The sequence below is a fragment of the Colletotrichum truncatum genome, assembly GCF_014235925.2.
Source record: "Colletotrichum truncatum strain CMES1059 chromosome Unknown Contig_0018, whole genome shotgun sequence".
NCBI lineage: Eukaryota > Fungi > Ascomycota > Sordariomycetes > Glomerellales > Glomerellaceae > Colletotrichum > Colletotrichum truncatum.
The window spans coordinates 1-128,070 of NW_027222415.1; the positions used below are offsets into that span (position 1 = coordinate 1).

Sequence of the window (128,070 nt, forward strand, 5' to 3'; positions counted from 1 at the left end):
CCTAACCCTAACCCTAAGACATGTTGATGACTGCCCCTCCTGACGACCCCGAAGCTCCGAGGTTTAAGACGGCCGGGTCGATGAAGGGCCAGCCCCCGGCACAGAGGCTTCCGAGCGTGCCGAGCGGCCGCAGTATAGTCTTGGGAAGGTGCCGCGGGTGGCCCGAGAACATATAACCGCCTAGGCGATCGATAACGGCGACCGCCTCGGAGCGCGCGAGATCAAGCCCCTGTTCCCCTCCGATGACGAACTGGCGCTCCATCTCGCCGATGACGACCTCGAAAAGCCTGGAGTAGGCACACATGATCCGGGGGAATATCTCGAGCGGCATAGACCGGAAGATGTGTACGTACGACTCGTGCTCGACGAGGAAGAACCGCATCATCTGGAAGATGGGTCTGATGACGGTTTCGAACGTCCGCTGTCCGCCGACCATACGCCGCATGTCCAGGGAGACTACCTGCTCGAGCCGGAAGGCAACCTCCTCGGCCCCGATCGCAACGTTGATCTGCTGTCGTTCTCTTGCGAAGGGTTTAGACTCGTCCGGTCCGCGGACAATGCGTAATAGTCGTTCGCGCTTTTGGCTTGTAGCCCATGTGGCCCCGGCGTCTGACGTTGGTACGGTTAGCGCCGCTGTCGCATAGCCCTTCGTTGCCAACAGGTCGTGGGGGCTGTGACGGACGCTACGCTTGATGTTCGAGTAGCCCTAGAAGTACCCAAAGGATAACACATCAGCACCCTCGTTCCGGTCGCTCATATTACCCTTCATAGCTGCGAAGAGTAAGTCTAGAAACATGGGCGGGCGGCTAGACGATATGTTTCCATATACTGGATGGAATGCCTGCGGATAGAACGTGTAGTCCCGAGCGCTTGCGAATTCCCTCGTGATCATGTTCCTGTCGATAAGCAGGCTCCTCGTCTCTGCCTGACTGGCTTCGCTATTGTTGTCGGCTACTACCCAGTCGCTATTGATACAGACGGCGAGCGCGTATGACACGGCGGTTATGCTCTCTAGGTGGAAGCGCGCCTCCAACTCAGACACCAGTTTCTAGAGGCCGTTACATTCCGATAATATACGCTCGTAACGCGTGTTGTCGATGCTGTTACCGCTGCTTCCTATACGCCTATTACCCCTCGTGTCTGCTATTATAGAAGGAACCCTATCGTCCGTTATAGAGAGCTCCTCTAGCTGGTGTGTTTCGTCACTGCTCTCCTCTAAGCACTCGTATCCGTCAATTTCATCCTCGCTATCCTCGTCTATCGAGTAGTGTCTCTCTCGCGGCAGATTACAGAGCTCATCGTTTACCTCGATTTCGATATTTGCTCCGTAGTCGTAAGCATGGAAGGCCGGCTCGTGCTTCGCCCAGAACGACCCAGGCCCGCGCTGGTGCGACCAGGCCGCCCAGCCCTCCATAAACCTCTCTTGGAACGTCATCCACCGGTTGGAGCTGATCCTCTAGCTTTCCTGCCCGCCGAGGCGCCACGAGGGCTCGACGCCCTCCCCCAGGAGCTCGGGAACTTGAAATACGCTGGTGATGTAGGAGGCTAACTCGCTTGCCAACTGCGTGGGCATGCCGCTTCGCTCGCCGGCCTGCTCCCGCCTCCGGCGGGCGTCGGCGGACGAGGAGGGCAACTCCGACATCTCGCCCGTCACTGGGTGCATGACGATGAACCAGGTCTCGCGCGTGGCCGCCTGCGCAATCCGAAAGGTTCGCCCGGTCATGTCGAAAGGGATCCCGCTGATGTGCTTGGCGCCGTAAGGAGCTGACCATCGCTGGAACGATACGATAATGTTGTCGAAGATCGGGCCGTCGCGCTTCGATATAGCCTGACCAGGCTTGCCTATAACGCTAAAGAAGTCGAGGAAGAATTGCGGGTAGTATCCATCTGACGGCTGCGCCTGGGTGCACCCGGTCCGGATAGACCCGAAGTCGATGGTGTGCTTCTCTTGGATCATCTTCAGTGCGTTATCGGGCTCAAAGTCCTTTGCTAAAACCCTTTGGATAAAGCGATCTACTGTTCTTTAGTATTAGCAATAGTAGATAGCTTACTAACCAAGGTGATTTTCTACTAGGCGCCCCCTGCCCTGAGATGCTTCCTTACCTCGGAGGCGATGATGGCCTGTAGAGTGATCAACCGCCCACCTCTGTGTTTCTCCGCCATGGCCTCGCTGGTCGCTATTTTCTTCTTCGTCGTCCTCTTCCTCATTCCTCCATGACGCGTCGGCGAATAAGATTGCCTCATCGATAGCAGAGGGCCTGTTGTAGAGGGTGGCATGGATAGACATTATACTAGGCTGTTTAGCTTTACTTGTAAGTTAAGTCTAAAAGGAAAACCGATAGCGTCTATATACTTTTAAGTAGCCTAGGGTGTTCCGTCTGTTTCTATATGGTAGGTGCTGTAATTTCTAGTATTACTGAAAGAAGGCTACTACTTATTACTAGCCTTCTTATAAGTACTAAAATATTCTGATAAGACAACTCTTTGTTTTGTTAGTAGATTATTTCTTATTTTTTTCTAATAAATTAATCAACAAACAAGAAATATGGAATGATAATGATGCTTAGAATACACTTAGAAAATCACATGTGAACTCATAAGCGGTATTTTGAAATAATGAAAAAGCCCCCAGGGGCTTTTCCCCCTCCGATCTATACCTATATCTCTCTTAGCCTCTCCTTCTTATCCCCCTGTTGCTTCTCTAAGAAAGAAAGAAAAAACAAAATTAGGTAACTAGCTCATGTTTCTAGGCTCTGTGTCGAAAAAAAAAAGCAATATAATAATACTGTAGCCATAGGCAATAAGGTAAATGAAAATGTTGTAAGATAAGATGACGAGACATAACTGGGATTATGGCATTATTTTTTTGTATAGGTAAGCGTTGCTCATTACGACAAAATCACTCTCATTCTCCATTGTCTTTTATTTAGATTCAGACCTAGCCTTATCCTATAGACGTGTTTATGCTTGGCTACGACTTTAGGTTAGGCCTACACTACTGTCTCCTTCCTGCTCTCGGGCCTACCTTCCAGTGTGGTATTGGTTTGGGAGTAGGAGTATTCAGAGCTGTTGAGACCCCTAGAATTGGCGACGTAACCTCTACTCTATTTTGCCGGTCACTCGGTAGTCGCCTAGGAGGGGTTGAGGAGGGTAGAGACTCCTCTTCGTCCGACAGGAGATCTACTCTTGCGCCGCGGGTTGGAGGTGCTCTTTTACTGCTGTTCTCCCGAGAGTTTCTAGGCTTCTGCGCTGGTGGCGGGGGGCTCAGATCTCTTAGAGCCCCCGCCTTTCGTTGCTGCTGCTGCTGTTTCTGCTTCTGTAGGAGGCTGTCATCACCCTCTGTGGCGTAAGGTATAGTTTTACTAGCCGACGAAACTGGACTAGTCGATAGTATACCTTGTAATTCGGTAGTAGACGATGTCAGGAGCTTCTCAACCCTACGCTGGAGAGCGATAAGTGCAGAGTCGTTCTTCTTAACCGGCCGATCTCCGAGTTTGAAGAGACTAGCGCAGAATGTATTTATGAGTGTTGAAACCTCCGCCCGGGGGACACCTCCCTCGTTTGTATTCGATGTTTCCCACTCGGGTCTAAGGACGTGGCTGTTATCCTCCGCGTCGACGACCTGCCGGACAATCCGTAGTAGGCGTGCCCATACGACGTAGTTAAACCGTTTGCTATAGTCGGGTGTGTTTACGAGTGTGATTTTGTCGGTAATATATGCCTGCACCTCCGGCGCCTGAAAGGCAGACGCGTTTCGCTGGGCAAAGTCGAGGACGCGTTTCTGTAGCTGTAGTGCTGCGTCCGCCGGATACCTACTGGTCATACCCCTCGACATGCCTAAACTATCGAGAGCAGCCTGTAGGTACTTGAGCAGCTGGGGCTTGTTTTTCGACTTGGGATTGACCATTGCGAGGTCGACTGCGCTAGCGTGGTGGATCCAGCTGATGACGTGCTGTAGTATCCGGACTGCAGCCTCCGTCTCGGGCTTCTTGCTTCGGAGGAAGCGCCTCAAGTCGACGAACTCGAGGCTTGGGACTGCCCATACTGCACGGCACACCTCCCTATAATTCGAGTCGTCCAGGGTCTCGAGGAGACCAACCTTGCGGTGGTGGGGCGCGCTGCTGCCCTTGCTGCCGTCGCTGGTAAAGAATATAGCCTCGACTGCATCGCGCGTACGTGTCGCCGATTGTATCGCTGTTGATAGCCGATTCCAGTCGTCTTGGCCGAGGTCCTGCGTCTCGTCGAGGGGTAGGGCTTTAAGTGTGCCCAGCGCCGCCTTGAGTGTCGTAAGCCAGTAGTCGTCAATACGGAGGCTGGCCATCCACTCAAAGGTAGAGATGTTGAAGGTCTCTAGGCCTAGGCGAGTCTGGCACCATCGCGTCGTTATCTTTCTCCACCGCTCGTGGTTCCATAACGTGACGAGCCTACGCGTGGGGAAGCTCTTCTCGCCACCAAGCCGTAAAGCCTCCACGAGTTTATAGTCGACAATCACTTGGGCGGCTCCGCCTTTGGTGGATCCTCCTGATGTATCTGACGCGATTGATACAAGCTGCGTCCAGATCTGACCGTGGTTATCGGGTAGGCTCGGGTCTCTACGGTTGATACGTAGCTTTATGTCGAGGTCTACCGGGAGTCGGTCTACTCAAGAGTTATAGTTAGCCCTCCTATGGTTATATATATATATAAAACTATAGGCTGCTAAGTATCCCTAATGGTGACGCTTTAGCATACCTTTATCATATAGTTCACACGTCCACCAGTTATCCGACTCCGGAGCGCCTGTTGCCTTGATATACTCTTGGAGGGCGCGAAGTCGGTGCTGTCCGGCCATAACCTCCACCTTGGTCTTATTAACGGCAGCCCAACGGAGAAACGGATCTTCGTCGCCACCATGCTCTCTGCTCCTGTTAGCATTGTTATGGTGGTTATCGTTATTACTTTCCTTATTACTATCGTTACCGTTATTGTTATTATCGTCGTTGTCGTCGTTATCGTCTTCGTTATCTCTGCTCCGGCGGATGCGGTAGACCTCTTCGGCAGTACAAAGGACGAAAATACGGTTCTCGGGTGCGCCGCGCTCAAGGCCACCTTTCATGAACGCCTCTTTCAGTTCCCGGACGTGACCAGGTTCGAGACGGCGGTTTCTACCTATACTCCACGTCGTCTCCAGAACATCTATATGCAGCCTGCCGACTGCCAGCAGGTAGGGCCTCGCCTGTTCTCGAACCGACTCGCTTTCTCGGAAGGGTTTATCCCTTGTCCGGCGCTTAGGGCTTGGGCGCGTTGCCACGCCGTCTTCCCCGTTCTGCTTCCGTTTCATCTCTCGGCCGCTCTGTAGAGTAAGACAGAATTAGTTATGTGTGACTAGATACTCTTATGTCTGTCTGGATGGTGGGCACTCCTGGAGGGAAAGTATGCATACGAGAGGAACAGAAAGAATGAATGCGGGCATAACTACACCAGACTTACATTCCCAGTAGGGGTTTTGTTATTTGCTTCGTCCCAGGCTTTATCTATGCTAGTATCTCAGCTACGTGGTCGCTATCGCCAAGCGCAATCACAACCCTCCCTTACATAGCTTATATAAAACAACTAGCACGTTAAGGTGTGCAGGCATTCCTGTGTGATGTTTTTGTTTTGGTTTTTATGCATTCTGGGCATCAAGAGGTTTCTTACGTACATACCAAACCCTGTCTTAATTTCAAGCCCCCTAGTATTAAAGCATATCCGAGCCTTTATTATTATGATATCTTACTTCTCTTTTAGGATAGTGATCGTTCCTGACTTAGTTGATGCTATACCCTTCCTACTAGGTAATTTATCTTCTCCCAGATCCTAACTACTTAGTTATTGCATCGATTTTATGTTTTATACAAAATCTTGGGATGTAATATGGTGCTTTATACATATTGGGGTCTCTAAATGGTAGGATCTGGAGAGCCTACTACTCGCGTTTTGTAATCCCTGTCTATGTGGTATGGATCTTCTGGCGTCTCCCGAAGCTTGATTCTCCCCCGTGAAAGAGTTGGTAAAAAGCCCCTGGGGGCTTGCACCTTTATAAGGCTCCTTAGGTAGTTTCGTTCGTCCTGAGACGCTTATTCGTATAGACTTACTATTACGCGTATGATACCGATTCTATGCGTCCACCATGCGTACATTCCCCATGGCTCCCACACTGTGCTTCCTATAGTAGGCTTCGTACTTCCTACTCCTGTACTTTCTTATTTATTACCAAGCTTTATATATAGTAAAAATTGCTGTCCTTGAATTTCCCCTCCTAAGACTTTTAATGCTATACATGCATGTTAACTATTTGGCTGCCGCATTGTAATTTGCCATAACCTGAGCTCCGGGTTAAAGTGGCTCCATCGCCGGGAGGTCGAACCACCGGCACTCGGGCTGCCCACGCCTTGGGCAATCCCTCAATCAGTGATGGGTTCCGCGAATACTCCCTTTAGTACTTCTGTTGGAACTGTTATCGAAGGGAGAGCCCTAAGATCAGATAATAGCTTTTCTATCGGAGTATTATTAAACTTTGCGTATAGCCTTCTAATCCTGATGTTTACTCTTAGTCTATCTATACGCATAATACTACAGGTAGGGATCAACTTCTATAAACCATAGGAATATTTATACCAAAGCCTTACGATAGGCTAGCATATAATAGCCTATGTAGAAGGCGTCCATAGATATTTAGGTTTGTCTATTAAAGATAAAGAATAATTATTAGTAAATACATTTATTTACCTACGGACTCTTTTCTTATGGTTTAGATTCCCTTAAGTACTCCCCCGGCTAGTAACTATATGTCTTTTAGTTTTAGACCTACTAGCTGTAGAAAATACTTACTCCTAGGCTTACTAGTATGAGCTCTTAGTACTATGAGATCGTTAGGGTAGTAAAGTGCCAACAGTCTTTTTATATATCTACTGGATTTAATTAGTAATAAAATGGAAGATAAAAAATTTATTCACGGTTCTACGTGGCAGGGAGCTGTTTATTATTTATATCAAATTGATAGTATATATGTAAATACTCATTCAACCATGATTTTTCTTAGTTTAGGTGTTTTATGTTAGCTTTATATACGGCTGACTTCTCTAGATTACTCCTTCGTGATAGACGCTTGTGAGGCCGTTGTCGCGATAGTCTTGGGCATTACATAAGCTTGTCGTTGTTATGTAATATGGATCATCTTATGTAATATAGTGCCGGAATGTGTGGCTCCCTTCCTCCCGCCGTCACCCAACATGTTTGCAGCCATCCTTGCCATTTTTACTCGTCGTTCGCGTCCTCTCTCTCTCAATCTCTCCCTTCCTACCCCAACCCTCTCTCTTTCTCTCAGCTCTCGGGCTCGTTCATTCGCCTTGATTCGACGTAAAGCAGCTAGAACAGGATGATATTTATAATATCTCGATATAAGATAAGTTATTTTCTTAGTTCTAATTTCTAGCGTCGGACTGATATATATTGAGAAATCAATAGCTCTACGTAGACGCGTATTACTTACGTTCTGTTCCCCCACCCTGGCAGCTTGCCCTAGCGCCGTACGAAGAATAAACCGCGCCTAGTGGTCCCTTATTATCCCTTTCTTGTGTTTACTCTCGCCCTCTCTCGGAGGATTAGATACTCCGTTAATGCTATACGTCATTTCTCATTCTTGAATATTATCCCTTAGTTTCTCGTTCTTATTCCTATCCTCCTCCTATGTCCTATTGCTTACCTCTTCACTCTTTACTCTTAACATGCTCTCTTACTATGTATAATACTTTTGTTAGATGATTACGGTTTATATGATTAAAAGAGTTATTACTACTATCTAGGTATAACTTATCCTTACTCACTTATAAATAAGGTGCTACCTAAAGAGATTAGTAATAAGGTAATATAAGTTCGCTTTCCGTCCTCTGCTACACCTTGTCTATAAGAGGGGCAAGAAAAGCGCTCCAGGGGCCTTTCTGCTTTGCCTCTCTACTATGAGAATGGGAAAAGCCCCCAGGGGCTTTTCTGCTTTACCTTCTCCATGGTAAGAAGAGAAGAAGCCCCCGGGAGCTTTTTTACTTTCCCTCCTTCATGGCGAGAACAGAAGAAGCCCCCGGGGGCTTTTCTACTTTACGTTCTCCATGGTGAAAAGAGAGGAAGCCCCCAGGGGCTTTTTTACTTTGCCTTCTCCATAGTGAGAACAGAGGAAGCCCCCAGGGGCTTTTTTACTTTGCCTCTCTACTATGGGAATGGGAAAAGCCCCCGGGGGCTTTTCTGCTTTACGTTCTCCATGGTGAAAAGAGAGGAAGCCCCCAGGGGCTTTTTTACTTTGCCTCTCTACTACGAGAATGGGAAAAGCCCCCGGGGGCTTTTCTGCTTTACCTTCTCCATGGTGAGAACAGAGGAAGCCCCTAGGGGCTTTTTTACTTTGCCTCTCTACTACGAGAATGGGAAAAGCCCCCGGGGGCTTTTCTGCTTTACCTTCTCCATGGTGAAAAGAGCGGAAGCCCCCAGGGGCTTTTTTACTTTGCCTCTCTACTACGAGAATGGGAAAAGCCCCCGGGGGCTTTTCTGCTTTACGTTCTCCATGGTGAAAAGAGAGGAAGCCCCCGGGGGCTTTTTTACTTTGCCTCTCTACTACGAGAATGGGAAAAGCCCCCGGGGGCTTTTCTGCTTTACGTTCTCCATGGTGAAAAGAGAGGAAGCCCCTAGGGGCTTTTTTACTTTGCCTCTCTACTACGAGAATGGGAAAAGCCCCCGGGGGCTTTTCTGCTTTACGTTCTCCATGGTGAAAAGAGAGGAAGCCCCCAGGGGCTTTTCTACTTTACCTTCTTCATAGCAAGAATAGGGGAAGCCCCCGGGGGCTTTTCTACTTTACCTTCTCCATGGTGAGAATAGAGGGAGGAAGCCCCCAGGGGCTTTTTTACTTTCCCTCCTTCATGGCGAGAACAGAGGAAGCCCCCGGGGGCTTTTTTACTTTGCCTTGCTCCCCTTATTCTACTTCACCTCTCTAGTACGAGAATAGGAAAAGCCCCCGGGGGCTTTTCCACCTACCTAGGCCCCATAACCCTACCTTTACCTTGTATAATACCTATACCTACCTACCTTACCTTATCTTACATTTCCTTATCTTACATTACCTTACCTTTAGCCATAGCCATAGCCATAGCCATAGCCTAGCCTAGCCTAGCCTAATCTCTCTCTAAAATAAAAAACCTACCTTACTTACTTACTTAAACTTACTTACTGTTACGACCCGTTGGACATGGTCGCTAACACGACCCCGCCTGGATCCCGGCGGCTAACGCAGGGCATATGTAACCCAGCCGGACAGGTGTAACCAGGGATCCTCGGAACGGAAGAACTATGGACAAGTCACGTAGCCTCGGGGATAACGCGGGGTAAGGACAACCCGGGCTGGATATGTTGGATATGTCAAATATCCAACATAGCCAAGATAAGGAGGACCGTTCAGGACTTGTATATAGGATAGACTCGAGCCGGGCTCGAGGACAGACTTCCATAGCTCTTCAGCAATCAACTTTGTGATTACCCTAACCGGTACTTTCAGCTATACCTAAGTAACGACTACTCTACGACTCTTGTTAAGGCCTTGACTGATCACCAAGACCTTTGAAGATCTACGATCTATTCGACCAGGACCACGGAACGACTGTTACTACTCTCAATCCCTGGCTTACTGTTAACACAAACCCACTGTCAGTTAGCTAGCCGTAACACTTTGATTGCTCCTGTTCAGTAAGTCACCTTTTGAGAACTACTAAACAGTATAGACAAGATGTCTTCTCGCGCTTCTGCCAAATCACCTACTCCAGGATCCTCATCCTCTTCGCGCAACCAGCCTCAGAGCCTCGCGCAGGAGCCCGCCAACACTGAGGACTTCGACATGCCGGACCTCAAGTACGACTCCGATGGAGATGGCTCTTTCACCAAGGAAAGCTACGATAAGCTCCGACGCATAATCCAGAAACAAGAAGCCGAGACAAAAGACATGCAGAAAATCGTCAACGAAAACCGACAAGCAATGGAAAACCTCAACGAGCAACTCCAGCACGCTGGACAGGCCTACAAGAAGCTGGAAGAAGACATCAAGGGGGACGCCAACCTCCGGAAGATCCAGGAACTCCAGGGGGAAATCACCACCCTCCGGGCCGCCGCCAACATCGTCACCACGCCCGTCTACGGAGGACGACAAAAGCTTAAGCTCAGTGCGCCTGTCACCTACGACGGAACCCCCGGGACCCTCAAAGGATTCCTAATTCAGGTCAAAAATTACTAGAACTTTCACCATGGAGATTTCACCAACGAAACCGAAAAAGTAGTACACGCAGCCACCTACCTCCGAGGAAAGGCCCTCAAGTAGTTTAAACCAATCCAGGAAGAATACCTCAAATGCAAGACCCTCGACGAGTACACCACCGAGACCCGCGACATCTACGCCAATTTTAAAGGATTCGAGGATACGCTCAGGTCACTCTTCCAAGACCCCGACGAAAAGCGACAAGCCGAACGAGATCTAGCACAACTTAAGCAGACTAAGTCCGCCAAAGACTACTCTGCCAATTTCCGACAACTCAGCGTTCAACTCGACCTCACCAAGGAAACCAAGATCTTTATGTTCTATCAAGGACTAAAGGACGAAGTCAAGGACGAGATCATCAAGATTGATCGACCTAACGACTTTCTCTAGTACGCCGAACTCGCTATCAAAATCGACAACCGGCTTTTCGAACGACGAAAGGAAAGAGGCGAAAAACGACAAAACCCTAACTCAGGACGCAAGTACCAGTAGCAGCCTCAGCACCAGTTCAACAACCAGCGAAACGACAATAGACCCCGTAACAACTAGAACAACCCCCGACAAAGTACTGCCTATAGTCACCACAGTAGACCAATAGACCTTAGTGCTACACAGAGAAACGACAAAAAGAACGACAGTTAGAAGAAAGTCAGACAGTACTATAACTGCCAGAAGATTAGACACCTAGCATACGAATACAGGTCACCCAAGAAGGAACGCTTCCAACCGGTACCAGAGAAACGACAAGCAAGTATCGCCACGAAGACGATCCCTTATAAACAACTTAATTAGACCACCTGCTTCGATAACAACTGCCATATCCACTCTAGCAGTAAGGAACACGCAGGATAGTACCCCTAGAAACCTTAAGAACGATCTAGTTACGACACTACTAACATACCTAAACGGACCCTCGCTGCGGGATATAAAAGCAATAGCAAAATCGAGCGCAAGACAATCGAACGGCTCGACAGTATAAACGACAACGAGGAATTAGAACAAGACAATCAGCGAAGGCTGAGCCTCCTCTACGCAGGACGACAAGCCCACCTGCAGCGGATTCAACAGGACTCACAAAACCCTATATAGCAACGACAACTCGGTACGCTAGACGCACACATCGAACGACGACAACATGCACAAGGAGATCCCGCACGGATCCGCCAGATCAACCAAGAACTAGAAGAACAGGTCGAATCAGAAACGACCAAGAACACCCCCAACGACTCGGAAACACCTCGCGATGTTGCCCGCCAACATGCCCAACTAGAAGTCGCCTTTAAAGTCGCTTCAGTCGACGACACCAGCTCTGGAGAAGACTCTGACGAAGAAATACAGTGGTGTCACTGCTACTAAGACCAGCGCCGAGTCCACTATATCAAGAAAGACGAAGCATAGAAGAAACAGCAAGAAAACGACGAACAAGGAACGGACGAGCAGTCAAAAAACTAGACTCGCCTACCGAAGACAAGGGACAACGACAGGCAGTCCAGACAAGGTCCCTATATAGCGCAACGACGCCCACGACACAACGACACGAGCATGTACAAGTCCAAATACAGCTCAACGGAAGAACAGCTACCGCCATGATCGACAGCGGAGCCCAAGGAAACTTCATATCACCAAGAACGGTAAATGAAAGAAAGATAACCTAGAAAAGAAAAGCAGCCGAAGACTGCTACGAACTCAGCACCGTTGAAGGAGAACAAGTCCAGTACGGCGGAGGACGCATTGCTATAGAGACAGCGCAACTCCCTTTGCAGATCCATGGCCGGAATGAGCGACTAAACTTCGATATTACGGAGATAGGAGACAAGTACGATGTCATCCTTGGAAGACCATGGTTATACGACAGTAACCCACGGATAGATTAGAGAACAGGCCAACTCCATTAGGACCAGGATTCAGTCACTAAGAAGCAACCACGGAACGGTGCCTCAAACGAACCTCTCAAGACTCCTGAAGCGAAGAGATTTCTAGCATACCTACGGATCAAGGATGCAAACGCCAGGACGTTATCAGCAACAGACATCGGCAAGGAAGACCGACTTCTGTCTATCCCAGAAGAATACCGGCAATACCAGAAGCTATTCGCCGAAGAACTCGAGACCGGACTCCCGGAACACAGCAACTACGACCACGAGATACCCCTTAAGGAAGGGAAGGAGCCAAAGCTAGAAGCAATCTACGGACTCAACCAGAAAGAAATGGAAGCACTCGACGCTTACCTCGAAGAAAATCTACAGAAGGGATACATCAGACCCTCCACATCACCAGCAGGATACCCAATCCTGTTCGTACTAAAAAAGAACGGCAAACTACGACTCTGCGTCGACTACCGGAAACTCAACGACATTACGATCAAGAACTGCTACCCACTACCGCTCATCTCCGAATTACGAGATCTACTACACGGAGCCTAGTGGTTTACAGCACTCGACCTAAAAGGAGCCTATAACCTGATCCGGATGAAATCAGGTGAAGAATGGAAGACAGCGTTTCGAACACGCCGAGGACATTACGAGTACCTTGTGATGCCCTTCGGACTTACCAACGCACCCGCGACATTCCAGACGATGATCAACCACGTCTTACGAGAATACCTCGATATGTTCGTCGTAGTTTATCTCGACGACATCCTAATCTTCTCCAAGACTCTAGAAGACCACAAAAAGCACGTACATCAAGTGCTACGGAAACTACAAGACGCCAAACTCCTAGTAGAACCAGAAAAAAGCAAATTCCACACCCAAGAAGTCGAATTCCTAGGCTTTACGATAGCCCCTGGAATCCTCAAGATGTCTAAAGACAAAGTCGCAGCAGTACGAGACTAGCCAACACCACAAAACGTCAAGGATGTGCAATCCTTCATCGGATACGTGAACTATTACCGACGATTCCTAGAAGGATACTTAGACAAAAACGACCCCCTCACGAGACTTTCGAAGAAAGATATCCCATGGCAATAGGAAAAGGAACAAGACCAAGCTTTTAACGAGATCAAACGACAAGTCACATCGGAACCAATACTTATTATACCAAACCCCGAGAAACCATTCGAAGTCGAGACCGACTCCTCAGACTACGCTATAGGAGGACAACTAGGCCAACGAGACGACGAAGGACGACTACACCCTTGCGCCTTCTTCTCACGCAAGTTACACGGCCCAGAACTCAACTACCAGATACACGACAAGGAACTTATAGCAATTATCGAGGCATTCAAAGAATGGAGACCGCAACTCTCAGGGACCAAGTACGAGGTCAAAGTATACACCGACCACAAGAACCTCGCACACTTCACCACATCGAAAGATCTTAACAAACGACAAATTCGATGGTCCGAATTCTTGTCAGAATTCAATTTCAGAATCATCTACCGGAAGGGCAAGGAGAACGGCAGGGCCGACGCCCTCAGCCGACGACCGGACCACGAGGTCCAGGTACCTAAGGAAACCCGAGTTATCCTCAAAACAGACAAAAACGGAGACCTTATGCCAGCAGCCAGACTCTTAATGATGGCCAGAAGAGACAGTACCAGCACGCCTGGAAGGATGTCTCCTGAAGCCATTAGGGAGATACACTCCGCACCCGCACACGGTCACCAAGGCGTAACTAAGACATGGAAACGCATCCGCCAACACTACGACAAAACGGCTACACGACAAGAAGTATCTTTAGCGATTAAGGACTGTAAGGTTTGTGCGAAAAGCAAACCCAGCCGACATCAGCCTTATAGAAAGATACAGCCACTCCCAGTACCGCAAACCGCATAGGAATCTATCTCGCTAGACTTCGTCACCAAACTACCCAAGTCCCGAGAACCAATAACCAACGTCTACTACGACAGTGTCCTCGTCATCGTCGACAGACTCACGAAGTATTCGTACTTCATCCCGTACATGGAGTCTAGCACTGCAGAAGACCTCGCCTACAAGTTTCTACAGGTGATCGTAAGCCAACACGGAATGCCGAAGGAAATCGTATCCGACAGAGACAAGCTGTTCACTTCCAAGTTTTGGAGATCCCTGATCTCGCAGCTAGGATCCGACCACAAGATGTCCACCGCTTTCCATCCGCAAACCGATGGCCAGACAGAACGAATCAATCAGATCATGGAAACCTACCTACGCTGCTACGTCAACTATCAGCAAGACAACTAGGTTCAACTGCTACCTATGGCCCAGTTCGCCTACAACAGCGCAGTAGGAGAAAGTACAAAAGAATCACCATTCTATCTGAACTATGGATTCAACCCAACAGCCTACGGACAACCTCGACAAGGCCCAGCAGCTCTGAAAGCTGTGGCAGACATCAACAGACTTAAGGAGATCCAGCAGGAACTCCCCAGAGACCTCGAATTTGTGCGCGAACGCATACGCAAATACGCCAACAAATCAAGAGTTGAGGGACCAACTCTAAAGGAGGGGGATAGTGTATACCTTCTCCGCCGCAACATCAAAACAAAACGACCAAGCGATAAGTTAGACTTCAAGAAACTTGGACCCTTTGAAATTACGAAGAAGGTATCCAACGTCAACTTTAAACTCGCACTACCCGACAGCATGAAGTGTCATCCAGTCTTTCACATTTCACTTCTCGAATCAGCACCAAAGGGATCGTACACTACGGACTATATCGAAGTAGATCCCGAACAAGAATACGAAGTCGAACGGATAATCGATCACATCGAAGAACAAAAAAGTATCCGCTACCTTGTCAAGTGGAAAGGATACGGACACGAAGACAACACATGGGAACCACCTCAGAGCCTCGAAAACGCACAGGAAGAACTCGGACGTTACTGGAGACAGCAAGAACAAGAACAACAAAGACAAGCACTAGTACGAATCGAGAAACAAACGCCAAAAAATCAATTTCGACTACGACAACCACAACCCATCATCCGTCCACCACGATCAAACAAGCCACGGGATAAACACCCTCTCATTCGTTTAGGAACCCCAGAGCCACCTAAAGGAACCCACTAAGGGCCTCCAACACCCCCAGGAGACGCTTCAGGAGTACTCCGCCTCTCAACAACCGACCCTGAATCCAACAAACCAAACTCAGCCAACAAGGATGGCGACAAAGCGACATCCGGGTACAGGGTATCCCAATCCGCTGTGAACTCCACCGGCAGACGAGGCGAATCAGCCGAAGGACGAACCGGTTCTACCCGACGCTGCTCTGCCTCTGCCTCCTCTCTCTCAACACGCTCTAACTCCTCCACACTGTCGATACCACGGCGCACCGCGCGCATCATCTTTTCAAACCACATCTTTTTCTGCTTTCGAAGACGCTCTACTTTGGCGTCCAGAGCACGACGCTCCTCTTCTGCCTTCTCCAAAGCATCCTCAAGCTTCTGATGCTGATCACCAATCCGACGAAGTTGCTGGGCACTGAGACCCTGAAGGTCGCAGTAAGACTTGCCGCCACGAACGCATTCGGCGCATCGAGAGGAATCAGAAAGAGAAGCTTCGCACGACGAAAAACCCTTTACCTCACAGGAGGAACAAACAGGCATGACGGTACGATTGCCCAAGATAAGACTCAAGAGGGAATCGCGCTGCTTTGTCTTTTCCGCACGAGAATCGAACGATCGAACGACCTTTCGTTTTTTGACGCGACCTGACATGATGTGAGCATCATTAAAGGAAGCAAGTTGGGCGCCCTCCCACCTGAGGGCAGACGACCTACTTAAGCTGGTCTTGAGGACAAGACCCTTGGAGAGGAGACCTGATGTTACGACCCGTTGGACATGGTCGCCAACACGACCCCGCCTGGATCCCGGCGGCTAACGCAGGGCATATGTAACCCAGCCGGACAGGTGTAACCAGGGATCCTCGGAACGGAAGAACTATGGACAAGTCACGTGGCCTCGGGGATAACGCGGGGTAAGGACAACCCGGGCTGGATATGTTGGATATGTCAGATATCCAACCGATCCCCGGATATGTTGGATATGTCAAATATCCAACCGATCCCCGGATATGTTGGATATGTCAAATATCCAACATAGCCAAGATAAGGAGGACCGTTCAGGACTTGTATATAGGATGGACTCGAGCCGGGCTCGAGGACAGACTTCCATAGCTCTTCAGCAATCAACTTTGTGATTACCCTAACCGGTACTTTCAGCTATACCTAAGTGACGACTACTCTACGACTCTTGTTGAGGCCTTGACTGATCACCAAGACCTTTGAAGATCTACGATCTATTCGACCAGGACCACGGAACGACTGTTACTACTCTCAATCCCTGGCTTACTGTTAACACAAACCCACTGTCAGTTAGCTGGCCGTAACACCCAGAAGTGGGTGTGGGACGTTACCGCATCATATCGAGACTCTTTAGCAGGCTGACGCGCAGTTTTCTCTTGAGGTCGCTTACTTCCACTACCAAAAGCTTCTTAGGGAACAGGAACAAGTTATTTTTGCATCAGCTGACTGCTTTTGAGTCAGCACTAGGGAAGGGTAGATTCACCAACCTGACGAGTGAGACCACATACCTCCGGGAGGTCTATTAACTCTCTGACGATTTTTTACAAAGTGTCTTACCTAAGCTGCCGACACACAAGATAAAGACTACTGACTACTGACGGCAGTTATACAAGGATTTATAGATTAGAAATTACCTCCTATTAGAAATACTAGAATATCTGAGTTTTACTAACTAAAAAGTTTAGGGAGATAATAAAGCAACATCTGGCAACAACCAGCATAATCAACTTGAACTCTAAATTATGAAGCTTAGAATACTTCTATTCTACAAACAGGAACTAGAGAACCACTCTTGATTCAGCGAGATCAAGAGTAAATCCAACCCCTTGTCACGTGCGGAATTAGGGATGGCGCTATGAGGGATGTGGAGATTAAGGGGATAAAGGGGAAGGGAACTACTAGCCCACTAGTAGCCCAACCAGAGCTATAAAGAGGGCTCTCGATCCCATAAGGGATTGAGAGGCCAAGGGATGAATGCAGTCGCCATTGAGAACCCTACATTCTGACCTCTTCACTCTGTGCCACAAAACCTTTGACGCCCCTACGGTCATAACATATATAATATAGCTAGTTAGATTAAGACCCAATCCAATTCAATTCTTGTAGAACAAATCTAGGATCTTAGGCAAGTAGCTTTAACAATACTACTGTTGTTAAGTACATTTGGAACCAGTTTTACAAGACGCCTGGCATTGAGCTAGCCAGTCGTCGCCCTCAATGCCATTAAAGTAGTTGCCGTTCGCAGTTTTCGTATAGCATCTCTAGAATTTGAGGTTAATAAATACTGAGAGAACAAAACTATGAGTAAGATCCATACGCTAGCTTGCCATGTCGTTCCTACGTTGTACTTGTTGAGACCAGAAGGTATATTCGTAATTTTGTAACCATTTCCAAAAGCTGCGCAGGCGTCCTTCTGGCATTGAGCATTGATGTCAGCATTGCAGTAGCACGACCCATGATGGCGCGCAAAAGCTCTAGCTATCATTAGTTTTGAGTGACAACTAAGGGATGAGGGCTTAATAGTGGTTACACGTATGGCAAGAGAGCTGCCAATAACACTGAGTTGAAAAACATGTTGTGAATGGTTCAGGGGGGGTTTCGACTTGATGTGAGGAGTTCTTCATAACCAAAGGAGCGGAGGAACACATGGTATATTATATACTATTTAGAAAAGTATCGACCCTCGCTAACTCTCGGGGTCCGTTAATCTATGGTCCCCGAATCTTTTAATAACAACAAAAGCTAATTAGATTAGACAAAACTCCGACGGAGCCGTCGGGAAGTAAAAACTTTATTATAGTTTTAATTTAGTGGGTTAGTTAGACGAAATAAGTTAGGGGTCCGATGTTCTAGTATTCTTATCCACTACATTTAGTATAAAAATTTGAAATAACTACTTACCTCATAATTTAGGTTGAAACTTAGGGTTACGACCCGTAAACAAGGATAACAGCTGAACGACCCACTTGGACGTCGGGCGGCTGTAACAGGACATTTGTACTGCAGATTGATTGATTGATTGATTTATTCCTACTCGGTTATGAAGCCGCTCTTATGCCAGCAGCTATGCCCGGAAAGCGGGGTTTGGCAGGTAGCCGAAGCGTCGACAATGAACAGCGACGCCCTACTTCGCCCTGATGTTGCATCAGGGCCAGCTATCCCCAAGCTCCCTACTATGTTCTCTATTCTGTGTGTTTGTGCCCTCTGTTGAAGAAGTGTGTTGCTCTCCTGTCTGCTTTCTCGCTTTTGTGTTGCTCTCTAGAATGCTTGTTTTGCGTCCTCCTGCTTCGGTTCAGTTGGTGCTGGTAGCACCGTATCTGGTTCTTTGTACCTACAGTCTCCCCCCAGCGCTCAGCTTTGTCTCTTTGTTTTGTCCGTATCCTCCCGGACTTGTATATGCCGTTTTCTCAGTTGCATCTGTAAATTCTTTGTTGCCTCCTGCCGGGTTCCTATGTGGCCTCTTGTTTCTTGCCTGTTGACCACTATTGCCCTCTACTACATTGGCCTAAGGGTCTTCCACGAAGCACAATGCTCTACTGACTCCGACATGTTCGATTACTGGGTATGAGAGCTCCCGCACAGATTCCGCAGACATTGTCGCGCGTTGAAGGGACACCAATCCTTCTTCGCAAAAGGGGCGACAGGGGACCAGTCTGTCTGTGGTCTGTAGTATTGTGTGGCATCGATCGTAGCATGCCTAATGCCTGGTGCTTTCTCCGTGCGGAAGGTGATACTGTTCTGTCGGACTCATCTTCGTCGTTGTGGGACGTTGCAAACTTTGTCGGGGGTGACAGGTGACCCAAAACCTGTCGGCGGCTGTTGTGTTGAAGTTGATTGTTTGGGCGCAGTCTTAGTGCTTCGTGTAGCGGCTTGTGGCTTGCCTGTGGTGGTGGTAACAGTGTTGTCTATTGATATGTCGTATTTTGCGGCTTGCTCTCAAGTTTTTCATTGTAGTCGGGGCGTGCTCTGCGGCCATCTTGGGCCCCTTTGGGACGTAGAATCAAGGCCGAGGATGGCATTGCATCGAAGGGGGCTCTGTGGCCGCGAGCACGCGTATTTAGGGCCGTTTTTGCTCCGATTTTCAAAAATTTCGTTCTCGCTGTTATTGATGTTTTTCATTTGTACTGCAGATTGATTGATTGATTGATTGATTGATTCCTACACGGTTATGAAGCCGCTCTTATGCTAGCAGCTATGCCCGGAAAGCGGGGTTTGGCAGACAGCCGAAGCATCGACGATAAACCGCGACGCCCCACTTCGCCCTGTTGTTGGATCAGGACCAGCTGTCCCCAAGCTCCCACTATGCTATCTATTCTTGTGTGTTTATGCCCTCTGTTGAAGATTGTTGTCCTCCTGCCTGCTCTCTCGCTTGGTGTTGCCTTCTAGAATCCTTCTTTCGCGTCCTCCTACTTCGGTTCTGTTAGTGCTAGGCACCATGTCTGGTTCTGTATACCTATAGTCTCCCCCCAGCCCTCAGCTTCGTCTCTTTATCTTGTCCGCATCCTCTCAGACTTGCATATGCTATATCTTAGTTGAATCTGTAAATCTTTTTGTTGCCTCATGCTGGGTTCCTATGTGGCTCTATGTTTCCATCTTTCGACCACCACCTCCATCCACCGCCTGGAGTCGGACTCAATCCGCAAAACACAATGCTCCAACCGCTTCGATTCGTCCGATTACTAAGTATGAGAGCTCGTACACAGATTCCGCAGACATTGTCATACGTTGAAGGGGCGACAATCCTTCTTCGCGGAGGGGGCGACAGGGGACCAATCTGTCTGCAAACTGTAGTATTTTGTGGCATCGATCGTAGCATGCCTGGTGTCTGGTGCTTTCTCTATGCAGGAGGTGATACCGTTCTGTCGGGCTTGTCGTCGTTGTTGTCGCGGGACGTTGCAAACTTTGTCGGGGGTGATAGGCGACCCATAACCTATCGGTGGCTGTGGTGTTGATGTTTGTTTGGGCTTGGTCGTTGTGCTCACGTGATAGCCCGTGACTCAACCGCGGTGGTGTCGATGGTGTTGTCTATTGACGTGTCATACTTTGTGGCTTGCTCTCGAATTTTTCGTGGTCAGAGCCCGCCCGCGGCCACGAGCAGGCTCTTTGGGAGCAGAATCAATGCCGAGGATGACATTATGCCCAAAGTGACCTCTGAGAGCGCGAGCGGGCGTGGTTTGATCAATTTGATGCTGTTTTCAAAAATTTCGTTCTCGCTGTTGTTGATGTTTTCTTGTACTGCAGAATCACAGGAACAACAGGGATTCACTCGGAAACGGAAGAACTATGGTGCAAGTCACGTGACGATAAGATAAGAGATTAGATCCGTACGCCAAGAATACGGAGTCCGTCCTTAGCATATACGGGATCCGTATGAACGAGGAACGGACCCCGTCAGGATCAGGAACGGTAAAACAAACAAAGGGTACTGTTCGGACTTGTATATAGTATGACCTGAGCTCGACTCATAGTCAGACTTCCATAGCTCTTCAGCAATCAACTTTGTATTCATCCTCAGGATACTTTCAGCTTACCTTCACTGCGAATAACTTGTTGAGTCTAAGACTGATCACCTTAGCCTCTGACTACCGATCTACGATACAGCCTACAACCTACGAACCAGATTTACGATACGACAATACTGTTTACTAGTGTCAATCCCCAGCTTCTGTTAGCAGACCCTACTGTCGGATAGCTGACCGTAACACTTATTAGTAATACTATAGTAAGTATTACAGTTCTTGTTATCACGAAGCCACAACAGGCAGAAGTCGGAACCGTGATAAGAACAAAGATATAAACAGAATAGTACAGAAGTCAAACAAACGGTCACAAGGCAATAAAAATGATAAGTGTGTAAACGTAGGTATCAGGTAAATATGTCTCTCCTTGATTAATGATCCTAACTGTGAGGCTATCACGGGTGTCTCTTATACGGGTCCGGCAGGCACGTGAGATATCACGTGTCTGTGACAGGAAGAGTGTCTTTTACTTAAGGCAAAAAAAATTTAGGGTAGAGCATTTTTAGAAGAGTTGTAGCATTGTACTCCTAATAACGCTCTACGCATTAAGATTTTTAACAGTGCAGTATATATTACTTAAACCTTACACCACGTTTTGTTAGAATTAATGTAAGGCTACAAGCCTGAAACACTGTTTTTGTCTACATATGTTTTTTTAGACAGAAGGTGCAAAACGCCTCTTTGTCTCGCGTCGCATAACTTAACATTTTCCAGCATTGTCTACCTAGAAAGGCAAGGGGGCTAATGAACAATAATAACCTGTCTCCGATTGACATTTCTCAGCAAACACCTTGTGTACATTTATGATAATGCAGTAGGATTTCAAAATCATTTAATATAAAGGCGATTGTCGGTATATATATTATATACAGACGCATATCTTGTAAACTAGACTTAACGGGGACGAACACTTGGAAGATAAACCTTTGCTGGTGGTTAAGTCGGTACGAAACGCACAATAACAGATGCTTCAGATTGGATTAAGTTGCTTATGTCTATTTCGACTAAGACTTTGTATACTAATAAATTGCCTTAAAGAAGGGTATATTCCCAACCTGAAAAGGATCCCTTGACATCACCAGGAAGGCGCCGGGTACGAGAGGTTGGAAAGCGAGGAAGATAAAGATAAATGGCGCGGGTTCCACCATGTCGTCCGCATCCTCGCTCAACGGGGGGCCGCACTCTCCAAAATCACAGAGCTTATTTCCGACGACAACCAGATTCAATCGGGGCTCACATGCGGCATCTTCCATGCACCAGAATAATGCGTAGAGTACGACCACCTTGCCACCGTGATCAAGAAGCCAGGCTTTACCACACTTAAGCTTAACCTCATGGTATGCGGGGTAGACGACAACAACTACCTAGCCTTCCGCAATGGACGCCTGAAGCAGATGTTGGAGGTCGATTTGCAACATTTCGGCTTAGAGACTGACGAAAATGCCAGCCTGGAAATGGAGCCGCAGCCCCCAAGCCTTATGGATAGACCGCTTTCAAATAATTTCTTCCCGTTGAGGCGTCGATGAACCTGGCGCACTTTGGGCTGTCGCGCTTCCTTGTTAACCCTAAGTTGTCAAGCAACAGGACTTGCTAGATTTTCTCATCGTTCTGATGCAGACCATACGCTCTATATAACTCAGGTTTCTTATGTCTTTGAAGAACAATGGCAACTATAGAGAGCTGCTCTTCTAAATCTGCGACTATTTAGGCTGGAAGGATCGTATCGCAAGATCTCGGTTGCTTATTCGAGATTGTGTCCTCGGTGAACCTCATTTAGGAGAGCACGTCATCGGGCTAGAGGATGAGTTGCGGGGATTTATTTACAACAATGGCGTGAACCCCTATATTCCATCGTCAGCGGTGAGATTGGGAGGCCTGCTGGGCGATGATCCGGCGAGGCCCATAGTGAAATATGGTTTAGGAACATAGAAGGACGACCTCGAGTCATGGTTTGAACGACCCTTTGTGTCGAAAAGGCAGCATATCGAGTTGGGCATTGTTTGAGAATCGGTTTGTGGAGTATTAGGACTTGTTTCCTAGGAGAATTGGAAAAGCAGACTGCGGTACGTACTCTTCAATAAACGAAGCGCCCTGCAGGGTTCGAAATGCTATTCTTCTCTGAGATGTACAGTTTAATTTACTGGCAGCAATGCTGACGGACTCGTTAGACTTCCTCTACCTATAGACAGATTTTATAAGAATAACCCGACATTCATACAAGTTTACTTGTTAGTATAGAAGCAAATCGTTTATACCATGATTCTCCAGACTTACGCCAATTCAAAGAAAAACATACATTCGCCAGGTGCCTGGAACAGCCTGTGTTAACCGCAGGGTTGCATACATAATCGTTATCCAACGCAATGCACCTGGCCTAAAAGATCCCCCAGTACCCGTCGCCAGACTGAACGAGAGAAGAGCTAACGCACTTCCCAATCATTCCCTCTTGCACGGAGCTCGGCGTTCTGCGCCCGCACCGGCAACCCCGCCGTTTTAGAACCAGACTAAGGCGTGTCAGCAGCCTTAAGACCGATGAAGACATGGAAGACGGCCTGGAGACCCGTACAATACGTATTGACGGCGGGGTTCTGGGAGCAAAAGTCCAGGACGAGGACACCGTTGGCGTCGATGATAACCATGTCTGTGCCAACGCTCTTGACGGGGGGGTTGAAAGGAAAGAATTGAACGATGATGAGGTCGTTCGGGCCGAGGTCGCGGGGCACGAAATGTCTGATTTTGCAGCACCTTCACTGTGCAGTCGACTTTCTGGCTGGCTACGTGGGGACTGTATGGTTCTGTGATTAGTATGGGAGCTGTAACGGTGAACTTTTGTAAGCACACTGGTTTGTCATCGATAGATTTGTAGGAGTTAAGAATAAGAGTATGTTGCATACATAATGTTCATTGTCATCATTGGCAAGACTCACCTGTCTGGTATAGGAGATGCCAGTGCGACGCAGTAAGACCTGCCTGCTGAAATATTACATAGATACCTATGCGGTTTTAGAGACTTCTTTAGGTTCTCGCGAAAAGACGTATATCATAGAGCAATATCCTATAGGTGGTTTCTTAGCGGATCGTCAGAGGGCGGAGGTTTGGGCTAGTGTACTCACTTCCCGACACAGGCCGTAAGTCATACTCATTCATTACCCAGTAGTCGCTGAGAATACTATCAGTGATGTGATATATTCAAAGGTAGCTGTATTAGACATTAGTAACTCTTATGACGAACCGAATGGAAATGTTCGTGACAGATGTCTTACTCGTAGCAGTCGAGCCGCGTCCCGTTAGCAACCTTAATCACCAGCTGTCTGAAGTATAGTTGGCAAAAGAATCTTCGACAATGGATATGCCCGTCGTGAACTTGCGGATGAAACTTTTCATTGTCATCGCCAGGAGGTATCCAGGGCATGGAAAGATAATTCTGAAAGGTCTAACGCAGCAATAGTAATCCGCCGGACATGAGTGCAGTCCACCTAGACTTTGGGGTTGGCAAAGAAGCTACAAATACCCCCGAAGAGGTTTCCGTTTGACGCTGTCCGGTGAAAGAAGACAGAATTAAGCTAGAAAACGATGTGAAGAAACATCTTTATGCGTGATGACAATAATAAGCAGAAAGCCTACTGTGGCTTTACTGCGCTCTTAGTGAACATGTGTAGAGTCGCACTCAACGGGATAAGGCTTAGTATTACCTTGGTTTATACTAAAGTTAGACACTAGACTCTGTCTAAACCGACTTTATATACATGCTCAAATTATTGAAGAATTCTTTCATAGCTGAATTAGATAATTTCTCTAGTAACAAAGAGTTAGGGTTTAACAAGTAATAATAAGTAAACCTATCTAAACTTCTTATAAGGGCGGTGATAAACACCTAATATCCATGTCCAAGTCATCGATTCTGATAATGTCTGAAGGGGAATCTCCTCGTTGTCTTCAAAAGCTTCCGGGAATTCAAAGCACCCTAAAACATGCTCGTCTTTCTCGGGACTATCGTAGTGTTGGATGACACTGCGGCCATACGCACCTCTGCGGACGTCAAGGCACACAAGACCTGGTCCCATGTTCGTAGCCACCTTGATCACGATTATGCCGCTAGCAACAAGTGTGCGCAGTTCCATCTTAACATCTATAGAAAAGCCGTCATCGTAGCGGCGAGAGAAGAGACGGTTGAACGGACCTTTTGTGTCGAGTATGGTATACGACTCTTTCGCTAAGAGGTACTCCATGATATCCTGCGCATCTACGCCTGTGACCATTTGCAACTCGGATACACTACGACAGGGAACGCGACCTCGCAGGAAGTCGCGCCACGGCCATTCCCCAACATAGAGACTCTTCGCAAGCAAGATGATAAAACCAGCCAGAACCCAGGCAAACATGGTGATGTTAAAAGGGTCTACGCCTTCCAAGCGTTCTCCGAGTAAGGTGCCAGCCAAGATGCCACCAACAACGAGGACCCCACAGAGCATCATAGTTTTCACAACAAAAACCCTACGCATCACAATAATCGTCTTCTCTTCGATGACCCAGCTGCATACAGCGCGATCGAGATTTTGCGTCTTCGTTTCAGCTTCTTTCAGTAGCTGACGCCGTGACTCAATTAGGTTCTCGGCCCAAGCTCTCGTCGACGTAGGGTTTTCCGTACTGCCGTAAGGGTGTTTCCACGTGTATAAACGATTTTGCGCCAACAGACAGCGCGATACTGGTCGAAAATCGACGTCTTGAATACTTGTCTGGACCTGCTCGTATGCCAATGTACGTAAGGGTGCGAATGCCGAGAATTTGACAACTGGCAATCAACTCATGTCGATAGAGCTTGAAATCGTGGAAAACCTTGCTATGCATCCAGAAGCCATGCTCATGAGCGTTAAAGCCTCATTTTGGGTGCACAACAGGGGAACCATAACAGACACGACGTCAGCAAGTGTATGAAGGTTAAGATGCTGAATATCATCGGCCGATTCGAAGCCACCAATGTTACCTTCGGTCCTCGGTTCAGCATCTTGCATGGTCAGAACAAGATGTGCGCCTGTGGGGACACTTGACTCCTGTGGCGATGCCATTGCGGTATTGTGTGACTCGTTGGTCTGCTCGGCTGCAAGTGTGCGTGCAACCTGACGAATTATGCGGTACATCTCATAAAGAGTTCGCAAATGGCTTCGTGCGGCAGAGCCTCTGATTTCACCATTTCTATCCTAACAAAGCAGAGTTGGCATGTCATTCCAGCCTACTTTAAATACAATAGAACAAATATCGAAGGCGTCAACAGAGTACCCAGACAGCATGCTGCCCTTCAAATCCTCAAAGATAGCACTTATACTATCTAGACTCCATTTAGATGACACTAATACTTCGGCAAAGTATCTATTGGTAGTTAGTTCGTCTTCGAGGAGGAGGTTCTCGATGGTTTTTATATAAAACTTGTGAAAGTTGTCTCGGCCGCTGGTGTCAGCAGCAATGGTGTCGAAAGGTGTTTCCTCGTCTAGACCTAAAGCATGGCGTGCCTGATTTACAGCCATAACATCCTCTGCATAGTCGAGACTTAAATGTGCAAAGTGTTCGGGGTCTATCATCAGATATTTCAATTTAACAGCGCATTTTGCTAATCCGGCCAATGCACTCGTGTGCCAGTACTCGTTTGGGTTGGTGTAACATGCGTAACGGGCTGCCACAGCAGTTACATAGTCAATTAATGCGCAGTGGAATGCGCGGCTTTGGTCTCTCGTTATTACCAAACTGCTGTCGTGCTTCCTGGTTTGCTCGCTTAGTCTTTGAGGATCATACCGGTGTAATATCATTTGTTTCGCTCTGAGACAAGTTTCCCGGTTGAATAGATCTTCCCTTTGCTCATATAACAAAATCTGATTGTCGAAGTTGCAAATACTTATGATATACAATAGCTGGTCGGCAAGTACTGATAAATGTTCGAAATATGATTTGTTCGCTGGCTAATTATCTTTGACCTTGAGACGAAAAGCTTTAAGACCGTCACTTGTCTTCACGGCGCTCATGAGTCGTTCTGTCTCAAGCTGCTATAGCTGCCCTTTTTGCGTCTCTGATATTCCATATCGAGACAGATCGTCAATTTTGGGTAGGTCAATTAGGGTCTCCCCAAGGTCTGGCGGTGTGTATGACTGATGCGCATTGATGAAGCGTAAAATCTTTTCTTGCATTGTCCTCAACACCGTGGATCCTTCAGTCGGCTGTATCTTGTGGATAGTGGCTGGAGAGATGCCAGCCTTGGGGTTGTGGCTGTTATAGTCTCTTTCTTCTGTGGGATACTGGCGTTTATTCCGTCACTGAAACAAAATCTTCTTGTGTGAAGTGGATTCAAGTCTTGCGTTGGGAATAGGATTCATTTAGTATAGTTATGTATAACAATCTCCGTGTCTTACTCTGTTTCGGCCCCACGAATAGGTATATATTCGGGGTAACTTAGGTTCTTAGACAGGAACTGAATACGTCGACGAAGATTGTGTATTTTCCACTTCAATTGAAGCGTCATCTTGTTACGGCCCAACCAGTTGGTGCCTAGCCGGCGTAGCTATATAGTGCAGAACAGGGGATAATGATGCCGGAGTCATCATTACCGAAGCTTTTGCTTTGTGCCACAGTTGGTTGCCCTGACCTGCTCGTAACACAATGATGACTCCACCCCGCGTAGAGGGTTGTGGGTTCAAATCCCATACGTCGCCAGTCCTCCCTGGTCCCTGCGACGCCCGACCGTGGGCAGGCAATTATGTAGATTGGTTCCCTACTAGCCTGGAGTTTCCCTGCTTATACCCGCGATATGTCCGATTGGTCCTCGGCATAGGGACATGCCTCTTAGAGGGGAGACATGGTGTTACGGCCCAACCAGTTGGTGCCTGGCCGGCGTAGCTATATAGTGCAGAACAGGGGATAATGATGCCGGAGTCATCATTACCGAAGCTTTTGCTTTGTGCCACAGTTGGTTGCCCTGACCTGCTCGTAACACATCTGCCGAAGAGATTGGCCGACTCAGGTCAACACATAAACTAAGCTATGTCAGATCGGTCTACAACGGAACGAAATTTGGCATAACTGAAGAGACCGAGTATTTCGGGTCAAGGTTAAAAGAGGTCGTTGACATTACTATCATGAACCTCAAGCTCCTTCCCATGAGATTCTTGTCGACACAAGAGCAGCATGAGATTAGATGTAGGCTCATTGCCCGAGGCAAGAAGTACTGTGCGCTTTCTATAGCGTCTCACAGATTCATGCATTATAATGGACCCATCGCCCTTACTGCTACCAGCAATGCCAGGTTTTTAGGTGAAATTACCAGTAATAAGGACCAATCAAGCAGGAATCTGGCAGTAAGTTGTAGTTCCTTCTCATGGCTGTCCGCGCAAAAGCTAACGAGTAATCTAAGACTAGTCAAAGAGTCATTATTGATAGGAAGGCTGAAAAGGAAATTAGAAGTTTATTCGAGAATTTTGACCTCATGGCGCCGTCATTAAAAGAATACCTAGGGTACTCTCCTCATGGGTCAGATATCCACGACAATGAAGTCACGTTTGAACCAACGCATGACGACGATATCCCATTAGTTTCTATCATAGACTCGAGCTCTGACTCTGATCTTGACGCAGAACAAATTGCTCAGAAGTATAGAGAAGAAACAAGGAAACGCAATATGGTTTGGGACGGTGACCAATTCACGGACAACGATTATCTGATGTGTCCTCCGACATTGATTGCTTTTCTACTTAAGCACAAAGTCTGGGCATTTCGTATCTACATTTCTGGACTCGAGGAGATTACTTGGAAAGAAGACCCTTTCTTATCACTTCAACTTCCAGAAGAGAAGAAAAGATTAGTGAAAAGCCTCGTTCAGGGGTTTGGATTGGATAAGGATGATTTTCACCTGGAGTCTTATGAAGATATCATTGAGGGTAAAGGGAAAGGCCTAGTTTTCCTTCTCCACGGCCCTCCTGGGCTTGGAAAAACTTTAACAGCAGGTATGTATCGGTCTGCTAACTAATACCTGATTAAACCGGAATCAACAACTAACTTTTGAAAACGCAGAAAGCGTGGCAGAAAGCACTCATCGCCCCTTGTACCATGTGTCAACAGGTGAACTCAGTACAAATGTGGAAATTATAGAAAAGCAACTGACTGAAATCTTCCGTCTGGGACTTCGTTGGGGGGCTGTAGTGCTACTAGACGAGGCGGATGTTCTCATGACAAAGAGAACAACAGCAGAGCTAGAAAGAAACGCTGTCGTAGCCGGTTAGTTGCTCTTTGCTGTCTGCTAGACAGAAATCTCACCTTTTGTTGACTTAATGCCTACATTTTGTCACCAGGACTGATCAGTATCACTAGTTTTCCTTCGTCTTATTGAGTATTATGACGGAATGCTCTTTCTCACTACAAATCGCTTTGACGACTTTGACAATGCCTTTTACAACCGTATTCACGTTTCTCTTCGCTACTACCCCCTTCAATCTTCAGAGCGGACCAACATCTGGCGCCAGCACATAACACGAGCTACGCAGAGACCCCGGAACCACAATGAATACTCTCAGTGGTCTGAAGAGACGTTCCAGCTATTGGGGCAGATCGAGACGAATGGACGGGACATCCGTAACTTCACCCGGACAGCATATGGCTACGCCCTCGCCCTTGGTGAGGATCTAAGCATCAGCCATGTTATGACTGTTATACGAAATAACTTGAATGTTGACGATTCATCGAAGTTGGTCCAAAGTCTGAATGAGCTTGAGGCTTTACAGTTAAGATAACAGTGTTAGGTTTAGTTGATTACCTAGTAGAATTGGTTTGGAAGAAATACTATCACTGTGTTTTCCGATACATAAACTATGCTACTTTTTCTGACTTAGGAGCAGTTTTCCTCCTCTGTCTCCTGCATTATTCGCTCTTAAAAAGAAAGGTGCTCGTTAATTTCTATTATCAAATTCGAAATATTGCTGGATCTTGCTTCAGTAGGTATCGTAGTTACGAGTCGCTAGTTTTAAGTGATTCGTTATATTCTATTCATTCATGAGGCTCTCATTATGCTTATTGGGATCACAGAGGTACCAGTATAGTAATATAATCTCTTAAGTAGAAAGCTAGTGTCTATCATTATGCCTGATATGAAGATCAAGCAGAAGTGCTAGAGGAAATAGTCGCAGAACTCATGTCCGTCTGTCAGACTACACATAGCTTAGGAAGCCCGGGTACCGGCAGGTCTGCCGGAGACGGAGCCACTTCTACCCGGAGTTCTGGCTGTTGCAAATCATAGTCGGAGTGTGTTTAAGAGCATCTTTGGACATATTTTGATGTCTGCCAATACCCTCTGCCTCTAAGGCGGTTAACGACTGCTTTCTTTATTACAGTTTCCTAGCAGGCTCTACAACCGTTATAGTCATTTTCCTACATCACTTTTAGGGGTTTCTTCTGCAATCTTTTTCTTCTACATAGGTGCCCCTTGCAATTAGTAACGCCTACTAAGGTCGTCCTCATGGCAGGACTGTGACCCACGCCCCGCAAAGTGGACTTGGTCGAGGCCTTGACGGAGAGCACAATGTTCTTCTCCTTCAACTGTTAGATACAGGTCATTTTTTCTCTCGACGTTTTGCCTCTTGTCAATCCCAAATTGCCAAATTTCTCTTCGCTAGTAAGCGTGTTTACAACAAACTTATCAATGGCAATGCGCTGGTTTTGAGCCTTGACTAATGACTATTTTTGAATAGTCCTGAAATTTTCGAGACTTAGCATCGAATATTGAAACATGCTTTCTAGTGAAGGCACCTTGGCGGCCGAAAACCTTTCGTCGAATCCGATATACGGTATCACCCTTTTGCGACTTAATACTTCCACCTCACGACCAAGTTCGTCATAGACCTAGCGCGTAATCAGTCTAGAGTCTCATTGAAGTATCATTCGATCCAGACAATTAAATCGTACGTTTTGTAATCCATCTTCCATACAATTCCTATATATCTATCGATAGACAAGGTCAAAGGGTGACGTTCAACGGTGCCGCCCATTGTGTCTATGTGACTGAAATTCTTCCATACAGGTCATATACGTAGTTGTTGCGTTGCGAGTGTTCTTCCCAGCTCAAAGACTGCAAAGACCAGAGGGGCTTTGAAAGGGCGTCTAAGTGATCGGAACTCAGTGTTTGGCTGTGTACCTCAACACTTGAGGCCGCAATCGTCATGTGTTCCATTTCACCAGGATTCAGCTTCTCATATGCGGGCACGGTTCTGGGCTGAGTATGTCGGTTACGCCACAAAGGAAAGCAGGATACAATCTCGAGCCTGAAGAAGTTTTCTACAATGTTGCTATCATCAGCTGATTTCCTCACCGTGACATTGTCCCCCTCATCGAATGTTGTGAGCATCCACGCCTGGCGCCGGATTTTGCTATAAGATTGGGTCGGGCTTAGAGTGTCTGCGCGGCGTCTGCATGCGTCTTAAAACAGTGTGCTACAAAGAGATGATACATTTGAATTTGAAGTAAATGCTTAAGTTGCTGATATCCAAGGCTTATAAACCCGGACCGGATCCCGCTTCTTGTCTGAAATAACTTGTTCACTCACTTGCCAAGCCGCCACGTCATTGATCGTACTCGCCAGGTTCACCACCTGAACAAGACTTCCACTACCCGCAAGATACGTGAAAGAAATGATAATTTTAGCCTCTGTTCCTTCTACGCTTGCTTGAGACCTATGAGTGATATCAACGTAAGATTTTGGCGCGACGGAGACTGTGGTTCTCGAGGTGGCAAAACCTGTTGGTATCACAGGATACCCGTAAAATGGGATAACTAAAGGGGAAAACTGGTTTTTTTCATGTGTTTCTGATGTCTATGGAGTAAGTTTTAGCAGGAGTGCTGGAGGAAGTGGCTGTTAAGCTTATAGCCGTCAATCAGTCTGCCCGTCACGTGGGCAGCCCGGGTGCCGGCAGGACTGCCGGCGACGAAGCCACTTCAACCCGGAGTTCCGGCAATTACAACAAAAACCGAATAACTTTATATTCTGACTGCTCCAACCCTCTTCAGAAGCTGTTTGGCCTTTTGATTTGTGGGGCTCTGGAAGACATCAACAAATTGGTCGTCAAATGGTGTCTGCTCAACGTCGTCGAGGCTGTCGCCTTCTATTTTTTCATTTTGCCTCACCTTGCTATGGCTATCAGTAAGCCAAAACAATCCCTAGTTGCATTGGATACGGTTAGAATGACTATCCGTGACCTCCCGAGGATGCAGAGTGTAGCAATCATAACTGGCCAAGGTTACAGACCCTCAGCATCGCTTGTCGCAATTGGTAACAAATGATAATCTGCCATTTTTGCGCTGTTCTTGTTAAGAGAGAATACCAAACCACCGTTAAATGAATAATGAGCATCTTACAATATCTAGGTCGAAGATTTGATTAGTGAAGAATAGAGAAATCGAGGATCGCTGCCACCATCAGCCGTCCTTATCTATGTCTTCGTGGCCACCATCTCCAAAGAGACTCTCAATTTGTCGTCTATATTAGCCCAGCGACTCGCTGTACACATCTTCAAGCTGAGCACGTGTTGCAACAAGGACATACTATTTGTCAATGTGTCAAGTACTTTTCTAACGACCCGAGATCCTGGCGGGTGGATAAGATCTTTATGCTGGAGGAAAAATTCTACCTTATTATGTTTTGATTCGTTGATTTAGGTTCCTATTGGATAAAATAATGATTTCTCTTGGTGATCAAGATAAGAAGTCTGTTTGTCTTGAGAAACAGTAACGCCAGTAAAGTCTGATGAGGACCTTTTGGTCGATTGATATCAATGCTACGCCTACACCAAAAGCTTTCTGAAGCTAGCGTTTGTGCTGCAGATATTGGCGACTTTGTTTTCAAAGAACTCAACATTGTTGTCATGTTGATGTGCTCTGTCAGTTTCTGTAATTGTAAGATCAGGCATGCGACTTCCGTATATAACTGAGGCGAAGAGGATAATATCGATGAATTTATGGCATATATAACCAGTTCATGTAGCTTTCTGGGTTCTGAGTTTTCTCTCTCCTGATATATCTCTAAATACTCATCAAGAGTGATTCGGTACACGCCATGAACGCTTTTTACTCGGTTCTCAACTCTGTGGGCTTTGTATGCGCATGACTTGACGAATAGAGGCTTCTTTGCTTCCGTTGAACTGTCCTCTCTATAGACTTCCTCGCGGATCATGCTACCTTCCTTTGATCGGTGCACACCAACTTTCTCATATACCTCCAGATCTGCAGGCACCACAGCAGTTAACAAAGATGCTTTGCCGTGGGTCTGAGATAAGTTGGATTAGGAGTTCGCCACACCCATATGAGACTAAGTCTTCTTCAAAGTAGGGGGCGCAAGGTAAGCATGCCATCCAGCACAAGATGCTGGTTGTGTCATTCGCTCCATGAATGCACCAACCTTCAGCTACCCAGACCAAATGGTCCCTTCCTGTTACCAAAATTGTAACTTAAACCAAGACTAGACCTGAAGCCGCAGCGGCTCGGCAGACTGGAGATGGACACAGGGAAGGACATTATATAGTTAGCTAGATTCATTTGGAATGGTTGTCTCAGGGCTTACTGTGCGGTATTAGTGTCGGACGGAGAACCAAGTGATGGCGCGACAATTTTTACAAGGCTTCGTTTGTCATCAACCCGCTAGGTCTGAGACCTAAAACCCGGCATTGGCATTGGGTTCGAGCTACCATATCCCTGGTGCTTCTGTTTCTCATCCTTACCGAAGGTCGGAAAGTAATTGCTGCGAATTGTAGTGAAGGTGTATCTGCGAAGACTAGACAACGTATTTTGGCGTTCTACACAACCGATTGTTAGATCTGTAGTTGATCCATGATCTCTCTGCTCGTTGCTGATTTAACCTGAAATGCAAATACGTTGGAAGGTCGAACAGCAAAAAGTTTTCATCGTTCAAACGGGAATTTATTGTAAGGTCCAGAAGGCGCATAGCTGTATTGCTATCGTGGTATATGCAGTCTCTTGCCGTTGTGTCCCTGAGAAGTTCTGCCCACTAGATAGCCTCGCGACAAAGAGGTGTTCCCGTAGTGCATATCACGAAGATCGAACAAGGTTCAAGAATCTCCAATAGTACCTAAATTGCCAACTTGGCTGTTCATGCCTATCAATGGGTGGACAGGACTGGCACGAGCTAACTAGAACAAGCAAGCAATACGTATAACGGATCATATTCCAGCTAAATATATCAAACCAATATTCCATTTTAGTAACAATACACACAACTCGGTAGGGCTCAGCCCCACCGAGTTGGCACTATTTACGATCTAGCCCTTTGTTGTTTTATGGTGGTTATGTAGAACCCTTCAGGGGACACTCATTCGGCCTCGCTTACCTAGACCCATGCATAGCTGAGTTCCCATTGAGGATTAGAAGGTGCATATTATTAGGGAGTTCTCGAGAAGTAGTGCTGCATGCCACAAGTATCCGGTACATAGCCACATGTACAGCGTCTTTCAATTGGCCAAGAGCTGGGAAGGCTGGGCGATGTATTGCAGGGGCAGAATAAAACGAACAAGCCTGACGTTATTTCTAAGAGGAACTCTAAGCTGTTCTCTACATTTTGTCTTAAGACTGCAGTTCGTGCTTACGACATCACTCTTTTTACCACAATGATTGTTGATACACAAGCAAAAGCAGCAATAAGGCCGAGCCTCAAGACGTTTCTCGGTGATGCCATTGCAAATGCTGTCCTAGCTGAGCTTGACGGCAAGCGTGACCTCCGGTCAGCTCTGAAGACCGTGGTTACCGACCCGGTTGCACAGCAGAAGGCCCGGCTGATCACCGATATATGCGAGATAACAAGCTTAAATGTTCCGCTTTTAGTCGCACTTCTGAGAGAGGTACCAACTAGTGTGCAGGACGTTGCTCGTCATCACTTTGATAGCGACAGCGTCACTACAACCGTCGAGGAAACAGTCCTCTTTGAATACTAAGCAAGATTGTTTTCGGCTGAGCCGACTGCCGTCTTGCTTGGTTTGATTACCCGTGGTGTGATCGGTGTTCCCGAGGCACCCGTCAGAAACCTAGTTAAGGCTTGTCTAGATGAAAGTCTGCAAAGCCAGTATCGAATCGACACAACATCAGTCAAATCACTTTTTCACGACAGCAAGGCTTTGGCCAGTGTCGATGAAAGCATCCGTGAGAAGGCCAAATCATTTTTAAAGACATTACAAAAGCTGCAAGCTCTTGTACGAACTCCTCAGCAAATATCCAACCTCATCAACGCCTCCTTCGACTCGGCTCAATCCATCGCAGAATGTGATTTAGGTAGTTTCATCTCCATCATGGAGTCTGTCGATCTGGATTATACAATGGCTTGTCGCATCCATGATCAAGCATCAACGATTGAGTTGCGAAACGCACAAACCTGGACTCTGGGTCCTCAACAACGCGATAAATGGGTGTTGCCTCAGGTGATTGCCATGGAAGACCCTATCCCTGTTAAATCCTTGCATTTCGCAGCAGAAAAAGCAACAAACATGACGAATCACTTCAGGGACATGGACACTGTAGCCTGTGAAGAGTGCGCATCGGTCCTCAGCCCCGCTGCTTACCTTGTTGATCTTCTTCGACTGCTAAGAAAGACTGCAGCGAGTAGGGACCGTGACTCAAAGGAATCACTGCTTGATGTACTTCTCGATCGCCGCCCGGACCTTCAAAATGTCGGACTCAGCTGTTCCAACACAAAGCTTACCATTTCCTATCTGAACTTGGTAAACGAGGTGCTGGAGGCCCATATATCTTCACTCAATGGGAATCCTAGTGCCAAGGATGTACCACAAAACATTTTCTCCGACAAGTCGAATGACCACAAGGAGGCACCGCCGCCCTTCATCAACATCAGCGTATACAAGGATGCTCTGCAGAAGCAAGTCTTTCCAATGGCCGTTTTCCCCTACGATTACTCGATTGATGGAATCCGCTCGTTGCTAGCAGCGAGCGGAACATCACGATACGACGTGTTGAAGACATTGTATTCACCAGAGCGTTTGTTGAGTCAATATCCACACCTCAAAGACTCCTTAATGGATATGAAAGCTGCACAGCAGTTGAGAGACCAAGCCCAAACTTTGATTTCTCGCTCGCTTGCCGCTGAACTACTCAATTTGCAGCAGGGCGACTACATGGCTATATGTGGCGAAGCATTTTACCCTGTAGAGCTCTGGCTGGCTTGCCAAAGTAGCCCCGTCGTGGATGTCGACGGAGAATACAAGACTGTGATGGGTGTCCCGTCAGTCTGCCAGCTTTGGGGCTACGTCGATTCTAACACCATGCTTGACGAAGAGAACTGTCAAGGCTTGACCTTTATCAAATCTCAGCTCCTGTCCAGGGCCGGAATCAATCTCAAGGAGCTTCAAGCGATACTCGAGACGCATTTCATAAGGCGCCGAGTTTATATTACAACTGTAGCCGCCACAGTCGACACGAAGTTTAATATAAGCCTCGATAGCATGCGCCTGCGCCAAACTTTGCTTGCCAATCCTGATTCCGATCGACTAACCGTCTAAGTCTGTCGGGACTTTCAGGCCTTTGTTCGTTTATGGAGAAAGATTGGCTGGTCTAATTCAGAGTTGGACTGTATCTTGAGCGTCCTTCGGCGGGAGAAGAGCAATGCATCAACAACGAGAGCGCTCAATGCAGATTCAAGTATTACACCAGACATCCTTCAAGACCTAGCAGCAGTCAAAGAGCTATCGACTATCAGTGGCTTGTCGCCAGCTGCTCTTCAACCTCTGTGGGGCAACATCAACACCAATGGACCAGATTCTCTCTACAGCCAGCTATTCCTTCAAAAGCATCTCATTACTTTGGATCCCGCCTTCAAACCGGACGAGACTACAGGAGTAATTATGGCAAACGCAATATGCATCGAGAAGCACAAATTAACGCTGTTGACATCATTGGGTATTCGGGAACAAAACTTTTCGCCGATTCTATCCTGTGCCAACCTTTCCCTTCAAAGCAAGCTGTCTTTACAGAATGTGTCCATCATATACCGTATCTCACTCGTCTGTGATATGTTTTCCATCAAACCTGCTCAGTATTCCGATCTCTGTACTTTGATACCGAACAAGGACTGGCTGTCTGGTCCTGTGGATACTCTCGAGGCTTTTGTAAAGATGCGGAAGCTTTTAGACAACGGCTGGACCCTGGTAGATCTAAAGCGGGTGACTGGAGGGGATTTAAGTGAAAACGAAGCCAAAGCGGCTTCCAAAGCTGTAGCAAGACTGCAGTCTGCCGTCATGTCTATTGACACGGCTTACCCAGCGGCATTAGACAGCTCCCTTATAGCGCAACCAGAAACGGTGGACAAGTCGCTCGCGCTCTTGTTTCAGCCGAGTACATCCCAGTCTATTTATAATCTGATCGAAGGTAAGTATACTATTTGTTAACATTAGACATTGCGCAAGACTAACAGATTGAAAGGTGCCTAAAAGGTATCGCAAGTCATTGAGATGAAGTCAGAAGTCAGCATCAAAATACCAGAGAAGCTGGTTTCAAAGCTGTCTTGCTTTGCTCTCCTGGATAAACCTACATCAGAATACGGGCCTGAGACGGATTTGACAACTCCTCCGGATAAAAAGATGTCTGTACTAGCAGCAAGCAAAAGGTTCCGCTTAACACTGTCGGGCTTTCTTACAGAGGATGAAAAACGGCTTGCATCCTCAATTCTACCTAGTATTCCTGAATGGTCCTTTGCAATTGATGTACTGTGGAAACGGATCAAACTACCTGTTGAAATACTGCTTCGGAGGGTTTCAGGAAGCGAAGTGATCTCGGATAGTACGGCGGCGATTTTCGCCGACACTTAGGAAACAAGTATCAACCAACGCCGTCTTTAGTTTCTTTAGAAAACAGCACCTATGCTACGATCACATCGGCAGCAGCAGCTAATTGTGGAAAGCCTGGCCAGCGACTTTCGGATTGACAATTCGATGCTGGTAATGCTTATGACTCACGTTGTACGATTCGACAATGATAAAAATGCGTTCGACGCCGTCAAGTCGTTGACCACCACCAGCCTAGCAGGTTCTAGCTTTAATGGATTGTTCACGCCACCTGTCTCTGAACAATACCATTTTTTAGTCAATAGCCAAGAAATGCCAGAAGTCTCTATTAACGGACAACAACTTGTGTTCACTCAGACTGGAGGCCAATGGTGTTCTGATTGGGTTCAGCTAACTGTTGGCCAAAGTTGTACATTTCTGGCCGCAAGGTTTCCTCTTTCAGAAGCCCGGTTTGTCACCAAAGATGCGCTGTTGCTGTTCATGTTTACTGGCGACCTGTTGCTAAATATAGCTACCCTCGAAATGGTGCAGAAACTATACAAACAACTGGGATCGGCATCCACAATTATCCAGATCTTGGAGCTGGATATTGAAGCTGTTCAGCTCTTTAGCAACGGTGGCGAGAAAAATCATTTTCAAAACATTTCACTGGAAGCGATACTCCAACTTCAAGACTACAAGTCGATTCAGTACCGCACAGAGTCTCAAACAGATAGCAAAAGTAGGAAGCTTGCCGAGCTCTTTGTATAGGTATAACAACAGTCCGAGACTGACAGCACTGAAATCTTCGACAGGCTAAGCGCGGCAACAGGTTGGCCGTCTAGACAAATTCAAATAATCCTGAATTCAAAATATCCGTCGCATTCTCCTACGGACATCAAGAAAAGTTTAACATCGCAGAAGGAGCTAGTCGAACTGGCGAACATTTTTGAGCTCCTTCAGGGACTCAAGCCCCTCGGCCTCGACCCGGCACTGCTTTTTTCTATTGCAACTCCAGATCTTGTTAATACCAAATACCGCAACCGAGATACCAACTTCTCGGATCTTACGTCTCTTGAGCTTTTTGTCAGTTCATCCGCCAACTCCAGAGCCCTAGCCACAGAACTCCAGCAGGCTTACGATGGACTTCGAGAACGCCGCAGGAATGCCATGGTGCAATACCTCCTTGACCATAAGTATTATAAGAAGCTTGACATCCTTGACGCCGAAGGCCTATTCGAGCACTTGTTGATCGATTCGCAAATGAGCCCCCACTTACAGGCGTCGAGGATCAACCAGGCCATCTCAACGGTGCAATTGTTCGTCCAGCGGTGCATGCTCGGCCTCGAAAAGACAATCGACAGAGAAGCGAAATGCGTCGGCGTTTCTGCCACCCAATGGAAACACATGTCTAAGTACACGCTGTGGGAGGCCAGCCGAAAGTTGTTTCTGTACCTAGAAAATTGAATAGATCCCACCATCCGCGACAACAAGACAGGGCGTTTCAAAGCCTTTAAAGCCAGTATCATGCAGAGCAACCTCGACATGCAAAAGATCAAGGATGTCATATCATCATATATTAAAGGTTTTCATGAAGTATCAAGTTTCGATGTTCGTGCCTACTATCACGAAAACATTGACACGGATCGCTCGCAGTACCACTTTCTCCGTAGAACTCGGCAGGCTTCTTTCGTCTACTTTTATAGCAACTTACAAACAAGATTCCACAATTCCACACACGGTCACCTTGGGGTAAGCTTGAGGCGGAGATCCCCTCCGTGGAAACAGCCGCCGGGTTCCTGGTTGCTATCTAGTGCCCACAGTCGTGAATGGCCGTTTATTCCTATGTCTTCCTCATTTTATGCTGCAGACTAAGAGATCAATGGAAGAAACAGGATCTCTTGACTTTAACTCAAAGTCGGACAAATCAGTTTAGGTTGAAGATCCTGCAAAGTACTAGGAAGTCAAAAGGGCTAGACTAAATACCGCAATAGAAGGTAGACGGCGAAATCCGTTTCTCCGTCGATTTTAGATATCCCAGGCCTTGGCTCGAATGAGACTCCGCCTCCCCTTTCCAGCTTACAGTTCTTTGTTGACAACATCTCTGTAAGATATTGGGAGCATGAACTGGGGACAACCAACCACGTGGTGTTGATCGATGTGAATTGTCGTTGAACAATGCGGGGGAATGACTGGGAATTTACCGACGGCCAGACTGATGTAAACTTTCAACAGAATCGCTCCATTTCTGGTCATCTAAAGATCCGAGACACTCAAGTCACAGTCAAACCTATATCTAAAGGCTTCAATCCCAATACAGCCTTAAAGCCTGGCCCTTCGGCGATCCAATACGAGACTTTTAGCAACAATATGGAGCTGGCACATGGTGAAATCCCTGATCAAACTATTCCTATCCATTTTTCCAAGCTCCGAAAGATGTCAAATGATGCGCAAACACCTTAAGCCGTCGCAGATATTTGTCGCCGTAAGGTCGGAATGCGAAAAGTCAACAGGCTAAGCATGGGAGTTGGAACATCTCTCCTCCAACGATAGTTTGATTGGGCCAAATCATACCAGGACATTCGCTCCGCAAACTATCGAGGCAGTCACTCATGCAAAGCGCACAGCCTATTTTGTACGCTCTGTAAGTCTGCCTGAGAATAACGTCGAATGTAAACCTTTAAGTTTCGACAGCTCCTACGCCACGCGCCCATGTAACGGAGCATCTCAGGGGTTGCCGAACTGGTCTACTAGTATATGAGCACGTCAGTAGATGCTGGCTATCTTAACAACGCCTTTGATGGCTTGGCCTCTGGGTACTATGAACAAGTGACTCTTTATGCATTGTACGCGTGGGAGCTGGGCATGCATGCCGTTACATTTTTTGATAGAGTGCCTCCTCTCGACGCAGCAATCTACACTAGCAGTGACTTTGAGACGTCTTGTATTCGACCCAAGCGTTGAGGTGAAAAGAGCTGAGTCGTTGCTGGCGGGTATACCCTGTACCGACGTGTCCTAAGGCGGTTTGAGTTCGTTACGGCTCAGCTGAATACCCTTGAATGCGCGAAATATTTTTAAATAATTAGACTTCATACCGATCATGACGAGCATATTACACAGTGGGAAGAGCATTCCTTAACTCCTCATGGCGTTGCGGGCGACCGCCCAATCGTCTACATGAAGCGATTTATCATGAAATATACTGAGATCTTATTGGCTAGTGGTGACCTGTACTTTCGATAATACAGTCTGTAATTCATTCCATTGGCAACAGAACATTATGTTGAAGCCTTACACCTATTTGGGCCGACATTACAGCAGATTCACTAGCTCGGCCGCTTTCAACCCAAGAGTTTCAACGATTTCGGGAATTATGCCGACGCCTTCTCCAATGCTAAAGTGAACATGAAGCTTGACTTTTCCCATTAAAGCCAGCCATGTTACCGATGGTCGAAGTAGACAGGCATCGAGTCAGTCGGCAGCACACAAACGACGCTCACGGGTCTGGTTCGGTCTCGTAATTTTGCCGTCCTAGCCAAATCAAAAATCAATCGACTTCTAAATCTGATAGGTGATCGATTTTATAAGGGTTAAAATGCTTTTGATATATATTGAAATCCACCAGCTTTTCATTATTTTACACACCGCTTTACCACGGTCTGCTCGCTCGGATCCAGGCGGCCGGTCTACCTCCTTCGGCAAGCTTGAACGACCTTTACGTGCGCTTGCCTAACTATCGATTCAACTACCTGCTGCAAGAGGCATTCAAGGTCTGTGCCGAACTCAAAAGCCCCAGCGATCAGTTCCTGATTGTGGAGGAAAAGAAAAACGCTAAGGGCTTGCGATACAAGAGTTCCTAGTTAATAATAGCTTGTTGCCCATCTGAGAACTGCAAAAAACGGCTTACATTACAGCTCAAATCCTTTGTGTTCACATCGCACAGAGTCGGTGATAATGCTGTTGCAGGCAGTGGAAAGCGGACTAGGCGCCAGATACACCAATTCAGCCACTTAGAGATTTGATAGAACCTGTGCCTTCGTCCACCTTTTTAGCCGACAACCACATGTAACCTGTAGGGACGAACCGGTCTAGTATCCGGTATCTTGGCACTTACTCAACTCAGTACATCGCACTTTCTTTTGACCGTCATGGAGATGCTGCAGCCCAAGAAGCCTCGCATCATCGCTTTCAGTCGCGACGTCATTACCATAGAACCTTCAAACATTCGTCCCTGTCGTCTAATTACTGGACCTCAAAATCGCTTAATATAACTAGCGCCATAAGGCAATTCCAAGAACCCCAAAATTCCCATATTTAAATTTGCTACCCTTATCGGGCGGGTGATCAAGATATGTGGGTCATCCTATACTGCTAACTTGCCCTGCTCGGTTTAGGGGGTTGGAATCTGCTCATCGATTTAATACGGCTTAGACGCAAGAGAAACTCATTCTCGTGATGTTAGACCTCCAAAACGTCATGCTAAGGCAGAAATGAGGTATCGAAAGACAAAAGGGCGCTTTAGAAGAATTACCAGAATTTACTTGTCTGTTACTTTTCCGGCTTCGTTTTTACCCGTGAAGTCCGTCGGTGGGTCCCGGAATGTGGGGGCCATGCAGCCGGAATACCCGACCGCCCTTTATTTCCAGTCATCCAAGCATTTTTCGAAGACTCAAATGTAAAAACCACTGTAATCCCTTTCGGTCGGTTGTTATTGCTAGTCTGATTTCCATACGTTGTAAATAAATACGAAGCTGTGGAAATCGGACCCCGAAAACGAAGATCCTAACCTATTTGCGCTTATTCCCTCCCCAGTTTCACTTGTCGATACTTTCTTTATATAGATTAGCAGTCGATACAACAAAGCCTACAATCCTTTTGACTTTACTCACTTAGATGAAAGTCATAGCTTAGCGAGATATCCACTGGCACGGGTTAACCTCTTGGTTACTTTCATGACTCAATCCAGTCCTGGGATCAGTCCTCCGAGTTGAGATGAACACAACGCATCACCCACAGCCAAGCTTATGTTAAGTGGAGGAAATGAACTGGTTTTAACCTTCACCCCACTTGTGCGATTCATTTCTCTCGGAATAACCTACCACTTCAGACAGAAGCAGGTTACGAAAAGGGTAGCTACTCTTTTGTCCCAACTGGGTAAGATAAATACTACTGCTACGTCGATTAGCTTCCTTCGAGGTGTTACCTCTTTGTAGTACGAACCTCGCTTTCGATTAAGGGAGGGAACTATGGGAAGCGCAATTATGCTTTAATTAGTCAGTACTGCTAATGTTAGATAAACGATATTAGTTTGATGCAATACACCTGGGGTTCATTGAGCAAAGAGTGATTCATGTTGTTGATTGAGTGATTCTACCCATTCCGGTTGAAGCGGGGTTCTGTTTTGTATCTACCCGTTCTTCCCGGTTTCAGCATATTGCAAGAATGCAACTAAGCTAGATTTCCTAGCATTTTATCCGGACGCAGGCGTCAATCTAACAGCTAAAGTCCTGCATCGATAAGAAGTCAGCTGTTTTTACACTTAATTGCATTTTCTAAGACCGATTAAATCCTTAAGCTCCACTTCTTAACCTTCTAAGAGTGCTAGCTGTGCGTAAGGCTATACTACGGTGAAAAGGGTATTGGCTTACGTAATAAAATGGATCCATCACAAAGGCGCACGAGTTCGATATTATGCATGAAGTTTGCTGTAGAGTCCCGTGTTGTTTCATAATTGATAGAAATAAAGACCTCGGAATTTTCGGTACCTAAAAGGTGGAGTCGACTCTTGTCGTTATATCGTGAAACCTGTGTACATCGGGCTACAGCAAGATTTCTATGATGTGACTGTGTACACAGTAGGTCAATTTACCTACCCAATACGGCTAGTCCAGGCAATGCAGCGGTTCCATCACCGATGGCATAGCGGTTTCTGTATGGAGTAAAGAGAGCTTCATCATTTTGTAGACTTTCCTCGTGAGACGAAGAGATGAGGCTCATTGTTTATGCTTTCTCTACCCTCATGATTAGATTAATTTCTATCTTGGCATCCGAAGATCCCGTCTGACTCTCATTCTCATCTTCAAATGTATTTAAGCCAACACTCATTCTTAATCAAAAGTACCTTTCATCTTATCACTTCATCACACAGCTCCACATCAGTCCTTATCGCAACAATGCAGTTCCTTAACGCAATCCTCATCTTTGCCTCCCTCGCAGTTGCTGCGGATGCGGCCGCTATTGAGTCGAGAGCCGCTCCTAGCCCGTGCTACTCTAACCAGAAGTTGACCTGGAACACTGGCCAGATCCCCGGCGATGGTGGATGGATTGTGAGTAATTCTCTGCATATACCACGACTATTACTAATAAATGTGATTTCAGTGCTACGAAACCCCATCCGGACCCTGCACGAAATACTCCTGGAAGACGGACCTTCCTTACTACAGCGTAAGCACCAAATATGTCTCTTTTTACATTTGGATTATGTCTGCTAACTCTGGTTGGCTTTTAGTGCACCTAAGCTCGTCGCTCTTTTTGTCGCGGTTTGTGTGGTTAGATACGACTTTCCTAGTTGCACCCTGAGCTGGTAAAGATATCAATCGGTACTCAGGTTCACTTCAGCGTTTCGCACCGATATTCCATTGTATCATTATTTAGAGGTACTCAGCCTAGCGGTGTCAGGCTCCTTGAGTAGTCTGTTATCCAATTATCTCTGATCACTCTAAACCTCTTGTTGGCTTTTTAGTCAGGGAACATTGAACTTTCAAGCGCTACCCAAGTGACTGAATCTGATCGAAATCTTTGAAATCCGCTTGCAATTCCATTTCTATTCTTTCTTCGGCTTTCTCCCATGTAAAAACGAACATCTAATATCAATCAGGTAGAAGCTTTCTCTACCTCCACCTACTTTTAGTGGTTTAGGCAGTGATGTGCGTTTCATATAAAGGATTCCCTGCACCAAAACTCCCGGTAACATTAACAACCATTACACAGGCCATGATGAAATGTGTGCCCCTCCTAGCAACAGTGGGTTTCTGGCAAGGATGCATCCTTGGTTTAATTTCACAAGGAGGTGTGTTATGCTTAAATACAAGACTGAATCGTTGGCGATTGCTTTGCAATGAAATCCGAGAAACCAAGCTAGAGGGGAACAAATCCAAGTTATAGCCTGTTCAATCGCGTTGGATAGCTGCTTTATCAACTCTGTGGCTACAAGCCCTTTGTCTGCCTTTCGCAGAACCCCTTAGCTAAGCCTGAGATTCTGTTCTGTAACATATCGTTGGATGACACATGATAGTATCCAACCAGCAAACCAAGTTTGATAAGGGCATCATACGTTCTGGACTTGGCCTTTGTAAATTCAGCGTGGACATCTGGGTCTTGATTGTCGAGTGCAAGTTTGACACCTAACATTGTAGTTGGAGCTACATCTGGAAGCAGCTAAATGGTGAAGGATGTGACAAGCTAGGTACTGGCGGCTCCAAAGGCTGTAGGATAGAGCATCTGTCTGTCTGGATCTCAAGTGAGACGCTTCAACAACAAAAATTGTCTATATCATAGTTATAGATACTCTCCCATATAGCGCATTAGATTCACGAGGAAAGCGCCCGGCGAAATCTGTTTATTTGAGAACACTCACAATACTTAGAAGCCAAATACGCAGAATGAATAGAGAAGGCTTTGGGGGACGGGATCAGCAGAAAGACCCAATGATGAAGAAGAGAGAATTTTAGAGAAGATCGGAGGACGAGGTGCAATTTTGACCGGCGCAGTGGCTTGGGTGGGGCAAGAACCGAGGTTTAAAGCATCCCATTACCGTCGGAGACGCTCTGCCGCGACGATGAGCGAAAATGTTGACCAGGGCCAGTCAGTGCGAGTGAGTGATAACTTTTGTCCCGCGAGTGCTCTTGACGACGTAGGTCAATGCGACAATTATTACGGCTAACTGTCTTTGGTTTCGGAAGATGCATTTGAAGCGGCGCGCAAAATCAAAAGTCTCTCCAGACCAGAATTTTAATACCAGTAGGGCTGCGGCTACTTCTGATAAGACAAGTGAGCTATGTCATTGTCAATTTACGAACGTGAAGGAATCTGTTTTTCAATCGATAACGGTGTCTTAGGCATCAGATTTCCTTACAAAATCATATGTTATGTACAAGGACGTGCTAGATATAAGTTTACCGCAAGGACGAAAACCAATGACTATGGCGTTTCTGGTCCCTACGGCAAGGCCAAGACAAATCAAGCTCTTAAAAGGAGGAAAGCTTCACCGCAGATAATTCTCTCATTACTTAGTATCGTTTTCATTTGGTCTCATTGTGATTACCCTATCAGACTGCTCTAGATCTTGTCTTAAAGTTCGTTCAATTGCTCGATCGTAGACTCTCCAACGAGACTAAATTTAGTCGTTTTGGAAGATTCGAGGTTCCAGATTGGCTGAATGAAACGGCAGGCTGAGGTAGTATGCATCTTTATCGTGTTCGCGTTCATTGTCAATGGATTTGACCAGCAGCAAGTCGCTCTAGGAGTCTCGCTGGGCAAGGTAGACACTCATTGCTGACGGCCAGATTGGTGGCTTCCGAGCCTTGCGGCACAAAACCGTTATTCTACGGCCTTAACAGACCGAGATATGCCAGAATTAGGTCGATCACTGATGAAGCGGTGTTCGTTGGGGGCTAATGTATGGATACTGGAAATCAAATCCCACTATCGGCCAGCAGAGCCTGAACAGATTGGTTGGGTCATTCTTGCACCTGCAGGTGAGACAACCCCTCAATGCTCTCTATTTGCCTATTGGATGCCTTGCCAAAATGACACATTGAGTCTTGCTCCGCCAAGTCCCAGGACGATCTTTTTTCAAGCCACGCTGGATGCCTGGGTGACTTGAGGGAAATTTCTGGGAAGGCAATCGAACTAGACAGTCATAATTCTAGCCTTCTCGCTGCCTTGGAAAAAGCCCAGCTGGAAGAAAAAGCCAGCTGAAAGGAAAGACTCGAAGAACACCGTTTACACATCTTTAATCACTTGCTGCTCATGAAACCAAGAGCCTTAAACTTGCAAAGGATGTCCTCGAGCTGGTAGACCAAGCAAAACCTCCGAATGCTGCTTTCCTATACTTCTTGGTGTCGCAAAACGCTACACTCATAGGATACGGAACGAATTCTTTCAGCCTTTTATCCGAAAGTCTAAATCTGACTTCTTTACCAGAAGTGCGGTTTTGGGGGCCACACCGCTGCGATTCGATTCGTATTGTCTTCCGACCCGAAGTCCAGGTTGGCGATTATCATTGTCTTCTTAATATTTCAAATCATCTTTTTCGCATTGCAAATCATCGTTAATCATACGAAAATTCTGAAGGTCTTTGATAAGTGGGATCGGACCAAGTCGTGGCTAATTTTCTTGCAGTATCTTGTCTCCCCTCTATTCATTGGCATCTTGGGCATCACCTTCACAATGGTTATCTTAACAGCGAAACCAATGCAGAAGAATTGCACGAGCAGATTGCAATAATTTCTACAAATAAGTCGCCGACATCTGTGTGTTCCATTGACGCCGATTTCATCGACAGCGGCGTGGTCGGCCGTGGCATTCTTATCGCCCAATGGGCACAGTTAGCGGTCATATTTACATTCGCCGTACTCGGAACGTTCCACACGCAGGTGACGGGGGTAAAGGAGGTTGGTGCTGGTCTTACGGTAATCCATATTTCACTGGCGATTGCTCTACTTAGCCATTTCAAAGGCCTCGACCATCCAAAGACCAGTACCATACTCGGGGCCATGGTCCTCGATTCTCAAAACAGCGCGACCCTGATACAGATGGTCACAAAAGAGACTCTGGCGTCTAGATTTCAGGTCTTTGTTGTAATACCGTGCCAAGTCTTGGGTTTGGTAGTTGAGGCTATTCTCGTTCGCCACTTTCATCACCACTTCCGCAACACCTGGTCCGGGCCCGAGTATGGTAAATGTTATTGCGTCATGGTAACTTGGCGGGGTAGACTCAGCAGCTGCAGGGGCACAACTCCAAAGCTGTTGTCAGACGAGATGACCATCTTCTGGATATACTTCTCCTGCAGAGTTGTGGCCTTCATACAGAGCAGCTACCATGCGCTTAAGGACACATCCAAATTTCATTACGCAGAGATCAAAAGCAGAGAGAAGAAGTTCAAGAAAAATCTCAGAAGAAAGGAGATTGGTTTCATGGACGGTAACTCAGCACCTACAATTCATCCCGAACCGCAACGGCAGGCGAACCAGAGTGATGCTCCCAAACACTCGACCTTCCTGGGTTGGGCAAGACGACGCGAGAAGAAGCAGAATGCAGATTACGACGAATACCCAACGACACTGTCTCTTGTTTACTTTATCAATAGCGTCTTTTCTGTGGCGTCCATGGCCGCAGTCAAGACTGCTATCAAAAAGGAGAATGACATTGGATATTTAAAAAAGCCAAATTGGTCTACTGGGCAGGTGATCGCGGTCGTGGTCGCAGCGTACACTATTGTTAGGGGTATTTGGCACTTCATTCGGATTTTTCTGAAGACGGACGGCTTTAGATGCACTTGGCTTTCCATGGTTCCACAACTCGAACCACCTGTAGAAAACAAAAGCTGGAAAAGGATCTCGAGACACATCTCGAAAGAAACCGCGAAAAGGTCCATGTAACATGTTTAGTTGATTGTATTAAGGCACACAATCCATACTGCATCCATGTTGTCTGCGACATTTGTTACGGTTTCGGTGGAAAAAGGTTTGATCCTAGATTCTAGTCTCTTGGAGTGCCCAATGTTTGATGAATTGGAGCATACAGGAGGCTCACAATTGTTCTTTCCGAGCTTCTAACAATTTTCTTTTACTCCCTGGTCGAGATATTGATAGCGAATTGGTAAAAAATATTCTCTCGGTCTCAGTAGAACCTTATCCCATTGACTGCTGGCTGGCAACAGGCACATAGACCTCAGCGTATATCAGTTTTATTTCTCATACAAAAGAGGTACATGATGGTGTGCGGTAACCTCTATGTTTTACTGCTGCAATATCTCGATTCTGTAAAAATTTAGGACCTATTTCATAGTCAAAATAGATAGTGAACAGACTTACCGGTATTTTCCTTTGTTTCTTTTTTCTTTTTGGTTAACAAGACAAAGTCTTGCCTAGCTTCTTACTGGCTAATCTCTTTCACGGCTAAGTACCTGTTCTAAGACAACTGTCCCTGGAATAAACGGAATAAGAGGTTCTGTTTCTCTCTTGGATAATACGTAACAGCGCAGTCTTTGGCTGATAGAACACAGATGCCAAAAGTCGCTTTCCGCATGCATTCTTTGGGTGGCAGGCCTCGCCGGCCCGTCACGTGGGCTGACGGCCGCCACCACTGGTCTTAGCCAGCCTCCACAGCCCTCTAATTAGCCAGTTAGTTCTTCAACCAACAACACCACTTTTCCCATTCTGAGCGTTCTGTGCCGGTTCTCGCCCACACATTCAGTGGCAAGGCGGCTGCTGGGACCATATCCTCCCAAACTCGTGGTTACAGAAGCTTTTTTAACCCTAACCCTAACCATTCGCCTTCCGTTGTCTTCTTATGACAGAACAATTAGCTCTGATATTACCTTGACTTTCTTTCTCATAGGTCTAACATGAAGCTTTTGAGGAAAGAGCGCCGCCTCTGGGTGAACCGCATGGTCGAGCGCCCATCCGTAGACGGGATAGAAGTTAGAACTGTACTTCTTTACGAATCTTTGCAATCAAAGCTATTATGTGAGTGGCACAAAACATGCTACTAACGTGGAGAAAAACGCCTAAGTTGTCTTGAGGTTTTGTTTGCAAGGTTTCATTGGTATATGTTCGGTCGAGTACTAGTTTCGCGTGCCATTGTGCTACAGACCAACGGTGAGCTATATACCTTATACACCAATTACAACCCAGTTCCAAGGCACAGAGGAGAACCTCCCTCGAGATGTATATACCTGTCAACGAAGCAAGTAGCCTTAGAAAGGTACATAGGCAACAAGATAGGAGGAACTAAAGAGAGGGAGACCGTCCGGCTTGAAGCGAAGTGAATAAGAAAAAGCCAATGAACACCACAAAGCCGGTTTTTGAAAGTTACAGACACGTATCTTATTAATGCCTATAAGCTTTATGTTAGCTCACGATTATATTCCCCCTTGCGCAGTGGCACAATCTGCTCTGGTGTCCCGAAGGCTACGTGCTTCTTTTCTTCCAACTCTCCAAATTGCAGCACCAGCCCCTTAATGTTTTGACTGAGCGGCTGCGCCCCAAAGCGCTCACCAACGACAGCCGCGTCTAGTGCTGCGTTCCTCGTCGTGCATAGAATCCTAGAAAATGACATACCGGTCGTATAGCCATTGGTAAAAATCGCCGCAACCCCAAGCCACAACATCAACACCCCAAATGCATCTAATGCACCGTACGCAATCCACAGCGGCTTTCTATTATAACTCCACCGTGCGTCGCTACTCAAAACCTCACATATCGTCTCCTGTGTCGTTCGAATGTATAAAAGTGGCTCCTCCAGTAGCGATAGCGACACGTTCCTCACTAGTTTAGTTAACCTATCCTGAAACTTCAGTCGCGGCCATTTCAGCTCCTGATAGAACTCGTTTGGGTTCTCTGGGAATCTGAGATATTCCACTAGCGACGTCGCAGAAAGCAGCGTCGATGATGACTGTCCATTACTGCGTTTAGTAAATATACTTCCATTTATATGCTGCGCTAGGACGTCTGCAAGGCTCTGGTATGCCCAGTAATTGGTCTGCGCGTAATCCATACTAAGCGAGCTATTCTCCGCAAACGTGTTAAACTCAATAGCGCCGAGAGGTTCTTCGCCTAGTATGTGATGGGTGAGTATATTATTGAGAAATCTGAATCTTACGTCGTAATTTACGTGCAATGGGGCACAGGTGAAATACTGGGCGTCATTCACACGTTCATATTCCCCCGTGGCATTTCTGTGCAATTCTTGCTGGCTGACCCAGCTAGTTAGGCTCCGGTTCGCAAAGAAGACGCCGACGAAACACCGCAACTGAATTTCGGTGGGGTTCACCAGGGCTCGAAAGGCAACATTGGCTGCCGGTGAGCCGCTGATGACTTCATTGCACCGGTAGCCGATGCCTGGAATATTTGCCGAGTATGTGCAGTTTGCCCCGCAAGGAGATGGAAAGTCAAGTGTTTTTCCACCTACAAAGACTCTTCGGATAAGCTGATTTGCGTATGGGGACGGTCCTGCATACATTCCGTTCATCGCGACAGGTTCTTGTCGTTTTGCACGTGTTGAATTCTTCCCCGACGGCAATATCGAGAATGCCGGAGACAGCGTTCGGGCTGATGTTCGAGAAGACGTTCGGGTTGATGTTCGAGAAGACGTTCGGGTTGATGTTCGAGAAGACGTTCGAGGGGATGTTTGAGAAGACGACGGAGGCAGTATCTCCGTCCAGCCTTGTTTATGGTATGTGGCTAGAACAAGCTGTGGTGTGTCGTATGACCTTTCAAATTCTTTACCAAAATCGAGGCTTGGCACCTGACATCTCTCATGCAAGGTTGTCTCAACAGTAACTACAGAAATAGAAGAAGGCGCAACGATAGCAGCAAGTGGCATGATGAAGAATAAGGCGGCAAAGATGGTAAGGGCGGGTACTTTGCGCCATAATTCTAGAGTACCTATTGCCGTTGGGTCAGAGGTAATACTGAAGCAGGCATCGAGACCAGCAACAGTGATCTGACGGCTGCGTACGAGAGACCATACTTCGGGGATGTCAGACTAATGACATTGCTGGGTGGAAGTTACGAGACTTACCAAACTGTCGGATGGAGATGCCTGCGCTGGCTGCGATAGGGGCTTTTGTGAGAAAGGCAAAGGCCGTACCATAACGGATTACCATGTCCTGGTCCTCAGCGAGCTTGCCGTCGAGAGATTTGTAATAGATGTGATGAACAGCTGCAAAGGCGAGGCCGCACAGCCAGAGGCCAATCATAGCGGTTGGCTGAAGCCAAGAGATGGAGTATTTGGCAGCCATGATGGTGCTGTTTGTCCATGAGGATATTATTCACAGTGGGGTCAGCTCGGGGTTATAAATCACCCAGGTACTAGCTCGTCAAGTATTGTGGCCAGGTGTCAAATTTTGGTTTAGCCTGCGCTATACCGTAAATGACAAACGAAACTCATGTCAAAGAGAATAACATCCAGACAACTAGCGCATGAATGATGTTCAACATTTCTATAGAAATTATCAGAAGAATTTTGCAGACGCTTTCATCCAAAAACCCCCCAACTAAATGCCATCGCACAGTTTCTCCTCAGTGCCCAGAAATGGTGGCTTGCAAGCTGAAAAAAAAGACCACCGCCACGGTCCAGAATTGATCTTGGCAAGACAAGTTGTAGATTTTACTGGCATGAATTAGTCCTTTCCGAGTAAAAGAACAAAAGAGTGAACGTTTTCCCTTAAAAGGTCCTCTTTTAGCCTCTGACAGGCTCTGCGAAGAAAACACTTATGTCTTGGGTGTTGAATACTCGGAATTGGGGGCTGAAATAGGTCCGTGGTACTAAACTATCGTGCCCTACATCAACATTCTGTAGTTACCGATCATTAGCTTTCTCTTCGTCGAGTCACTAAAAATCACCCCACCACTTTATCCAACATCAATGTGGGGAACGCATAACCCATTCACAGCAGTTGCCCTCAATGGGAGGTTTTGGGTCAAATCTAGATTAGGTGAGTTTCGAAAATCGAACTGGGAAGAGTGTTCTCTAGGCGAATGTATTACGTGATACGACTGTGAGAAATTAACATGGCTTGACTAGCTGGAACATTGCATTCAGCCAGATAGCCAGACAGAGAGGACTTCCTTACTAAATCACGATCACCCAATACACAAAGTTTACTTGAGCTTTTTCATGATGCTAGACGGCTCCAACCAAAATGATCACCGGCTTCGAATTTGGAAAGAGAAACCATTCAAGAATTAGCGCTCCGTCAGCTGGAATGAGCAAGACAAGTGGCTTGCGACAAACAAGAGTAGTGAAATTCGATTACAACTCCTCTGTGATACGTCTCTGATGCTATCGTAGGTCAAGACTTTATTTAACGTTCACGAGAGGGCAGAATTATTCTCGGAAGAGCCTAGACAACTACAATCTTCCACGGCTGTTCGGTAAACTTGCTCCAAAATGCTGCAAAGCCTTCTAAATCTCATTAATGCTTTCGAACTTTGCCGGCGTATCCTGCAAGCCACTTTGAATGTGCTGGCTGAGCACCCCAAAATGGAATCTGATCGTGTCATGAAATTGCGATCTCAACTGTGCGACAAAGTCTTTCCTGCCTCAACAGTACCAGAGGCAATTGAAATGGAGAACAATATTACCCAAGAGGACCAAGTTCACTTGGACAGTTTCGGAAGGCGTCTCACTGAGTCTGAAATCCAGGTAGAACGGTTGTCTAGTACCAAGTCTAACGTAGGATCCACGTTTTCCACACCCATCAAGTGCTGGATAGATTAGTCACAACAATGGTTGGGATTTCGAAATTCAATCAACAGGCTGAAAAATATGAAAGGTCAAGTTCTAATTTAGATGATGTCATTCGTTACCGCAATCTTCCTGTTGGACTTTATTTTATACAGCTATCGACAATTGTGAGATACTTGAGTCAACAGTATGGGATCGTATAGTTCATATCCTCTAGAGAATAAATATTTGAAGCTACCTGGCGTGTTACAAGTATCCATGGATGACGCAAAGCAATTTTTGAAGCCCAAATTATAGGTTTTACAGTGAAAAATTCCATTACTTTACTCACAAGGCTCTTTGTAGCTAAAAGTCATATGCTGGCCTCATTCTACAGATTAGCTGAGCGAATTATGTCTAAAGCATCATAACAACCGGGGATACTTTTGTTGTACCAACTTGGAACGCAGATAATGGACAAGGTAAAATCGGAGAATCTCGGTCTGAGATGGAGAATCTAGCGAGATTGATTTTGTCATGTACAATTTCATGCATACGGAACTTGGTATTTCATATCTCAAGCGCCGTGAAGCCATCATAATCACCAACCTACAATTTTAGCCACCAAGGTGTAAAACCAACAAAACATCGTAAATCAATTGCCAGACTGACTATGGGAATTCAGCGATCATTTAGAAGTTTTCATTGTAGTTTACCAACAAGATGGCCAGCCTGGTGGATCGGAGGCGAAGACGAGTGACCACATCGCGGAAACAATCAAGCCCACTACGCAAACAAAGTTCTTGAAAAGCCAAAATAACCCAAATGTGTATTGGGCGTGTCACGTAGACCGCTACGGCTTTCGACGTAATGCATTACAGATAAATCAAGTGATTGAGCCGTGCGCCCGAGGACGTCAAGTTCGTTTGTCTGAATTCACACTGCCACACTCTTGGAATACTGTACTTTATAAAACTTGCAGAAGATGTTAGAAATCTCCACTAAAATTACACGCTGAAGACGAGCACGTCTATGACATCGAGGCAGATCTGTTGGGGGGGAATGGAGCACAAACGGATAATGGCAAATTCGACGTTTTACGGCCCGTTGTGTGCATATTGATCTGATGGCTCAAGCGCGTTCCCCCGGTTCTAACCGCCATCCGTTTCGTGATCACGGAGTATCTTTAGAGACCCTCTGTAACTACGCCTTCGAGAGGCGAGACACTTCGACAGCAAATTGAATCAAGACATTTGTCGGCCAACGCTGTACAAAGGTTCAGCAAACAATCACATACAATGTCGAAAAACTAAATAGTCCAACCCTAAGACGAAGTGATGTGTTTCCGCGGTCCACAGATCCGAGCAATGGCTCAAAATGTTAGCTAACATGAGAATGTAGGCGAAAGATACGTTTCATTCTCTCCCAAGCGCCAGCTTCAAGAAAAGCGGAGAACGCCCCGTCCTGGATCGTGCATCGCTCCCATCCCATTACTGCGTAGGTAAGAGGAACGACCGCAACGGCTGGCTTTTGTACCTTACAGGTATTGTGTGAACTTTAGTGTTCCTCGCTAAGTACTGAAGGTGTGACCTGGCGTCTCCATGCTGGCAACCAGCGTACCTGAGGAGACCGATTAGCTCATGGAAGCGATAAAAATTATACGAGTCTACGAAATCTCGGACAAGGGCCTGGAAAATCATTTCATTTTGATGCTCTTGAGAGAAATAAGGCGTAAAGAAACAGTAAGCATGCCATAAACGATATTTGGATAGTCGTAGGTGATGTGCCGTAATAGCATGGTCGTGAACACTACATACCGGCCGACGAGCTTCCCTTCGATCCCGTCAGCAACCCATGAGATTGAACGCTCAGACTGCCCACCTAGGTAGTCTGAGCCCAGCCCCGTGATGAACGAACAACCAGGCACGGTCTTCATCTTCTGCCTGCCTCTAAGCATAAAGCCCAAAGAAAAGTTTCCCAGATCACCGCCAGAGATCATGTCGATGAAGTGTTGACAGGGTCAGACTGTGGACCAGTGACCGTTAATGCAGTGAGCAGAAGTCTCACCAACCTCAGCCCTGACTTCGTGGTGAATTCGTTTGTTTACTCTACTTACATGTGCCTCTGACAGCTCAGCTCTCTGTCTACAATAATGTCTTCCGAGTCTACTACCCGTGATCATACCGAGATTTCCTCATGGTTTGACGCTAGTCTTCATTGTTGCATTGGGTAGCCTCTGCAATTATCTCATTATTATCTGATATTATTGGTTGTCTACATTGACGATGATGGTATCCCCAAGTGGTTGTATTGAGGAAAGCAATAGCCTGTCTGCGGATATTAATACCGTCATGGGTGGCAAGTGAGTAGTCCCTCGCTCAACAAGCTCTAAAACACGCAAAACTCCTTCGGACAAATGGGTCTTGAATTGTTTTTCTCACATGAGGGGACAATTCTAGGTCCGTTCGGTTGTGTCCACACAATGCCGATGCGCCCACCCATTAAATGGTTGACCGTATTCGGATCGACATCAACGACGGCAACAGCCAAACTCATCGTGATCTGGCCATGGGTGATGGAGGAGCTTACTGCTACGTCAACTGGTCAAACAACATGGGCGAGGAAAGGTAATATGTCCTAAGACGTCTTGGTCGTTTTTGAAACCTGTGTTTATTCTGTCATTGGAGCAGTTTCATCAGCGATGTTTCCCTGTGGCGCACCTCTGAGAAATTGGAAAGTGTTGCTAGCGGATGGCATGGGATATTAATGAGTCTCTCGGCGGAGATTGTCTCTACATCGTGTGGCGGACCAAGCAGTGTGCCGACTCAAAGTATGCCTTAATTGTTGAAGAGTCAGAGATGTGGTTATCTAATGTCAATAATAGTCTTACAAGTACGTTGTTAGTAAATATGATTGTTTTATCCCTAAACTCACTTAGGTCTAAAAATCTTCTTCACATTGTATGTGGTGCCATATATAGCTGGCGATGGAACAAAAATCTGGAGCACGCGTCCTTACGTCTGACATCCTTTCAATATCCGGCGGTCTTCTTTTTATATTATTCCTTTTACATCCTATACCTCAATTCGTTGCAGTATGCTTAGGGAGACAAGGTTAAAGCCTCTCGAAGATCTTGAGTAGTCTATGAGGGGAAAAGCCATCACGTAAACGGGCTTGACTTACGTATATTGTGCTTTGTTTGCTGCAGTAAAGTGGCTCCTCTCGATGGCTTGTATGAATCTCCTTTTTACTCACGCCCAAGTTTCTTTCGATATTGTTCTAAATCATGAACCCTGCCCGTGTGCGTATGTCTTCTTGTTTGTCTGCCCAGATCTAAGAAGTGTTTGTCTTTTAAGGGCGCCCATCTGGTCAGTTTGGATGACAAAAAGAAAAAACACCAACTGTGCTGGCTACTTCTTGGTTGCAAGGAATAGTATCAATTCGTAAAAGACTTGCATTTCCAGCGTTTTGTGCATTATCTACGTTCTTCGTAAACTCCGGTCTCTTTTGATCTAGACTGGGCTCTATCCCTCTTCCTAAGAAACAGTCTACTGCTTACTGTCAGTTGATAATTCTATATCCTTCTTGTCTCGTAAGAAGAAGCTCTTAATCTGATTGACGCATAAGTGATTCTCTTATAAAACATAACCCAGAGTAATAGAAGCGCGGTAATCGGCAGCGAAATCGCCCAATAGACACCAACTAACCTCTCGCCCACAGGGAACTCCACCGATTGAGAAAATCGCAGAGACTACCGATAAAGGAACGGGAAAGTGGCGATCTTTGTAAGCTGAGTTGCCCTCCTTGCCTGGCTTTCTGAAGCCCGGGCTTGAACTTGAGTTATGAAGGCGTGGTTTAACTCCGCCGTCGTTCAAAAAGCTTCCCATAGTGGCACAAGGAGCCTCTTCTATCGCCCCCAGTCTTTGGTCGATAATGACCCAGCATTTGGCTTCCAATTGCACCTGGCCACGAGCAAGGCTTGTATGGGTGTTTGAATTTTCATTCAACTCCAAATCTCGGCTCATCTCCATCGCTTCTGAATTTGCCGCAGTAAACGGATTCTTCAGCTCTAGGAGAAGTCGTCTTTGTTTCACAATTCTGTCTAGGTGAATGAATATGGTTATGTAGTTTTTCTAAATCGAAACTGTAGTTTGTAGTACTGTTCTCAGTGATTTTGTTCCATTAGTCTCGTCAACACGTAGTTGTTCAATGTGATACGCGTATTGCTGATACGTCGAGTTGTTCCACGCTGAATAGATTAAGTTGCCGACAATCATCACTGCAACGAATGGGTCGCTGGAGGGTTTCATAACCCCCCATTTGTCGCTATAAACCTCGTTAAGATCATCGTAGAGAACTCCATGAGAAACACAGGAAGGCACCACTCGAGAGACTAGTGCTTCGGAAGTAGAAGAGAATGTTCAGAATTTTCTATTGGAATCTCATCGACTGCCAGTTGGCTACAGTTACTTGGCCTGCGGGATTGTAGCCATTCAGAAATAGACAGTGTAAACTTCCTTCCAATCCCATATCTATTTTCCACGGAATTTGGAGAAATTGTGTAACGAATTGTGGCTCATAATGTACCTATAGCCAACTCGCAGTCGATAGGATACATTGTAACCAGCCACAAGTGCATGTGTGTAGGCGATCCTGAGAGACAGTCCATTCCATAAACTGGTCCCCCTTGTCGACGAAGGATTGTGTTGGGAGGATCTACAAGGATGACAGCTTGAAATGAAACACGACTATTAGCATCCGAGCCAGGTTTATACTTGAAAATAAGTTACATACCTGTACAGCTATTGTCGCCATGCTTATGGCCCCCAAAAGAAACCAGACTATTGGAGTAAAGGAATCAAGGTTGGGCATCAGTCTTGTTACAGCACGGCGAAATGACCCTGTCTCAATATGGATTTGTTCTTTTTCCGGTATTGAACTGGTACAATGCCATAATCGTGGGGCTGGAACTCTCCAATATTTTGCGCGACCTTGTTGGTAAACATGTCATCAGTTAGCGCTAGAGAGAAGCGGTCATCACGGGGCAAGCCAGAAAGCCGGCGGGATGTTCATTTCTACGCTAAGTATCTCTGCGAATCTCGGAACTATGTCCTCCATGAGAATTGGTCTTCGAAACAACGCCTTGGGATCTTTTCTCCGGATCTCATTGAGATAATTGTCAAGATATCCCAAGCTATGTGGCAGTTTAATGTTGTATGTGTATGGCTTTGAGTCATCCTGGAGAGTTCGCACAGACACCCTAGGAGCCTCAGCTGAGATAACAAACGGAATCTTAACAGTACGTTATCAAGGAAATTGATGAGGAGAAGAACTGTGTTGTCCGCAGCGGCTAGTTGAAAGAAGTCAGAGTATAAGTCCAGACGCATTGTTCAAGCTCAAATCACTGTGAGACAAACGCGCGAGGGGTTTCGGACCAACCGCGCTGATTTGTCCACATGACACAAATGACATGGATGAGAGCAGGTTTTGAACCTGATCTGTCTCGGCAATTCCGTCATTCACTCAGTCATTCATTAATCCATCAATCTGCTCGGCCGCCTAGCCGTCCCATACATCTATCTGGCTGGGTTAATTTTATTAAGTCGTCGGAGGTTTCGATTTGGTGTTGCAAGATTTGCCATTATCTCTCGAAGAGAGTGAACTTGGATAAGTGGTGGCTTCTCTGATTCCAATATACCACGGTGTCTTCAGTTAACAAAAAAATCAGAAGCATTGGCACAAGGTTATTGTACTTATAAATATGCATTCCTTGCCCCTTACCATGGACATACGAACACATCTGTAGTCAACTCATAATACAAACACCCCTGATGCCAATGTTTGCTGCTCTGTTTAATCATGCACTGCAGCTAAATCCATTTCCAGCATGTCGACCTCATCATCCATGGCTTGCAGCCCTTCCAAACTCCCGGCGACTCCCTTGACTTCCCGGATCTGCCTCTGTTCCAAAGTTGCCCTTATTTCCTCCAAATCCGCAATCTGTGTGCTCAGCATAATCTTTATCGCATCGCTGCTTAGACCGGCAGCGTCCACACTTGAGAGGCCGCTTCTCAAGCTTGCGATCTGGTCCAACACGGCTTGTTTTTCGCTGCGACGCGGTTCAGAATAGCCCGACGGCTGAGCGCGTTGCCGAAGTTTTGCGGTGATGCGTCTGATGTGGCTGATAGTCTGACAAGCTGTAGCGCGATTGATTCGGTTGGTTCTTCTGAGATCCTGCTGACATACGCGAACATGGTGTGCCCATTTACCAATGTCATTGAGTAAGTCGTCTGCTGCCTCGACATCTACCTGTTGGGCAGTCGTAAAGTTCTTGAGTGTCTCCGGTATTTGGACTGTTGTAGTGGTCCTTCTGTCAATGCCGAGTTTTATGTTGTGATGCCGCCGGAGTTGTGCTAAAATTGGCGGTTTTCCCGCCGCCAGCACTTCGCCTCGGTCTCTGTTGTCTACACGCGAGACAGTATTATCGCTCTTGTCGTCGTCGTCAAAGGTGGCTACCAGGAACGCTGCAAGCACACGTCTCCACAAGACCCAATCTGTCTGACGAGAAACGGGCACTTGAGCGAGAACACAAATCGCATTGACTATTACAGCGACTCCACAGTCGTCTCCGTTGATCTGCAAGAGGCTTGGCCGTACCTGAGCTGGCCAAGCTGAAATGGAGGCCAAGGTTGGAGTCTTTCCAGCCGCTTCTTCGGGACTTCCACCGTTTGCTTTTTCCGCCGTGTCCACCACCAAGAGCTTTGAAAGTCTCTTGCGAGCTTCGTCTGCAGTGAAGCGGAAGTTGTCGTCTGATGGCATCGAGTCATAGACGTGGATGGTCGGTTGGCCTTGTGTTATGGTCACTGAGGCTAGCGTCCAATGTGATTGATGATTGACTGGTAGCATAAATGTGACGCCGTCTGGGGAAGCGAAATTGAGCAATGATTTTGCTGCATTGGAGCTGCGCCCGCCCGAGTCAGACAGCTCGCTTGCCGCAGTCTCAGTGACAAAGGTAGAGGTTGGCAATAGAGCGCGAAAGCCTTCAAGTACCGAAGACAGAATCGCTCCAGTGAGCCATTCGCCTGGCATGAGACATGCTCGAGCAGCGGGTGTTTCCGGCGAGTCAGCAGAAAGGCTTGACAGGCGAGGCTTCTTTGATGAGGTCTGTTCCGAAACAACGGTCGAGTGCGTGTTCGTGGTCTTGATTTTCCTCTTTCGCGTGTCCGACAGGGATGACTAGTCCGAGTTATGGGTGACAGTTGCTGATTTTAAATGCTCCTCAAGGGTTGAGTGCTGAGATAATGCGGCAGCCGATGGTGCATTCTCAGGGAGCCGAGAACCTGTTGTCGCCATGTCCTTATGGGTTTTTTGTAACTCTGGGTTAACGAGGGTTACTTCGCTTTCGTCAAAGTCGTCGGATAAGACGGAAGAATCACAGGATTGTTGGTTTCCAAGCGCAGAACATTTGTCATCTTCATCGCCCGTAACGTTGGCGGCGACCGTAACGGCGGGACTGCTTGCGCAAACAATGCTCGAGGCCATTAGAGGGTTGTGACTCGATTGAGAAGGGAAATTCGATGTTGAGGTGACAACAGGGCTGCCTTGCGGGATGTCCAGTTCAAGGGAGGGTATGGCGGCGAGTGGGCCAGGTTGCGATGTTGGCTAGATAGAGAATCAGAGACAGTCAGTTGAACGGGCGTAGAAAGTGCAAGGCTCGAGACAAGTGCAGGGTGTAGCCAAGTCATGGCAGATACTTGCCTCGTTGATAGCAGGAGACGGAGTATCGGCGATAGAAGGAGTACCAACAGATGGAGATGGAGATGTAGGGTCGGCAGAATGGGATGCAATGTCAACGGCCTGAACGAGGTCTTTATGATCGCCGATGGCGGCTTGAACATCGCTTGGCAGAATACCTTGATCTGCTGGAGACACTCCCGGGCGGCGAAGCAGTCCGTCGAAGCGACGTCTGGAGTAACGGCACAGCTTCTGACAAGCTTCTTTCCAATCCGGACAAACAGTCGCAAACTTTGAAAGTGAGGCGAAGAACTTGCGGCTGTTTCGAGGACAGTCGAGGAGAAAGACACAATGGGTAGGTTGTATGTTCCAGCGATGACAAGCCTTGAGTAGTTTCGGCTTCGAGGTTGGATCGGCGACATGCAGGCTGGCAGGTTGGAGGGCCGCGACGAGGTTGGCGATCAAATGGTCTGGAAGAGTGGCCCGAACATCAATGGGACGAATATTGTTGGAGGCAAGAAGTCGTCTCTCGAGGGAAAGATATTGAGTAAGCAGACACTGGTTCAGATGGGTTGACGACGTGATTGAGTCGCTAAACGCGTCAACGAAGGCTGTGACTTGATCACGCCACGGCTCGCCCATTCGTAACAATTGACGGTTTTGTTAAACATGGGAGGTGAAAGCACATTGGTTGTGGTTGTGGTTGTAGATGCAATGAATATCAAGGTGGACGTTGCGGTGGTTGTTGTGGGGAATCTGGTTGCGATCGTAGCCAGCTGTGTAGGCTAACATATTGCCCTCTCGGAAGGAGCTCCGTGGTGGAAGACAAAATAAAGGCAGGGGTCAGCCAGGAACTCGTCTCGGGTACCTCGCGTATCTCAGGCTGCAAGATAAGGTACACGCAAGGCATGGGGGTAAGGTCGGTCATGCTGACTAATGTTTTGGCTATTTTTTTCACATGAGGAAATCACCTACCTGGAGTGATTGACCTATACGGACAAGGCAGTAGTAATGCTTGTAATGAGGTGGTGTCGAATTTTGACCCTACCTGCGATAGATGCATTATATCAGACCTTGGAAGCAGCTGCACCCACACACTCTCAAGATGTCCTCGCTGGGGTGCTCTAACTAAAGAAGAATAAATATTTTTGGTAATCTTATTGAAATGGATTTTGGAACAGTAAAATACTTTGCTGGGGGAGGTAATATGTCAAAAGTGTCGTGGGGACAATTTGAGCATCGTGGACAGCTGCACTCTGTGGACCATGGACGGTCCTGATCACGACGCAGCCATATTTGAATAAAGAGTCACCAACTGCATAGTATTTCCTGGTCTCTAAGTCTTTGCTTGTTTCTCAGTGGTAATAATTCTCTCTCTTTCTTGCAACAATGCGATGTGATGTTGAAAGTAAACTTCGGCTCAGGTGGCGCCCAGGTTTTGGTGAGTGCAACCACTGAGCTAACTAAGCGGATCGGGCCGGGCCGGGCTGGGGTTCAGTGTCTTACAATTGGCTCAATGAGCACCCCCCACAGATATACTACGCAGTCTCTTATTTTAACCATAGGGGCGAGCCATCATGTCAATTTGCTAGAGCTAATAAACCCGACCGTCTACGTGTTCGCGGTTTCTATCTTGCCAACGTCCAACCAAAGACCCACAACCCTACCGAGTCTCATCTTTCCTTGGTCCCCATGCAGCTTGTCAATTGTCCTCTTCAACGCTCTGACCCCTGCACTGCTGTCAGCTTTTCCTTGAGCTGCTGCTTTTCCTTCTCCAGTACGTCCAGAACAGTGTTGATGTGTCGAAGTGTGTTTTGACGCTCCTGTTGGAGGCCACCCAGACAACTCATCCAGGAAGAGAGTGCCTCGACAATTCGGCTGTCAACCATGGAGCATCGGTGAACAGCGTCGAGCGCGTTTTGGGTCTGGATCAATTCGACGTCCACCTCATGAGGTTGCATATCAACTGGTACCGAGTTCAACAAGATCAGATCCTTCTGACCAAACGCCTTGGCATCTGGCCGTATCGTGAGATTTCCAAGAACGACTTGGATCTGACGGATGCTTGCGATGGCGTTTTTCAGGATCGCCTGATGGTTCAACCGTTGTTCGTTGACGGTTTCACGCACACGTGCTTGGTAGGCAACCAACTGTTGATTCCACGCCTCCCAAGCTACCGTATCGGCCGTGAATGGCGGCACCGGTTGTTTCGGCAATCTAGGCATGGCGGTCGTGTTGACAAGTGATGCATCAAGCGCCACTGGGCCTCCAAACTCTTCAGACGCAAGCATGCCAAGAACGCGCCGCCAGATAGTGTAGTCTATCGTCTGGGAGGGATCGCATCCTGAAATCACATGAAGAGCAATACAGACCATGGCGACTCCGCTGTCTGTGTCGCCGACTTGTGGTGGACACGGTTGTAAATTGACCTCGCTTCCACAACCTATTCGCGACGCAATGTTTTTGATCAGCTGAAGCTTCTTACCTGTTGTGGTTACGCATTTCGTAGGATCGCAGAGATCCAGGACCTTGGTGTCAGCATTGACGATGGGCGCTACAGCTAGCACCTAGTGAGCTGGGAAGCGAATCGGCAAGAGGAAACGAGTATGTGGAAAGTTCTGCAGCTCTTCGAGCACATGATCAGGCATTTGCTGCCCCGGTCGTGGTACCATGGGCTCAAACACACGGAACGAAAGAGGATAAGTTGCGGTGGCCGGCTTCAGCAGCTGGAACAAGACGAGCGTTGAAACCGGCGCATTCGACTTGATCCACTCAAAGTCAATATTGACAGCCGAAACGCGAGGCCTCTTTGGAGGATTCGGCTGATCCATCTTGATGGTGAATGGTGACGTGGTGGGTGAGTTCGGCGGAGTGATCTGGGATAGAACGGTCGTAAAGACAGGACGTCGGGATTGAAGAGTTCGAGACTTGTGAGGAGATATTGAATGCTCGCTGTTAGGACGAGTGTGTAAGCTTTTATGCTGATCTAGGTGATGGATATTTTGGTCAGAATTGAGCAGATGCGACAAGATCATTTTCAGGAGCAGACCCTTGTAGGAGTTTGTATTAGTATTGTGACCGCAGAGCCAAATGCGACTGCCACAGATGTTGTCAAGGATTTTGTGATATTCCGCTTCACGTTGAGCACTTTCTGCTTGTGACGGAGACTTCTTTAGTCATCTTCTCGCGAAATTACCAGGAGGAGGTGAGGTGTCGTGGTAAAGGCCGAAGTTGACGCAGAAATCTTGAGCGAAGAACGAGGCAGTTCTGGGTCGACGACAAGGTGTTGAAGAATCGGTGGAAAAAGGTTGTTTGTTGTTGAGTTGAAGTTCCCTACAAAAGGCAAAATTGCAGGGGAGATACAAAAGTGAACTAGGCAGACAGGCAGGGCCCAGCTCTAATCACTACTGCACCACTTTCCAGTACACGCCAGATACCTTCCACTTACCTAAGCATCTTTGGTCTGCTGACTTTGCCTTCTTCTTCTTTCGATGCGGTTGTTTTGTTCATCATCCATCTTTTAACATTTTTGGCCATAGTTCTTCTTCATTACGATCATGGTCGTCTCGTTATTATCAGCATGGCTACAACCCCGAAATCGATCATTCTCACGATTCTACCAACTTTCCTTTACTCTCAATTTGTCTGCTCGTACTTTACCTCATTTCTCACCCATCAATCACGACCAAGTCTGTCTCCTTTCCCACGATTCTATGATGTGATAAGTCTCCTTTCCAAAATTACAGAGGGGCCAAGCAAAAAAGCATTCAAAACCATACTTGATCTGGTTCGTCATGTGTCAACCTGTTAGACAGCCACGGTATCACAGCATTGAAGGAAACCCATTACTAGGCTCTGCTCCCCCCGATACCGCACCACCAAAAGCAATCAAGTAACTGACGGAATCTTTAAACAGGAAACTTCCTTGTGCACATGATTCCACCTTCCCCTTTTAGCCCATCACTCCAATGACTGACGGTCGAATAATCTGCAGGCCTGAATATGTCGAAAGATCCCCAGAGATTGAAGCGATTTATAAGAGCTCTGTGACACAATCCACCGAGCTCCAACACCACACCTTGGGCCTACTCAGGTCCCTCGAATCTATTCTAAACGCCCTACAAGCACATTAATTGTGTTACATTTCTTTACGAAGAAGTCTGCCGCTTCTCTACTTCCCAAAGGTCATCTTCAATGTCATGCGAAAGTTTTCAATCACGGCGGCCAAGTCATCCTGTTCTCACAGACAGTTTTCTTCTTAGACAGAGTGGTGAGAATCATCTACAACCGCCTTCGCCCAGCCATCACTCACCTGGACACGCTCAAGTGTCTCCTAAGGCCTGTTAAAATGTCCTGTTGAGCACTCATGCCAGCCTTGTTCCGCCTCACCTGAAAGCAAGTTGCCCATTGGACGGCCTGAATTCCCCAAAACATGAAGATCTGCCGCTTCAAAAGCTCGAGATCGATTTGGGCTGACTGGCCTCAATAGGTTGGTGGAGGCATTTGCTTGTTCTTCCGTCCAGTTGGGCAAGTTTCTATCCTCCTTGTCTCGGCCATCCTCTGGTTGCTTACCGTGATAGCTTTGACCAACACGCAGCCGAGCTGCAATAGTCTCTTCGCCGTCTTATACCCGAAAGGGGCAAGCCCTCGCTGGTACCGTCAATTTCTCAACCATCCCCGAACTTAACTCCCAGGCCTCATTGGGGATCTTCTAGCTCCTAGCCACGCGCTTGTGCAGTCTCTAGCTCGCCGCCATTTGCGCTGAACATTAGTATCACATCTGCCTCTGGCCCGTGGAAAGATTTACAGGTGGATGTTTGACCGTGTTATGGAGGAAGAATAGGCATCATCATCGGTGGCTGACTTGATAATATTCCCTGCCATAACATAGCTGTTGAAGAACATTTCCCCAGCGAGAATGCGACACATACGGTCCTCTTCGCCCATATCTTGAATCAGTCTGCTGTTCCCAGCCAGAGATTTCTTATTTCACGCAATCCTCTGATGCTTGGTATAGCCCAAGGAAGTCTGTTAGTATTGCTGCTGCTGCAAACACACCTACGATGTCCACGGCGACGACAACAAGACAATTTCTCTGCAACGCACCATGAACGTAACCTATGGCTCCCGACCAATTTTGATCCTTGTTATGAATGACCGGGATTTAATTCATGCTATAACTTGTGTCGTGCATGTATCGGTAATAAGCCGAGACCGTTTGCGACGTGACAATATATGATGTAGCTTCGTCCTCCACCACGCTCTTGCTCGAAGCCCCTAGCTTTCAGGAGGCATAAAGGTTTGACGCGAAAGGTCAATTATTGTGTGAATCCCAGCTGCCGGGCCACTTGTCTTTCACATAGAGGATAATAGCCCTGGCAAAGAGGTGACTGCAACTACAAAGAGGACGAGAACAATAAGAACATTGACTAGCATTCCCAACATGCTACAAAGACCTGTAGACTGATTCAGAATAGCCTAAAAATGATCAAGAAGTTTGTCTTAGAACAACTAAATGAGGCTGGGAGATGAGAAGGACGTCCTTTCATGTCATTGTGCCGACACGCCTCCACCATCTGGGTGCAGGACTAGGAATGACTTTGTCTTGACGTGATCGTTTCTCTTGCATTTGCATACAGCATGACCTGTCCTTTGCTCTGGCGAGTTTGCAGCCCTTCGGAGAAAAGAAGTTTGTTCCTAGCCCATTTCAAGCAGTTGAAGCCGTTTCACCGAGCAGCTGCTGGCTCTTTGAAAGTGAAGGACCTGTAATGTTGATGAGACAAGGGCAATAGGAATGGCCAACGATTCACTGGGGATTCAAAGACTAGGAAACATTTTCAGAAGCTGAAGTACATTTTACATATCATTGGCAAGAGCAAGTCATGTGCTGTATATGCAATCCCACGCAAGTAGGATATAAATGAAAGTATGAACTGAGCTTAACAAAACGTCAGTGGGTTTAATCACGGTCGTTGTCGTGGGTTTTTTCCTCTTTTTTCAAAACACTCATCTCAGTGTTAGGTCCTTTTGCTTGGCCGATTCCGTATATAAGATATGACAAGTCGCCTATTTTCTACATAATTACTCGTTCAACAGTCTAGTGACCGCTTTGATTTCCACTCAAAGATTCAGGCTGTTAACTGATCTTCAGTCAACCCGTTCAGTACCAGCTGAGATCTCTCCGCTTAATATATGTGTAACAAGTTGCAATTGAAAAACAAACTTCTTGTTCAGATACACAGTTCAGCCCAGACTTCCAAAGACCAGAACAATTGGACTTTTTACTTATGAATGCATCTGGAGGCCACTAATAATTTCTTTAAATTCAAGACATCTCCGTCAAGACTTCCCTGGGGTGCGATTCGCGGTACCTCCTCTTACTCTAAAACATAATCAGGTTTGTTCAGCAGCATGCCGATCCTCAGTAGGATAGTGCCTAATCGGGTACTTCTGAGCGTTGTCGTCAAACTTTACATTGTATGCTTATGCTTTTTCTTTCTCTTCAACTGTTCAATATTTCGCTTGCAGGAGGGTGCAACGATGACAACAGAGAATGGTGAGTGGTCACGTTCATCTGACTCATCTTCCGAGAAACAGAAGACAGCTCCAAGATCGGCGCCGTTCCGCAAGAACTTAACATCCTTTTGCCAGAAGTTATCAGCCGGAACCAGATGGAAAGTGTATAGGCGTTGTTTAAGTTCTTGAGTCTTAACCAAAAGACCTTATCAGTCAAGCTGGTGCTCAGTGTGAGGCCTAACAGACAGGATGAATCGGGCCAGCGGAATTGGAGGCAGCGGTCACCATGTGAGGGGCTATGTGGCAGTTACCAGATGATGGGGAACAATACGGAGAGTACCAGCCGGCGGATCAGTCCGTTCTGGGAGCGGACGTAAATCACCAGCCAGCAGTATCCGCCAGGCGGGCCGGCTAAAGAGACCATTGAGTTCGGAAAGAGCTCAAGACGAGCAACCAGGCAACGCGAATGAAACTCAGCAAAAAAAAAAAAAACGACAGACTCTCTGCCGGGTAGCATCTTATATGGGAACGGAGCAACGTCACTGGGGGTGACGTCTGAATTGTCAGAAACAAGAGCTGTTACTTCGGGTCAGTGCCAAAGAATAGGAATATCTTGATTTGAACCAAATGAGCAGGAGAGTTTTTGTTGATACTGATAAGTTCGTCATGGGATAGTGACACGTTTCAAAAGGAGGGTCGCCTCTACAGACGAATGTATATATATCATTGATCAATTTCTTACGCACAAAAACATCACGTACGGACATTACCCGGTTCTTCTATCCCTCCGTCAAACATTCTGCTTCCAGTCCTCTGAGAGTCGGTGTGTGGCTCAAGTAGCATGTCTTTCTGGCCACATATGAAGTTGCACAATACCTCTAATTCATATTACCTCTTCTCAGTACGTTCCTTTTCTGCCCCGGTCCTTTCCCATAACCTTGGCTGTATATTTTCTCACTCACTTGTTTTTTCCCCCATCGTCGAGTCAACCCAAATCTCTTTCACTTTGAGTCTCTCCGATTTGATCTGAAGATCGCAATGAAGTCAAAAATAGGCATGAGTAACTTCGAGGTTTGCAGCGTCCCGCTATCTACGTTGGTGCAGTCAGTCTCAAACTTCCAGTCAGCTTAATTTCACGTTTGTCGTTGCTAGTGTGCTTAATATGCCTGCTTGCTTGGATCTTCTTTATTCGCTCTGCTAACCTTCGTCATCAGCCCGGTTCTGAGCCCTGTAAGGTTTTGCCCATCCGAAATGGTTACTCTCGGTTATTTCTCGGTGCGCCTACCCGCACGGTTATTCTCCGCGTCATCCACCTTCTCCAAGTCCTTCAATCCCTTGCCTCCTTTCACGACCGGTGATTCTAATGACTATCATCATATCGCCGACTTCGACAAATCTTGGTCACTTCGAGAATGTCGCTCGAGCTCTACTTTCACGTTGAAGTTTCGTCTCACGTTGTACGCCGACAATATCCCTTTCCTAGACCGCTGTCTCTTGTTAAGGTATATTACGCTCTCCAACACCAAACCTTTCCACTTCATCCACGGGAAACCCGAAGTTATCGACCTTGTCACGGCTCCCGACGACTGCCACTCTCCGTTTTATTTCGAGCCCTCTTGCTCCCATTTGGAACGATACCCCTTCATAACCAGTGAGCTTACCGCTTATCATCGTTGTGGCCGTCATTGACCTCTTCCTAGACAGCTTTCATAACGCCCATATCGCTTGAGCAGCACTGTCGTCTGTCTCCGGCATTAACATTGCCCAGTTCACTCTGCCCAACTAGTCAATCTGTGGCTTTCGTCTTCTCCATTAACCCCCAAGTCACTAACCTTCACTGAAAACTCAAATCTCTAGCAAATACACGCCTTTCCCTATACTCAGTTCTCGGCGACGCTCTTGATCACCTTGAGTTCTGAGTTGTCCTCCACTCGCTCATCAGAAATTCTTTTAAATTCGCCTTGATTCAGCTCAACTTGCCTGATTGTCGTCATGAAACCATCTCTGTCTCACGGATACTTCATCATATATAGCCAAATCAACAATAGATAGGCTAAGCTCGACTTTGTAGTTCTCCATTCAACGCTGGCCTGAAGGTCTGCCATCATCCATGCAGATTGGCCGCCGGTTACAGTACCGGCTTGAGCGGTAGGTAGCCCTCGCTTTCGGGGTCGTGCCGGATAGAGATCTCTTTTTTCCTTGATAACTAGTGGCCCACTGCTTTGGTTGGGCAGGCTGAAAGACAAGGCCTCTGTTGCGAACGAGATGACCTAAGAGATTTCGTGCGTGACGGAATTTGGCCCAAGCCGGGACGGTCTGGCCGGGATGTGCTTCGGCCTTGTCTGGGCAAAGACCTTGTCTTCAATGAGCGTGATGGGGTCCAGGACGTCTACACCGATGTTGTGTAGTTTGGTCGCGCAGTAGGACACAACATAGGTGAACGACTCCAGAAGCCCCTAGGCAGTCTGCCAACGCCTGCTTGTTTTCAAGGAGGTATTGTTGGATCCGGTCTTTCGCGGGCTTCAGGTAGTATCCTGTGCCTACGTAATAGTTGTGGGGAATGCCCGCTTGCTCTTTACTCCGCAAGGGCATAGTTTAGGACGGGATTAGGGTATGCGGACGAGTTGGGCCCCGCATAGCCCCAGGGATATCGCCTGTGGCCGAGGCCGTAATAGTTGCCCAGCTGCGGGCTGCGGCCGATCCTGCTTCAGTCTGGACGAGTTTCCTAAGTGCTTGAATCACGTAGACAGTAGATCTCGCGATCTGGTTTCGATGACCGTTAAGGCTGGCAACTACGATGTCTACAGACTAGGAAATCGTCAGAAAGACCTCCTTTTGCGCCTCATACTGTCTGGATTCTTCGTCAAGAGCTGAAATGACGGATTTTGTGGCGAGCTCGCTCGCAGCTGTGAGGAATATTGTAGGCCTCTCCGCCGTTCAAGGGACGTCATTGACAGTGTCCGGCTGGTTTCCCTCGAGACTGGACCGGAGTGACTGTGTCCTAGTGCTGCGGCGGCGTTTAGCCCTTAGGGTAGTAGGAGTTGGCTCTGAAGATAGGCCAAAGCTCTGGTCATGCCAACACGGACAAGCTCCAGAGATGGGATGTAAAAGCCTTTCAGCTGTCAAGGACTATAGCAAGATAACACATGTTTCACTAATAGACGACTTCGAGAAAAGTTAGGCGAGAGAGAAATGTTCTCGTTGGCCCAAATGGAGGTTGGAATAGACATACTCATTGCTTGTTCTAACGAAGAGGAGGGTCTTTTGCTGTATTACATGAATCTTGTTTCTACTCGGTCCATTGCCCAGTACATCCAGTCAGCAGGTAAGGTATTAAAGGAGTAATGTATCGAATAAGCCAGTTTATGATCGGTCTCGTTTGATTAGATATAAAGGTAACGCTGAATACTAGGAGTCTCTAAGGCCCTCACGATTGTCCTGGGTGAGCCGTTTATACTCGAGAAGTAGTCTCACCATGTAAAGGATCATGTCTTCCTTCCGCAAAACTCTTGCGGCCCATTCTGCACCAGAAAGCCCAATCCGCTTAGCCTCATCATCGTGGGGCGTAATACAACTCTGCCTCTGCTCGGGCAATGCGGGTTCATTAAGATGACAGGTTCCTATGAAGTAGAACAAAACATCCCATAAGTCATCGTAACGGTTGTCCATGGGCACGAAATGCTTCCAGGGTATTAAGCGGGAATCGTGCCACTCTCGAAATATCGACGCCTTGATTGGCACAGAGTGAGAACGTATGAAAGTGAGAAACCTCGCTGATAGACTGAGCAAAAGTCCTTCTTGTGAAACATTAGAACTCACCGCTGAAGCCATAACCATCTACATCGACTAAGAACTTGTATTGGAGACACTGACTGAGGGGAATAAAGCCAGCATACTCGTAATCAACTTCGAGATAAGAGCAGTTCATCGTTGTTGCGAGTTCAATCTCATCTTCTGTGAGTTTGGGATATTCCTCATCCGGGTCTTCGCAAACGTTCGACACGGAAAAGCCAATATCCACATGATTACGGCAAAATTCAAGGAGCGCTGCCCCGTTCATTCGGTTTTGTAATCGTTCGCACATGCGACTTGGCATCGCCCATGAGCAGTTGCCGCTCTGTGCCGCTTTCTCGATATTGTGAGCGCTCGTCATAGCTACCAACCGGTGCCGGTGGTTCTTTTTCCAGTTAGCGGCCGTCACACGGGATCCGGTATTGGATCCTCGCCAAACGGCTTTGTCCAACTTCGACGACCATTGGGAATGTTCTGTGTCTTCTTCAGAATGATATTTCCAATCTTCCACCCAATCCAGAGCAGCTGGGGTTCGAATGACATGTTCGAGGTGGGCAGTGCTCTGTTCGGAAAACAATGGAAGTAGATCAGTCGAATACAATTGCTCGCGGGGAGCTACGAAACTTCCGTGCAGCTTCAGCAGTTCTGGCTGATGGCAAGGCATTTTTGAGAGATCATAATCCTGCACAAAGACCCCGTCACTTGTCATGTGGTTAATATTCCGTAGAGCTAGGCCACGGCGGAGGGCTGACGTCGGAGCACATGCTGCTTGGACTGCTTCGGTGATGTTAAGGTCTAATGTCACTGCCGGTCAGCCTTGTAAACCTATTGGCATAGTCTCGAAATGGACTCTCTGGACGTCAACATCCGACCGACAACGTACCAGAAACCCACTCGACGGCGGAATGTTTAGCGCTGTCTGTAATCGCAGCAGCGCACTTGTCTTTCGCGGCTTGGAGCCTCTCCCAGGGAACCCAGGTTCGTGGCGACACCACTCCAGTCGCAGCAATTTGCACACTAGGCACAACAGCCGGTGCCTCTCGCACTACAGCAGCAAGAAACTCTGTGTAAGGCTCACACCATTCGTAGTCGAAACAGTTCGTCTCTGCCGTACCGTTTCTGATCCAGAACCCATCAACCATGTCCTTACCTGGGATTCTGGTGATGGAGTCTATCATTCGACGCAAAGATGAGGGTTCGATGCTCCAAAAAGGATCTAGATCTTGGTAGATAGGATCCCAAAACTCCTCGACCATGACGGCACTATACTTCCGAGCTAGAACATACCATGCAGCGAAGCCGGGTGGTACCACTCGCCCCCGTCGCTCTTCATACGTTTCGATAGCTTCTTGGAGCGTCTGTGTTTCGGCAGACAAAAGGCCCTGAAACTTATTTTCCGCTTGAACGATGAGGGCATCTATAGGGTGATGCAAAATATCAGGTGGCGTGTAATACCAAAGCTGGAACGTAAGCCATGGAATTAACAGAGCTGCTGCTGCGAGAACGACGCAATATGCCCAATGAAAATTCCGGCACGGCGAACTGGGCAAGTTGGAAACATTCTTGCCCAGCATTGTTGTGAGTGATCAAGAGACTAGATGTACGAGGCAGGGGATGTGCATCAGAAACGAGACCAAGCGAAGGAAGGTCATCGGAAATGGTCTAAGGCAACAGGCCAAGCTTTTGTAGGTCTACGTCGTTCAATATACACGTTCAAAAATTACTATTTGTGTTAGACTGTTGCCTGTGTTTGAATACATGGCTGTGAAGCTGTATTAATTTCATAAATGTAATATGCGAGAACCAGTGAGAACGGAAATATAAAGAACAAAACCCCGCTTCAGCCGGTTTGGGGAGAAATCATAATCAAAGCACGACAATCACTCTTTGATCAATAAATCCATTTGGTAGTGCATCGAATGGATGCTGTACATCTAACCCTAGTTCTATGGACAGTACAACATTCCCCATGACAAGACGCCAACCCGCTTCTACTCCATTTTATACTCCGCAGTGCTTCTATACATAACATACTTAATAGGTGATTAAGGGCACATGCCTCATAACGCCACTGTCTAAATACAGTCAAGAGGGCTGCTTACACTGTGACGCGTTTCTTTGTATCAGTCGGGATTGACGGTACCTCTAGCATAGCCAATTAGAGTGGGATAGAAGTACTCTACCACAGGTTTGTTCTATGAAATATACATTAACTCTGATTGACCCCTCTTCCTCTATTGATAAAATTAATTTCTAACAGTCTAAGTTGGTAATCCATACTCCATCGAATGCCACTTGACGCCATGTTTGCCAAGGGCAGGGTAGTGCTAACTGGCCTCAACGCCTAAATTTACCGGTCTAATAGAGGACTCAGCAATATCGGGAACTTGAGTCAGGAGTTAAATTGGATAAATTGTCAAGTGGCTGTCAATGGGATATTAAGCTTTAGCGGCGGGACTTGAAGCATTGTAGACGATGGTGCGGTTTCACCACCCTCGGCATAAGGAGTTCGGCAGAGACTGGGGCGGAAAAAGACTACTGCTTAATAACACATCGGCGCATAAGACATCTACATTAGTCCTAGCGGCACTCTATTCATTCAGAAGCATTTGGGTTTGGATAGAAGTTCTCGTAAACCTCGCGTCAAATTTATTCCGGACTAATCCGCAATTCCAGCGGTCCGTTCCGTTCCGGCAAACTGAGTTCAACACCCTCGTCCGGTGCTCTATTCTTTTCTTTTTAGAGATTGCCCTAAGCGGCTCAAAACCTAGATCCTAGGTCGATCAGTTTACCGCCTCTGATGGCTTTGGTATGCCCACATAAAAGGCCTGTACGGAGTATTCCGCCGGAGGCAATGAAGTTAAAAGTCGGACCATTCTAAGTCCAAAGGTTTAAGTTAGCAGGTTTTAACATTTTCCGATTGCGTCAATTACAGCTACGATCAATCTACCGTGTCATTCGAGACAGCTTCACTACCTCTGTCCGGGTGTTTCAGAGTTTCAAAAAGTGCCGATTGATGAATATAGCCATGACATGAATAGTGTTGAAAGATTAGCAAATCGCAGAGAGAGAGAAAAAAGGTCTTGGCTGTTCCCTGAGTCATCAGTTCCCCTCATGATTATGATCTCGTTGCCATTCAGCAGTTGATGGAATACTGAACCTGTCACCCGCTTTGTTTTCTTGTTACGGTCCTAACATCATCATCGGCTGTTAGAGACGTTCATCTTTTCTAGTTTCATACAGCCTCTTTACAAGTCAAGATCCAATTCAATACAGCTGGCGGCAGACACACGATTCCTGCAGCTAAAATCATCACCCTGAGGAGCCTAAAGTTGTCAACTCAGACGGAGTGGGAGAACGGAGCATTCCAACTGTCGCCAAAGATCAAAGGGCAGATCTTCGTCGCAATACGATCCTGGTCCTTCCCAAACCATGCCCTCGCCTTTCTTCATAGTTGAAAGCGATCATGTCGCTTGGATGGCGTATTGCCGATACCGTCATATTGAGATAACTTTTCATTAATGAATCCCGCAGTGTCGACTGATTATTTCCTTTTTACCGATCAACTACCAGGTCTTCCTATGCTTTTGTCTCAAAGTCTGAGTTCTGTAAGTCACCGTGAAAGTCACACCATCTACTATCTGGCACTGGACAATACATTATTGGCAACTGGCAGAGGCATGTTCGTTAGCGTTGTGAGCCTTATATCCAGATTAGTTCCCCCGTGCATGAGGTAGTTTGTTTTGAGTAAGTTTCCCTATGCGTATCTTGCCATTACTAGTGATCTCAGTCTAGAAAATTCCCAACCCACCACCCCCTGGCTTACTTATACTACTAAGGAAGGTTACTAGTTTGAAACATCATCAACTTAACATGTTGACAACCTAACTCTAAAGCTCGGATCCCTCACTTCATTACCAATAGATAGGGTAACCTATCCGATGGGCAATTGCGGTGCTAAACTTCAAGTTTATCATGTTGAACTATTTTATAATGTTACATCAACCGCGACTTTTGCCAACCTTAAGAGCTGGCATTCAGTTAAAGTTCAACCTCCTCTCACTTTGAAGAGATATACTAAGTTTGATGTCAAAGGTTTATTGGCCAGCGGAAAGGCAAATTGTATTTTGTATGGGCCAAGTTGGCAAACTTGATTCACTGATTGCTTTACGACAAGCGCTGGCTTTTGTCATGTGAATAAGGGCATGACTCGACTCTATTGTACTGGCTATCAAATCGGAAAATACGATTGTTTCAATACCAACGTAGAATTCATGAGTATTTAATTGAAGAAGTCTCCGTAAAACCCTCCGAGCTGTAGTTCTGCTTAACTCATAGTCCAAACAACTCCTGCTTTAACACGTCTACCTCTTCCCGACCAAACAACATGAAGCTTGCCAACGCCGTTATCCTATGTGTTGCCACAGTAGGCATTTGTTCCGTAAGACACTCGATCCTGACTTGGGCTGCCTAGCAAGAAAACTAACTCAATAACTACAGGATCTCAACCTGGACGCAGACGGTCACATTGACGAGGTTACTATCCCAATCGATGGTGCTTCCATCGGCCGGCGTCAGTGGGACGCATCGCAGTATTTCCGACGCCCTAGTAAAACGTCACCCAAAAAGTCTCCGAACAAGAAATCCAATTAAAGGATCGTTCAGAAAGCCTGATTCCAGGCTTTGGTACAAGACGCACCTCCATAGGAACACAATATCAGTTTAGTTCTGTACATGCTCTCGTGTTCAACTGCGCCTGCTGCCAAAATAACTCACGTCCAAATGTGAAGAAAGCTGAAACTAAGATTGAAATATGTCGGTCCTTAGTTCCGGGTACCCCGTCGAGTGCTGAGAAGCGCCAATTTCATCACCCAAAGCAAATTTTTCCCACAATCTAATCAGTAAATGACAAAAAATTCATTCCTTTCTGTTCCAGCCTTTTTCAAGACCACCGGTACCGCCGTTCTGACCAATATTGTCTTGTATGTGTATGCTGACCTTGACGCTCACGATGGCTCCGTGGCATCTGGAGCCTCCAAAACCACCTTATGGACTCAAGGGTACGGCCCATGAGCCTCCGGCCGAGGCACCCCACTTGACCTCTTTCCTCTGTGCATTCCCTATCCCCTCTTCTGCGAGACAGCACTATTCCAATGCCATTCTCATCTTACTCCACATTAAGTTCATAACTACTACATCTTAATCAAACAACTCTGCCATGTCTCTATGCAGCTGCTACTTCAATGTTCACCTACAAAGCTTTATGAAAATATGTTCTAAAGAATTTTGATTTTGTTGGATAGAGATAGGCCCAGACTGACTGCTAACCCGCTCTTGGCAAAATGGGAAGGGTATTATTATACTTGGTCTGCACTTGGGCAGTTAACTGTATTCAAAATCTTCCATTTCGTCGGCCAAACCGTCATGGGGAGGACCGCGTGGCCCGTCTCTTGCCGGAGGCAGTTCATACCAAGTTGGCCTGCGACTCATGATCCAATTATATACATGATCGAAATCACGGCATGTGTGTAGCGAATGCTTGCGGATCACGATGCCCCAGTCCGGTCCAAGATCCTCGAAGAACATTGGCGTAAGGTCTATGTTGCACTGTACGTATTGACGCAAGTAGTCTACACAGTGATCTTAATGGTTCCCAATGCCTTTGTCAGCCTAGTTGTTGGTAAGACGAAAGGGAAAGGCATACCTATGTGCGTGGACCATTGTCTATCATCCATCGTGTAGCCAGGGTAGGTTGTGGGTCGCAGAGTTCGACGGATAAGATTCTAACCACAACTCAGATTGACTCCCACATGTATGTTTAATGATGGCTTGATGTGCTTACAAGACAGTGAAGAGCGTGGAAAACCTCCAATCCCATGACGTATTTTCCGTCTGGAAATCCCAAAGTTTGGTTGGCGATAGACTTGGCTTCAGTACCTGTTCTATTGAAGTTGATGGCTACGGATGATCGAAGTCAGTTGGACTGTTTTTCGAGCCTGGCTCAAAAGGGGGGGGGGGGGGGGGGGGGGGGCTCGCAAAGCAACACTACCTGCTAGTAGCAAATCCCAATTCTTATCTACGTCGGGATTAGGAGACCCATAGTAAATTGGCTGGCCAGGCTCATGCTCTATGTGCCATGCTCCAGAATCGAAGTTGGGCCGAATATGATTGTCGAATTCCTTCTGCACTAGTGATAGCCCAGAACTTAGTTCCCCTGTGATCAAGTTAGTACATTTATGCGTTTCCCTGTTTTTCCATGGTGCATTTGCAACAATCGATATTCAGAGCGTACAGTAATCCGTATCGTAACTTTGCGCCTGGAATTCTTTCTCAGGCCGATAAATGCTGTTTCCAAGGCCAAATCTCACTGTGATCCGTTCGCGAATGAAAACGAGTATCACAATGGCTTCGAAGACAGATAGCCCCGCAAGAATCCAGATGCTCCGACGTTCTAGACTCGTTTGGTCTTTCCGAGCCAACTCAGATACGTCGGTTGAAAGATCAATGGCCGGGACGCGCTGGTATCTATTGCTGCAGAGCATCGTTAGTAGTTGAGATGAGCGATCACATCAAGTGCTTAACCTCACTGTGCCGGTTGAAGTTGGACGGAAAGCCAAGAATCAATAAGTATTCATCATTCTAGGCGCGACTTGACTTCCGACAACAACTTACCACGACAGGGCATAAAAGCTTCCCCTTGGCTTGAGGAATAGACTATAGAAGGCGTTTCACAGATGAAAAGCTTAGTGGAACTAGGGGACGAAACTTTCCTGTCGTACATACGTAAGGTATCATCTACTGAACACTCCTTCGGTCTGGTAAACCAACATAGTCCCCGCCATCCGAAAGCTAAACCTTACGTCAAACCTTTTCGATGTTCGCTTTATGTTAACAAAGAATTGTACGATCACAGCCGGGGCAGGCTCCCCCTTGTTAGCAGATTCTTTGATTAATGATTGCGCTGATTGCATGCAATGTGCATGTTTTTGTTTATAATTTGTACAGTTTGAATGGTCGATTCAAGTGAGAATTCAATCGGACGGCGATTATCTTTGGTGAGCACAGAAAAAGCACAACCATGCCGAAGCCTGATTTAATGAGACTTTAATATACTGGATAAAATTTCTGGTGAAATTCAATAATTATCTTCAACCAACATTGATCCTGCTCAATTAGCACATTGAAATCCCACCTAGGCCCCTTTGACGCAGCAAAATTTCCTATAAGATGTTGAAGATTCTCTCGGTACTTCGTTCATTCTCGATTGACCGCACTGGCAAACCAGGTTCGCAATACACTGAGGTGCCGTGTAACCATACAGAGACTCCATTCGAAGAACAAGTGGCAGATGAACTGCATTGCGACGGCCATCATGACATCCTCATAGAGCTTCTTTATTTACGGCGGGCTATACGCTTCAAAAATTGCCTGATTTTAACATTAACTATAGCGCTTACTTTGACCACAATCTCTATTGTTGCAGTCATAACTGGATGGGTGCCGGCGGGGAACACGAACCAAAATATCACACCCGCTCTGAGCGAAGTAAACGGTCTCCTCCCTGTCCGTAAGTATTTAGGCAGGTAGTTTTGCGTTTGCGTACACTTTCAAGCTGACCTTCAACAGTATCAAATCGCGAACAGATATTCTGGAATGATTCAACATATACGCAAGAAAGCAGCATTTTGAGAAAGGAGCCCTTTGAGAAAGTATCCAAGCGAATCAACGAAACCTGGACATCACTGATGCCTAGTAAGTATTATTGTGCTGTATATAAGGCTCCTTCAGTGAAACACAGCTAACGAGGAATGTTTGCTTTTCCCTTGCGGCAGCGGGCGATGGCTTTGTGCCGATTTCCCATCCGGAGAGACACAAACTCCCACTCAAGATGCTGGATGACCATGATCAGCCTATGAACATCTTCGGCATTACTGTTTACCATCAGCTGCACTGTCTGCACTATATTCTGCAGTCCTGGGTTTCGTTCGTCTACAGTGAGAAGCAGGAGAATTTCTTCCCCTCCCACATCCTCCACTGCTTCGACTATATCCGATTTGGGTTAATGTGCGGTGTGGATACGGCTCTTGAGGGTGCCAGTCTCGTGGAAGGGCCTCGACGCGGCACACTTGGTCTCGGAACAGTTCATATCTGTCACGACTGGGATGCACTGTTCACATGGGTAGAAAATGAAAATGCCCAAGTCGAGAGCAAACGTAGCTAGATTTCGATGTTTAGCAACGAAGCGTGGCATAGAATTCATGCCAACATTGACCAAGGGTTCTACGAAGCTTCAGGTCGTTGGATTCTCAGTTTAATATCAATGGCACTGCATGATAAATGCATGTAGTTAGTGTGAGCTATGAATGGGGGAGAGCATATAGGTGCTCATAACCAAATGCGAGACACGCGCCAGCGTTATCGAGCTTCTTTCCAGCATTAGAAGCATGCCAATTTAATCAGGGGAAGTGAACACAAAAATAGGTTGCGAATACGTGAAAAGAATTGCCCTAACGAGATGGAAAGTGTAGACATGTGAAGTACAAAGACTTCTAAATCGTCTGGGAAGACCCCTGTACCTCGTTCCTGAACGTCCTCTGCTTTTCGAGGTATAAACGAGGGCTCGGTCCGCAAATTTTCATACCAACCAGCCAAGTCAGCTGAAACATTTGTGTTCTCAGAATGAATTCAGGCTTACAGCCAGCCCGTTATTCAAAACTTCCGTGCAATGAGGAACCCGAAAGCGAGGCTCTCAGAGAAGTAGAGAGGCTTCTTATCCGATGCAAAATCTTATCAGGATGTCTAGGAGTTGTGATAATTTTCTCGATCATCTCACTTTTATTCGCTTTTGTTCCCTCTCGAGCTCCCTTATCGGACAGGGCATGCTCCCGTCAACTTTCGGTCTATTGTAAGTGCATCACAGGACATGATATTGTGGAACTTAATCCTGACCATGACGGTAGCACCAGCTATTGATGGCATCAAATATGAGGAGGTAGATGTGCGGGTGACCGAACCCCCAACGAGCGTTTATAGCGGCCCTCCCTCACCGGAGCTCGAAGAAGCATGGTATGCTTTGTACAATAGTGAGTCAGGGAGATGCTCACACATCTTGGTGTTCGATTGCACTGACGCGCCAAGCGTAGTTGGCCAGATGGCAATCCCCCAAAACAAAATCCATTTACTCACCAACTCATCGGAGCCACCGATTTACGGTCCGGAGGGGCCGTATCTGCGCCAAGGAGACGGTAGCTATCGCGCGATACCGAGCGTTCTACATCACCTACACTGTCTCAACACGATCCGACAGTACACGTGGCTGTTGCAGCCTGGCCCAGTGCGTCACTACGGTCCGGGAAGCGTTCATGGACTTGACGTACCGCACCGACTCCAATATTCAAACACGACCAATCGATCACATATGGATCACTGTATTGAGGTTGTTCGTCTGGCCTTGATGTGCAATGCAGACGTCTCCCCAGTACTTGAGATTGCGGACGCTAACGCCGAACGATTTGAGCGAAGTCAGTGGAGTGTCTTTTCGAAATGTCGAAGTTATAAGAGTCTGCAGGATTGGCTGGAGGAAAACATGATAGTTGGATTCAGTGAGACGGTCGATATGAACAACAAGTAAATACATGTGTCGGGGCCACATCGAGAGTTGGTACTGGATGAAGTTGCTTTGCAGAAACTAACAGAAAGCCGATGTTTGCTTTCACTATATGTTAGCGTAGATGGCGCCGTGTGGTCATTGAGGTTTTGCGTCTTTCGCAACTACAGGTGAATAGTGCGTCCTTGTAAGCAATTCTTTTGTGGCGTGCTGCACAATCTCCCTGGTGGGATCTTGCCGCAGATGGTCTTCGAGCAGATGACGAAGGTGAAATTAGGGAGCCTTGGAATGAGGAGCTATCTGTGAAGGGCTGCGCCCACTGATTATTCAGTCCATGAGTGCTTCTACCATGAGAATCTAAATTTAAGGAGAAGAAGTAGGATTTGCATAATTTTGCAGACATTTCGCGGTTTATAAAAAGCGAAAAGCGTTCACCGTTGGCGGACGCAATAGAAGTTGCGCGTTGAGTTCTGTTTCCATTCAAGTACAAAGTGATGTTCACCAAGCAACAACAAGCTGACAAGGCGTTAGTTGCTCTCGAGGACCATTTGAACAGCTGTATGCTACCTCAAATCACAGAATATCTCAGGCTGTCAGACAAGGCAGAATTCCAGTCGTACTCGAGGGATTCCATCTTTTTATACTCAAAATCCATCCCGCCACGAAGCTTGTATCATGTCAGCCACTTGAATGAGAAAGATTTTATGTACATCTCCAGTAATCCAGTAAGTGGTCTTCCTGTTCGTCTGGAAAGGTGCATAGACATCACATGTACTTGATGTTGCCCTCGCTCCTTCTGCTACTCCGAAGCAGTTATAAATCTCCACCATGGTTCGTTCGTACCCGGTGCAATACAGCGATAGAATTTGCATACTAGTCGGCCCTTGTCCATAACGACGGCCACGGGGATTGCGCATTGGCGCTGTCGACAACAGCTCAGGTACGACGTTAAAACTGGCACGGAAGTGAGACATTTCGTTAGTATAAGAACCAAGAGAATACAAGCTTTTGAAGACTTCCTTCTCACCTGGACCTCAATAGTGTTCTGTCAGTCTCTTCTCTAGAGCTTTCAATCGTCTCTCAAGAAGCCTCCGCGTCGGGCCATTTCCCACCGCTGCCAAATAGTCCGAGTACCCATGCCCATTGATGTCCCAGTTTCGAGGGTTCCAATGTTGCTGGACACCAGGTCTGGCAGCCCACTCAAGCAGGTAATCGAGAAAGCGAATCAGATCATTGGCGCAGATTATCATCAGTGCAGTGACGCCGCGAGCGCCGAAGGGCTCGCTTGTCCAGTTAGCTCCTCTCTCAACAAGAAGGCTCGCGGTTTCAAGGTGACTGTGTGCCAAGGCGATGTGTAGAGCGGTTGCCCAGGGCAGATCTTTGGGACTGACTACTGTGTCTGCGTCCAAGTGTACCTTGAGGTGCCTCGATGGACAAAGGCAAGGCTGGATGGCGGGGATGTCGACGGGCTTCATGACCCATGTGCTGGCGATAGCGCCAACATGGGGCCAAAGTAAGGAACGGTGGTACACGGCCAGGTGCTCTCGATCGAGCAGCCAGCGAACCACCTTAGTGTTTCCATGCTGGGCAGCCATGTGTAGGGCATTATACATGGCATGTTCGATGGGGAGGTCTGCGGGCCAAGGCCAATGGGGATGACAGGTGGTGCCCGGAACTAAAAACATGGCCCAGATGTGCTTGAGGTCGTGACGTTCGATTTGGACGAGGGTATCGAGGGCGAGCTTCGGTGGTTGTAAAGCGGCCCACAATACCACCGGCATTGCGGCGGCCTTGAGCATTTCTTCGCGCCGGTCAGCATGGGTGCTCCAATCACCACAACCAGGATCAGAGTGGGAGAGGGATGGCTGAGACGACAAAATCAGGTCCGAGTTGCGAACGGAGGGAGAGAGAGGGTTACGAGGCTGCATATGAAAAACACCCTCGAATTGAACGTCGTCAGGAGGCGGATTCTCTTTGGAATTGCCGCAGCGTAGTTCGTATCCGTAGACAAGATAACCAGGATCCTGAATCCTGCATCGATCTTGAGAAAGGGCCAGTCGGAGAAGAAGAGGAATGGTCAATGCTGAAATGTTCTTGGAAGTGAGAGAGAGAGATCTGAGGGTGGGAAAATGATTGGTCTGGAGGACGATCAGCCTCAACACATCAAGGGGAAGAACAGGGCTACCAGATGATGATGGCATGTTTGTCGCTGGATTTGCTGGTGGGCGCATTGTTTTCGTAGGTAGGGACTTGATTGACATGGATGAGGGATGCCTATGATGGTGATGGAGGTACTGTTGAAGTGTTGAAGGTTGAGGTTGAGATGATGTGAGAAGGTTTGTGAAGTCGAAGAGGATCTAAAGGAAGGCGGTTGGGGAGGAGAAAGTACGGGAACAATGGGCAGGTAGAACCTCAGGCAGGAGATAGGGAGCGGAAGGCAGAAGACAAATACCTGGACACAGAAGGAGAATTCAAGGCAGGAGACAGCCCTGGTAATGGCACGCTGTGGCTTGGTCCCGTCTTGGCGGCAGTCGACTTGCTACAGAATAGACTGACAGAAAAGTGGATCTGTGGCTTGTTTCCATCAACTCCTTCCGTTTGGAGGGAAGCAATGACGATAGAAATCATACAAGAGAGCAGGTGCCTGATGGGCTGATGCCTTTTTGGGGCGACATCTCCGGCCTGAAGGTGCCATGCAGCCCTGACTTGCTGTAGCGAGACCTAGAGCACGGCCAACCGTCGGGAATACTCGAGGGCGCTGTCAATCAGGTCGTATGAACCGTTCTCACTCGATCAAGGAGATTAAGAAAAGTAAAATTTGGGAAAATAGAACAGCCATGAGTGATTCTGTGGAAACATAGGTTTTGAATTAGCTTTGTGTATGTAGCTTTTGTATGTGACATGTCTTTGTGAGATCTGATTGTCCAGTGCATGCTCATGCAAAGAGTGGTGGGTGGGTAGCAGAAGACATTCGTTTGCTTATATAATTGTGTGTTACATAATGCAGACCTCCCAGGGACCTTGACGTTGGGGATGGAAACGAAGCCATCACGATAAGAGTCATGTCATATTGCCCAAATATGACACTGAGAATCATGGATGTTGGTTTGCAAGCTAAGTATTTAATGTCTCGAAATTGTGCCAAACATTGAATTCCATGTCGAAACATGATGCCACCACGTTACATTACAAGATGAAATACACAAGTAACCAGCCCCATTTATTGAGTTGTCTTGTTATTGCCGGGTTTCTGGGTTTTCTGGAATAGCTGAGATGCAGAGACTGGACTCATTACTTCCTACCGTTTACACCCTGTGGCATCTACAGAAGTCTATACATTTTGGTTTCCAGGCCGTTTGACGTCCAAATGCAAATCAAAGGCAAAACCTACCAAAGCTGGGTTTCATTCTTAGACCAACCCACATCACTGTAACAAGTAAGTAAGCATCTAGGCACAGTCTAGTCCTACGTCAAACAAGGACGGGACCCGTCAAGGAGTAATCACCAATCCCAGACGGCCAAGCCATCCTCAATCATTGTTCTGTACAGACGCCCCCTTCTCTTTGGAGCAGTAACTAAAGCAAAACATTGAAGCCGCTCATCGAGAGCTAAGTAGCCTCCAACAAGTATCAAACGTTCTCAAAAATAAAAGAAAAAAAGGGACCACCTCTCTATTCCAGCAGGCTTTCGTACATGGCCTTGTAGTACTGCCTCAGCGGATCTGGTAACAATGGGGGTATGTCCCTTGCCGAACGAGAGGTCTTGGTGGCGAGGTCGGCGTTGCGAATGACATGAAGACCGCAGTCTGTACTGTTGGGCTGCTGGGGGCACTGCGAGAGCATGATTGAACCGTTAGCTATGGAGTCATTCTTTCATCACACCCTAGACTAGAGGGATATTAAGGGGGCTTCTCTCTTACGTTTATGGTTCGCGGCTCGGGGAGGGCCACGTCGTCGCCCCAGACGCGCCGCAGAAAGTCGTGCAGCAGTCGCGTCATGCGCGGCTTGTAGCCGTGGCCGAGGAGAGAGTCGTAAAAGTCGATGCTTTCCATTCGGCGACCCACAAACAGCACCCAGTGACCGTCATGGCAGACGGGAGCTAGCCAGCGATCCCTCGTGGCCAAGAACCCAAACCGGCTTTGGACGAGCCTTGTGGAGCGCTCCGTCTGGGACTGCTAGACGGCGATAATGTCAAACGACCCGACTCGGCCAAAGAGGGGGTCTCTTGCCGCGAAGCTCTCGAGAATTGTGTCGACGGTGCCGTCGGAAAGCATCTGACCAGGGCGGAACTCATTCAGGCTTTGTCGACGATCGGGGGGGTTCTGCTGTGCGATAAGAATGGCAGCAAGGTCTAGTTCTTCCTCGTCTATAGCGAGTTCCTGTGTTGTAGTTTGTTAATTTGTGTAACTCGACCTCGCAGGCCTCGCGGGTCTTGGAAGAGGGAGAGGTTGCTAGTGCTTACTTTGTTAGCTTCCGAAACTCGAGGCTCGGGGGGGTTTTTCTTGACGGGCCGCTGTTCCTCCTCGCTCTTGATGGCCTTGAGTCTGTCTATAGAGACGCGTTGGGTGGCTGGCTCGGGGGTTACTCTCTCTGTCTTGATCTTGACGGCGGGATTCGTGGTCGCAACAGTCTTCGGCGGGTTGTCTGGGAGGTTGGTGACGGGTCGCCTGTTCTGATGGGACCTGAGAGCGTATCTGAAGACAGAGGGAGTGACGCCTGTCTCACGCATTTGAGCAACTTTGCGTGCATCAGACTTTCGGGGAACAGCAGTCTTGTCGTCATGGGAGGAGTCGGTTGGTGACATGATGGCAGGCTACTCTGGTGAAATTTGACAAGTTGGACAGAAGCCTGTGGTAGAAGAAAGTAGTGAAGGAGAGGAAGGGAAAAGAAAAGTTGCTACGGAAAGCTGGGTAAATTACCCGAAGCGACTGACAAAGAACAAAAAATAAAAGAAAAAAGGGAAAGAGGGCGAGGGTGAGGTGCCTAGAGGTCGAAATAACATCTGGAAGTGGGGAGCTAGCAAAGGTCATCTAGGCCTTTTGTCTCGTAGTCTTCATGATGTTGTTGTTGGCTCTATCTAAAAATTAACAGCTTTGAATAAAACACGTGGATTGGTTCTAACATCTTGGTAGTCTAACCTGAAGCTGAATTTTAGTAATAGTTATGCTGACAAAAGCACCTGTGAAACGACCCAGGGCTAATTATCAATTATGTCTACAGTAGCCGGTTGTTACTATATATTCATTCTATTATGGCATTGGTCCCCAAGTGACTTATGTTTCGTCTGATCATGTAAAAATGTCTTCGCTCTTAGTTCCGAAGCAATTGCCATGCATAGATGTCTCGTGCAAGTCTTCCACAGTTACGCTTGCGTGGGAGATAAAGAGGAGAACATCTTAATTAGTAGGTCAACTACATCACATGCGCCATAACATCAAACAACAGAACATCATCACAGAGGTATGGGAATGCAAAATTGACAGGCAGAGAATTCTCCCGAAGACGCTCCAAATCATGCCCGAAGGCCGCTTTTCATTCCCCTCCCACCCAACCAGCTCCCAGTATCTATCATTGAAATGAAAAAACAGAAGAAGAAAAAACATTAAAAACACAAAATAGAAAAGAACAAATGAAAACAGCAGCAACACACCAAGGGCAAACAGAAAACGAACAGAACAAAGATAAAACAAGGTAAAGGAACTCAAAGCACCCTTCCAAAAGCAAGCCCCCACAACGTTGATCATCACCATCATCAGCAGCAACATTTACAAATACTCCGATACCATCTCCTCAATCTTCCTCCTTGCACGCTTCGTCATGACTGCTCGCCTGCCCGAGGGCAACAGATGCGCAAAGTGGCGCTTGGCGGCCCGCGACACGGCTTTTGCTGCGGCATCACCCAGGACATGAGCTATGTCATCAATTTCATCGGCGTCTAGGCCCTCTTTCCCAATATTGGCAGCAGCTGCAGCGGCGGCGGCGTTGGCAGTGGCCTCTTTCTCGGCGGAACGGCGACGGCGTGCGGCAGCATCGACCTTGTCCTTCTTCTCCTTGGCGGCAGCTAAACCGGCCTCTCGAATCATCTTGAACTTTTTGGACGTAGGGCCTAGCGGAATCCCTGGTTGTGCAAAGAGGTCTCTTAGAACGCCATCTACAGACACGTCGGACTCATCTTCTTCGTCGCATTCAGGCATCGGCGGCGGGGATGGCGAAGATTGGCGCTTCAGCGAGAGGGCGAGATGGTCGGCGGGCGTGGTCTTGGACTGTCGGAGTGGAGAGGAAGTGAGGTCTTCGGCAGGTATTGGTAAGCCAGAGCGCGGCGCCTCGAGCTCGAGCTCGGACTCGGACTTGACCGGAGCTTTTGGAGGAGGAGGAGGAGCAGACTTGGACTTGACTGGAGGCACCGGCACGGCGAAAAGCGCTTTCGCACGGCGCAGGGCGGCTTCGGCGACTCGTCTTGTAAGAAACCTGCTGCGGGTGTTGTAGACGATCTGGCGAATGATGCCGCATTGGGTTGGGTCCGGGGACACGGCCCAGAGGTCGGACAGCGGGCGGCCCCTAGCCTGACGGGTCCAGAGCTCGGTAAGGGTCTTCATAGGGGTGAGGACTTCGAGAGGTGGTGGGTCGATGGAGGGGGTACAGGAAAGGGGGTACCACTGGCCATTAGGCCATTGGTTCCGAAGGAAAGCGAGATGGGACTGGACTAGGTCCTGTCTTGGGGTGGGAGTGATGCCATGGCTGGCGAGATGGTGGGAGATGCCGGCGGCGTGGCTGGTGGTGTGGTAGATGAGGGCAGCGGCCTGGTTCCCCGTGACTAATGGTGCTGCTGCTGTGGCCCACTGGCCCAGGTTGGCGTCTGTAGGGTGCTGAAGAAAGGGGTAGCGGGTGATTGTGTCCTATGGTGTGTTAGTTGTGTCGAATGTGACTTGAGTGTTGTAAACGTTGTATCTTGATTGTTGTGGACCTTTGTGACTTGGGCTAGACGAGCTTGGAGAAACCAAGGAGATACTGGGTATAAGTATACGGAGACTTACAATCATGCCATTGCCGGGGAGAGGTCGAGGGGTTTGATGCTGCTGCTGCTGCTGGTGATGTTGCTGGTCTTGGTCCTGGTCCATAACGGCGCAAAGAAGAGCGGGCAGACAGGAAATGCAAGACGCAAAACAAAACCCGACAAGACAGACAGACAGAGGGAACAGAACGGAATCAAACAAGAGTCTTTGAAAACAGACGCAGAAAACAGACGCGGCAGCAGAGGCGAAAGAGAAAAGACGAAGTACCACAACGGCTGGATGGTTGTTCACTGGTTTATTCTTTTTTTTCTTGTAAAAAGTGCCTTATCTAATTTGAAACTCTTCTATCGTAGGCGGCAGTCTGTCTCTCTTCCTCTCTCCTTCCTTCCGTGGCAGCGCTAGACAGACACGCGTCGACGACCTTTCCCATTACATAAGCTATTTCAACTTTCCTCAGGCGAGGCTGCTGAACCTGTGAGAGGCTGAAGTTCTCTTTTTCCTGCTCAGGACTTTTCTTCTCTTATCCTTCTCCAATTCCATTCTGCTTCTTTCTCTACTCCACGACCTCGCTCTTCTACACCCATCGTTCCTTCAATCGAACGACTCCATCTTCCTAATCCTCCCCAAACTCTATCTCCTCTGCAAAGGTAAGCTGCTATTAGCAACATTACTGCTTAATTTACTAGATTGAAATACTAATCATCTACGATTTACCTTCCTTCAGTATAGTCTCGCTATGGATCCCACCACCACCGACCATCACTCCTCTCCTCCCATCCACATCAGCCTTGAACTCAATGACCACGACGACGAGATACTACCTCCCATCCCCGATCTCTTCTCTGAAAGCCAACAGACCCCTCCCGAGCATGAAAGTTCCACCGACGAGCATTCACTCGAAAATCCCATCCCGGCCTCTCAACTTGCCGATCTCTCTCCACCTGGCGAAGCTACCTGCTCCACTGCTGGCCATCGCTCCTACGTCGAGCCCGAGTCCGACCGCGAGTCCCCATTTAGCACACCTGCACCTGAGCAAGTAAGAGAAGTCATCATTGCCTTCGTCCCAGACAACCCTCTCTGACTCATCTTTTGCCAGATGCCCCTCTGGACCGAGCTTGAGACGGGAATGCTTATCAGATTTCTGCACACAGCGTGCAGCCCTCTAAGTGTAGGCGAGATTTCTGAGTACATGGCTCGAAGTCTGACGGACACCGCCGCCATGGTGGTGTGTCTCTGGCTCTCGGCCGTCCGCGTGTCCGAGGCCCGTGGCACCCGACTCTCTTGGTGGATTGGCCGCCCTGTCTTTAACAGTATCGGCTCTGGCCGCGTCTCCGTGTTTTTGCGAGAAGGGAACCAGATCATGCTGCGGTTCTACGACGTAGAGGGAGATCTAGAGGCCGAGGCGCCCATTCATGATCCCAGCCAGATGTATGATGAAGGAAGCTTCTGAGTTGATTTTTTGCTGCTGTCACTTGTTGTTGTTGTGTTACTGTTTTTATTGCTGCTGTTAATGTGTTCAGCAATGTCGTTGTTTTAGAGTTGGGCGTGATGCCCCAAGCCCAATTACATTGAGAGGCGTTCCCCAAAAGGTCATGCAATACCCTTGTAGAAAGCATTGTGACGTGATCGACTGGCAGACTTTCTGCCCATAGTTTTCACCCCTGCAAATTTGGTCTTTTGTGTGTGCACATCTGTCTTGGAAATAGCCGCACCTTGTCTAAATATCAGTAACGAGCATGTTGATGGTGATTCCTTGTGTAAATTTGACTCTTTGTTGCCTAATCACTGTGCTTACCTCAGTAAAATCGCTTAGTGGGGCTGGTCTGGTTTCCCAGGCGCCTTGTGACGCTTTGTGCAGTTGTTATCGAAATTCCCTTAGTACAGTAGGGATGAAAGGGCGCTGAAAATGGTTCAGTGCAGGGTTCCTTTACAGGGGTTTATGAAACTTCATCTAGCACTAATTGACGGACTGGGCAGATTTGGGATTTGTTACGACATGAACAGACGCATTTAATATAACGTCTGGTCAGTCTTGCATTCGAAGATTGGGCCATAGGGTGGCTATCTAACATACAATAGATCGGGGACCGCCCCTGTGTGATGCTGATACCCGCTGTGAGTTTGGATGTTTCAGTGATGTAAGACCAGTTTGCACCGCTGCAGTAGTAGCGTTAGTGGTGGGGCTTTGAGACCTGCGAAAAGGTAATAGCGAGCAGCTTCACTATGCCACCCATAGCGCCGAGAGACTGCGGGATCAGTGTCATGACATCGACCCCCATTTATGATAACGCTGTCATAAAATGGGTAACTCATTGGTAGTGTTGTTCATCGCCTTAATTGCATGTCTGAATAGCTTACATAAGCTCTTTGGGTTGTTTGAAATTATGACACCAACTTCTCGGTCGGCAAGCAAACCAGATGCACCTTTGGCTTTAATGCTACATTTGGATTTCTATGACTTTATCAAGGGCTTTTGTAACAAATGTCAAAGTAGAGGTGGCTTACTTCTATCGCCATGCTTATCAACCATACAAAGAGAAAACCGGCCTTGTCACTCTGTATCAAATGAGAACATCATACTTTTCCCATTTTGTAGACTCCCAGCGACGAGGCATCGTGTCATCCATCTCTTTAACGACAGTAGCGTCTTTTACACCCGAACGAAAAGCTGAAGCATTGGGGTGTGTATCTTCCTATTGCGCTCGAATTTTAACAGCAAAAGTGCGCAGTGCTGCTCTGGATGAGCCAAAAGACACAGTGACAAGTTAGTGAGTGGGTGAGTGTACCTGTTCCGACTGTGTTATGTAAGACAGGCACAGACGTTCTGGCTCATTCCCTGTGTGCTCTGTAGCCTGCTTCAGTCGGTGAGCAGCTTGTGTAACAATTGAGGGGTTCTCTGTAGGCAAACAAAGCCTTAGTGATGCCGCTCATTGTTCCGCCAGAAAGACCCTCTGTAAGCCTTTCCTGCCTTTCCTTCCTCAACCGTCCACCTCACAACTTAAACAACACAAAACCACAGCAAATCGACCGTGACTCTGCGCGTTTTCCATCAATCATCATGGTTACTACTGTGAGTCTATCTCTTTCACCCTCTTAGTTCTTTCTGTGTCTTGCCCGTCTACGTATCTTCTTGCACATACGACTGACACCCTTGTTCGTTCCTTGTATCGCTTTGCTTCACTTGTTCTCCAGACTCCAAAGCGCTTATTCACGTCGTCTTCACTAACTCTTTGACAGGTACTCCCGATTGACGAGACTCTGGACAGCCTGGAAAGATGCCTGAGCCTTGCAATCCAACTATCGTGCGATCTCGAGCGACCTAACAATGCTCCGACCAACAATGATGTTCCTTCAAACGAGTTTTCTCTCGAACCCGATTGCTACGTCGAATTGATCCGACGCCTCGAGAGCGACCACCGAGTCTCCCTCGACAAGCTTCATCTCGAGTACGAACCCGATGCCCGTCTTTTGCGATTCAAGATGACCCAGGGCCGACTCCATTCGGCCATGGCCAGTCAATTGGGCGACCTGCTAAGAGACATCGCCAGAAACGTCTTACCCGACATTCAAGCCATACGCGAGACACCCGTGACGATTGCCGCACCTGCTGATAGCCCCTCCATTGCACCCTGGAGTCGCACCCCCGATGTGGCTTAGAGAGTCAACATGGAGGATCACACCCCGCGTGTCGTCGCTGAAGTCGCCCACTCCCACCCTACAACCTTGGACGCCTTGGAGGAGAGGTGCACTGAGTTTCTCTCCTGTTCCGCGGGATATGTTCGTGCCGTCATCGCCATCAAGATTCCCTACTCACCCGGGAAGCCCATTGAGACTCTTCTTGACGAACTTGACCGCTGCTTCGTCGCGCTCTGGGTCTGGCAGGACGGTGCGGTAAAGCGCGAGTTGCCCTGGACCAAAATCACCGCGCAAGATGCTGTCCTGAGTCTACGCATCTCGCATCTGAGGGGCTTAGCAACTCGGGCAAGTACGCACCGCAAGACACGTCGCAGGTAAGCATGGTTGTTGCAGCTCGAGAATAAGAAGAACGGCTGTTTCTTCCCTTTCGGACTCATTCTGACACCTAAACAGAGGTCCCAAGGGTCGTCGCACTCGCCGTCCTAACTCCTCCAACGACTTCATCCGCATTCCCTTCGCCACCCTCGAGGCCGAGCTCCGTAAAGCCGTCCACTGGGCTAGCCTCGATCCCACCACCCGCTGACCGCACTGCGTTGTGACTCGTGAAGCGGTGCCCGTACGAAATTCAGCCCTCAAAGCTACAATTGACGCCGCTGGCACTACATGCACTGTCCATGTAGAATCGGAAGTGGGAGAACACAATACAGGGAATGCTAACACTGCGGCACGAGCATGGCGTAAGGATTGCGCGAGTGCAAGAACAGAAAGAGGAGCAATTGGAACTACTAGCCTTTTTGGACGACGTGAGTGTGCAGGTTGGATGTGTCGAGATGTTAAAGTATGGTGCTGGAATGTGTAAGTACTGTTGTTAGGTCGGACGGATTATGAGGAGAACTAGGCCCACACACGGCCATAGCCTGAAAGGGACTCACGCAAGCAAAGTCCGGATTTGGGTTGGACAGTGGTACAATAATAGCAAGATGAATGGTTTTTACGGTCGTTCTTCGAGGTCAGGCATTACCCAGTACCTATTACAATATTGCACTCGTTCGGGTGGCATAAGATCAGGTCTTGGACCTCGATTCTTCCTCGAGAAATGTTTCTGTGTCGGATCTCCTTTCTTTCGGACTCCCCTTGTTTACAATTTCTCTGTCTGAACCACCAAGCCCTTTGGATCTCGTGAGGCTATGCATTAAGGGTCATAACAGATCCCCTTGCATTAGGACATCCTTGCTACCTTAATTCATACCTCTAGTTAAGCACAAGTCAGGTCTCTCGAGGTGGATCAAATACCTTCACGAATTTGCTGTGTCAGCTTGACAGATATAATGATGGGGGCATGGTCTAGAGAGAGACGATTTCAAAAGTCTTTACTAAGAGTTCTAAACCTCTACTAGACCACTGACTGATGGGGAGCGATGGGAGGCAGCATTCTGAGGTCTTCTTTCTTCTTCCTGTGAGATTGATCCACTGTTTTTGGCATACCATTTGATCATGATCTCTGTCTTGACGGCTTTTTTCAGACGGATCTCGCAAATTGTTGCACAAAAGACAAAGTTGAGCACGACCAATACACAACCACATGTGGTGATGATAGCTACCTGAGTCCGTGTCAGTGACCGTAAGCTAAGGTATTATACATTTCACTGAACTTACAGTTCTCGATATCCTTGCTTGTGATAAGTCAAAGACTGGGGTCAATAGATTCAACGCGTATCCGATGATGAAGAAGACCCAGGAAAAGTTCATGAGCATCAGCGGACATTGCCAAAGCCACATCATCTGCATGCTGATCTTTCTCTCCTTACCCTTACCAGCGGGTGGTTTCAAGAATAGGCTCAAGGCCGTGAAGCACTTCTTTTCAACCAACATGTCTTCTTGCTTGGTGGATGTCCCCTTCTCGTATGGAGGCAAGTGTCGAAGCAGGCGGTGATGGGCCGAGCTGATGAGGGCAAAGAAGGACAAGAACAAGCTCCAATGCCAAAACATCTTGGCCACCCATACTGCAGCTTCAGTTGTTGGCCACGAGAAAACACCAATGACTGCTGCTCCAGATATTGTTGCCTTTGTACCCAGTTTGGTAAGCGTCGTACGCGATCTGCTCGGGTCAGACGAGGACTATACTCACTGCCCTCTGTATGAACACTAATTCTTCTTCCTTGAGCCGGCGAAAGTGTTCCAGCGCTCTGATTGTTGCATCTGTATCTCTGATGTAGTCCTGGCAACGGTGAATTTCTGTTATGGGCTCGAAAGTATGGAATCTGAAAGATCCAGAATACGTAAAGGTCAAAATTTTGAATAAAGCATCCAGCAGCGGATTGTCCGAAAGTCTCAATCGATTTGGATCGAATAGACTGAAAACGATAAAGCGCTCTTCGCGGTTCTTATCATCGTTTTGCTTGTCGCAGTGGATAGCTTGAGTCGCTGATAACCGGGCATACAAGTTTTCTAGTATGCTTACATTAATTACCGTTGTCCAGCCTAGCAAGGATCCGACTTTTTCACCATCCCTGCGCCAGCCCATCAACCATGGACCGTAATACAGACACAACCGACAAGTGGGAGTGCCGCCATGGCTGAACACTGCCCTTCGTACACACCTCTTGACGCGAGTCGCGACCATGACATATACCTTTACGAAACGCCTCTATCGTCTCAACTCAAACTCGGGCATAATGTGAAGTTAGGTGGTTTCGTCTACGATCTGTCTAAAGATGGCCAGGACGCGTTCGGAATAAGGCCCAAACCAAAGAAGGGATGGTTCGACGCCAGATTAGTCACAGAATGCGAAGATGCATGGATAACCACCACTGCCAAGCCATGGACACCTGCAACCCTCCAATACGTCAGTGAGCACCCGCGCAGAAATTCTAAACAATTGTTTCCAGGTTAGCCACAACTAAAAACACATGTAGCTAAGCAGCTGAGCAGGTTTGGGAAATCCTCCTGCAGAAGAAGTATGAGGCTGACAACCATAATTGCCAAGTCTTCGTGTGGCTGCTTGTCGAGCTTATTCGAGACCCGAACAAGGAGGTTCAATATCCGAAAGCCTTCCAAAAATCGATGAGAACCTTGCGAAAGAGCGCTATCTGGGGCTGGGGACTGATGTTTGCGGGTTCAGCTTTGTTTGCTTCTGTGGATGGCGGAGCTACATTGATGATGAATCTCTGCTACGCGCTGACCTGGAGTTGTAATACTACAAATGTTGTTTTACAGCACGAAGGACGAAGGGAGAAAAGACAGAGCTCAAATCGAGCGTCTTGAAAGTTTGAGGGAGTGGATGTACAAAGAAGGTGCCCTCAGTGTTTAGGTATAGATACCATACTTGAAGTAGAGAGAGAATTGCACCAGGGTGCTTTTCTTATCTCTGTTATTACCATTGTTGTTAGTATATAGAAATACATTGATCACCTTGAGGGAAACCACAAATAGCGAAATCTCGAGAGGTTAGGATTAAACGCCTGCTATCAGGATCTGTAACCCTGATGCCCAGCTTTGTCCGTTTCCCTTGTACGCATCCTCGTTCGTAGCATATCTGAGCAGACCGTGATGTATTGTACTTTTATACAGTTGTCTTCTCTACCTATATAACGCGCCCAGAACTGGTACTGCTGAAAATGACAAGAGATTTGGCTTCCCACCAATTACTCTAAACTATCTAAATATCTAGTGCCCTGGCGGCTCATCTCATTAAAAGAAGCCTGGAGGTAGTAGAGGACGAACTGTGGAATGCCGTTCTAGTTGCGCCTGATCCTTAGAAGACTGAAAGAGAAAGCTAGTCAAATAATCCTGCCTGTTGTTTCTTGGGCCGGACATATCCATTCGGAGGCTAAAGGTCGAGGCTCGGCACTGGCGTAACCCATCCGAGACCCGATTTAGGAAGGACTCGAGAACCCTTTGGAGGAACAAGCGACCCTGGCAGCGCGCTTCTTCGTTCTTGATAATAACTGATTGTTGCTCTCGTACCAGCTGTTGGGCTATTGCTCAGCTCCAAACGTTGACGAGTGCGTCTCCAGGAGCTGGCGCGTCTTCTGTCGTAGGTAGGCCCTTGGCATCAGATTCGCCTCCAAAGGCTGCCGGGGGCGGAACGTCGTAAAACGACGCAAGTAATAGACCGAAGATAAAATGCCTAGTTGTAGAAGACACCCAGGATTTCCAGAGGGCCAATGAAGTCGGGCCTGCTGTAAATGACATCCCAACTGGTCCCCAACTTAGGCACACTTGGGCCTTCAAAGTAAAAGACAAGAGAGTCGCCTGGGTAGAACATGTTTGAGCCGGAAAAGGTACTGAAGATCTCCGGGAGTTCTTGGGCAGGGTGATCCATAAGCTCGTTCCAGTCGTCGTCATGAGGCTCAAGCCTGACTGCAGAGCTTCAATCCTGGTGAGATACTCGATAATCCTGGCAAGTCAGTAGTCAGGGACCCGCGTGTTAGCATTTTGTTTCTTGTTATGTGAAGAGCTTCGTTCAAGTCTTCCAGCTCTGGATTGATTTTAGATGTGTGAATGGTAAGTGACAGACGTTGTGCACGTCTTCCAGCCTGTAATCACAAACGACACCAATCAGGCTGCCTTTCTATCAAAAGCAACATTATCAGCCTTGCTCGCGCTTAAATTAGGTTAGGGGGGTCCTAGTATGCAATCTATGCCCCTGGACAAATCTCGCTCTGTTTACAGCTACACAGCCAATAGTTACAGCTAACCCTTGGCCTCCCTTACATATCCGCGTCTTCCAAACTGAGAACATTAGCGAAGATTAGAAGAAGCCGTGCACGACCTTGAGTCACCGATAGGGCAAGGGAAAGTTCGTTCAGCTCACAGGTGAAGATTTTGACGCCCTCACCACCGAGGGAATCCCTTGGAATTCCGCTAGAGCCCTCCCAAAGAACAACTACAGCAACAAGAACTTCGTAGAGGCTATCGAAGTCACGCGGAAACTTGGAATATGATAAAATTGGATTAAACTCCATTTGTATTGTTCAAGGCAACGTGGTAGACTAGGAGGCCGAGGTGAAGCGTATGCATAATGTGTACTAAAACTCCTGTTGCAACCTTACTGCTGTTGATTCGGAAGACTGCCACGGCGGATTGTTCCGATATCGTAAATACGATGTGTTACCCAGCAGAAACGTCCCTGATACTTTCTCACTCAGATTCAGTGGACGTAACTGACGGGTTCTCTCCTCCGATCTTTGAGATAAAGTCCTCCTCGAAGCCCCCTCTACGCCTGCAGCTGGGTTTTCCAAAGACTTATTACCCGCTTCACTTGCCGTCACCGATTTGACAAATGATAAAACGCATGTTGTCTCCCCTTCTCCTCCGGTTTGGTCGGGATCAGGTGATCTGGGACTGTAACACCATTTCTGCCTGCGAAGCCCTCCCCGACGGCCTGCCGCTGACCTGCATCGCATGCGGTGAGGACGACGTCCCCGTCAAAGCATGGAGAGAACATACCACCAGCTGCGCTGCGATTTGGGGTTGACGAGAACCGGTCGAGGGATGGAAACTCATCTCAATCGCGATCTGACCCAATTGTGAGGACGTGCAGGGCTTGGAGGACATGGGAATCGGGGGCGATCATGAGGGCGAAACAAGTTGCCCGGCGGAGTACATTAAGGCAGCGGCATATGTCCGGGAGGAGCAAAACGACAATTAATGGGAAGCAGTCGCGAAGGCGGAAAAGATGATTGCCTTCTGCTGCGGCGTCGTCTTTTTCGACAAAACCTTATACGACAGCCCATCCAACCACCACGATCAGGCACAATGCGCTACATTCCACAGTACGCCCGCGAAGATATACACGCCGTGTATGAAGCGATGGAATGAGCAGGCCTACTTTATTTTCATTTTGTTTCCGGAAGAATTGCGGATATCCACAGACCGGCACTGGCGCCAACTCCTGCAGGAAGCCGAAATCACTGTCAAGGCCGCAATGAGTTCTCTCGAGAAGTTCTGGGAGAGATTCATCTACACACATACTTCCTGCAAGCTCACGGAGCAGTTTTACAAAGATGACGATATGTGGGACATCGGGAGGCTCATGCGTGATATACTGGGTGAGGAGTACGCACAAGGGTTGTGTTCGACATCCCTTGAGGAGCAGTTTGCATGGCGGGTCACCCTAAAGTGATGGAACTCAAGACCGAAAAGCTGGATTTGGAGAAGAAGAAATTTTCCCCTCACTGGTCGTGGACTTACCTGGACGTGCCGATCCAGGTTATACCGACGTTTTGAGGCAACCCCCGGTTGTGCGTGGCGACCAATCAAGAAGCAGGAAAGGCCAACTTCGACTTTGAGAAGTCATATTTGGGGCGGTTGAGGACAGAGGACTTCTCTGGTGGCAAGAAGCAGCTTGAAACCGTTGCGAAGAAGTCTAGCAACGCCAAAGAGAATTGTGGAAACGGTCAGATGGGCAATGGATGGAAATTAGACGAACCCTCCAAGCTGAACTCTGAAAAATTCGCTATCCAGTGACACATTTGCCAAAGCACGCTTCGGTTTGAACGCGGCAAGGAGTGATGGGTGGTTGACATTGAGGGGATTGAGGGTGATGCGGTCACTGAAGTATTCCTGTACATTCAATCCCTCCAAAACGAGGCTCGCTGCGAGGTCCTTGTGCTTGCAGCATCGAGATTTTTTTTGGACTAATCGGGACGAGATATTGTGGACAATAACAACGTCAAGGATGAAGACTTCATAGATGGGCAATATTCGGGAGCCGGAATTCTGGTAGAGCGGAATGTCGATGGCTTCCTTGTAAGGTTTGGTGCGGTAAAATCCTGGCAGATATGTTGGGACGACTTGGGGTATTTCCGGCTTGCCTGCTCTGCGTATAAGGAGGCACTTTTTGACAACTCTCAAGATAAGAACGGAAACAAGATTTGGTGGCCTGTTTGAATCTGAACGACTTGACGCAACTAGAATGATGAATTCAACATTGAAGAACTCATGGGAACTACCAAAAGTCGATCACTAATGGCACCACCACAAAGCCTGAGAATTTCCAGAAATAGAACGATTTTGTTGGAATGCTGGCTACGTACCACAGTTCGGACGATACAGAAACTATCAACACGCTACAAAACCGTTATCCTTTCCCCAAGGCTCATCATCGAATGGCGTCCAGTCCTTACTGTTACGGGCTATGCCCAGTTATGTGGCATGAGCTGTGCCCAAGCATTAATACCACCATACTTAAGTATAACAGAACCTCAAGCATACAGCTTGTTGTTACGTACCTTTTGTCATTACCATAAGGTGGGCTGTATATCCCAATGGGTAGTTATGTCTGCTATCATATTTGCCCCACAAGGGGCCAACCCATCACACTTACTAATTCATAAGACTGTGTATACGCCATGAATCCTCCACATCTTCTGCGATATAAAAATGTTCTCGGCTTCAACTTGAGATAAGGTACTTTTGGAGATGGAATTCCAACCAACACTGTTCTCCCCTTTTTCCAGCGAAATTTCGTAATGTACGTCGGTAAAGCTGCTCCTCAGTGTTCATTGATGGAGTGTAAGCCATCCTGAGCAGGCTAGCCACGTGCGGCAGCCTCTGTGAGGAACTGAAGATATTTAGGGAACCATTTTGGCAAAAGTTTTCACGCCTGGGTCTGTAGTGTCGTTGGTGATGGCATTATGGTGTGTCTCTTACCCTGGAACAGCCGCTATTAGTCCTGACGGCGGCAAACACCAATCAAGATGTCATTCCAATTTAGGATATCCGGATTTAGTGCAGACTGGTTGGTCGAAATGAAAGTCCGCACAGGCTAAGGTCTTACAGGCTTCTTATGTTTTATACCATTCAACTAGTTTTAGCCCAAGTCAAGTTGTATTTGGAGGCTGTTGTAGCATCCCCATGGTAGAACTCTCTTAATTTAGAGGCCAGATTCTCGCCAGAAGTTACGGGGAGCCAATTCCATGTACGGACGGTGACAGTTGATTTTATATCTAGTGCTCTCCGACACGGACGGCTGAAACATGCAGTCCATAAGTCAGTTTGATTCGAACCATCAGTACATACGACCATACCCATTGGAAAACTCGGGATCCCGTCCGCTCTCCCATAGATAAGCCAATGAGGGCCGGATTAGTAGTTGGGTCGGTGACGACCAGCGAATACCTGGTGTTGTATGTTTTTTTTGTCCGCTGTTTATTTCTTTTTTGCCTCGTTGCATTGGTTTAATAATTTGAGAGTGAGGCGCTGTCGATGCGGCCCCTGGTCGCTAATCAGATGGTTCTCTCCTCTCACGTTATAAAATTGTGCTCCATAGGAAAATGGGTCTCAACATGCTTAGGTAGATGGAAATATCACTCTGGGATTAATGCGTATATTCCGGGTTCGTACCAACCCGTTCTACTGGTTCTCCAGGTGGTGTTGGCGTTAGAAACAAAGTTCATCACCTTTGTCGTCAGTGTTTGGTTTTCCACATCTATGTATCACTTGGGACAACAGGTCAGGCTTAAGCAAAGGCAGTCAGTGGTTGCTGGATCGGCTCATTACCTACAATATGGCTTGCCACATGTATAGCTTTTGCTTCTTTGGAAGCCAAGATGCCTTTGGTACTCTGACGTTGCATTCAGTTATATATTGGCGACGCCTGCAGTGGTGAGCTCGGGTTGTCGTCATAAGGCGGCGATGCTTGCCTAAGTCGATGTGATTGATACGTCGAAAACATTTATGTTCGTCAGGGTTGTCGAAAGATCTAAGACAGTACCTATACTTGTGTTTTTTTAGATACTATGGGCACAAGGAAGCTTGCGATGTAGTATGGTTGGCTCATGACCCCCAGGGGCTGACGGTGACTTGAGTGAGTCCGGCGCCTATTGCCCCTGCTCAATCTCCCGTATCTCACAGTAGGCGGAATACCTATCAGGTGTGTGCGCTTAGGGCACTGGGCCCACTACTTCTCCACCGCCCCCTTGTAAATAAGTGATCTTGTCATTAGGTTAGTCATCAGCAAATCCGAAATGGTGTAATGGTCAACATTTGACGCTCTCATACGAGGGCTCCGTCAGGCTCGGGGTTCAATTCCCCGTTTCGGAATATGTTTTTGCCATTTTCTTCGTTTTGTTATGGTCATCTGTGATCTGGTCGATAAATTGGACAGACCACTGCATCGATTGGAAGAGTACTTACTAATAATGATTTGACATAATCCAAAAACTCCAGACAGACATATAACATCGAGGTGTGGTTGGCTGCATGTACATTCTCATGAAGGGAAACAATCGCGCAGGAAGGTTGGTATCTGTGATTGGGGTGGTATCCCTGTTAGTTATATGAGAGAAATTGGGAGCAATTCCATGTCTGCTCTTTGGGTAATAGTCCGGCCATGTGGTAAATTTGCTGCTGGGGCAAATAAATATTGAGGAACAGGCGCAAGTCGACGCCTCATGTCCGCCACATGAGGAGGCGTGGCGGCTCTGGGTTCCTCACTAGGGGGTGTGGAGCTTTGTAGCCAACGTTAAATAAACATCTTGGAAGCAGCAATTATCGTTTAAGAGAAGATAGTGTAGCCGCAGTGTACTTCCCCTTGCCTTGTTTGCTCTGACGAACGCTAGGGTACTTGGCACCGGAGGAAGAACAAGAGGGTTTAATACGTCAGTAAGGTAGGTACTTACCCAAGATGCCTAATATCTACTTCCCAGAACAGCAGGGTATCAACAATCACCTATCTTCACCACCTATGAGCTTGTGTTCACTGTCCCATCAACTGCTTGATAGCCACAGGTACAAGACGACAAGAGGTAATATCCAGTCAAGTATTAGTCCAGGACTTTTCTAGCCAACCAAAAAACACACTTTTATTTTTTATTTATTCTGACTGATGCGAAAGTAGTTGTAATTTTTTAGCTGCCTGTTAGATGCTGCTTATGATCCGTTTGGTGGTCGGCAGTGTGCGGCATTCCGAGACGCGCTTCTGCACAGGGCGCATCATAATGTGACTCTTTTGTAGGAACAACCATGACAACTTCTCTTAGAGGACCAACTTACAACCGTAAGAAACGAACTTGGTGCCTGCCCAGTACAACTGAGATGTTGCAGTGACGTATTCTTGAGGAAACCGGTTGGCAACAACTTATAAAAGGGAGGGCCTAACAGCGTCTTTGCTCTGGTATTGTTCTTTATCTTTTGGTACCAAAAGAAGAGAATGAAGCAGACAAGAGATAGATAGAAGTTCAAATTACTATGAAAATGCAATCAACGGTTGCCTACCGGTTGCCTACCAATGTCAAAACCCCCTGTCATCATTGACATCCGAGAGCATGACGCTTGAGAAAGTATAACAAAGAAATGAAAAGAAAGAGAAACGTCGCTCTTGATGAGTTAGTCCTGTCATGGACGCTATTAACGCGGTACCTTTTTCTCTGGTCGCTTCCAGTGGTATGACAAAATCGACCTGGGAATGCTACGCATGGGCGTGGGTGCTGTTGGAGTTGGACGTGTGAACGAGTAAACTGCAAGATGGATATAGGGGTTACAGGGGAACTGCTAACGATTTTTAGAGCCAAAACCGTCATCAGTTCCTCTCCAACTCCCCACAACCCGCATGCCCCACCACCGTATGCTCTCAAGTTATGGAGAACTGTTGCACTTGACCTCTGCTCTTAACGATCGGGGTGCCCTTTCAGCGACTGCCTTGTGGGGTTGCACCTGTGGGTATTCAGCCCTCGATGGGAAAGCCCACGCTCCCTTGAGGTTGATCCTTCCTCACCCATCAAAAGAGCTATCTGATATGAGCCTTCATGCTGACTAACGTCAACGTCCTACAAGGCCTAACAGGCCAACACATTTCTTAATTTCTCGAGAGCATTCACTTAGGTGACGTGACTTACATACAGCTTGCTGAGAAAATACATCCACACGCCCACAATCACTCAAGTGCGCAAAGCCTCCATGACCGACCCCAAGTCTCTTTTCATGATTCATCCCTCCTATTTCGCACATGTCGACGTCTTCTGCCGACGAAGACGCTCATTCTGGTAGCGACGCCAGCCCTCCCACCCACAACCAACAAGTGATCCCACAAGCGATTCGAGACTTCTGTTCCGAGGTTGACAAGTGCTCCATCGCCATACAAGCCATCTATCCGACCTTTAAGCGCCTCGAAACCGCCCTCGGCAAGCCTCCGACGAGTCTCGATCCCTGTCAACTTCGTCGTCTGCTTCCCGACTACGTTGTTGCCAATCTCGTCAGCGTTGCTTCTGCTGAACTCGACAGCCTATCCTCACAAGTCCGATCCAAGGTCCAAAAGGCAGCCAAGTCGTGGAAGCTATCCCGCCGCCATCTTCTGTTCCTCCTCGCCAACGATCATTACCAACGTGGCAAGCCCTTTTTCACCGAGCTCTCCTTGTTTGCTGCTACATGCGCCGACCCAGCTCACGCCTTCGAGTTGCTCTGTCGTTGTGCACAAACTCGCCGAGCCAACAGAACCATCGCACCTGTCAAGCGACCTGGGGTTTCTCAAGAGGCAGCAGGCATCATTCTAGATGATATTCGCTGTGCGACAACTATCTTTGCCCAGACGACAGGCGCGGCCCCCATGTTAGGTCCACCATCGCCAGCGAAGCAGATCACTCAAACGTCAGTCCAGGAAGAGAGGCGAGAGGTAGCCAAGTCGCCGACACCATCATCACCAGAAAGTGCAATCAGATTCAGTCCGACTCCGGAAGCGTCGCGTGCTGCTCCAAGTGACCATCATCTGCCCTCCATTGTTTCCGCAAAACAATCTGAGATACCGATACCACACAGCCTGGATGCCAGCCCTTCCATTTTCGCTGATACTCCTCGACAACAGCCCCAGCAGGGAGATTGCCTCGAGAGCTTGGACTTCGACAGCATTTTTGGCGACGACGATAACGACGACTGCGACAGCGACTACGCGTACGACTTCAGCCCGGGTGGCAACATCAATATTCACCCAGGGGCTGTCATCCACCAAGACGACGTCGACAACATCGAATCATTGTCAGGTCCAGTTGTTCATGCGTCAGAGGCTGGAAGCTCTTCCCCTGTACATGACATGTCCGCGCCGCTGCAATTACCCGAAAGCGTCAATACAAAATTGCGTGGTAGGAGGGCAACATCACTGGAGCCGGCATCCCTTCGACATGACGCCAAAAGAAGTCCAGATCCGGAACAGTCGGCACCGGAAGCGAAGAGACATCACCCGGAGAACCACACCGACGAGATCTCAGACGCTTCAACTAAAGCCACCGAAACTCGGCATCACACCACATCGGCTAGGGGTGATATTTTACCACAGACGACGCTAGAACCAATACTTGAAGAGGGAGAGAGCTCACTTGAAGGAGCGTCAGCCCTAGGCAAGGACTCTTTGGTCCTCAACTCTGCGTGTACAATTCTCGACCCCTCAACCTGGATCCGGGGGGAATGGTTGGTCAGCGCCTTGTCAGATGTATGCACCGTGTAGGGCCCGGATGTCTATGTGGTTGACCCCGCTGAGTCGTCCCTGATGACCAAAGAAACATACTCTCCCCACAAACAAGTGGCGGACTTAATTGCTGCCTGCAATACAATACTTTTGCCCTTGTTCCATCAGAACCACTGGGCCCTTGTCATCATCCGCCGCGAAGGAAGAACGTTGCGAGTACCCGAGTATTATGATTCCCTGCCAGCCAAGACAAACTTCATGGCCAGCAAGCGCCATGTTTCCTCCTTTCTCAGGCATTATCTACCTCAAAGTCAGCATGCAGGCCAGACCCTGTATCAATGTGTGGCACCCATTCAAGACGGCGGCAATGACTGCGGGGTTTTCACTTTCGCTTTCGCTCTACATACAGTAGCAGCAAAGCCACTTCCTCGTCGGCTTCCCTCTGCGACGTGGCGCCTCATTCTCGCGGCCTGCCTAGGAGTTCAAGATATTTCTTGGTGGTCTCTTATCCCAGAAGAGACGCGCATTACCACAATCCGACTTGAGAGTGAGGTGGCAGACAACCTGGACGACGGCTTCGATAGCTACATGGCTATGATGACCAGCGTGCAGGCGTGGCAGCAGAGGGCAACAAACCACATGCGCAAACAACTCGAGGACAGCCAGGAAGCTGTAATAGAAGTAACAACAGACTTTGAAGTCGTCTTGGACATGTTGCGAGTTATTATGGCTGCAGCCGACCGCAGGATCGGCGAGTTGGAGGTGCAGCTTTCTGTGCCAGCCCAGTACACCGCCGGAGGTTGTAGGCGGAGGGAAAGGGAGTTAGAAGCCGCAAAGACCGTCCGAGGACATGCGGTTACTGCGTCGAGTAGGATTGGCGAGGTGGTCAAATGTTTGGGTGGCCGAGTCGAGGAGTTGTCGCGGAAGATTGATGCTATTCAGCCCAACCGCACCAACTGCGCCGCCGCCTAGGCGCAGGGTAGGTATGCAGGGGATGGCGCACGCTTCTCTGTCTCTCTTTCTTTTATTTGTCAAAGTCCCTTTTGTGGAATAGAAAATTTGAATGCTTTCCTATCTTTCTCTTGCAATGCACGCCCTTGAATGCAGGTGTACAAAAAGCAAAAGTTGCAAGCACAGTACCCATGAGCCTGCGTGGAGAGGAATTGATGACGATTTTCGCGCTAAAAATCGTCACCTCCCCTTCTGTTCCACCCCACTCCTAGTGAGGAAAGCCTATAAGCATCAGCGCTGATGGGCGGGCATTGGGCTCGCATCATCCACTTAATTCCTCTATCCAGCACACTTACACATTCTGGCACGTTCAACCCACACAGTCATCCGCCCTATTCTAGTCTCATCTTCTTCACTGGCCATTCATGTTAAGAACAACACAACAGCTCCTGAGACAAGGTGGAAAGTTCACTTTCGATCACCGCATCGGCAATTCATCACACTGCAGACGCATCCTCACTTAAGCTTCATTGCTATGCGGTGTGCAACAGTCTTTTCACGAACTATGAAAGCCACATCACATTTAAGCATCGCAATACCGTAAGATTATATTTCTCTGCGCCATGTTGATGGCTAAGAGGATCCCAGCAAGAAAACCTCTTGACGTATGAGGCTCTGGGTATTATGGGAGCATGCGGCAGCTGACAACTAGAATCTTGCCACCGTCCTCAGCCTGTTGTGACGGCGATTTTAACCTACGACATTTATCGTTGTCGATGCCTGTTGTTCTCATCAACTGGTGTTTTTTCTGACGGGTCAACTTGAAAAACTCATGCAGGGCCTAATTTTTGTTCCTTTTTTCTCAGATTCAAGAGCCACCTTCGTCTATCTTTGGTTTTCTGGACTTGCGTTTCAATCTAGTTGCCGTTCGGTTTTACTAAAAATCCACGAAACTAGACAATGAAACGAATCTTTTGTGACTTTTCACAGCGAAACGAAGTGTACCTTGTCGTCGATCAACACAGCGTGAGCTACATAGTTGGAATCCCGGGTTGCAGTGGCTCCATGGCCACCTAAACCGCCGGCTGCCGGCAGGAGGCCTCACGTAGGTAGTCGACCCCATCGGGCAAATAGAAGATAATGTCTTTTCTCACAATCTCTGCTTCAGCCACAAGTGACGGACTCAACATTGCTACTCAATTAAGTCGTGCATCAGATGAGTTTCAAGAGCGAGTGTGTTTCTATAGCGTCGTTGATCTCCGAGAAGGCAACATGAGACTGTGAAGAGCTAACTGGATTAAGTCGGCAATGTGGAATGAAGGTACTCATGCAGCCTAGCCTTGTTTGCTGCTTTGGGGCAGGCTATTAGCAACATTGAGGTGCAGCAGAAAAAGTGATCTATTCTGCCAACCTTATCTCGCCGTGTCGCATTAATCTACGGCTTCTCTTGGTGTTGCAGTTTAGTTCCAGTGATTTATTTTCTAGCTGATGTTCGAAGTGTGGTAGGTCACATCCTCAACAGGTAGCAGTTGACTGACAAACGCTGAAACACGCTTCCATCTCCTCCGTTAGCACACCAACTTTTACGTCCAGCCTAAATGCCGCAAATTTTTATTATTACATCAACTAGAGGGTAATTAGGGCGAGTTTGGGCAACACACTCTTCGTTTCCAGGGCCTTAATATCTCACTTCCCAGATGCATTACTCACGCGCCAGCCCATAGTGGTAGTACAATAGGTAAGCGCAAATCTGGCACCAACAACCACTCAAATGCCTATGAATGATCGACCGAAACGCATCATGTCACACAAGGAAACTCCACTTCCATCAGGCTCTATCAGAGCTAAAGATGAAGCCAAGGAGCTTGCGAAAACTTTTGATATGGCGTAAAGAAATTGGCAGCCAAATCTCCTGGCATCAGCAAATGTATCATTCAATCCCTGTGACCTTGCTTGGTTAGTATGATGTGGCGAAGTGTTTGCCAGCCCGGTACCAGCGTTTAGCAGCATTCACAAGTACTAGTTGCACTTCAGTCCAAAACCCCTTGTTCAACAACCTAGGGCCATTGCCACCACTCGTACGTCAAGAGCACCCCTCTAGGTTCGACCCCCTTCGATCTTCTTATGTGACACTTGACAGCAAGCGATGCACACTAACTCCCGTATGTTACGTGCTTACGTTTGGCTTGACGATTGATAACATGTTAACATCAGTGTCATCTCCTTTTCTGGTCGTGCCACAGGGGTAGTGAAGTCTTGGGGAACATTGCTTGATGAAGGGCAAGATTATCGCCAGAAGAATCGTAGATTCTCGGCCGGTCTAGAAAAGCTGAATCTTGACGCGTCTCCCATGCACATCCGTATCTTCCATCTTCAGCCACCTCACCACACATGTCTTCAAGAATCTACGACCCACACAACCACTCTAAGGACAAAGAGATTCATGCTTCTTAGCCCGGTTCATATGATCTTAAAGTTGGAATCCAAGGCATATGAGGCTACAAATCCAACAACCGTGTAGATCTAGCCGTGATCTTAACATCAGAGGAGTGTACGACAGCTATGGGAGAGATTTGAAAATGATGGAAAAACACTGCTAGTTTGTCGCCCCAGGGATGCCGTTGCAGTGTTTTTCTGGATGCCAAGGAACCGGCCTGTTACTTTCTTTGATTTGAAGAGTAACAATAGGGATTTCTTACAAATTTGAAGAGATCATGCAGCAGAGGAAGATGCTACACTTGGATAGCAACTTTGATGAAATTTCGAACCATCTATCTATTATCATCTCTTTAATCCTTGACAGGACTACATGGGCGTCATAACAACAGCAACACTGCGACTCTTCCGTGGCCCGTCCTCGCCGTTTTATTTTTCACCAACACTGCCGCCTGCATCACCCCTTTAGCAACTCAAACCCAGTGCGCAGTAGCAAGGATATGGATCCTGCTGAGAATTCGTCTTACATATTCGGCCTGTAAGAAGGCGCGCAGAAACACATCAAGTTCCACAATTTGCTAGACCGCCAAGATTTGTTATCCTACTTATTGGTTAATAGCATAGCAGCGCTACTTGGTAGAAGTCGTTGTCGTCTAAGGGGTTTGTGGCCGAGGCAGTTTCCTTGGTATTCTGACTTTGAAAAGAAAGAGTGTCGAGACACAACCCAAACAAAGTTGAAGGAGTTTTATGCGTCGTTCTCGCTGGTTCGCTACAGAACCACTGCTTTGTCGTCTACTTCACTATCCTCCAGCGCTAGGGATGTTTTTGTTTCCATGTCCAAGAATCAACCCCTTGCTCTTCGTTGGCCAAACATAATTATCTCTTATTGTTTTTGTTTCCATGTCCAAGAATCAACCCCTTGCTCTTCGTTGGCCAAACATAACTCTTATTACAAGCTACGCCAGGCCATCGTAGTGCCGTATAGACAGAGGATCAAAGGAAGGGTTCTGGCCAAGACAGCCATGTGCCATGGATGTACTTAGCTTGAAGGCAATGTACACGATGAGTTTGAAGACGATGCTGACAATAAAAACCACCATATTCGCCTCATGTACCCTGTGATCTAAACGCTCGGCTCCATTTCATCCAACGCGTGAATCTTCTCAAGATTGGAAAACCAGTCCTGCATCTGCTAGAAATTCCAGAAGACGCAGAGTCGGGAAAGATGGTCAATGTGTCTGACAGTGCAGGCGATGGTGAAGAGATACTTATAAACTACACAGGATACCAAACTTGACACGCTCTTCTCTCGTAGAACGCTTGTCAATGACGTCGACATCACAACATTGGGCGGGCTTCTTCACTTTGGGATTCTTGAGGATGCGAATTACGTCTCATGTCATGGAGTGCCGGAAACTTGGAGTGTTGCTCAAGAAGTTAACAGTAATAGCAGCTCGTACTCAGCATGGCGATGTCCAACTTGCTTGAAACTACGAAACAATAGGCAAATTCACAGTGGTAGTGAATAAATACGGTGACAAATGATTATTATATGTTGTTATGATCTTTTAAAACGCAAACGAACAACCTTTCATAGCCAAACTTTTACTCATCGAACATTGGATCATCTCGAATCAAGCATAATCATTTATTTGAGTAGTCCTCTGAGTCAGGCGAGGTTATTGAACTTGGTGGTGCAACAGAAACTGGTTTCTGGAGGTATCAGAAAGTCTACTAAAAAGTGTTGACAAAGTCATGCCTCTTGAGGCGCGTCAGCCAGACTCCTATCATGGTTACAATTCTCCATTCGAGCTGTAGCATATCTCTCTTTTGTCAGGACTGGTATGTCTCTTGAAATTGTTCCTGAAGACGCCGTAGGATTGTGGTCTCTTATGTTCCTAACTGCTGTTGATGGGCTCCACGGTTCGAACTGAAGGGATGATCTACGCCAACTGGTCAGTCAATTTTCAGCGACAGGGACAGTCACAAACACAGAATGAGCAGTACACAGATTCAGGTTGTTGACATACGTCAACAACCAGCTTTGACTCATCACTATCAACTAGACAACCTGGTGGGAGCAGCAAAGTGTTCCATAAATCTCCTGCGTAGGAGCTCAAAAAGGCCCACTGACCTGCGTACTATATGCCTATCTGCAACTCGGTCTTGTACAACTGCTCCCCACGGTGTTTCACCTCAACACTAATGGCGATTTGGTATTCGCAGACAGCTTCGTAGTCGTTTTGGTTCACGGCGTTCAAAAGTAATCGGTTACGCAAGCCATTGATGTCAGGTATTATTCAGTGCTTTGATCTTGTCTGGTGCCGTGAGTTTCATTCCCCAGAAGACCAACATGTCGCCACAATAAGTTGGCCGTTAAAGACTCGGGGTTTGGCCAACGGCGATGACTTCTTGGCACTTTTGGGTTGGCCGAAAGTTTACTTACAAATATCAGCTGCAACTTCTCATGCTATGAGGGCACGAGGAAAATAGCGGACAGAGAGGGTGTGGCCGTGCCCAGGTGGCGCACTTCCACTTGTCACGCGACAAATCCATCCGCCAAATTCATCCGCCAGGTTCATCCGCCAGGTTCATCCGCCAGGTTTATCCGCCAGGTTCATCCGCCAGGTTCATCCGCCAGGTTCATCCGCCAGGTTCATCCGCCGAGTTCGTCCGCCAGACGCTTATGAACGGTTTCTTTCACGGTGCACCATTGGTTTTGACATCCACTTAGGACCGCCACGGTTGCTCAATCAGGAGTGGCCTCCTCTGCTTGGAACTGGAAGAAAATACAGCAGAAAATGATACGAGGGCACGGTGCAGGGTGTGAAATACCAGGTTCCGACACGAATTGGATGGGAGGATAGCCACTGAGACCTTTTATCTGTAGCTGAGCGATGACTGTTCTGGAGATGTTTACTAGAAATGGGACGAAACTTGAACTTTTTAGTCCGCGGCAACTCCCAAAGGCTCAAATCACAATCCCCCAAATTCGGAAACGTTTCCATGCCCTCTATATCAATCATTTCGTTAGTACATTTGATGGGGGGTTAATGAAGTTTACCAGCTCGGAGGGCAGAGTAGGAAATTGATTTCGAGTGCAATTGATGCGCGGAATTGTCAACAAGGTGCTGTGCATATGGTGTTGGCTACAAGGAACGTATTGTATGTGCTGTTTGTTCTGCTACTTGGATTCATGCAACAAGCTGGGTCAGGCAGCACCTACCATTGAGGAACGAATTCAACGCCAAACCTCTATCCCTGGAATCCCACGATCGCTCCGGCCGTCTCCCAACAATCCCACTCAAACCAGCTTGACTACCCTTATCGAAGGACCTATGACACAAGCAGTTCCAGCGGCAGCGGCTTAAACATCAACCGTGCCCGCTAACCCCTGCGGACAATCAACAGATTGACCCAAGTTGCTTAGCTTCTTACTGTCACTTAGTACAGACACTTTCACGAATACGGAATATCCGAGCCTTTTTGGCAATGTCCAAGAAAGTTGAAAGCCTCCAGCCGTTGTATACACCCACGTTGTGTTGCTTTAAAACAAAGATCGGACTGGGGATCTCCACTGGGATTTGGTCTTCGACTGGCTAGTGTAGGAAGCCGTATTGTCAGATCAGTGTAGAATAGAAACTGCAATGTGGGCCCGGTCACAATGGCGATGGCGTCAGCCAGTGCGTTCTATGCCAATCGAGGTTTTGACGCGCCACAACTACGCCTTCGGCCGTCTTTGATCATGGTTAACCTTTTAGTACATTGAGAATCGCCACAAGACTCGTCCAGGATTATGACGAAAGCCGAAAGTGCCGCAACTCTGTCAGTGTCTTGCAAGGACCTGTTTCCAAAAGGTTGCGGCGGGGCTGGACAAAGCGTCTCCTGTTCCACAGGTCGTGTCGATGTTGTTTCTATGGTAAGTGGCGACCTCTTTGATTCTTACAACAGTATTACTGAGCACTATAATGATAATGTCAGCCTCGGTAATATTGGAAGGTATTACATTAAAATATTCTTTGTACTGTCAAGGCACGACAAGGGATGGTGTGTTTGCCATTACTGGTTGAACAAGACTTGGTTCGTTCTTAGGCTTGTCGGTATAAAACAAATGCCGCCTCTGGATAAAGCTTTCTTTGAATGGCGTGCTTTTTGTGTAAAATCTTGAGATTATGATGCATCTGGAGAAAGATAGCCGCAAAGGTAAGACATTGAAGGTAGAGATGATGTCAAGCAACTTAATGCTAGTCGGCTCTTGGGGCTATCGGTCGAGGTTTCGTAATTGATTGAATGAACTGGGGGCTGACACGTAGTTGAAACTAGCCACTTTGATTTGGAGTGCCATGGATGGGATAGAGATCCAGGAAGATCTAGAAGAAGCCTCCAGGATAGCGGCAGAGGAAGTGGGCACGCGCCTTCATTGACGTCTTCTTTTCTCCTCGGATAATAAGTAACAAGCCATAGTTCAAATTTCACTCTAAGAACGCGAAAGATACACTGTCTAGGTTCGCTATTATTCACCGCTTTTGAACGTGGCTGGAGATTTCTAGTTAATCCAGACTGTCTTCATCGACAAACTAACCTATTTTTCTCGTTACGTTAGCTGCCGGATATGTCCATGCTGTCGAACAATGATTTGAGCTTTCTCACAAGTGGCTTTCACTCGCAGACTCTCGACTCTCGCATACGTCGGTCGCATTACAGGTTGATAAACGAAAACCTTTCTGATACCCCTAGCAAGCTGACCACTTAGATCCTTAGAGCTGGGCTACCCTTTTTTTTGTTATTCTTAAGAGCCTACGGTATCAGCACCCCATACCCAGTTTTGGGTACCATAGTTACCTTGAGAACTACATTTTTCAGAATTATGCGTTAGATATATTCTCAGTCATGATCATGACAATGGATTACTAGTTCAAGTGGTGTTGGCGGTTTAGCATGCTGACTAGCACCGGTTGAACAGTAAAACAAGCCCGTGCCTGTTGCATCGCTTCAAGGCTTCGCTGTCATCAGCAATACTGACATGTAACCCAGTATCAGGAAAACCGTCAATGGGAACTTTCATGTCGTCTACAGCGCCTACAACTGGCCTCGTACTTTAAATAAAGTGTTTTGGTGTATTTGACATGGACGGGAAGTTGACGGGGTTCCGAAGCACGTCATTTTCTTATCCTGTAGATGGGCGACAAAAAGGATGGTAGACTTTGAAAATAGAAGCATCTGGCGGATGGATATGACGGATGGATATGACGGATGGATATGACGGATGGATATGACGGATGGATGTGGTGGATGGATGTGGGCGAAACCAGCACAGAACGCTCAGAATGGGAAAAGTGGTGTTGTTGGTTGGAAGAACTAACTAACTGGCTAGAGGGCTGTGGAGGCTGGCTAAGACCAGTGGTGGCGGCCGTCAGCCCACGTGACGGGCCGGCGAGGCCTGCCACCCACAATGGATGTGGCGGATGGATCTGTGTAAGGATTGGCGGGTAGATTTGTTGGCCAGAAATAAGTGGGTCGTACACGGCATGTAACCGCCACCCACGCCTTGTGCCTTCCAGGTTCAGATATGGCCTCAACTTCAAGATTTTCACTTTCACATCGCGTTCTCCCACAAATTTCGATGCCACGATAGTTCTTATTTATCCCTTCTGACAGTGAAGAAAATGACCTGGACTGCTCAACCGTTGGTGGACACAGCCCTTGGAAACCTACGAGCAGTCATAGTGGCTTCATCCAACCATTTTTGTTTGCTCCATTACAGTTACGCGCTCACATTCAATAAGACATACAGACAGGGGTGGATCATATTAATACGACACGTAAAAAAACAGCGCACATTGACAAGAATGATACAGGTTTCCCTGCCGTCTTCAGAGCTTATCCACCTGTCATTTCCGCAGCGTCTCCCAGCGAAAAGGCGTTCCTTGTCACCCGCAGAATCGGAGAAATCGGCGTTCGGGTGGTCGGAGGGTCGGGGGGTCGGGACCGGAGGTTGGTAGTCAAAAATGGTACAATGGATAGGGGGGAACACGGACAGTACGATACTGGAGGAACCAGTACCCAACTAGGGATCAAGAGGAACTATAAAGAAGGGCTCTCGATCCCATAAGGTGATTAGGAGGCCAGAGATAAACACAGTCACTATCACAACCCCTACATTTTAACCTCTTCACTTAGTGCCATTCCTTTACTCTGACATTTCTATATATTCAGATGAAGCATTGGAAACAGGGAAACGACATTCCATCAAAGGTCAAGACAAAACATCAGTCGACAAGAACTCTTTATCCAGGCGTACGCTCTCGAATGTTCCCCCGTGTTAGCAAAGCAACGATCTCTGCTTCGTAACATGGATAAGGTCTCTGCGTCAGTCCATCTTTCTTTCCAATTCCTGTTTTTGAGGGTCCTCTGCAATTTCGCAAAGAGCATTCAGCGCCGACCTCGCCACAAAATTATACAACCGATGTCTCAGCGTCTTCAACATTATCCGCAAATCCCGGGTCGATCCTTTACAAGACAAGCAGAGTGCTTGTTCAATTATCCCGAGATCATCACCCTTCTGGGGTTCCCTCCCAATACCCCTTCCAACTATATATATGCTGCTCTCCTGAGAATTTGTCCCAACGTGCCGAGAAATATCCATCAACGCTTGGAGAACTTTCCAGTCTCCGATGCACGACCAGGTGATGCAACTTCTTGTGCATCTCTGTCCTCTCCTTTGAGTGGATGGAGACAATCCAGCACAAGTTTCAACTCAACCAGATTCATGCCTAGTCTACAGCAGACATGGTCTGTTCTTGGCTTTTTCCTGGTTCTCGTTTGACCTGAAATATCGATAAGGCGTCATTTTTCTCGTCGTTGCTCTTTCCCTGATTTACCATTTCGCGTCAATTTGTCGCAAGACAACAATCAGTTCCTTGTCTCCTACTCCTTGGACAGAACACCCCCAAGCAACCTGTAGAGCTTGACTCTCGTACCACGATAGCGTAGCTAAGATCGGTCTCTTACCTCTGATTTATGGCACCGGCTTGGGTCATCCGCTTCGATTTAATTCTGCTAGAGAAACCTAGTTGTCCTACCTTGAAATTTCTGGCTTGTAAGCGACGTTCTCGACATGCAGTGGTTTATGTCGTACACGAGTTCCAGTGATTACTCCTGCCCCATCAACCGCGGCATAACCCCATTCTCGCCAAGGACGGGTAAAACCAATCAGGTCTTTTGCCTACTACTCTTATCAAATCTTGTGTTGAGATTGGGATGCTCGACCTGTTGTTTCATGGCAAAGCATTGTAAGCCTATTATTCTCCAATAATAAACATGGCGCGCCACCTCCGCACCGTCCAGCTGCTGGCAGATTTTCAACCCAGTCATATCCCGATGGCATTATATGACAAGGCGAAAAAGCTAACTTAAATCAGGGGGACACAAAAGCTGCAGGACGTATTTCTTCATTTCCTCTACCAGCTTCATTTTCCATTTTCAACATTTTCTGTGAAGTAAATCTGCACAAATATGATGCGACTTGAAACTAACCAACGCAGTGATTCCGGCTCAGAAACAGAGCAAGATCCTGACGTCGAGCAAAGTATTATTCTATCTGAGAAGCTGGTCAGCTCAGATACCCGTTTTTGTTCTCCGCCGTTTCTCTAGTCACATGTTACGACCAGTGTTTCTCACCTTCGTTCGGCCGATAGTTTTATCGTCAAATTCAGACAATTACCGCGCGAAACACTCGGTTTGGTATGGAGGGGCACCAGACGATCTAGTCTGCGATTAAAATCAAAGCAGAGTAAGAATGGTATATGGACAGTATGGTAAGCCTGGGGACTAAATCATCGCTGAGTGTAATTAGGATGCCGTCGAGACCCAAGGAATCACAACCAAACCCAGCGACACAGCAAGTCCACGTCAAATACAAGCATATTAGCAAAAATCGTTTGCTGATCAGAAACAGGATATCGGGGCTGAGTGTGCGACAAACTCCTCCAGAACGACCGACGCTGGGACATGCCTCTCGGGTTCTATTGAAAGTCGCGAACTCGAATCTCCAACAGCCAGGCATGTTAGGTGCTGTGAATTCTGATGGCACCTCAGTCATGCAACCAGAATCGAGTCGCGCTAGAACCATCAGTAGGCTCGGCACTCACTCAGCCATCACCCGCCCGAAAAAAAGCCGGGGAAGATGACGGGAGCCTGTTATCGTTCCAGTAGAAAGACAAGCGTGTTGGGAACGGCGATTTTATTTTAGGAGTATGTGATGGCCCTCTTTGTTGATTTCAAAATGTCTACGTTCTATGTTTTCTTTTAGTGAGCACGTAATTGAAATGCAGTTATAGATATCCAATGTGGGTGGTTTGGAGATTGAAGTCGCGACATGTGACCTTGTTATGGGGGATGAGAACGGCTTCAACCATGGCAGTCATGGCAGAAAGAAAAGCTCATCGTAGAAGGGTCAATGGATGTCGCCTGGTCACAAATGACAAATCGCAATGTTGTAAGAAACAGCCATATTCAGCCATCAACTCAGTGAACACGATTAGCCTAGCATCTTTCTCGGAGCTAAAACGAATCGCCGGCTTTGATGACGTACCGTTACTGACGAGAAGGGTAATTTAATGCATTTAATAGCCTAGTTCAATCCCTTCTAACCACCTCATGCTGCCATTGACACGGGACTTAAAGATTGCAGCCCAGACTTCAATACTTCGCGCGGTCCCCACTGCAATTCATATGTTGTATCTGGTTTTCTTTTAAATTATACAACATCTCAAAGTACCATTCCCGAATCCCCAACTGTTTTTGGTGCCAAGACCTGTGGCTGAGAGGCAGCCAACAAAGATAACGAATCAAATCTACGGAGCGCTCAGCCTTCTCCATCTGCTGCAGCCAGCTGCATGAAGGCGTCCATGGCTATTTGAGGCAGCGAGAGCCTGATTTTATGTTGGCTGTGAACAGAATGGCATCCAACCCTGGCTTTACAATCACTAATCTGCTCCGTTCTTCTGCAACCTTCATACTTCCTCGTTCGCTCTTACATTAGGAACTCTCCAACCTATGCACGTACGTCTCAGTGAAAGTTACTGCTTTGTCTTTCATAAGAGATTAGATACCAAGTCATGTCAGACGCTTCAAAGTACACGGTTGGTTGGATATGCGCCCTCCCTATTGAGTTTAATGCAGCGAAGGCCTTTCTAGACGAGCGGCACGAAGACTCTCCTCCTCCTGTCGCACGACACGACAACAACAGCTATGCACTGGGCAGGATCGGTAATCATAATGTCGTGATTGCTGTCCTGCCTGACGGGGAGTATGGTACCACTTCCGCTGCGGTAGTCGCTCGAGGCATGCTGCACAGCTTTCCCAACGTGCGTATTGGGCTCATGGTCGGCATCGGCGGCGGCGCACCTAGCTCAAAGCATGATGTGCGGCTTGGCGATATTGTGGTTAGTAGTTGCAAAGGAGGAAAAGGCGGCGTCTTCCAGTACGACTTTGGCAAGGTTAACCAGAACCGAGAAGTCTCTTTTGAACACATGGATTTCTTGGACCAACCACCAACAGCGCTACGGACAGCTGTTAACGCACTCAAAAGCCAATACGAAATGAAAGGATATCAGCTTAATACTAAAATTGAAACGGCATTGGCAAAGTGGCCTCGGCTGCGGAAAAAGTATGCACGACCTCCTTTAGATAGCGACAGGCTCTACCGATCAAATGTTCTGCGTCCGACCTCGTCAGACGGATGCGACAGCGTATGCAGTAAAGACCTAGCCGACCTTGTATATCGTCACGAACGAGACGATGATGATGGTAACCCCGCTATCCACTATGGGTTGATTGCCAGCTCAAACCAATTAATGAAAAATGCTATTATTAGGGATAAGCTAGCAGCAGAGAAGGGCGTTCTTTGCTTCGAAATGGAGGCCGCCGGTCTAATGAACCACTTCCCATGCCTAGTAATCCGTGGAATTTGCGATTATTCCGACTCCCACAAGAATAAACAATGGCAAGGCTTTGCTGCGATGACAGCTGCGGCGTATGCAACAGACATTCTACATCAAGTTCCGCCTACTAGGGTTGAGGCCGAGAGGCGAATCAGTGATGTTCAAGAAGTATTCGGAGAGAATAACTTGGCATTGGACCAAAAAGCTCCAGATCTCAAGCTTAAGACAGCTGAGTGGTTACGCTCAACGACGTAAGTACAGTTGAGATGTCATCGATAACTCCTGGAAAGTGTGTGCTAATTCAGTTAGAGAGAACAACTTAGAGAATCCCAACCCTTATGAAGGCGATACTACCGGCGCAGCTTTTGGTCAACTCAGCTCTAGCTCTTCCCAGTCCGAGTCGTCTGACATAGAAATGGAAAATACTCAGGCAGCGTATGAGCATCTGGGGACCGTCACTCTCCAGTCCGAGTCGTTCTCAAAATTCCGGACGCGATACCGCCATTTTACTCATCCAGCTACTAAGACAATGGACGCACAAGAAAGAGGTCCAATTCTGGATGACGCTCCAACAATCTCGGTATCGATATGCATTCGGCAATTCGTTTCTCGACTGCTCCGCCCCAAACTTCAAAACGGGCGTCGAAGGCTTGAATGGGTTTGCGTGCGTTATCTCGGCAATTACTGCAATCAATCATTTCGACCTGATGCTGACATCAAATAGGACTGTGGAGAAGCATTGTATGGCGACTTTGACATCCCTGATGAAGATGCGTTGCTTCAAATACAACAGGTTCTCGGCATGCAAAAAGACTTCAGTAATGCATGTTCAAATGCTCTTGTCAGGACACAAGGAGACATTGTGGAAACACAACCAGTCTCCGCAACGAATAGGCAAATCACGAACCCAAGTTCTTCTCACGATATCCAAAGTTCCCCAATCTGTCTGGAGGAAGGAAGGACAAATCAGCCTGTACAGCAACGCAACACAGGAATATCCACCCCAAACAATAATTTCGACATACGGTCAGCCTTGACTGAAAAGCGCTACTTTGAGTTGTGCGTTAACACTGGCGAATTTACACGACAACTTGAAGAAATCGATGTCACAGGCATCAACAGCGACTCGCAACTTTTTAAGAAGATAAGAGAGAGCTACTACAAAGTCCGCAGTTTTCGGACCAATAACTTTCTTCTGAAGCCCAAGAAAGTACATTTCGTGCATGTATGTCGCCCAGATCACTGCTCCTGTTACTGTACTTAGGTTACTAATGCGAACGAACAGTTTTCACTCGAAGAAAGGTATCGGGTTGGCATTCTCAAGCAACCAATGGCACTCCCAACACTGGACGAGATGATCGAAAAGGGATATGCATGTCGTGTTTGCACCCCGCCACCAGTCCCTGATAATGTTTTCATACATCACTTGCTCCACAATGACCCTGACCAGACGGCTCATCCCAAGCTGCGTTGGGGCCGTCGAATGCCACATAAGATAAACAATCGCATCTTGCATTCTATTGAGCATGATTTCAATGAGGATATTGTAGTGGGATGGGGAGTGCACATTATTGAAGGGATCAATAGACAAAACGTCCTTTGGGTGGCGCTTTTGATCTTGGTACTCAGCGGAGTGCTAGGGGTGTCTTGGACTATCGCAAGGGATGATGTTCAGGGCGGTTTTGGAATCGCCTCTTGGATGACCGCAGTACAAGGCGTTATCCTAATGCTTTTAGTCACAAGGTGGGGAGAACTGTAGTCATAAATCACTGACCGTGGCTTTTGTCAGCGTATAGATCCTCCGCTTAGGTGTCCTAATCTCTGGTGTCAAAGACGGCCCATTTAATCGTCTTGGGCTCTTGGTTCCTTGTTTAACGTGAGGAAGGAGTCCCAGGCTGCTTGTGGGGACATTATGGGCGATACTTTGAATTGTTTAACCATACTCTGTGCGCATAGAGTTACCCTCACTGTTATCAATCCTCGTTTTATTGTTGAAAACCAAAGATCTTGTTCATTCAACGTAACAAAACTGATCAAAGCATTAAACGCCTGCAGAATCAAATTCCCATTGTCCTGAAGGCGAATTGAAGAACGTCGAGATGTCATGATGAGTTATGACAATGTTGGTGTTTTAAAACTTGTGGAACAAACTAGTATCCTGTTTGGCTAATGTGATGAGGAAGTAGTTCGAGAGTTGGTGGCAGTTATGGATCTACCCAGAGTCCACAGAAGCCGTGCAAGTCTCTGGACTCATAAATATCGAGCAACAGCTAGACAGGCGATAGTCATTGTTTGTGTCTCGATGAGTATGCTGAATTAATGCCTACCTATGAGAAGAAACCCTGTATCTATACAATGAGTGTGCGATCTTCTTGAACAGCCATGCGCTTGCTAACCTTAATCGTATCTCTAGTCAAGCCTCAGTCGGGTCTCTCGAGATAAAACAATTACTATAACAAATGCAGAATACCAGAGCGTGTGTGGACACATTGGAAGTGAGGTTGAGACAGCCGGGGGCAACATGGCGCCGGGGAAGCGCGCTTTTTTAAGAACCCAGATTCGATACTTTCAGAAAAAGCTGCCTTTATATCCAATCTTTGTGCGTTTGGGTCGACAAGTCGACTGCTTCTGAAAGATCAGGGAGCTCACAGCGAACCAAGGCTGATATCTAATGGTTCAGAATGTAGATCGTGGCGTATGGAAGATCGGGGGGATTACGCGCTGAGTTTGAAGCTACTCATGCCAATTTTGAGTGCTTGGTCGAGATATACAGAAATAACGAGCTCAGAATTATCTAGAAAACAAGTCTAGGTGTTTGACGGCGGAATTGAGTAGTAGTTTCCGCGGATCAGAGATCGTTAGGAACAATAAACACAAACATCTGTCCGTCAGATTACACATACGTGTTTCTGGCGTGCCACTTGGATCGAAGCTCAAACAAAGTGATGATCGTTTGCAAAACCGCTAGCCTTTCAGGAACTGGCTTTGGTGGCCTGGTGTTTGGCTAGATTTCAATGCATGGCGCGGAGGGAGTGGCCGCATTTCTGCCAGGTGCTGGTATCGGCCCTTGCGTAGATGTTGGATTGAAATGCCCTCGCATGGTTCCCCCGTACTACGGTACATCTGGATCTCTGAGTTGGTCTGCTTAGCATCTCAGGTGGAGGATATCAGCGAGTCGAGTACGGCGTGGTGGTACAGGCAAGAGAAGCGATGAGAAGGCAAAAGTTGGGAGAATGGGATGCATGATGGCGCCCGTCACTGTGATGGATTATATCGGTGGCATTAGATATTATCGTTGAGATCATGGCTGCTGGTGGGAGATGGTGAGAAGGTGCGAGCCCGAAACATGAAGCGGTGAAGTCTTTGGCGATGTGGTGGTCTCAGACTTTGCAGTGACAGACGGAATGGAAACTGCTACTGCGGGTGGATTGCTTCGAGTTGCGAGCAGTAACAGAGACCCTTCATATTAGCCTCATGTCTTTTCACTAACATCCGTAGGATCCAGCGACCGGGGTGTTACAGAACGGTCCGTGCGGGGTATGGGGATGTAAATCTGACCCACCCAGATCTATCCGACAAATCCATCCGCCAGATTCATCCGCCAGATTTATCTACCAAGGCAAGTACTTACGGATGAGTAATTTATTCGTAGGAAGCGATGATTAGTATCGGCGAAATTGAACAATTCTTGACACCAGCGACGCATATCAGCATCTATTATAATTATGACATCGATAAATCGTCCCTTGCTTTAATGATCTTCGATGAATGACTATGTTGAACCACGACATCGTCACAGGTTGGGGAATCCGAGGTCTGTAGCAAATCCGGCAGCGGCACATAAAGCATATTGGAAAAGATGACGGGTGGGTCCCGGAAATGCATAAGTTTTGTGCGCCTAAATGCATAAAGTAGTAATACGGTCTCGTATGAAATGGTTACTCATTAGCCCATCAACTGCAGACTGCAGCTGCCCGAGCATTCAAAGAGGATACCCAGATTAATTCTCTTTAACTCTAGTGAGCTCGTATTAAGTACATAGAGTAATTCCGGTTTGCTCCAATTTAGAGATTTCTTGTCGGATAAAACACAGATCATTTCAAGACAGTTAAAAACATGTGTACCCACTTTATTCGCGCTCAAGTGTGCTGACCACCCAAACGAAGTGGCCACCCAAACGCAATGCTCAAAATGTTAAGTCCTCCACCAAAGGCTCACTAGATCACTAACAGCCGAAAAACTTGCAGTCCCTGAAATAGAAGAGCAACGACTTGAAATATAGTTCACTAAAAAAATACTAATGAATCAAAGGGAGTAACTTAAGCAGAGTATAGTTCTATTTATTTGAACTCCCTCTTACTGAGACCATAATTTTTCAATCTCGAATTGATATTGACAGAGTAATTTTGCGTTTGGGTGGTCCGCACCTCTTTTGGTGTGAGCCCAAAGGGGAATCCAAATAAAGTGGGTCATATATGTGTACTGCTCAAGTACCTGTCTTCATGCAGGAAAAGAGTGGGGAATATAGTACTTGCCAAAACGAAGTGGAGAAACAGCCAATAGGATCTTCAAGTCGGAATCTTACTGTGTAGTGACAACAACAAAAGGCCTGGCGGGGTAATCTTCTCGAAAATGATGAATGAAGGGTTATACGTATCGATCACTCAATCACCTACAATTTAATCGTATCCAACATGCAGGTACTCACTCATGCATCCGATAAGATGACCATAAATACTGTGTACTTTTCGGAACAAGTTGTTCTTCACATCAAGCTTTCCTGCTTCGACCGGCCCACCAATCACCACAACCCCGCCAAGCGATGTGTCACACGGACCACTGCATATATCGGGGCATGCATTCAACCCATGCACCCGGCTATTGTTTCCCATATAAAACTAACGGGGATGTCATTTTGTGCATGAAAACCTTCAAATCGGTAATTACCGAATAGACGGTTATATAATCAACCCAATAACCCCTAGACAGTCTCTAATGAATGGAAGCATCTTTTTTTACCCCATAAGTGGTGGGCAAATTGACTGCGTGACAGTTATGAGCCCAGTACCTCATGGTGACAATTACCAATTGAAAAACCGACTTCCAGAAGGGAGCAGTTCAGACTTATGCCATAGACAAGGGCACTCAATTGACGAAGTTACCGACCCATGAGACTTTGGCAGTCAAGTCCACCAAACAAAACATCAATTCCAATCACACAAGGCTGAACGTTGAAGTGTTGAAACATTCAATCACAAAAGAACTTCTGGTCATCAATTCATATCATCAACACTTATCAAAAAATCACAAAAAGTTCATCTCAACTCAGGGGGACTTACCACATCTGAGGAGTTGAACCCAGGACTCTTAACTTGAACCTTATATAAGTTCATGCTCGACCATACCACTGATACGCAGCCAGGAGGGTTGGAATTACGAAACGGAAGAGACACCTAGTTGCTCATTTTATGCCTCTGAAAGCTTCGGGCAGATAAGACGAACAGGTGGTTCACTTTATAGTCTTCGTGTAACGGAACCGATAAGACTTTTTACAAATTGCGAAAACTCCACAACCCTGAATTGAACCCACGAAGGGGAGCTTGCCAGTCTTACGGTCCTTGCGAATAGCTACAAGTTGGGTGGCTAGACCAACTACACTAAACGGCAGGTTCATTAGACAGGGGGGGCGTCTTGCGTTTTGTTGAGAATTGAGGCGTTGAGATTGGCTATATACCCTCAAACCTCTAGGCAACAATCGACAAAATCACCAACTTGAAACAAGAAGTGTCTAGTCACGAACTCAATCTTGGCCACGGCGAAAAACCAACTGCACAACGATCAGAAGAGAGAGACCAGTTCTCTTTTCAAGAGAGATCATGAATTCAACTACGGAAACTGCAAAATACACACAGCGGCTACAGACTGACAGCGACTGGAACCACTGGTTCAACAACTTACAGATGCTGGCAAACGTTCATGAAGTCTGGGACTATGTGAATCCAAAAGGAACCAAGATTAATACTAAGCCAAGATTGGAATTCCCAGACCCAAAAGACCTCAGACAAGAAGAACGAGCAAACTATAGCAACGTTATCAGCTATGGAAAAGCTATCTATCAAGAAGAAAAAGACCAATACAACCAGGTTCGGCGAAGTCTTCTAGAAATTCACAGTTGGATCATGAACACTGTAGCAGCCACTTATATCAGCCAAGTCAGCAAGGAGCAAACAGTCAGGGATATCATAAAAGCTCTTGAAAAACAGCTAGCGCCAGACAACTTTGGGAGACAACAAATGGTATTGGAAAGATATAACAAGCATATGCTATCAATCAAAAGAGCAAAACTTGGAGGATGGCTCATAATCTATCGAGAAATCATGGATGAAGCCCAAACAATCGGAATCCCTGCTCTCAGCGATCCAGTTACTCAAGTCTCTGAGTTCTTGAAAGCAGTCAAGCAAATTGCACCAGATTACTACACATCTGCCTCTTACGACTTCACAAAGCGATACAAGGATGACCCAACCTACAGTTCGATCAGCAAGACTGCTGGAATTGAGCAAGCTAACGATTTCCGCAGTTGGGTGAGAACTTTCCACCCAGACTGGCTGAATGCTGCTCCATTAAAAGACACGAGTTTCGCTACTTGGCAAGGAGAAAACGAACAAGGAATAAAACAGGGGGCAAAACGAGAGCAAAAGTGTGCAGCTTGCCCAAACGAAAGTCACCGATTTGTTGATTGCAAACATGCCAACCCTAAGAAGCGAGGCCCAAACTATCATGAAGATAATCCAGAAAATAAGAAAGCACTGGAAAGATTGAATGAGTATCTCCAGAAGAAACCACACTTAAAGAGAATAGTTGAAAAACTACGAAAAGGGGCAAGCGATCAGCAGTCTCAAAAGTCCCCAGATCGAGCAACATCTTCCTCAAACTGGAGAAACACTACACAATCATCATCCCACTATACTCAAGAAGTGTCTGATGGAGAAGGATCACTCTCATCTTTCGTCACTATCGTCAATCAAGGAGAAGCAAGTCTCTATTCAGGATTCCCACTGTCAGACAGTGTGATAGTAGACTCAGGAACAGGATTCCACATCTGCAACGACTCCTCAAGACTTCATGATCTCGACTACACAGTCACAAAAGACTTCACCACTGGAGGAGGAGATGTACATGCAATTGCGAAAGGCACAATGATCATCAAACCAAACCAAGGCGGCAAATCCAACAACAAGGAGATCAAAGTCAGAAATGTATGGCTTGTGCCTGGATACCCAACATCGCTCCTTGGGACAGAACCGCTGAAGCAAAAAGGGATCATCTTTACAACAGGAATACCGGGTCTTATCGACTCAAAAGGCAGACTTCTATTCAAAACACCAAACCGATATGGTCAATACATTATTGAAGCTGGCCCAGCTCTGCTGAACAATACCTCGTTCAGCAATACCGAGAAGACTGTGAGATTCAGCCCAACCGTAGAAAGGAAACCAACCAAAGGTTTTCAGTCAACAAGACAACCACTCCCAACATCATCAGCAGAAGCCAAGTTGTGGCATGAGAGACTTGGTCATCCAGGCGCTGAGGGACTGGAACAGCTACTTAAAACAGCTCTTGGGATACAGATAAAAGGAATCACAAAAGTGGAATGTGATGCCTGTGCTGTTGGGAAGGCAACTCGCCAAATTTCCCGCAGAAACCCAGACCATTGGCCAACTGCTGTAGGAGATTATCTATCTCTCGACTTCTTTACACTTAGCAAAGCATACAATGGGGAGAAGGTGATCCTGCTGGTCAGCGATGGCTGGTCAGGGTTCTTCTGGATAAGAACTCTTCGTACTCGAAAGGAGGGACTACAAGCTATGACAGAATTAGCAGCATACCTCGAGAGACAGTGCTTTATCAAAATCTCTATTCTACGCCTAGATTGGGAGGTTGCTTTACGCAATGCGTTTGAACTATGGGCAGCTGTGAATGGATATATGATTGAAAGATCAGCTGAGTACACTGGTGCTCAAAACCCAGCAGAAAGAGCTGGAGGTGCTGTGTTTATGATCATGAGAGCACTTCGATTTCAATCTCGCTTTCCTGAATTGATGGCACCAGAGCTGGCAAAAGCAGCAGTTTATCTGTCAAACAGATTGCCTCGAAGACGCCACAAGTGGCAGACACCATTGGGGTTGGTCAACACTTGGCTGAACTCTCATCAACAGTCTACCCACAAGAGGGCTGAAAAGCCACAACTAGCACACTTGAGGCGATATGGCTGCAGAGCTTACCCCTTGACACAAAACTACAAGAGAGGAATAGAAAAGTCAAACAAAACTGCGCCAAGAGCTCATATTGGCTATCTATGTGGTTATGACAGCACAAATATCTACAGAATCTGGATCCCAGCAATAGGAAAAGTCATGAGAACTAGAGACGTTACTTTCGACGAAAACACGCTGTATGATCCAAGGATTGAGGATACCAGCAAGTTAAGCCAAATGGAACTTGAATTCCAGTTCACAGAAATGGATATCCCATTCACAAATCCAATTGAACAAGACCTAGACACAGCTGGCTGGGATGGAGAAGATTTCAGCGATAATATTACCGGGCCACTACCCGCCTCGAATCCAGCCGCTCAAGAAACAACACCGGCAACACCGATGCAGGAGAAAGAATCAGGGGATTTTCAATTACCTACACCCACTTCTCTATCACCAACAGTACAGCTGTCAGATTCTCAAACAAATGAGGGGGTGAGGGAGACTCCAGAAACTCCAGAAGTATCGCCAACTCCAGAACAATCGGATCAAAGTGAGACCATAGAGGAAACCTCAACAGACCGACTCGAACTACAACAGACACCAGTCATAGAATTGGAACCAGAAGAAATCATACCACAAGATTCCTCCACAGTAATCCCAAACATAGCGAGAAGGGGAAGACCTCGTGGCAGCAGAAATCACAACATCTACAATCGATCAGCCCCTCTTGGTCAAACAAATCAACAGCCACCAGAAGCAACAAGATCATCACAAAGACTGAGAAGAGCAAGAGAATCCCACTTCACACTGCAATCTACGGATACAGTAAAAGGAAGAGATCAATGGGATGCATCAGCAGATGATTTAGGCAATCCACACCAAAAGACACTTCCACCAGTTCCAAAGAATTACAGTGAAGCGATCAAACACCAATACAGTCACAAATGGATTGCTGCAATGAATATTGAGAACAGATCACTATGGCAAATGGGCACGTTTGAAATGATTGATCTTGGCAATATTGATCAAGACACTCAGCGAATTATCCCATTGAAGTGGGTATTCACATATAAGGGCAGCAAAGGATATCTCAAGAAGTTCAAAGCGAGGATCTGTGTTCGAGGAGATCTCCAACCGACAAATGAACTAGAGACCTATGCCTCAACGCTTGCTGGTATATCGCTGCGAAGTCTCATGGCAATTGTGGCGAGATTTGACTTAGAGACTCTTCAATTGGACGCAGTCAACGCATTTACACATGCCACAATTGATGAGGAAGTCTATGTTTGGTTTCCTCCAGGATTCAGACAAGAGGGATACTGTCTTGCCCTGCGAAAAGCACTATATGGATTGAGACGAAGCCCACTGCTATGGCAAAAGAATCTGGAGAGATCATTCAAGAAGCTTGGCCTTATCCCACTCCAAGAAGATGACTGTATCTACACCAATCAATACTTCATAGTATTCCACTTTGTGGACGATATTGGGGTTATATACCATAAAAAGCATGAAACCAAAGTAAAAGAAGCAGTTCAACAACTCAAAAAGGAGTATGAAATGAAAGATATGGGAGAATTGAGTATCTTCCTAGGAGTCAGAATAATAAGAGAACGAAAAACCCGTCAACTATGGATGAGTCTCGACAACTATATATCTAAGGTCACTGAAGAATTCAAGATCAGAACCTCAACCAAGCGACGCCAAACACCTATGGCAATAGATAACCTGGTCCCAAGTCCTGGTCAGGCTACGCCAGAGGAAATCAACTACTATCAACGGAAGGTTGGATCAATCAACTATGCTGGAGTGATTGGCAGACCAGATATAGCTCGAACAAGCTCGAGACTAGCAGAATTCCTATCAAATCCATCTTCTGAACACCAGAAAGCAGCATATGAATGCTTACAATATCTTGAGGACAACAAATACCTCGCTATCGAGTTCAACTGCAAAGGGAAAGGAGTCCTCTACTGCGCCTCAGACGCTTCATTCGCTGATGACTCTGTCACTCGAAAAAGCACTCAAGGATATGTGATGATGCTATTCGGAGGTCCAATTCATTGGAAAGCAGTCAAACAACGAAGAGTAGTCACTTCAAGCACAGAAGCTGAGCTTGCTGCTTTGACAGCAGCCACAAGAGAATATATGGCAACCATTCGACTCATGGAACAATTGAATCTCCAATTAGATGATAAATACATCATGCAATGCGACAATAAGCAAACTCTTCGACTATTGATTGCTGAAAGACCCCAAGCGACTAGCAAATTACGCCATATCAATATCAACAACTTATGGCTTCGCCAGGAATTACAGAAGGGATCAATTGACTTTCAATGGGTTCCAACCAACGAAATGGTGGCAGACGGTATGACTAAAGCAATGCCAGCCCAAAAACACAACCACTTTATCGCCCAATTGGGTATGGCGAATATTGAACATTTGATCGAGAAGAACGCAGTATGAATCTGGAATTTGGTAGTAAGTATACGGAGTTCTGAATAGTATCATTTCTGTATTTGAATGAGAATACAGAGAATCAACCTACAACAGGTTGCCTCTCTGAGGGGGTGTGTCACACGGACCACTGCATATATCGGGGCATGCATTCAACCCATGCACCCGGCTATTGTTTCCCATATAAAACTAACGGGGATGTCATTTTGTGCATGAAAACCTTCAAATCGGTAATTACCGAAT

General features: G+C 47.2%; 23 protein-coding genes across 23 annotated transcripts, besides 1 other annotated feature; 11 read left to right on the forward strand and 12 right to left on the reverse strand.

Annotated features, from left to right (window-relative positions):
* Nucleotides 1-13: 13 nt before the first annotated feature.
* On the reverse strand, nucleotides 14-1,414 carry CTRU02_215673 (uncharacterized protein; the record flags this gene model as incomplete). The annotated part of the gene is made up of 3 exons (XM_036733186.1): nucleotides 14-706; nucleotides 830-1,048; nucleotides 1,160-1,414. The coding sequence occupies 3 exons, from the start codon at nucleotides 1,412-1,414 to the stop codon at nucleotides 14-16; spliced, it is 1,167 nt and encodes a 388-aa protein (XP_036575134.1).
* A 42-nt stretch (nucleotides 1,415-1,456) lies between these two features.
* On the reverse strand, nucleotides 1,457-2,163 carry CTRU02_215674 (uncharacterized protein; the record flags this gene model as incomplete). The annotated part of the gene is made up of 2 exons (XM_070206529.1): nucleotides 1,457-2,016; nucleotides 2,145-2,163. The coding sequence occupies 2 exons, from the start codon at nucleotides 2,161-2,163 to the stop codon at nucleotides 1,457-1,459; spliced, it is 579 nt and encodes a 192-aa protein (XP_070059771.1).
* Nucleotides 2,164-2,995: 832 nt separating this feature from the next.
* CTRU02_215675 (uncharacterized protein) lies at nucleotides 2,996-5,320 on the reverse strand (the record flags this gene model as incomplete). Its single annotated transcript, XM_036733184.1, has 2 exons — nucleotides 2,996-4,638; nucleotides 4,732-5,320. The coding sequence occupies 2 exons, from the start codon at nucleotides 5,318-5,320 to the stop codon at nucleotides 2,996-2,998; spliced, it is 2,232 nt and encodes a 743-aa protein (XP_036575132.1).
* A 4,461-nt stretch (nucleotides 5,321-9,781) lies between these two features.
* On the forward strand, nucleotides 9,782-10,282 carry CTRU02_215676 (reverse transcriptase domain protein; the record flags this gene model as incomplete). Its single annotated transcript, XM_070206530.1, has 2 exons — nucleotides 9,782-9,920; nucleotides 9,975-10,282. The coding sequence occupies 2 exons, from the start codon at nucleotides 9,782-9,784 to the stop codon at nucleotides 10,280-10,282; spliced, it is 447 nt and encodes a 148-aa protein (XP_070059772.1).
* A 5,008-nt stretch (nucleotides 10,283-15,290) lies between these two features.
* On the reverse strand, nucleotides 15,291-16,100 carry CTRU02_215677 (uncharacterized protein; the record flags this gene model as incomplete). Its single annotated transcript, XM_070206531.1, has 2 exons — nucleotides 15,291-15,934; nucleotides 16,004-16,100. Coding segments are annotated over 2 exons (741 nt in total), but the record flags the coding sequence as incomplete, so codon positions are not given.
* A 3,790-nt stretch (nucleotides 16,101-19,890) lies between these two features.
* Nucleotides 19,891-20,259, forward strand: CTRU02_215678 (uncharacterized protein; the record flags this gene model as incomplete). Its single annotated transcript, XM_036733340.1, has 1 exon — nucleotides 19,891-20,259. The coding sequence occupies one exon, from the start codon at nucleotides 19,891-19,893 to the stop codon at nucleotides 20,257-20,259; it is 369 nt and encodes a 122-aa protein (XP_036574910.1).
* Nucleotides 20,260-23,330: 3,071 nt separating this feature from the next.
* Nucleotides 23,331-23,740, reverse strand: CTRU02_215679 (uncharacterized protein; the record flags this gene model as incomplete). The annotated part of the gene is made up of 2 exons (XM_036733341.1): nucleotides 23,331-23,556; nucleotides 23,721-23,740. 2 exons carry the CDS (start codon nucleotides 23,738-23,740, stop codon nucleotides 23,331-23,333), a joined length of 246 nt encoding a protein of 81 aa, XP_036574911.1.
* Nucleotides 23,741-24,665: 925 nt separating this feature from the next.
* Nucleotides 24,666-25,328, reverse strand: CTRU02_215680 (uncharacterized protein; the record flags this gene model as incomplete). Its single annotated transcript, XM_036733342.1, has 1 exon — nucleotides 24,666-25,328. One exon carries the CDS (start codon nucleotides 25,326-25,328, stop codon nucleotides 24,666-24,668), a length of 663 nt encoding a protein of 220 aa, XP_036574912.1.
* Nucleotides 25,329-28,486: 3,158 nt separating this feature from the next.
* Nucleotides 28,487-29,594, forward strand: CTRU02_215681 (AAA family ATPase; the record flags this gene model as incomplete). Its single annotated transcript, XM_036733344.2, has 3 exons — nucleotides 28,487-28,811; nucleotides 28,879-29,082; nucleotides 29,176-29,594. The coding sequence occupies 3 exons, from the start codon at nucleotides 28,487-28,489 to the stop codon at nucleotides 29,592-29,594; spliced, it is 948 nt and encodes a 315-aa protein (XP_036574914.2).
* Nucleotides 29,595-34,469: 4,875 nt separating this feature from the next.
* Nucleotides 34,470-39,095, forward strand: CTRU02_215682 (toxin subunit protein; the record flags this gene model as incomplete). The annotated part of the gene is made up of 6 exons (XM_070206532.1): nucleotides 34,470-34,775; nucleotides 34,815-36,266; nucleotides 36,387-37,233; nucleotides 37,309-37,447; nucleotides 37,766-38,393; nucleotides 38,550-39,095. 6 exons carry the CDS (start codon nucleotides 34,470-34,472, stop codon nucleotides 39,093-39,095), a joined length of 3,918 nt encoding a protein of 1,305 aa, XP_070059774.1.
* A 4,706-nt stretch (nucleotides 39,096-43,801) lies between these two features.
* Nucleotides 43,802-44,145, forward strand: CTRU02_215683 (uncharacterized protein; the record flags this gene model as incomplete). Its single annotated transcript, XM_036733347.1, has 3 exons — nucleotides 43,802-43,954; nucleotides 44,007-44,072; nucleotides 44,137-44,145. 3 exons carry the CDS (start codon nucleotides 43,802-43,804, stop codon nucleotides 44,143-44,145), a joined length of 228 nt encoding a protein of 75 aa, XP_036574917.1.
* An 18,385-nt stretch (nucleotides 44,146-62,530) lies between these two features.
* Nucleotides 62,531-63,190, reverse strand: CTRU02_215684 (uncharacterized protein; the record flags this gene model as incomplete). The annotated part of the gene is made up of 1 exon (XM_036733350.2): nucleotides 62,531-63,190. The coding sequence occupies one exon, from the start codon at nucleotides 63,188-63,190 to the stop codon at nucleotides 62,531-62,533; it is 660 nt and encodes a 219-aa protein (XP_036574920.2).
* Nucleotides 63,191-70,150: 6,960 nt separating this feature from the next.
* Nucleotides 70,151-70,282, reverse strand: CTRU02_215685 (uncharacterized protein; the record flags this gene model as incomplete). Its single annotated transcript, XM_036733351.1, has 1 exon — nucleotides 70,151-70,282. One exon carries the CDS (start codon nucleotides 70,280-70,282, stop codon nucleotides 70,151-70,153), a length of 132 nt encoding a protein of 43 aa, XP_036574921.1.
* A 457-nt stretch (nucleotides 70,283-70,739) lies between these two features.
* On the reverse strand, nucleotides 70,740-72,697 carry CTRU02_215686 (glycosyltransferase family 90 protein (capsular associated protein); the record flags this gene model as incomplete). The annotated part of the gene is made up of 3 exons (XM_070206533.1): nucleotides 70,740-71,128; nucleotides 71,151-71,927; nucleotides 72,007-72,697. The coding sequence occupies 3 exons, from the start codon at nucleotides 72,695-72,697 to the stop codon at nucleotides 70,740-70,742; spliced, it is 1,857 nt and encodes a 618-aa protein (XP_070059775.1).
* Nucleotides 72,698-78,350: 5,653 nt separating this feature from the next.
* CTRU02_215687 (uncharacterized protein) lies at nucleotides 78,351-79,344 on the forward strand (the record flags this gene model as incomplete). The annotated part of the gene is made up of 4 exons (XM_036733353.2): nucleotides 78,351-78,408; nucleotides 78,574-78,690; nucleotides 78,750-78,875; nucleotides 78,956-79,344. 4 exons carry the CDS (start codon nucleotides 78,351-78,353, stop codon nucleotides 79,342-79,344), a joined length of 690 nt encoding a protein of 229 aa, XP_036574923.2.
* A 2,420-nt stretch (nucleotides 79,345-81,764) lies between these two features.
* Nucleotides 81,765-82,205, reverse strand: CTRU02_215688 (uncharacterized protein; the record flags this gene model as incomplete). The annotated part of the gene is made up of 1 exon (XM_036733354.1): nucleotides 81,765-82,205. One exon carries the CDS (start codon nucleotides 82,203-82,205, stop codon nucleotides 81,765-81,767), a length of 441 nt encoding a protein of 146 aa, XP_036574924.1.
* A 2,196-nt stretch (nucleotides 82,206-84,401) lies between these two features.
* On the reverse strand, nucleotides 84,402-85,533 carry CTRU02_215689 (uncharacterized protein; the record flags this gene model as incomplete). The annotated part of the gene is made up of 4 exons (XM_036733356.2): nucleotides 84,402-84,560; nucleotides 84,650-84,904; nucleotides 84,959-85,108; nucleotides 85,192-85,533. The coding sequence occupies 4 exons, from the start codon at nucleotides 85,531-85,533 to the stop codon at nucleotides 84,402-84,404; spliced, it is 906 nt and encodes a 301-aa protein (XP_036574926.2).
* A 961-nt stretch (nucleotides 85,534-86,494) lies between these two features.
* CTRU02_215690 (uncharacterized protein) lies at nucleotides 86,495-87,847 on the reverse strand (the record flags this gene model as incomplete). Its single annotated transcript, XM_036733357.1, has 2 exons — nucleotides 86,495-87,625; nucleotides 87,764-87,847. The coding sequence occupies 2 exons, from the start codon at nucleotides 87,845-87,847 to the stop codon at nucleotides 86,495-86,497; spliced, it is 1,215 nt and encodes a 404-aa protein (XP_036574927.1).
* A 631-nt stretch (nucleotides 87,848-88,478) lies between these two features.
* On the forward strand, nucleotides 88,479-89,192 carry CTRU02_215691 (uncharacterized protein; the record flags this gene model as incomplete). Its single annotated transcript, XM_036733358.1, has 2 exons — nucleotides 88,479-88,778; nucleotides 88,839-89,192. 2 exons carry the CDS (start codon nucleotides 88,479-88,481, stop codon nucleotides 89,190-89,192), a joined length of 654 nt encoding a protein of 217 aa, XP_036574928.1.
* Nucleotides 89,193-90,800: 1,608 nt separating this feature from the next.
* Nucleotides 90,801-91,961, forward strand: CTRU02_215692 (uncharacterized protein; the record flags this gene model as incomplete). Its single annotated transcript, XM_036733359.2, has 4 exons — nucleotides 90,801-90,812; nucleotides 90,980-91,330; nucleotides 91,400-91,752; nucleotides 91,832-91,961. 4 exons carry the CDS (start codon nucleotides 90,801-90,803, stop codon nucleotides 91,959-91,961), a joined length of 846 nt encoding a protein of 281 aa, XP_036574929.2.
* Nucleotides 91,962-96,662: 4,701 nt separating this feature from the next.
* Nucleotides 96,663-97,849, forward strand: CTRU02_215693 (heterokaryon incompatibility protein (TOL); the record flags this gene model as incomplete). Its single annotated transcript, XM_036733360.2, has 3 exons — nucleotides 96,663-96,852; nucleotides 97,255-97,431; nucleotides 97,650-97,849. The coding sequence occupies 3 exons, from the start codon at nucleotides 96,663-96,665 to the stop codon at nucleotides 97,847-97,849; spliced, it is 567 nt and encodes a 188-aa protein (XP_036574930.2).
* A 1,481-nt stretch (nucleotides 97,850-99,330) lies between these two features.
* Nucleotides 99,331-99,447: a sequence feature (Protein overlapping with rRNA (CTRU02_215694, KAL0929338.1) was converted to a misc_feature.).
* Nucleotides 99,448-102,329: 2,882 nt separating this feature from the next.
* Nucleotides 102,330-104,750, forward strand: CTRU02_215695 (uncharacterized protein; the record flags this gene model as incomplete). Its single annotated transcript, XM_070206534.1, has 3 exons — nucleotides 102,330-103,455; nucleotides 103,516-103,802; nucleotides 103,947-104,750. 3 exons carry the CDS (start codon nucleotides 102,330-102,332, stop codon nucleotides 104,748-104,750), a joined length of 2,217 nt encoding a protein of 738 aa, XP_070059776.1.
* Nucleotides 104,751-116,284: 11,534 nt separating this feature from the next.
* On the forward strand, nucleotides 116,285-117,364 carry CTRU02_215696 (uncharacterized protein; the record flags this gene model as incomplete). Its single annotated transcript, XM_036733362.1, has 1 exon — nucleotides 116,285-117,364. The coding sequence occupies one exon, from the start codon at nucleotides 116,285-116,287 to the stop codon at nucleotides 117,362-117,364; it is 1,080 nt and encodes a 359-aa protein (XP_036574932.1).
* Nucleotides 117,365-128,070: the final 10,706 nt, after the last annotated feature.